Genomic DNA, 143,004 nt, shown 5'->3' with positions numbered 1-143,004 from the left:
AAGTCTCCCTTCTGCTGGCTGCTAGGCTCCTCCTGACCATATTTGATTACTGATGGATTAACAGGTGTCTGAAGTGCATGTTACTAATCCTGACCTCAAGCAATGTCTCATCAAAAATGAAAATAAACCAGAAAATGAATAGAAGAGGAAATGAAGAGGCTGAAGAAAAGGGAATAATGAGGAAGAAGCGTGGAAATGGGGAGGAAGAAATTCAGTTTGCAACATGATTTCTTTGGAGGCAGAGTGAAGTTAAAATGGGAGGTTTAATAAGGCAGGAGAGGAGAAGAGAGGTGGACTGAGAGGAAGGAGAGTCAAAGAAGCCCTTGCTTAGGCAGTCTGCCGAGGGCCATGGGCCTGCTGAGACTTCAACATGGCCAGACTGAAGCAGATGGAGAGAGGAGGATTGTGAGCCTAAAGGCTGCATGAAATATTTAAGTTGCTCCATCAAACTAGCTTCTCACTGGTGATAAGATGCTGGGTGGGGGGAAGACAAGAAAAATTTGGCTGATAATGAGAAGCTTAAAAAATGTATTCTGACAACACGCAGCTCTCTTCTTTACATCTCTCATCTCTTACTCTCTTTTCTGGAGAGGTGACATGCTAAGCTGGACACAGGGATAGGTTTCTTCACACTCTGGGACTTTAGTTTGCTTTTGCTTTACTCATCCTAATTTTCTTCTTTTTCCCATTCCCCAAACTGACAGCATCTGTCAGACAGTAACCAACTTCAGGCTAACTGGGTGTTGCTCCCCTCTTCCTAATGTTTATATAATAATAATATTATATATATATATATATAAAAACTGTTTATATAATGCTGGGGTAGGATACAGCTCTGTCCCCTTCAGACACACTAATGTGCCTTCTCTCTCACACATCATATATAATATCTCATACATCAGCAGTAGCAGAAATAACCTCTAAGTTTATTTTATGGATACCTACAGCTTTCCCTCTTTCTATTGTAGTCCTGATATAGATAGCAAACAAGATACATACCACTTACTGGGTGAAAGGCAGGACATATATAAATATATAAAATGGTTCTTCCATGCTGTTGAAGACATTTCACAGGCGTTTCCCTATTCTGTTTCCTATTATCTAAGATGGGATATCAAGATGCTTCTCACTAAATATCTCATTTTAAGTGAAGAATAAAAACATGCTCTGTGCAAAATCAAACACACAGAACACCTGAAATGAACATACATCTCTCTTACCCCCTGTTTGCTGCAGCTGGGGACACCAGGTTGGAGTCACCTCCTCAAACCCTTTCCTTCCCCTGACCTGGTGCCTGGTCCCTTTGACTATCTTTTGGAAGTGGGATGACTTGAACTGTGCCCGACACAGTGAAGCCTTGAGCTTGGCTGAGGTGATGCAGGAGCAGAATCTGCTTGTAAAAGTATCCACAAGGACTTTTCTGACTTTACCCCACCTCATCCAGCAGAGGCAAACCTCTTGAGTAATGGAGTGCCTGGGGATCCAGGTAATGGCAGAGCCCAGGAGAAACCAGAAAGCTCAACTTTCTCTGCTGGTGAGGTTTTGGAGCAGAGTGTACTGCACTGTGCCTTGATACAAATGCCGCACTTGTGTGCGATACCATCACCCTTTGCTTCTCCCTCTTCCCTTCCCTCCATGTGAGCAGCAGAGAGGCATTGCCTTCAGACTGGATGTGTGTAATCACAATGACCTAGTTTGAGAGCTAAATCTAGAACAGGGGGAAGACTAAGCCCGTTAAATTAACAAGTACAATAAATGACTATGCTCCCCCCTGCCCCATCCAGTGTTAAATTCACTTAGTAATTTAGATCAGGCTCTGCTTAGATTAGAAAAAAATAAATAAAAAGTGTCTCAACCTCTGTGGCAGTCACTGTTTTTAAATGTAGAAAGCAGTCCAGACTTAATTCTGAATCTTTTCAGCTCTGGAGACCTCATTTAGGTGACAAGTACTGCATCTTGCTTTTGTGATCTTCCCGTGCACGGTGTGTCCTGCCTACTGTTCACTGAACCCCTCTCCCTGCAAATCACACTTGACCTTTTCTAAGAAGGCTGAATTGTCTGTTCTTCCTGCTGATTCAACAGAGATCTGTAGGTGAAAGGTCAGAAGGTGCATGTTGTGGGTTGATTTTTTTTTTTTTTTTTTTTCTGAGAAGGGGTAGGAAGGAAGGGTATGACATAGTTCACAAAGCAAGTGAGCCTGTGTCATTGGTCTCGAGCTTTGCTTGCTTGCTCTCTGTCTGGCATCAGAAAACATCACAAGACATAGTTCAGTAGACAAATATTACTGTATTTAAGGTAAAATGTGCTACAGGACTGTGCCTGCATGAGTTAATACAAGTGAAGGAGTGAACAAAAAGTAAATATTATCTCAGACGACAAAATAATAGGCTTTCATAATGAACTAGCATCCTTCCCTAGGACTGATGGCTTCCAATAAGCCTGAGCTGCTTTTTTGCACCCTTTGGTAATCACAGCCAGAAAATGTTCAGAAAATCTTTTGGGTTTTTCCTCCATCATTTTTGTAATAGGATCCAAGGTATTGAAATGTGTGCTTAAGGCTGCTGATAAAACATCCGCAGTACAAGACAGCAGTGTATCATCCAGTTTCTTCCAAAGATACGAGACATGCTTCTGCATTTGCAAAGGCAGTATGGCACTTCACGTATGAGCAGATTATGTATGGGAAGCCTACGTGTTCATGCTGTCTCTCTATTATCCTATATCAAAATTGATATTAAGCTTTCCTCAAGTGTTGTTATTCTTTTTGACTGTTTCCCATTCCTCCTTCATTAGGAGGAATCCACAAAGAGGGAGGGGAAAAATACAGGAACCTGATTTGGCTCAGGAAGCCTGTGAGCTGAGAGTGGTTGGCAGCTGGAAGAGTGCCTAAGGGAAGTATTGTGTCTGCTCATCCCATTTGTACACACTTCCCTGGGCAGCTGTGTTGCAGCCCAGGCTGGACAGACATTTGGTCCAACTAGAGATGCTCATTTACTTGTTTTTGTTATATTCCTCTGACTGCTCTCTGATTTGTGTAGGCTGTAGGCTTTCTGAGAGTCTGTAAATGCTTCAGGTCACTTGCTTTATTAACATATTTTCTGCTTAATTCTTATTACTATCCCCGCACTCGCTTTGTTTTCAAGTTATTTGCCCTTTTAATGGGTGTTCCCAGTCAGGGGGACACTGGACCTCCAGCTCTGGAGGGAACAGGAGCTGCTGTAGTCTGCTCAACACCTCTCGGTGGTCATTTCTTGTTCGCTATTATAGCTGTGGGGCTAGAGTCAGAGACTGTGATCTCAGCACCTGGTGGTGCCCACCCCATGTTTACCTGGACTAGAGCAATGAAGGGGCAAGGCTGGGGAAGCGTCCCTGCCCAGGCTCTGTGGTGCCCCATTCTCGATCCCTCCTGCTGACAACAGACCAGGAGTAAGAGCTCCCTCCAAGAAAGGTAAATATAGGCTCTAACTCTCTTCTGCTGGGTAAATAGACACAACATGGAGATAAGCTGCTTGCTTTAAGAGGATGGGACACCCCCAAGGTGGGGATTTACCTCTCCCTTGGTTGGACAGGTCAGCCTAGCTCTGACTGATCTGGACATGCTGGATTCTACTTCATGGTTTGTTTTATGTCCATCTTTCCCCTCTCCTCCTTGAAAGTATATGAGCCTTTGGTCTAAACATTTAACTGTGGTGACCTTTTCCTTCTGGGCTGCGATACAGTCCCTGGTTACAAAGGAAGATCTTGACCAACTTATTGTGATCAAGGCTGGCTCAGCCATGTCTTGAAGGTCCTTTGAGGACAAACCTGTAGCACAGCAATCAAGTGCACAGGCGATTCAGCAGCCTCTGGCTGCTGTAGGAAAGCACTGACTAGACAGAAGGTTTTCTTTCATTGCACAAAGCCCCAGTCTGTTGCATTACTCCTGCATGTCCTGTTTGTGGGTTTACACCAGATCTGCAGTGGTTTCTGTATTCTCACAGCAGCTCAAACTCCCACAGGCTGAGAAGTTCCGATTTAGTCATAACAGCAGTATTTGTCAGCAAGAGATGCAGGTGATTCAAAGGAAACTGTTTCTGTTTCCTCTGCTAGACATCTGTGTGAGAAACACTTATTTCTGGCTTTTCTTGTCAAATCGTATTCATAGTTAAATGTTATTTTCTACAAACTGCTCCTCCTACCCTCCCAACCCACTATTTCTCTGTTTTAATGGGGTTAGCTTTGGGTGCCGTTACCATGCCCTTTTCTTTAGACTTAGCACAGTATGTGGTTTTAGAATCTACTAATCAGTTTTCGAGAGCCATGCTTAATTTCCAGGACTACACCTAGTAAGATACTGCAAGAATGAAGTAGTCTGAGGGATGGTGACCTGGAAGTAAGGGGTAGGGGTGAATGAACACAGGCTTCAATGGGGATCCAAGAAACAGCCTTGTAAAGGACTGAGGGTCATGCAGGCAGGAGTGGTTACTTCTTAATGAAAGAGTTGAGAAAATGCTGCTTGCTGTTTGCCTGGGTAAAGTCTGCTTTCAACCCCTGGGAGCTGATGCTTGTTCACAAATGTTATAATGACAGTAACACAGCCTAATGCTGACAAAGATGACCAAGGCTTTGGAGGAGTGGATCATCAGTGAACCCACTCCACCTTCTCAATAGAAGCAGCCTGTGCACCTAAATAGGTAGAAAAGAAAAATGAAGGAATGTATGGATACAGCTGACGTTAGCAGTTTTGGAGGGAATTTAGGGTGGGGACAGGGCAGATGTTGAAGGAAGGGATTTATTCAAATTGGATAAAGTGCCTAATTTAACTAAAAGATTTCTTAAAGAAAATGACAACTTGTAAAAATTATTCTCTCTAGTGTTGACCGAAATTTCAGAGAGTCAAAACGACTGTTCAGTAGAGCTGAGGATGACATGAACCTAGAAGGAGTCTGAGAGATGGTTCACTTGACAGTGGGTGGCACAGCCTGATGGGTGGTGGGGTAGGGATGTGGGGTGAGGTGTGGGGTTTTTGTTTTGTTTTGGGTTTTTTGGCTTTTTTTTGTTTTTGTTTTTTTTCAATCTGAGCTCTCCCTTGTTGGTTATCCCCATCTGGGCAGAAGGCAAGATGAGACAGTGTGAGGAAGGATGAATATTGTGTTCCTCAGAGAGGGAGGCTTGTAAGCAGAACACTCAAGTGTACATGCAACGTTGCCTTGAAGTCTCTCTTGTAGTAGTATATAACATATTTGCCCTCTCCCCAAATCACACTTTCAATCTGTTTTATGTTGTAGGCACCTTGGTCCTTATCTAATGTTTTCTTACCTTGATAGCTCTTACTTTATGAAGTCTGCTTCTATCTCTCTAATCTTTTCACATTGCCTCCCCAGGGTGCTCTCTCCTTTGTCTCTTACTGTTCTCAGTGCGTCCTTTACCTGTTCCCCCACCCTGCCCCCAGTCCTCACTGATGCATTGCAATCTCAGTTGACATTTGTGCTTTCCCTTGGAGCAGTGGTGAGGAAATGTTGTGTGGTGGATAAGGGAAAGGGATGCAATTTATACAGAGTGCAGCTGTAGTGCCCTAGGGAGCTGGAGATCTGGTGAGCTGACCCCTTCAAGCTCCCTATGTAACTTAAGTCAGCTCTGACCTTAGGTGGCATAGACAAACATGCCATGAAAGCCTCCACTCTACACTAACGTAAGGAGGGAGTATGTGCGGGTCAGCAGCTGCCCACAATGTGGCAGGTGATGCGCAGAGAAGTTGCAGTGGGGAGTCTCTTGCTCCTCCACTGGCTCTCCAGGTCCTGGTGCACAAGGACAGTTTGAATGGCAGCCAAGGGACAAGGAAATAGTGTGTCAAATGAAGGGAGGGCTTGATGATGAGAGCAGAAGTTAAGGCAGCCTGGAATAAGCAGGGGTTAAAGCTGGCCAGAGCCTGGGGACAGATCCCTGTTTCCAAAGTGGAGTGACAAGGAGCTGGCTGGAAGAATGTGAAGCTGGCAGGAGGGCAGCTGATGGTGCTGCTCTGCAGGATGGTTTTCCATCCACCTGCAGCAGTGTTGGCCTGTTGGAGCAGCCAGCCTGACCTGAGAGGTGAGGTGAGAGCCCTGGATGCCTACAGCCTGTGCAGAGCTGTGGGACCTCCTCTGCACGGGCACCACCAGGAGAACAGCTAACAAGACCTGCTTGTATAAAAAAGGGGTTGTGGTCAGCTGCAACCTCATTGTGGAGCACCTGCAGGATCTATAGTTTGGGTGTCCTCAGCACCCTGGTATCACAGTGGCTCTTGGACTGGGGTGAGCACTGTGCTGATAGACCCGAGTCACTTCAGAGGGAGCCTGCTCCCCTGGGAGGGGGTTTATTTGACTGAGAGTTGATTTCTCACAGGCCTGTCATGGAGGGGCGAGATGTTGAGGCGAGCTGTCTAAATGACAGTTCTGTTCTCTAAGCGAGTTGTCTGGTTGCTGATGTCCAAGGCAGGCGGGATGGATGGCCTGTGGAGGTGCCTGTTCTACATCAATGACTAGAAAGGGAGCCTGATTTACTAGTTTAAACTGCATCCCTACCTACCCACGGGCTCCCTGCCTGCTAGCTGAAGTGACACGAGGGGAATCTGAATCAGGGTGTGCATGTGGGAGGTATCTGCCATTACCTGTGCTGAATGTGTATTGTTTGGTGGTTGTCCTCCTGCTTTGCAGCAGGCAGCTGTGCTCCTATGGACTATGCTAAAAGCCATATTGCGCCAGCTCTCTGTGCACATTGGTAATGGCACCCTGTCCTCGTATGGTGCTGTCATCAGGGATGAGACTGGCATTTTAAGTACCAGCAGTCAGGTGCTTTGTTCCCTGGTGCTTGTTCCCAGTAGGTGACAGGCCTGTCAGTGGAGCAATGTGTGCATGTGAACATGCAGCTGCTCCTCAGGCGTATGGATGTGAGGAACTCTCTCTGACTCCTGAGCTCTTCCTGCCATTGCCTTTTCTCTGCTTCCACTCCCTAGATCCTCTCTATTCTTTGCCTTGGCAGGAAGAGGTGTCCCAGTGTGTTCAAGGCTTGAAAAAATGCGAGCAAAATTGGAAATGTTTCAGCTTTTTTGTACGTTTCAATTTTTCCTTGCAGTTTACAGTGCTAGACGCACTGGGTCTTATTACATAAAGATGTTGTTTCTTGTCATTAATCCAAGGCACGGTGGCTGTTCTTGGCACTTTCCTTCTAATTTGCTGTTCTCCTTGGTGAATAGCTATCTCAGAGCACATACAGACTTGGTCTACTTTAGCCCTATTGATAGCATTTATTCCTTAAGCCTAGGGTCAAGGGAAGCATCCTTTCCTATTTTTTTTGTTTTCTGGTTGTTGTTTTTTTCTTCCCGCCCCCTCCCAATTTTATTCATGATATAAAAAAAATAACTGGCTGAAGCAATAGCAGCTCAGTAAGATCTGGAGTCCTCTTCCTGGGGAGCAGGACTTTCCGGGTTTGCCCATTCAGCTCAGGCAAGAGTTGCAGAGCTAAATTCTGGGCTCACTGGAATTGGGCATTGGACCTATGGACTCTGTTTTGTCTGGAAATGACACTTTAAAATGTTCTGAGGATGGCTTTCCATAGCAAGAAAACAATTATCAGTGCTCACTGTTCATTCTCTTATGAATATTACTAGAATATGTCAGATTTAATGTTTCAGCATTTCTCTCTTTTTGCCTAGATCAGAATGCAGAAAGCATCATCATTACAGCTTTTCTGTGCACAAGCATGGTCTTTCAGTCAAGGACCTAGCTAGTGGATGAGGTGTCCCACAGTGAAAGTTTAAGGCTGAAGTAATCCAAATTCTCGCCTTGCTTCAATCTGAAGTTAACATTAGGCATGTTGCTGGACTTCTCTGTACTTCTTACTTACCTGAAAATAAGGATAATTGCACTCCACCACCTGTTATGATGGCTAATTAAGGCCTCCTTGAGTAATTCAGGAAGCTGGGACAAAAGGGAGGATGGAAACATAAGGAACTGTTGCAAATCCAAGTGCACCATTCAAAAGTGCAGAATTAAGGTGCCCAGTGCCTTTTCCTATGTGTTCACAGACCATACTTTCTCTCATCGGTCTCCTACCTCTGTCAGGTCCTTGAAGGATGGTGTTCACTTAATGAGCAGCCAGATTACACTTTGTTTTTCTTTGTTTGTTCAATGTGTGGCTCTAGGCCTTATTGACAACACACTGTTTAAGTCCTGCTCTGAAGACAGTATTATTGATTTCCTCATAGTCTCTTTTTATCACGGTAGTATCTGAGTGCTCATCATTATAGAACCCAAGTGCTTCACAAACATTAATTTATCTTCACAGTACCCCTGCGAGGAAAGGGCTGCTTTTGGCTCCCTGCTTATACAGAGGGGATGGCAATGGGCACTGATTGAAATCAGACGCATCCCAGTCATTTTGAAATCCTAATTAGAGATACCTGGGACCAGTATTTTTTGGAGCCTGTGTGTGTAGCTTCTGTGATGTAGAAGTGAGCTGTCAGTCGTCCTTCAAGCTGGACTTGATTTCTGGTCTGTAGTGCTGGGTGGGCTAGTCCATGTGTGCTGGCACAGCAGAATGACCATATGGGAAATTTCCTAATCGGATCTGTTTGTTCCACTAGAATTATAGAGTAGAGCAGGGAAATCTAAATACCTTTGGTTCAGGCTTCTGGAGTAAATGGCTTGTCCTGCAGTAAAAGTTGGAAGAAGGTCTTCCCAAGATGCCGTTCTCATGGTAGTAAAAGCCATTCCCAGGAGAGCAAGGACTGAGGGTGGTGCGGGGGTTGGGACCCAGGTGCTGATGCTTCACATCCTGTTGGGATTGTGCTAATGTTTTGCTCCGGGTGATGCCATGGCAGCTGTCCACTCAGCTTGCAGTGGCGTGAGAGCCTTGGCTGTGTAGCTGTTGCTGAATTTTGGTGGGGCTGGGAACTGCAGCCTCATCAAGGACAGCGGGATCTTGCCTTGGCATGGGAGCATCCATCAATTACTTGGTTTGTAATTAATTGTAAATTAATTACAATTACTGTGTTAAACTCTTGTTAGTTCTGCAAGCAGGGAAATACAGGCCTGCTTTTCCCATATGGGGAATGTTCGGGAAATAGGGTTCCTCTGAGGAAACGCTATTTTGGTCTATCTTCCTATTTGAACTTCTGTCCACTTTGTCTTGGATAATTCAGGTGAATGTTAGCTGTTTACTCTCTTGTACCTTTGTATTTTGCTCTCCTTCAGAGCCCTTCTGATCACAACTGTCTTTCAATAGAAAGTTGTTTTTTCAATTTCATGGAAGCTTTGCCATAGAAAACATCGCATTTTCAAAGGAAAAGATTATTTGGGTCAACAAGCGTAACACCACATGGCCTGCAATGCTTGCTCTGAGCCCCGGAGTATCCGGGTTGTGCCGCATGTTCTAGCTGATTGTTACATAGCAGGTCAGCTGCAGCGTGTGACATCAGCTGGACACCTTTTCTTATGATGTATTACAGCTGCCTGGCCATTGGGATTTACAGCTCCTGGTTGCCAGAATAGCTGCCCTGCTTTATAAAAGGGGTATGAACAGGGAGCCCAGTGCAGAGAGAAAAGTTTGAATGCGGAGCGAGTGGCTAAGACCCCCACAGAGCAGCATTTCTGACTCCAAAGAATTCATCTTTTGTGCTGTAATATTTTGATTTAAGGCCAAAAAGTACAGATTTTTCTCTGGGGAGTTGAGGAAACATTTTTCTGACCTGCTGCACTCTGCAGAACATAATTGCAATGCTGTTGCAGGGCGAGCGGCTTTACTTTTTGACTTCCAGCTGTCATTGTTTGATCTCAGCTGTACTAGTTGATTGTCTAAATGATGGTTTCATATATCATAGTAAAATTTTGGTTTATTTTGCCTTTCTCCCAGCTGTATTTGCAAGTCTGGTATTTGCTTGGATTTGGATAACTGATGTCTTGTGGGGAAAAAAGTCCTTGTTTGTCTACTTGTTGGCATCTGTGATAGGAAATGTAATTCTTCCATTGCTGTGTTTCTAGGATCCAGCAGAGATAACGTAGCTCTTTATTGTCAATTTTAGCTTTTTAGACATACATATTTGCTGTCCAATGGGATGTCTTGTTCTCTGTGTGCATCTTGATGAGGAGGTAAAAGGATGAAATTAGTGTGTTCTAGTGAAATTCTGAAATTTCCCAGCTGAGAATTGGACTCCTGTGTTTCTATTTGCAGCAAAAGATGTAGTGCGCTGGTTGAGCTTTTCTCCCCATTGCAGAATTAAATCCCTTTCTGTCACCTGCATTTTTCCAAGACAAGAGTGGCTGCTATGTGTTTAAGCAAGTGTCTTTTCTAGGTGTTGCTAGAGCAATCCGTCTTGCTCCATTTAACAGAACATTTCCCTCACTGATTTCTTCCCTCAGTGGCCAATGCCATCCCAATTTGCTTCTGCTGCAAGCCATCTTTGTGAAACTGCTAATTGCAGCTTATGCAAAATTAGGCGTCTGTGTTGTTCAACTTGAAATGCCGCACATTTGGATGTGGAGAGACAGCTGCTTTGCTAAGGCTATGACTGTACCATCATTCAGAGGCAGGCACAAATTCTGCACGCCTGTACTCCATACTGGCCCAGTATAAGCAAAGTCAAAGCCATGCAGTTCCTTGTGGCACTGAAATAAAGCAATGGACTGTGTTGAGGGCATGGTGTGCTGATGTGGTCACGGCTTCCCGCTTGCTCTGAGCACGAGCGTGATGTGTGCATTGCTAGCCAGACACTGTGTGGACATTGCTATTGTGTGAAACTCCTCAGACATGAGTGAGAACAAGGCCAGGGCAGGTTTTGGTCCTCCCAAAGCTATGAAAACATGCTTACACAAGTGCTGCCTGCTCTGAGAAAAGTGTAATGCACTCATGTTGCCTCACACAGGGGACACCTTATGCTTGGGAGAACACAGGTGCAATTCTTGTTCCTTTGCTGCAAGGGTGCTGGTTTTCAAGACTTTTCACTGAAATTGCATGGAGGAAAAAACCTGCTTTCAGGTAGCAAGTTTTCTAATGGAAGCTGAGATCCCCAGTTGCAACATTTGCAAGAGAACTGCAAGTCCCAGACTGTGAAAGCGGGCAGAGGCTGCCCAGAGTAACCCTCTGTGTCCTCCCTCTGCCCGTGGGAGAAGTTGGTCCTGCATATTCAGGGTTGTTGCTCTGAAGCAATGCTGACGTGGTCGTGGATGTGCTCCATTCTTTCCTCAGTTTGTATTCCACCTGGAAATAATAGACAATTTTTGCTACCTGCCTTACACCACAAGATTGTCCGTTTTTAGAAGTGTAAAGTGGGTTTATTGAACTGCAGGTGAAACAAACTCCATTATCTTTTCCGCTTTGGCATCGTATATTGTAGACTAGGTGCTGCTCCAAAGCACACTTTTAAGAGGAGCCTGCAGCCATCTGTTTGATATTTATGAGATTGTAATGTTTTATCAGGGAATTTATTATTCTGTATTAAAAGGTAGGCATAAAATAAACTAAGCTAAAGGACACACAACCTTTCAAAAGGTTTTCAGCCAGTTAAATCTTTCTCTCCTATATAATACTGTGTTTGAAAGCAAGGTAACAGAACACCTGGATGTGGTTTCTGTTAGTTCTGTGTAGAGATTGCAATCCAAATACCTTCTGTGCTTTGCAGCTGACTTAAATTACAGTATAAAGTTGGCTTGTTGATCAGTGTGTTTAACTGCTTCAGTACCTTTCTACACCTCTCAAACCAGCTGCCGCAGACAATCCATGTACCAGCACTTCCCTGAATTTACTACTGACTAGTAGATTTGCAATGTTTTTTTGTTGAGGCTTTATCACACTCACATATCCTTGTAGATCCATTTAGGTTTTGGTGTGGCTGTTTTCTCCATAGCTTTCTTTTCCCCCACAAGCTACCCTCATCCAGTGGAAATCAAAATCTCTGTAAAAGTGGGAGGACTCAGCTCAGCTGTTGCTTGGCTCCTAGGTGGATGTGGGTGAGGAATCCCTCTCTATGGCATCTGCAAGGTCGTCCTTAGCTAGGCTCCTGAAATGAAAAGCAATTGTGATTTCTGTGCAGAGATTAATTATTTGCTTGTCTGAGAGGAACTCTAACAAATGTCCATACTGCTTTCTGAACCAAGGTACTGCTAGATCTTTACTCTCGCAGATATGAAATGTAAGCTGTAAAGCTTCGCATATAAATACATGTCCATTAGTATCAGTTTTCTGTGCACGTGCACCCATGAAATAGGATTGGTTTTTATCTATACATGCATATGCTGTACTCAGATTTGTCATGTGGAAGACGGATTTCTTCACTTTGTTTTCGCATGGATGAACACAGTTGTGATCAGCCCATGACTTACAGATTTTATATGTGGGTTACTTGAGTTGAACACAGTGCAAGACTTATATGTCTGTATGTGAATATTACAGTGTGCACGTATAGGTGTGCTCAGGTTCTCTGCATTTAACAAGACAGATGAACGTTAATCCAGTTTTTCCTGAAAATCCTCCCCCCCACCCCCCCCAGAAGAAGGTTCAACACCTCTTGGGATCAGAGAATTTTGCTACCCTGTAGTTTGAAGATAAATGGATAAGTGAAGTATGATAAGCCAAAGCCAGTGAGATTTTTTACTGTGGCAGGATACTTTAAAGTCTGTGACCCTTAGCTCAAAAGGTTGGGGCTGAGTGATCTCAGAAATCAGCAGGAAACTCGTTTTGGGAAACCTGGGTGATGGTTCTGAGTTGTGCTATTGGGTGGCATGCTGAAAGCTGCTTCATCTGGGGAATCTCAACTGTGGAGCACAGATGCTTTTGTCTATTACAGTCATGCTTTTAATACATTTACTAGCTAATGTATGTATATTTGCAGCAAAATTTGTCTGTAGGATTCTCTTCACCGACTTGTATGTCACATTATTCATGGCAGAATCTTGCAAAAGTGGAATAACAGGGAGAATTAGGCCCTGTTCTCTAATTGTTCCTTTAATGGATTACCCTAATTAGAAATGCATTATTTCATAATTAAAATGCACTATTTTGTAATTCTGTTATGATCTAAATGTTTAGTCTTTGCAAGACCTGAAGAGGAGATATAAAACCAGGTAGAGAGCTCTTACATGATATCTGAGCAACATGTGCACCATCACTAATTTAAGCTTAACCCTTGTTTTTTTGCCAAAATACTTGTACGTACATACATATATAATCTCTTGTGTCTTTTGGGAACATGGCTTTCTCTTCAGCAGTGTTTTTTCTCAGGCAACATTTGCACTTTATGGCTTTATGCAAATCCCATGAATCACTGGATAGACATACTTAGCATGGCCTTTCCACAACAGCCGCAGACTCCGGCTTTATAGAAAGCTTTACTTTCTCTGCAGCTCCCCAGAGTTTCTATACTATTAAAGTTTTTGCATATTAAGATAAATTTAATTTTTAGCTGTCTTTCCTTAAAGGAAGAGTGTAGGTGTCTGCACCACCCATGTCTTGAACCTGATAGTCATGCTTCAATCCCTTTTGACAGAGGAGCCAAGGCCTCAAACCAAAGTTGTTGCAGGGAGGTCGTGTAGTCTTAAAAGACTGTAACAAAGGCCTCTGCAGCAGAAATCCTGCTGTGCACACCCGCCCTTTATCAGGCATCAGGGACTTCATGTGGCTGTTCAGCCTTGGGACAGGCGTGCAAGGGAGACCTGCAGAGCCCCTGCCTGTGTCTTGGGAGACCGCCTCTTGTCTGCATTAACACTGAGTCCTGCCAACGGAGGGAAATCCTCATCCCTTGGCAGGCTGTGCAGCTTGGAGGATGAACATTTGACCACAATGGAGTTGAGATTTTTTTAAAAAAATATTTTTAAAACCTTTTTTCCTTGGTGCTCTGCCTCTGAAATACATCTGATAGCTGACCTCCAGCCTGAGGGTTGTTTCTGCTTCCTTTTCCTCCTGCTTGGAGGTTATTCTCCTGTCCCATCCGAATGACTCAATGGTGATTACCCTCCATTTTAATGCGGCTCACGATGGGAGGGCGACTCAATGGAGGAGCCCTGTGTTTCTCTGCAGGGCCTTGGAGACAGCCGTGCTGTACCAGAAGACACTTGCAGACGATCTCCTCGTGTCTGGCATTGCAGTGAGGCAGGCTTTCAGCTGTGATACATTAATCTGCATGTGCTATATAGGGAGTTGCCACTACGTGCTACTGTTCTTGTTTTTTCTTTTTGAGCCAGTGGAAATAGTTATTTGCCCTTGTACTTCAAGTCCTGAATAAGCAGCGTGCTTTGCCTTAGATTTCTGTGCATTTTCCTTAGCTATGCTATTTATTTTCTAGGATTAACGCTGCCTGGAGCACCAGTGCCTGGCGTAAAAAGATAGAGCTCTGTCTCTATTCAGCTGTAACTGCAAACCTGCAGCATTTTGTATTGTGGTCACCAGTTACCAAAAGACATGGATCATTGCCCTGGTGCTGCCCAAGCATGCAAGAGGCTTTGGCTATAGCTGCGATGTAACTTCGAAAAACCATTTTTTGTGTATAAGCACTGATGATGTAATTGACCAAATGCCAAGTATTTTCTGGCTCTTATTTTCCTCTTTGTGTAAGGCTTGGTACAGCTGCAGTAGAAGCACCAGAGGATCTTTCTTGGCTGTGGTGGGGTGTGGAGTTGGCCCTTGTATTTCTGAAGATCTGTGATTGTTTCTTTAGTTTTCTGCATCTTTCAGCCCTGGGGATTTCTGTCTTTTTTTTCGAATGATGTCACCTGAAATAGCTGCTTCTGCTGTCTCAAGCCTAAATTTGCATTTAATTGTAAAATACATTTGCATTTCACAGAATTCGAAAAATCTCTTTGGCTTGGGTTAAGGTTAAATCAACTTCCCACATGAGTCTGACTTGTTCGGTCCTTTTGTATTCTGTGTATGAGTCTAATCTTTTCACTAAACCGTATTTCCTCAGACTGACATATTTGAGCTTTAAGTCTGTCATGTGCATCTACTGATTCATCTTTCTGTTGATGAAGAATAAAGGAGGAAGGTCTCACACCGGCAACTCTTTGCATGGAAGAAGCTCGTTGCCTCAGCATCCCTCTGTGCCCTATGCCTTGTTTTCTGTCATCCTCCCCTTTATCTAAAAGCTCTGTGTGCCTGCTATGCTGGGCAAGGAGAAATTGCATTGCCTGCCATTAGAGACTGCAGAGGAAGACCCAACCTCCTTCACCCTGATTTCATATTGCTGCCTCAAATGCCAGGGCTGCTGTCATTCCTTTGGTGGTCTGTGGTGGAGGGAAGAAATAATCCTGCTGTCTTTTTGCTTTGTCTGTACAGCACCTGGCATATGGATCCTGACCAGACCAGGGCATGTAAGCACTGCAATTGTGCAAATAATTAGTAGCTCTAATTGCGTGCTCTCAGGCAGCAGAGGAACACTTCAGAGTTGGCTGGCTGGGCAGAGGAAGGCTTTGCTTTGTGAAAAGAAGTGTGTAGAAACAGCGAGTCTGTCCTGGGTACCACCAGCACAGCTTTTTGCGGCAGTGGCAGCTCCTTTTTAACCTTGTGTGGGCTCCTGGCACTTGGCACCTGTGGTTTAGAAGGAGCTGTTTTGTTCTAGTCTGCACCATAGTCTTCATTGCGTGCTGTCCCCAAAACTGGTGCTATCCCTTCCTTGGGTCAGAGTGTTCCCAGATGGGGTCTGTGCCTATTGCAGGGGCTCCCTTGAGAGCAGGGTGGCAGCCCAGGGCTGCAGGGAAGGGTGTTGGTCTCTTGGTGCTGGATGGTCTCCATATGGGTCAGGGGCTCCTCCAGCTCCATGTCACCTCTGCCTGGACCTCACTGCTGGTCTGCCACTGGCTGCTGGTCTCTCCTTGCTGTCCCCTCCCACTTTAGTGGTCAAGGACGTGCAGTAGACCTGGCACACCTTGCCTTTGCACCGTGTGACTACCTGGTCTTGGCAAGTGGCATACAGCAGCATTCTGGGGGGACCTGCACGAAGGGGACAGAGCAGTGGAATGGTTTCCTGTATCTGGGTGAGGTCATTTGCTTTCTTACAGAAAAAATAAATATATCCTCTCTCCTTCCTTTTCTTTCTGCTCCCCCTTATTTTACTTCATGGTTGTTTGCGTTTTCCCCTTTAATATATCTCCTCCTTTTGAAAGAGAGGGAAAAAAATGTCCCTGTGAAATCTTTGCTCATAATCAAGAGTTGCCTCAGCACCAGGGCACAGAGAATGAGCCTGATTGAAGGTGTATGGGGGAAACAACTGGTGTTCCTGTTCATCTAAGAAACAGAAGAATGATTTTCTCTCTTCTTTCAGTAAGTCTATCTGTGAAATGAAAAGGGGAAAAGGCAAAACAGAGTTGAAATTCTGCACCAGGGAAGATCTTGGTGTGTTCCAGTCCCTGTGCACGGTGTATAATTAAACCCAAAATAGAGCAGTGAACAGAGGGAGGGAGGTGGGCTACAGGGCCAAGCAGGTGGGGGCAGGGTTACTTGCTTCAGAAGCACTATCCAAAAATAAGTCCCTGTTTCTTTCTCCTGCTTTGTTTGACAAATGGGCTTGGTCTCATTTAATCCCATGTCTGGTTTTCTCTCTTTCCATCTCTGTCTCTGCCCCCATTCTCCCTGCAGTGTCACCATAACTATTTATTGGAAGTCTGCTGGGCCATGATGTCCCCAGCTGAGGCTGGGTCTGCTGTGCCAGAGCTGCACCTGCAGTGAAGGAGACCGGTAGCTCTGCCTGGGGAGCACTGGGGAGTGGTGGGCTGCAGAGACTCTGCCTATGTTGGCTGTAGCTTTATCTCTTCTAATTAGCTCTGTGGGTTGTTGTTCCCCCCATTCCCCGGAGTGCAGCCTTTTACCTTTGATCCAAAGATATCTCAATATATTTTTTTTTCCAGCCACTGCACCCTCCATGCCTTTCACTAGCCGTACATACACTATTTTTTGCTTCTGTCTTATTTAGCTCTAAGTTATCTACTTCACTTTGTTTTCTCCTCTTTCTTTTTTGTTCTATTTGTACATTTCCCTGCTTCTTCTCTTTTTCCTACCATTAATGCTTTCTGTTACTTTATTTTCCTCACATTGCTCTCATCTCTGGGGTTGCAGTGTCTCCCCTGGTATGAGGCTAGTCTAAAACCTGTGCCCAAGTGCCTTGCTTCAACAGGCACCTGCAAAATGGGAGGTTCTTTCCTGATGTGTTAAAAGGTGACATACTTGTCCCATTGCTGAATTTACAGGCAGATGAAAGGGACGTATGAAACGGTAGTTTTAGCAAAGTTATATTGAGTAACAAAATAATACTCCATATAATTTCCTTCTTCTCTGTCTTAATGCTGTTGTCTTATACTGCTTTTTTTCTTCCATACCCTTGCTTTCCTCTCCATTTCAAATTTTCTAGGGCATCATACTTATAATATAGCCACAAGGTAAAGGCCAACGGGCTTGTGAAGGAAACTGCTTTGCAAGAAAGTGAGAAATTCAGGTTAATTGGATGTAATCGGGTCAAAATTTAGTTACTCTTTGAGTGGGTGGGTGTGTTAGCACAAGGCTGTGTATGCATGCCCAGTCTGGGGGCTGATCCTGGCATATTCTTTTCCAACTTTGTTTAAATATGCACATTCCCTTGGAGGCTGGGAGAGTGATGTGCATCTGGGGAAAACAACAGGAGTACAAAAGTCACATCTCTTCATGTCACAGCAGAGAAACTTTGTCCTTCTCTGGCAAGAGAATAAAGCTGACAAATCCTTGAGTAAGGGTACCTGTGTGAAGGAGAAAGGGAGGGAATATTCTCTCTCTCTCTCTCTTTTTTTTTTTTTTTTTTTTTTTTGTGATTAAGGAACAGGTTTAGCTTTCCAGAGCCATTCCATCTTACTCAGTTACTGACATGTTGGCTGCACTTGAATGCCTGGAAGTGACTGGAAGTTGAGGAAAGGTGTGCTGTAGTTTTGAGGGGAAAAAAATTGTTGAGTCCTTCAGACTGGAAGGGACCTCAGGAGGTATCTCGAAGTCCAACCTCCTGCTCAAAGTGAAGTCAGCACTGAACTCGGGCCAGGCTGCTCAGGGCTTTGTCCAGTTGGGTTTTGAAAACCTTAAAGGATGGAGCCTGCACCACCCATCTGGGCGATGTCTGCTACAGTGTTGCTATCTACATAGGGGACTCTTCTGCTCCCGTTTCATTTAACAACTATTGTTCTTCTGCCATGTACTGCAGTAAAGAGCCTGGCTCCATCTCCTTTTACGTACTGGATGGAGGTCTATTAGGTCCTTCAAATCTTTTCTCCAGGCTGAACAAACCCCAGTCCCTTGGGCAAATGCTTCAGGCCCCTGAGCATCTTGGTGGCCCTTCACTGAACTGGATGCAATTTATCAACATCTTTCCTGTACTGACAGATCCAAAGCTGAGCCAAGTATCCACGTATGGTCTAGCAAGTACTGTATGAAGGGGAATAACCATTTTCCTTAACTGATTGGTTACAGTCCTGTGAATAAAGCCCTGTATGCTCTTAGCTGCCTATGCTGCTGGCACAGAACGTGTACTCCTGAACCTTGCTTTGATTTAAAGCATGCTGTCTGATTTGGCCAGTTGTGGGATCTGAGTGGGGATTGCCCAGGCTGACGTGGCTCAGCATCTCTGCTGTGTATTTGGCATGTAGGAGAGGCAGTCTCCTGGCGGGTGGTAAGGGCTCTGAAGGTAAGGTGGAGTTGATGGCAAGGTCAGCAGTGAAAGAGGGAGGTTTGATAGTGAATGGAAGCTATTACAAAACGATCTGCTGCTTGGGTAAGGACAAGTTTGCCCCTTTTAGGGAAAAGCCAACAACCCCCCCCGCTCATAATCCCTCAGTCTGAAATCATGAAATTTTGGCATCTATCATTTAGTAGCATTATATCAGACCCATTGGAAACAAAGCACTTTGAGTTTCTGTGGCCAGATACTCATGGCTGAACACGTGCTGCCAGGTACCACTGAAACACTCATTTAGGTCTGCCAGGTAACTGTCATGGTGTCAGTCTGTCATGCAGGAGGTCAGTTTAAATAATTTCAGTCCTCCAGCAGTCTTAGGTCTCTCTGAGTGTGGTCAAGGGCAGAAAACACAACTGCAAAAGTGCTGCTGAAGCAATCTTTCCTGTGGACTTTAAATTCTGAATGCCAGTGTAGCATGACAGACCTTTGCTGTTCACGCAATGGAAGCTTGTCTTCATGCAAGCAGATGTTCTCACCTGCGTGGCCTGGCGTGACTGCTGAGCTATGAGTTCACAAAAATATAACCTGCAGCAGATGTTCAAAAGCTGTTTTACTTCCAGTGCTGGTTTTATACGACTGTGTGATTATGGGCTAGAATTATTCATTTGTACATCTTTGCTGTGTGTAAGTAGCTGAAGCGTGATATTAATGAATTACAGGGCATTTCTTAAGCAGGTTGAATATTCCAAAATATGGTAGAAAGTCAGCAAGATGAATAACTGACAATTTGTAGGGAGAAGCCATTCAGAATGCAAGCAGAGTCCCCTTTCTTTTGAATTTGGTTACAAATTGTGTTTAGGGTCTGTAGGAGGATACTAGAAAATGGAGATGTAGGAAATTCCTAGGAGCCTGGAAAGAGTGCAGTATCCTGATGTAACCTGAAAATAATAAAAACCTTGTTTCAAAGCTCAGAGATAGGACTTGCTGAAGCTGTGCGCTGCTCACATTTGGGGGAATCTCCAGTGGAACCAAGGACTTAATGTTTTAACAGGTTGAAAGGCCTCACTAATGAATTAGGTAGGCCAGCTGGTGGCCCGTGAACTGTAGGAGTGCCCCTGTGCTTCAAGTGATTTCCCGTTTTGGGTCTCTGTCAGAAAGTAGGGCTTGACTGAAGGAGAGCTGCTGTCTAAGGGCTTCAGGCTGGGGTAGGAGGTGATCGAGGTGAATTGGCCACCCTCCCTCAGCAACATGAGATACATGGTGGCTCTTGGCTGTGTGGCAGCTGCCTGATGTGGTTGGTTGGCATAGGAGCTTGGAGTTTGTCCATCCCCATGCTGCAAAGCAAACATTCACCAGGTACTTCAGGGCTGTGATGGATGTTGTTTTACAGAGTCTTTTAAGGCTGGCTGAGCGGGTGGTGGATTGCTGTTATTTGAGCCATTTTGGTAGCACCTTCCAGACCAGAGCACCCATTGAGTGTAAAGAGAGGAAGATCTTGGAGGCAGAGCCGTGACTGCAGGGACTAATGAGCTGTAGCAGGAGACGGAGGGAAGGGGATGGGTACTGTGATTCTCTCTGCCTCTGGGGGGGTCTCCTGTTCCTTGGCCTGTTGACACACGGTCTGGAGAAGACTCCCTTAATCCAAGAGCGAGGTGACTTTGTGTCAAGGTGGGAACTGGACTTTGCTGCTCAAGGAGTTGGAGCCCTGGTACTCTCTGTCCACTCCTGGTAGGACTCTTAAGCCCCCAAGGAGGGTGGCAGAGCATACAGGCAAACAGGTTTACGTGATGCTGCATCAGCAAGGGACTATGTGTACCTTTTTTCCTGTAGCTATGTAAAGGCAGCCCACAGGCCCCTGGCAAAAACACCTGCAAACATCTTTATCCGTGGAGTGCTAAATGCTCATGATTAGTTTTAATTCCAGCTATTTTCAGCGATTAAAGCACTGGTTTCCTTGCATGGCCTCGTGCTTTTAATTAGCCAAAGCAAACCCATGTGCTATAAAATCCTTTCCTTTGTCCAAATGGAGAGGAGTTTTATCATTTCTGCCACAGTTTTCTCTTCCAGTAATGCAAAGCAGAATCCAGTAGCTGGCAAACCCAGTAGCTGCCAGGAGCCAGCGCTGCTGCAGGCTGTTTCCCTGGTGTAGGAAGAGGGGGATGGAGGACCCTGTCTGCGTGTGTCTGCTCCACTCCTTGGTGAGCTTTGCCTGGGACAGTGGGGACCAAAGATCTGTGATACACATATGCTGTCTCCCCTGGGCTGCTTGCTGTCAAGTGGCATATGCAGTGCCACCAGGCAGTGCCCACCTCATTGTTCTAGCTCAGGTACCTTTGCAGACCTCCTGCCTGCTGTTTCTACAGGCGCCCTTTCTCCTCCTTTCTCCTCTACTGTAAGCACAGATTTTCAGATAAGTGATACAATATCATCTTATTTTGTGTGCTATCTGCCGTGCTAGCCATATTCTCTGAACACAATAGCACAAATTACTTTACGTAACAGAAGTAGGGAATTCAATAATAGCAACAGTGGAGAGGAGGGGGAAATCAGCCACTGAAAAAACAGGAGATGTTTCCAGCTACAAGCTTTAATATTCATAGGAGTTAAATTCAATGCAAGATTGATTTTTCCTTTTTTTTCCCTCTCTTTTTTTTTTTTTTTTTTTTTTTTTTTTTGGTGGGCCAGTCCTAAAACCACTGAAACACCTTGGTAGGAAGTGGTATGTGGGGAAACCTGGGTGGCTGTTTTGCCTGAAACACAGTGGAGAAGGTAGGGACATGGGGAATGGCCTTAGGCCAGATTCGGTACTCCCATCTACAAGAGCTGTCAGTGTATCTCCTCTGAGATAGTGTAGTGTGATTATGGTCATGGCTATGTTTTACCCAGCCTCCCCATTTCTGTTTCTTTTTCCTTTGAGATGGTGACCAGCACTGCATATCATAATTTTGGTGTGATCCCACCCCAGAATTATAGAGGGCTCAGCATAGTCTTTGTATCATTTCATCCTGTGCCTCCTGTGTTCTGACATCATGGCTGAGTTTTTTGGCACAGCTGCACAGTAAGCTGAGCTCAGCATTCCTATTGCCGTCTTGATTCCTTTCTTTGGTAAGACAGTTATTTCATAAATCTGAAAGATGCGTGAATAATGTACGGTTTCCCCCTCTTCAGAGGTATAATTTGCATTTACTAACATTGAATATAACTTATTATCACATTGTCTATTTGCTTAGGTCTCACTCAGGTTCTTCCTTGTTCCTTCTGGTCTTGGCTACCTTAAATGAGTTAGTGTTGTCTGCAATTTTGTCACTCACTGGGTGTTCTCATTTCTGAATAAGTGTGTTTAAGTGGTATGTGACACAGCCTAGAAATGAATCTCTATCCATCACAAAATTATTTTACTGCCATAGTAAGGATTTTAATCCTGCTGGGACATAAACATTGACCAATTTCATTCATTCACTAACTTGTCCTGTTTAAAGTATTCAGGGGGTGGTAAAGACATGATTTTCTTTAGTGTGTATAAAAAAAAAATAATCTACAGCATGTTCTTCCAGACGTTTACTCTGCTTTTAAAGATTGTTTCATCACATTTTCTGGGCCTAACTTGAAAACTCCCTTGTCTAGAGGTCTCTGGGTTGGGTCCTGAGATGCTTTCCAAATGTAACATGTACCCTGTTAATTCCCCAATTTGGTTGACATTACTGATTTTTTTAAGTGATGGAGCTGCCTCATAGTGCAAGTCATTTAGAGGACATTGGTGTAATAGTTGGGAGTAGCAGCTTCTTGTTTTTTACCATATTAATCTGTTCCTGAGCCACTTCTCCTCCTGGCCTCTCAGTCTTCAGCAGTATTGTTTCACTTTTAGTGCTGAAGAGGATGGAAAAGAGTCCAGAGGAGAAATTATAAGAAGGGGGAATATTAAACTATTTTCAATGAATTGGAGATTAATGAATCTATTCAAGTGCAAGAAAGATGACAGCTTTTACTTGTACAACATCAACAGTAAGAGAGTGGTAGTGGTAGTAGGGGCATGTTTGAGTGAGGTGGCACTTGAGGCAAAATAGGGAAACGGGTCAGGATAAGGGGAAATGAAAGCACGGATGAAGGCTGCAGTGGAAGGGAGACTCAGGGAAACTAATGATGATTAATTTATTAGGCTTCTCTACTAAGTAACATTTCCCATCTGTGCGTCTGAAAGCCATTCAGATGTGCAGCACACATTTAGAGGGTCCTACAGGTAATAAAGAAAATTAGATATGAAGTTACAAATCAATGTATCAGAACAAAAGTTCAGTGCAGTCTTGGGCTGCGCTATTAATGCTATTACTATTGTTATTTTTAGCTCTATTTCCTAAGGAAATGGAGGTGATTGATGTTCCCTGTAAGAACCTGTTGGTCGATTTCAGTCTCAGCTTGTGGGTGGATGGAGGAGGGTGGTCCTACTGGTGCCCTCGCTAAAGGAAGGATGAGCAGAGCAGGGTCCTCATCTATTCTGCTTCGTCCACCAGCCACTGCAAGGCAGTGACTGCCTGACCAGCCAGCCTGCCATGCCAGATGGCCAGCCAGCACTTGTGCAGTGCAGAAGCAGTCACAGTGGCTGCTGCTTGCCATGCTGGTAGGGCATGCTGTGCTGGTTAGGGTGCATTGGTAGGAACAAGGAATGGACCTAGGCTGGGAAGGTGGTAAACTGTTGAGAAGGTGGTGGGAAGATAGGAAGTAAAATGTTGTGGTGTGATGCAGAATATACAAAGTTGCAGGAGAAGTTGACCTGAGATGTGTTGCAAGGAAGATGGGAAAACCGAGAGAGGATGAAGAGAGCAGTTTTGTGAGCAGCAGAACTAACGATGCCTCATGTTAGTGTCTCAGCCCCTGCAACCCTCTCTCTCTGAAGCAGGAAGGCTGACCCTTAGGAACGCTGAGTCAGAGACCTGTTCCTGAAAAGGGGGCTTTTGGGGACATAAGATGCAAATCAGAAAAGCTTAATAAATTCTGAACTGCGGAGCACCTTGCTGTCACTATTATGTAGGAGGATCAGGAACCAGTTGTGGTAGACTGTGCGTAAACACAGGAAGAGAAGATGGTCCCTGCCTTAAAGAGTGTGTTGTTTAGGTGTACGACAAGACATCATACGGTAGACCTGGCATGTAGTATTGCTTTTTCCTATGGGATTGGGGTCATTTACACATGTGAGTACGCTCAGCTCTGGGGGCATTCTGGGAAGAGTGAAATGAGAAAAGCAGTGAAAGGGAAAATAAGGGAAATGTTGAAGGATCTGAAAGAATTGAGGTTTTTTTCAGCAGGAAAGATTAAAAGTGCCAGTTATGGGTTTTTTGACTTAGTAACAGGTCAAGGGGTTGCCTTGAAAAAATTTATGACAACAGGAAAAGTTTCTGTCCAAGGGATGGAGAGGACTTACTTTGTGCTTATGTAGAAATCTAGAGCTTATGGAGGAGGAAAGGGACAAAATAGTTTGAATATTCAAAAGAGCTTTGTGCATGTACAGTTGTTAAGCTGATGAATGCCCCATGGCTTGTGACACTTGCAACCCAGTTCGAACGCGCTAGAAACTCTGTTGCTAGGATCCTTGTAGCTGGAGCCTAGAGAAAGGCCTGATTGCTGCGTGTGCCTCTTGCTGCTGACTCGCATATTTGTAGAGAGAGAAGCATCAGCTCAAGCACAAAATTAAGAAGGAATATGGCAATATTCCAGTCAGTCATACTAGAAGTCCTATCGCTGTTTCCTTGGCTGTAGCCAAAACCCACAAGTCTTAAGAGAGTCCTAGATTTTACTGGATACTATTGTCAGGAGTGATAAAGGCTGAGAGCACCCTCATCCACAGTGGCAGCAGTTTCTAGGTATTGCTGCAGTCCAGGAGGGACCACTTATGGTTTTGTTTTAAGAAAGGGGATCAGAAGGCCACAGCAGGCAAGAGCACATATGGAGACAGCACAACAGAGAGTTACCTACCAAAGGAGGGAGAGCAGCTGTATTGCAAATGAGGAGAAGCTGGGCAGGAGCAAGAGATGTCAATGCTGAATTCCAGGAGGATGCAGCAGCTCAACATTTAAGGCTATGCTAAGGTCAAAGAGAATGAGCCAAGAGAAAAGCTCATGGTTTGCAGAAGATGAGATCATTAGCTATCCCAGGCAGCTCTGGTGTTCTGGCTCTGTCAGAGCCTGATCTAAAAACAGGCTGGGTTTATGCTGTGTTTAAAATTAGGGGTAGCATTTTCCCCTTCCCTGCTTTCCTCAGAAGAGAGAGGGCTGAAAAGTGAGAATATGTCAGGGCAAAGGTGGGGATGTGCAAGGGGTGTAAGTAGTGACATCTAGCAAGGTGCAGGAGGGTAATGGAGGAGAAATTTGGTATTGTGACAGTGGTGTAGCAGAGCTGGGAGAGTGGTGGAAGGAATGGTAAGTAGTGCAAAAGGAACACGAGATGAGGAATACCCTGAGGGATGTGAGAAGGAATAAATGATATCTTGGGAGCAGAGAAAAGCAGCAGCAGGCAGGGGGTGACATTATTGAGACTTAGACCAATCTCACACTGAAAGGAAATGACATGTGCTCTAGCTGCTCATAATACATGTGTGTAAGCTGCAATCCTGCATGCATATGCTTTTTCAGTGATAAGGAAATGAGTAGCAAATTAATTAAGACTTGGAAGCACTGTTCAGACTGGCTGGCTGGCAATCCATAAAGAAAAGATGGTCAAGTGCCATGACTGAAAAGGAGCTTGGAGCTCAGAGAAGGCTTGGACATTTGGCACTCAGGCTAACTGAGCTAGATAAAACATTGCAAAAAATTTGGCTGGCAAAGCAATCTTCCTGAAACTGGCTTATGACACTGCAGCATCCCAGTGCAATACAACCTTGTAGCTGCATTTTCCCTGGACAATGAGCAAAAGCAAATATTCCTCCACCAGTTTATCTTACAGAAGAAGCTGGTGTGAAGAGGATAAGGATGTTGGGCACTTCTAGTGCTGGCCTAAGTCTGAATTGTTGGTTTGACCTCTCTGACAGTGACTGGTGTGGAAGGTGACAGCTGTATTGCCTAGCATGAATCACAGCAGCTGTGCTAATACAAACAATCATTTTTTTATAAATTGAGAATGGGGTATTAAGCAGGGTTTGCTTGGCCTGATCTGTGAAGGTCTGACTCAAAACCAAATAGAGCAAATTGATCCTGGAAGGGAAGGAAAAACCAGAATGAGAATCAGAAAAGTTAATGCTGATGCCCACTTCATCTGCTGTAACTCACAGCTGCCCTCACGTGATGCCTTATTTGCTCCGTGCTCTGGCTCAGACGCCTGCTGCTTGTCTGCCTGTGACCCCTGTATACTTAGGCACTTCAAGAAAATCAAGCGGTAAATGTGATTGCCTTGATTAGAAATGTCATCCAGCTCAGATGAAAGAGGAATGGCTGAGCTGTGGCTGGTCCAGTACATAACTGCTGGTGATTAAACACAGCAGGGAGTACCTCACAAGGTGTCCAGACCTCACTGCAGGTGGGTGTGGATTAATCCCATGTGTATGACTTAGAGATTGGTGTAAGTGCTGGGGCTTTGAGTCTCTCTGCTGATAATTCTGGATATGCTTTTATTTTCCTGTGGATTGGTTGGTCCTATGTTGAATAGTGTGGGGACCCTGGTCTTGCTGCCTTCCTGTGGCAGTGAGTTCTGCTGTTTAATCACATATTGAAATGGGGAGACCAGTATTTTGCCTCTTCCAAGGGGGAATTGGATTTGGATTTGCTGTCTTCTAATGTCACCGTGTATTCTCTTGGCCCTGTGCTGGGAGCACAGAAGTTCCTCAGTGACCATTTTTTGTTGTTTTATACACTTCCATGTTTTTTTCTGTCCAGAGGAGCTCGGGACCAAAAGGGATGGCTGGAGTTGCCTTGGGCAGCACCCTGCAATCACGAGCCACTGTGCTGTTAAGTCCAGAATGAGCTGCCAAAAATGTACTCTCACATGTCAGAGGTCGTGAAATATTTCTGTGTGCTCTACAGCAGATGTATGACCTATTCAGTAGCAGATCAAAAATAGCAGTTCTCAAACAGTAATATACTGTGGTGGCAGTCCTGGGAGAAATAAAGGGTATTGCTAATGTATTGGTGCTTGTAGTGGGGAAGAGGATTTCCTTGGTAAAAGGGACCAGAAACCAGCCCAAAGTTGCCCCTCTCCTTGCAGAGAACAGTGTTCCCAGGCTGTCCTTCATTTCTGTCACCTTTCTCTGAACCTCCTCAGGTTCTACAAAATCCAGCACAACCTGAGGTAACCAGTCCTGCCTAGTATCTGTGGCCTTCCTCCTCCAAGTCTTTTGCTGCTGGACACCTTGTTTGATGGCAGCGTGCTTGGCCAAGGAGCACAGGGCTTTGTGTAGGAACCCCAGCTTCGTTGTACACGCTGTTGCTGCAAGATGACTTGGCACAGCTTTTAATGCTGGTTTTCTAAGATAATTTTGTTTTTATTGACACAGTGTCACCTATCCTTGTGTTGGCCATCAGCCTCACTTGGTTAAGTCTCACTCCAGTACCCGAGAGTCCTCTCTTGTCTTGGGGCTCTTTTGACCTACGCAAAATAACCTGTATCCTCTGTAGATTCTGTGACCCCCTGAGAGCTCCCTTCCCACATCACTCATACATTAAAACCATCTGTGCAGCACTTGTTTCCTTTAGTCTGAACTAAGGTCCTTTTGAATGACTCTCATTGTACTCTAAATGCTTCCCTAAAATCTCATGTCACTTGTGTATCTCTTCATTCACTGCCGCCTCCTAGGACATAGTTGTTAATTAAGTTGTGAACTGTATTACTTAAGGGCTCAAATATTGTGACTTCTTGAGTTAGTTCCTGCATGTTGCTGAAAACTAAGTCAGGAATATCTGCTTTTGCTTGTGGGTCCTCGAATTAGTTGTTTCAAAAATCAATTGTTTAAAGCACTGAGGAGCTGCTGTGTTCTTTGTGCCAGCTTACAGGTGAATTTCTCCATCTTAATTTTCTTTAAATTGTGCCACTGTTTCTTTCAAAACTGCACACCCAGTTGTTTTTATCTAGCGCACTAATGATAAATGTGCAGCATGGGATTATAAATGTATTACAACTCCTGGGGTTGTGAATTCATGCAGAGTTGATGGTGTTATCTTCTGCACTTAGTTTTCCCCCTTAAGAATTTTTAAGGTTTCTGAATTAACTCCACGGAGGAATTTAAAAGACTGCATTATTCCTCCAACCCTTTGGCTTGAACCCACTTTTCTATATAACTTGCAGCCAGGTATTATAATATCCCATTTTCTTTTTAACGTTCCACCAAGTTTCTGTCATTCATAGTGTATTAGTCATCATCCATTGCCAGGATTTCTAGTTCACCTTAAAATCAGCCCATTTTCAGATGTTTAAAGCTGGGCTTGAAGGGGAGTGGGGGGATTAAAAGGAGGGGAAAAAAGGAGACAGTAGTAAAAATGCTAATGTTGAACCTTCCTCCCTTATTTAAGAGTCTGTGTAAGATGTGACTTGATCAGTCTTTCCTGCTCCTGTCTCCTCTGAAACTGCACAAGTTGCTGAGGGAATGTAATTTCTGGGTTTGGATTTGCCATCTGGTTTAAGTTTTTATCTGCTGTAATGAAAGCAAGCAAGTTGGAGTCAGGCAGGTGAGAAGTAACATTCAGTAATTCCCCTTACTCCGTTCTGCTGTATAAACCTGCTGGATCTAAGGGGCTGAGAGCTATGGGGCTCTGCTGTGTGCCCCTGTTGGCATGGTGCGCTGTGCTGGGAGCAGGACTGCCCACTCCAGGGTGTTGAAAATGAGGGTGCAGTCTCCTGCCCTCACCCCACTGCAAACCCTTGTGTCCTTCAGGCTGGCCCTTCCCTGAAGGGGATGGTGGGCACTGCAAAGGGGCCAAGCCAAAGGAAAACAGGATTAGGCATCCTGGGGAATGGGATAGCTTCCTCCTGGGGGGGCCACATGCCATAGGCTGTGAGATTGCACCAGTCCTTCTCTGTAGGGGTCTGCAGGGAAGAGGCTGATGGGATCTCCCACAGATTAATCTGGTTAAACTGTTCTTCACAGGGCAGATAATCTCCGTGTCAGCATTTGAGAATTCAGACCCACTGACGAAAGCTCTTCTGCAGCCAGCTGGGAGCTGGATAAATAGGGCAGATACTGCCTAACATAATGGCTTTCAGCACTCTGTACAAACTGAGCCAAAAAAAGGAGCTCAGTGGAGAAAAAGGGACCAAAATTGGGTGTTTTAATCTGTCCGTACATGCATGGTGTCTCAGGTGTGCATTGGAGACAGCATGTGAGTTCCTGCTGGTGCTTCTGGAGAACTTTGCCCTGGAACTGGTTTCAGCTGAAAATTGCTGATTCAGTGAAATCAGCATAAATTTATTGTCACCCTTCCACCCCCTGGAAATGATGTGTATGCTTTAATCAGCCCAACGTGTTTCCTTTTGGCTTTGTACGGTAATGTAAAAGTCAACATGGTCATGGGTGATAGTCAAAACCCTTAGGTCAAAACAATGTACTTCAAACAAGTCAAAGCAAAATGTATTTTTGAATGTATTGTTTCAGGCCATTGCAAATTAAGAAGATGCAGGTTTATGGCACATGGCGTGACATTTGACTTCAAACAGCCTATTAGGAATCTGTGGCCTTAATGTCCAAACAAACACTCAATAAGGTTCAGTTTGTTTCTCTTTTATTTTTTTTTTCAACATAGTTTTGATAACGGCTGCGGGGCTGACAGCTCTGAAGGATGAGCCTTATTGCATTTCTGCAACTCACATCTTTAAAGCTTGATGTGTCCTGGCAATTCCTCCTTAGTTTCTGAAGCTATCTTTTTTTTTTTTTCTTTTTCTTTTCTCCTCTCTCTTCCCTCCTCCCTGCTTTCAAAGCTTGTAATGTTTCAGAGGTAGACATGAACTACATCCATCAAAGTACAAGTTCCGCTGCAAGGTGGACAATGGGGTCTGCATTGCAGCCATGTGTTTTTCCACATGTTGCTGGCTCCAAGCCAACCTCTTGTGCAGGCTTGGAGGGTTTATACTGTGCTCAGGCTGCTTGTGACTGCCCATCCAGACTGCACAAACGAGAAGAGGCAGTGTGTGGCTGGGAGTGCAGAGTCTACGCTGGCACAGGAACTTATTGTGGCCACCAGGGTTTGCAGGAGAGGTAAGGATGAAACCTAGGAGGGAGAGCAGCTTTAGGACCCCTGTTCAACCCACCTGTCCAAAACATTTGCTATGCTTTCAGTTGATTTTGGATAGGAGACTGCTTGCAAGCTCACATTGTCAGAATGGGGACAACCCCGCAGGAAACAAGGCAGGGATGAGTCCCCAAGGGGGGGCTTCCCACTCATCCTCCTGCTATCCCTGTAGGAATGGAGAAGGCAGCAGGGTGAGTCATCTGCAGAGACAAGCCTTAGCATATCCAAGTCCTTCTAGCTCTTTTCTTGGCTGGTGTTTCTCAGAGAAGGGGTGAAATAAGGGCCTATGTTGGAAACCAGGCAGGACACAGGAGGAAGAGGTAAGGAACAGGACCAGGCACGTCAAGGGTCCTTATTGGGCAGAAATGAAGATATCTCGCTGGAGATCTCAGCAGCGTGAACTTGTTCCCATAGAGCAGGGCCTGTACCACCCCTACTCCCATATCCTTCCCGATGCCCATGCAATGTGGGGCAGCTGCAGGGGAAGCAGAGCATGAGCTCTCTTCCAGGGCTGGAGTGCTGCAGGAAGAGGTACAAGTAATGGAAATTGAAATGCAAATTTTTCTTCTGAGTGGAGAAAAGGCCCCCATAAATCAGGAGTGACAGGAACACAAAGACACTATCAGGATGCATTTGCACAATCAAGGGATGTTTCATATATCAGAGAGAACCAAGGCACAACCTCCGCTCCTGAAATAAACAAAATCCATTTTTTTTTCTCATCACCGAAGCAGTCTCTGAAATTCCCTGTTTGAAGAGCAACAGAAAACAGAAAAGAGATTTGAGTTAAATTTTACTCAGACGTGGCATGTTTTCTAATCCAGACAGGAAAACATTTGTTTTAAAGGGTCAGTGAAAACCAAACAATTCCTCCCTCCCTACACATCTAGCAACATGGTAGGGCATCTTCAAATAACACTGCTGCTGAGAACCTTCATAAATGACCCTTTGTAATGTAGTTGTGTAGTCTAGAAGCAAAAAATAACCTCATGACAAAGAGCAGAAATGCTTGAACAGAGATCCTGTCCACAGGACACCAGCAAAAGGAGCCTGTCAGCACAGAGAGCTTTTTCCTAGGCTTGAACATGTAAACGCAACTAAACATTTCACCAGCCTGTGTGTAGGGCTGGGCAAGGTGGAGGTGCTGCTCTAGGAAGAGGTGGAAGTTTTCATCTGAAATCAGAATTGACAGAGCTAAGTGATTGAATCTGGTCTTGCAAGACCTGCCCTGGATTTTAGCTTCTCTCTTCATCATGCTGTCATAAGCACGAAATCCATCCAGCTTTTTCTGTGGTAACTGATAAAATCACTGCGTCTTGCTGCCTTCCATGTTAGTTGAGAAAGGTCTTTCAGGCTTGCCAACTGGCTTTGCTACCTAGACAGTGTGTGCTGGGTGTTTCTTTGCTTCCATTTAAACATTTCTAAGGAGCCCAGCTCCTGTGGGTATGAGATCTTTATCCCAGACCTCCTATGAGGTAGATTTTTCATGTGCAGTTTTCAGTGTGTCTCAAAACCAGGTCGAGGATGTCCAACACTGTCTCAGCGTTGCAGAAAATCTGATTATGTATGTGCAAGTGGTCTAATAAATCAACCATAACAAATTTGAGCTCTGCTTTTGACTGCAGCTCTGTGGTCTTGTCCCACAAATGTAGTCTTAGGTTACACTGGTAAGACTGACGCAGTTGCCATCTTCTGTTCTTCGCCCTATCCCTTTGCTGGAGTCCCCTGCAAGCAAGAAGGGCTGAGTGGGATGTGTCTCTGCCCCTGTGCTGCAAGATATGTGAATTGGTGGAGAGCTCTGCTGACTGGTGGAGGTATAGGCTATTCCTGCCCAGGTACAAATACAGACCCTTTTGGAAAGCCATTGGGTGGTAAGCACTGAAGTTGTCCCAGTTTATATTTCCTCAAGCTGAGCCACCATTCTTTCCTATTCCAGCTGTAGAATAGGGGGATTAGGCAGGCAGGCTTTAACATGATTTGGGATGGATTAAAACTTACAGTTGAGTTACGCAGGTTCTGTGTTAATAAAACCTTTCCATCACACCACCACATGCTCTAAAGCCCATTAGGAAGTGGCTGCATTATGAAGGGCTTGGGGAATTCAGATTTGTTTTCCTGCAGCTGTTTTTCTCTCCCTGCCAGGGTCAGGTGTGTAATGTGGATATTAGGAAAAATTTCTTTACTGAAAAGGTTGTCAAGCATTAGAACAGGCTGCCCAGGGGAGTGGTTGAGTCACCATCCCATGAGGTATTTAAAAGATGTGCAGATGTGGCACTTGGGGACATGGTTTAGTGGTGGACTTGGCAGTGCTAGGTTAGTGGTTGGACTCAGTGATCTTAAAAGATCTTTTCCAACCTAAATGATTCAATGATTTTTGTGTGCCATCAGCCTCACTCTACTGGGGCTGGAAAGAACCATCTCTGTTTCTAGAAGATGACCCACGATAGCTTTTCCAGTGCTAAGCTGCATTTTTACTGCTTTGAACCTTTTCATAACTAGAAGGCAATCAGGAGCATTGCTATAAAATGGGAGGCTCCTTCCTGTGGAAGGGTGATTCTCTCTCCCTGGATCAGGTACAAAACTGGCTGTGTTTCTATGGGAATAACATGCTTTTAATGGGTTCTTGCTCTCCTCTGTCCTGGTTGCTTTATCACTGTTTTGTGCTGTGTCTCACCACTCTGCTGGTGGGACTGTCTGTGCTGAAGTGCTCTGGAATGAGAAACAAAAAGCAAAAAACTGACCCAGAGTGCTCACAGTCACTGGGTGAAAAGGGAATGATTTAGTTTCACTCTTCCCTCAACAAGCAAACGTGTACGTGCATGTCCATACTGCTCCCTCTTTACGTATTGAGCAACAAATTAAATATGGATCCCCAAATTTATGTGGTATTGAGATTAGAGGTGTGGTGGCCAAGATTTGACTGGGGGCTGGAAAGGGGAGCTGGAAATGGTTGTCTAGCCCCACCTCAGGTTGTCAAGGTCTTCTCTGTGTTTGGAGAAGTTCAGTGTCTCTGTGCTGTGGGCTGAAAGGTGGTTGCTTTACTCAGGACCTTGTCTGTGCACCATGTAGGGGTTTGCTGGTTCCAGTGGCTTTGTTTTGGAGCTTGATGGTGGTAGTTACAAGGGAAGGTGCTAAAGGCCCACAGCATTTCTTCTATAGATCTGCAGCGTTTCAATGCAGTGCGGATAGGGAATAATGATCTTTTTCATTTCTCTGTTCCTTTTAAATTAGGGTTAATTGGAAAAAGTAGGAGGACTCTTATACATGGAAAGAAAAGGCCTTCTCAAGAGAAAGGTTAAGTTTTCAAATAGGTATGACTGACTTAAAATAGAGGACTTTAACCATTTAAAAAAAATGTGTGCATCAAATGTGTCATCAAAAGGCCTGGGTATGCTAAGTGAAGAAATAAAATACTAGGCAAACCATCAAAACACCTGAATGTACTTGCCTTCCCAATGAAAGATCTCTGTCAGCTGATGATTGTCCTGTGTACGTGGCCTATATCCTTGTATCCATTACACATGCATTGGCATACTTCCTTTGAAAAGCTGTCATGCAGTAGCCTATAACAGGGCCAACCAAGTCTATCATTTCTTTTTTTTATACACCTTCAAACAAAACCCTGTAAGGCAGCATCCAGGAAGCTGAAATGAAGGGTGTGAGAAAGAAGTGTGACTGCCAATGGAGGAGGGAAGAATCAGACATGTATGTGTGTGGGGAGGCTTCCTGGAAATAGTCTTAAAGCACAGTGAGATAGACAGGACCAGCAAAGAGCTTTGTACATGACAGTGCAGCCTGGCATGATGATTGTCTCTTGGAAATTTATGGTTCTGTGAGGCTAAACAGTGTATTTGAAGGGTCACTAGAACTAACTATCCTGGAGAAATAAAGCTGGACTTAAAAAAAAAAAATAATAGGGGTCACAGTGCTCAAAATACTGGTGCAAATTTGTGATTTTCTTCCGTACCCTCTTCCCCAGTCTTAGTGGCAGGTGGGTGGGAAGGGTGAAGTGCAGGGGGTGGGAGAGGGGTGGGAGTGGAGAAAGCCTTACCAGCCTGGCACAGTGTGCAGGGGTTCATACACCTGGCTGGCTCCAGACCTGGCACACTGTGGCTGCCCTGGTCACTGTCTGGAAAGAGTCCCTTGCCCCCATGGGGGCACAGGACTTTGGCTACCTGGCTGCTGGCTGGTGACTTGTCATCTTCCCTGTTGGTGGAGGGGCTATGAGCAGAGCTGGCTTTAGGGACAGGCTGTTCTTTCTGGCAAAGTGATGGGGGCTCTTTTGCACTCATTTTTCGAGATTTACTGTTGGGTCCACAGCAGCTGGCTCCTCCAGGCATGCCAACTCTGTATTTACTATCCTGACCTATACTCTGTTTTTTCTTTTCCTTCCTCTCACTGTCATAAATAATGTGAAAGCTCTTTAAATGTGGTGAAGCTAAGTGGGTGCTCAAAGTGCGCCTAAGAGGAGGCTGTGCTTTACATGCTGTGGAGGTGCAGGTGCCTCCTGCTGTAGGAACAGGCACGGCAACTTCTTTTCCAAAGAACTAGTGGTGCAGAGGGGTTTTCTCCTCTTCCAAAGAGGTGCTGTGATAGGACTGTCCCTTCTTTTCATCCCCAATGAGCAGGGACCCGAGGTGAAAATGTTTTGGTCCTTTACCTGACTCAGACCAAAATAGACATCCTTCCTGCACAGCACAATGACCCGTGGGAATGGGCATGTGAATGAGTGTGCTTCTTGGCAGCAAAATGGGTGGATGCTTGAGGCACAGGTCACAGCAATGACTTCTCATCCCTCAGGCCTCTTTCTGCCTCCTGACTCTCCAGGAAAACTGTTCTTTTCTGCATTTTTATGGTGTTGTCAAATCCTGTCATGGCTGAGTTGCCACAGGTAAACTGAAGTGGGACAGGGCTGTGATCTACGTGGGCTTGGAGAAGCACATGTGTGTGGTCAGCAGAGTACTAGACATGCAACTAGAGGAAGGGAGTCTTTCCATCCAACTCTGAACTTTCCTCTCCAGAGCTGCCACCAAGCTCAGTAGCACCCTGCTGATGGTGACGATGAGGATGCGCTTGGTACTGTCAGTCTGTATCTGCACTGCTTTCCCAGCTAGGTGACATTCTGGGTTTCAAACATCAGCTTGTATGGGAGCACAGACAGCTTCTGGTTTGGGTTTGATAGTCACTGTATGGGCTGCACATGCTGAGTGGATGTGGTGTGCAAACACGTTATGGGAGAGGAGATAAATCTATTGTCTGGAATGCAGACAGCTGAATGTGTGATGGCCATGAGACCTGTAAGATAATTTGCTTACTGGATACAAGGGTGTCAAGTCCCACAAGGCATGCAAGCATATTAGAGACAGCTGTGAAGGAGCTTTGATCATGGCACATCTTAGTATCAGTGATACAAGAATCTGTAGGAAAGAAGTCTTGAAATGTAAGGGTAGATTATTAGCAAGAAAAGTTAAAGCTTCTACGGTAGTCTTTTCTAGTGCACTGGCTTCATGTCTGATTGTATCTGGACAGGAAGAATCATTCTCAGATGAAAGAAAAGATTGTGCAGAGAAGTGAGCTTTAAGTCACTGCTAAATCTATTTGGAAAGGGATACACTGGGCGTAAGGGGTAGGAGAATAAATTTGCAGAAGGTGATGGGTCTGCCAACTGTAGGTATCCTGAGCCTAGTAGCAGCTGGTATGTTATTTCTGAGAACAGCACAAGAAGCTACTGTTCCTGATGGGCCCTTGGCAGGGCTGCACGGGGTGTGGAAGCTGTCCTAATCCATGAAGAATCAATTTATCACATGTATCTGCTCACTGGTGCCCACCGTTGCTAATGTCTCATCTTGTTGAGCTGGGCAAGTTATCAATTGGTGTCTCTTTGGTTTGGTGATCTACTGATGCAGAGGGTTTCAGAGGTGAAATGTCTGCATCACGACACAGCCTTCTCTGTGGTGGACCTTTGCAGGCTGCTCTGACCCCACCTGAGACCTGTCCTCTGGCGCTGGGAAAGATGGCTGGGTATTGTGCTCTGCTCACCAGCATTTTGTACTTGCTATGTCCGAGCTAAACAATCATCTTTATAGTAAAGTCACTTAATTGTTATAAGCAAAAGGGAAGCAGCCTTCTAGAAATAAAGTAGTTAGGTGTGCAGTACTTAAACGGTATATGTGCTGTGGAGATGGGGGAGGAATCTGAGGGTAGCGGACTTATGGAGAAGGCAATGAAACCGGCATGGGACAATGCCGAGTACCACAGCATCACTCGCATTTCCAGTTACTGTGACGGAAGATGGATGGCTTTAAGACTGTGAAGAGTAATCCAATAAAGCAGAGCAGCTCCTTCAGAGTGACACAGAATAGGGGATGATTATTAAAAATTAAAAAAAACCCCAAACCTATAGGCTCGTTTCGTAAGAGACTCTGAAAAGAGAAAGGTAAATACTTGGCATGGCTGGGAAGGATGGGGCAGTGAGCTAGGCTGTAACTGGTATGTCCAGAATGAAATGAAATTCATGCACATTCATAGTTTCCAACTGGAATCTGTACAGGGAAAAATAACTTAAGCTGTAAATAAGAGGAAGAAGCATATATTTCCAGGCACTGTCAAAAACTCCAGAATAAATAGTGTGTGAAGTCAAATCTATATGAAAGCAAATAGGCCACAGGAATATGAATGTGGTAACAGCAGTGTACTACTAGTTCTAAATCTGATGACAGGTGACGAATACAACAAGCAGAGACATCAAAGAGGTAGCAAAATTATTCCATGCTGATGATGGAGCCTTTAGCTAGCCTGTGCGATCAGTAACTTGCTGTGTAGGAACCACCTTTTTTCTGAAGCTGATTGTTCTGCAGTCAAACATGTTGGTACTTTGTCCTTTTACATAGCATGCTTTTATAGAAGGAACCTGGAGCACTCTTGGAAGCAGCAAATTCTTTGGCATATTGGAAAAAAGACAGATGTGTGGGTGTTAGACTGGACTTGATGTTACGCTATCGTAACTATGGAATGAATGTTATCTTGAGATCCCAACAAAGGTATTGGTGGAAGATGGAGGTAGAGCATAGGTCTTCTGGTTCCCGACTGTCTGTGCACTGCACACCTGACCAGCCAGAGACCTCTCTGGCTGCAGGGAGCCCTACATCTATGATAATCTGTATGCAGTATGTCACTTGACTCTCTGAAGTGGAACTTGGACACTTTTTGCACTGTTCTTAGGAAAGATTTATGGGAGAACCATTCTCCCTGCAGGCACTGTCCTCACCAAATACAGTTGTGAGATGGAGAACAGTCTTTGGTCAGAGGTGCTGCACAACAAATTGGGAGATTCTTGTTCAGTTCCTAGTTGTGCTCCATTGTGTCCTAACTGCCCTTGGGTAAATCCACTCATTTCTTTGTGCTCTGGCTTCTTGTGTGCAAAGCAGAGATCGTAATGCATCGTTAACCTGTCCTGTTCGGTTAGATGAAAAGCTCCTTGGAGCAGGCAGCATGTTTTACCGCATGTTTATGTAACATTTTGCATAATTTGAATTTGATCTTGGCTAGTGTCATCTAGGACATGTGGAAATACCTCATAAATAATACTAATAATATTTTAATATTGATAATGCTTAGCACATTCACAGCATTTAACCCCCCTAAACCAGCACTCAATACTGTTGTCATTGTGGTGATTGAGGATGAGTCATGTTGGCTCCTTTCCCTGGCATGGTGCAATCTGTCACCGAGCCAGAAAGCTGAAGGGTTTAGTGAGTATGTACTGGGTGTCAGGAACACCTGAATTTTAATGTAGTCCCAGGCAGTGACTTACTGTACGATCTCTAGGTAATGTTTTTTCTAAAGGGGACTCTGATCTTTGGCCATCTGACTTGAAGTGGTGGGAGCCAGATGCTCTGAAGTTTCACAATTCTTTTTGGCTGTGTTAGAAATGACAAGTATTACATACTCCTGAAAACTAGGCTTTAAGAAACTCATGCGTCGGAGAATCCAAATCAGGTGCCACATTGGAAAAACCTGCTCCTCTCCTGCTTGCTTTCTTATCACTAACAAAGGGGAGGTATTTATGTACCTTAAGAGGTATTTGTGGAAATTAGTAATTTATGCAGTGTTTTGAAAGAAGCACTAGATGGTTTAAATAATCTCATTTTCACTGAGTACTCTTTGTTGCAGAATGCAAGAGGAGGGAAAGATGAGAAAGAGCAGATGTACAAGGAGAGTACCGGCACATCTGCTTATCCACCACAGGGTCCCTTCTCAGATAAGAAGCTTAAATAATGAGCATCTCTCCCGCCCCTCACAGGTACCTCTGCCATACATACACATCAGGAGCTTCCTTTCCAGGAGACCGTCCATAGCCCATTTGCGTCCTCAAGGAGGTTCCAGCAGCTGCTGTGAGCCTGTGTGCTGGCTGGAGCGCCCAGCCTCCAGTTATCTGCTGAGACAGATTGCAAATGACTGAGCCAATCAGTCCTTCCTCCAGGCATGTGTCCTGCCGGCCATCGTTGCCGGTTCTTCCAGCATACCCTCTGGGAACCAGGGCAAAAGGGCCAGTTACAAGCCTTCAAAAAGTCAAAAACAGGGAGAGAAAAATACGCATTCAAAGTAGGGGGTGGTGGCATCTTGAAACTCCCAAAATTGAGTTTTATTTAATTACAGCTAATAATGAAACAAACAGGAGCTCATACCCAGCTCTTTCTGTTATCATCCTGCATTTTGCTTAGACTGCATGTAATTTCTTCTGGGTAACCTTACCAAGCACTCCCTACACTTCTGAATTAATCTTTACTTACTTTGCTGCAAAGCTTTGTCACCCCATGACTTTCTTTTCTGTACTGAAGCACTCGTCAGAAAAAGCCTGCTAAGCTAAGCATGAAGCACACGATTTAGTGATGCTGTATCCATTGAAATCATTACCTAGCTGGGAGAAGGGAGAAAGGCAAAGTGGCCTTAACCTGTCTTTCTGCCTCTCTAATTCAGGACTGCTACTGGAGTAGCAGTCTTAGAGTACCCTCTAATATCAATTAGTCTTGGAAACTGGTTGTCTGGAGGAGCAAGGTGCTCACTTCCACATCCTTCACCAAGCAATGTGCTGGGGTACAAGATACTGCCCTGGCACCTGCAGAGAGTTCCTGTGCGGAAGGACACATACACATTTTAAACTGTGAGAAGGTCCGTAATCAGTCCTTTGTGCTTTCTTCGTGATCTTCACATTCCTGCAAGCTGAGATGGCCTTTATCAAAAGTGCCCTGCACTCCCTTCAGACATATTTGAGTCACGCGTCCCTGTGAGCTCAGCTTGGATTCTTGTGACCTTTGCCAAAGGTAGGTGGGAAGCTGCAAAGAGTGGAAAAATCAATCTGTAACATCTGAAAACTTGGATAGACTAAAAAGACAACAGTGATGAACAGAGAGACTAGTGCAAGAAAAAAGAGCAGGAACAGGAAGACAGTGTTTGGTGGGCTTTAGACCTTCAGTGCTGAAGAGGTTTCTTCTACTTGTTTTTTTTTTCTCCAGGGAAATGGCTTCTAAAAGACAGATGTTTCCACCATCCCATTGTATTTGCTGTGAAGTAGTAGGGGAGGAAAACGACCCTCAAAAGCAAGACCCAGGACCCACATCTGTCTGTCCTCCAAATTTCTGTGCTGTAGTGCTGGAGAGGTGACCCCCAGCTCTCGAAGCCTTGGCAGTGACAGGCAGCTACATAGCAGCACCTGTTTCAGGAGGTTCATTGGAATATCCTTTGTGCTCCATAGTGTTTTGCAAAGCCCACTGGGCCTAAAACCTGTAACAAAGAGGACAAAACTCACACCCATAAAGCACCAGAAAGAAAGATGAGAAGACACCCCTTTACTGGGAAGGTGAAAGTTGTGCTGGATATGGAAGGAGTCTACCATGCTTTAAACTTTGCTTGGCACTGTGCAGCCTACTTTCCCCACTTCACCTGTGCCTTCCTTTCACCTGTTTGTGTTTGTGAGCTACCGGAGAGCTCATTTGGTAGGCTGGAAGGGCACAATGTGGTCTCACCAAAATCAATGGGAGGCAGGGATCTGTATGCTCAAAAGGTCCCACAAAAATGTTCTTGTGCGTCCTTAAGGGCCTGCATGTCTTCTAGAACCTAGCCCTTTGTTCCTGGTTCCTGAAGAAACATTTATTCCCTTCATTATGATGTTTCATTCCAAACATTTAAGCATTTTTTTCCAATAGAGTGGGAGGAGGAGAGCTCTGGAAAGCAAAACAGAAAAAGACCAAAGCAGAAGAAAAAAACCCCCAAAACCAGAAAATACTAGGAGCGGTAGGGAGGGGAAAAAGTAATGCCTTCCATATTCTTTTTTTTTTTTTTTAAATTCTCTTTCTTTCCTTGCCCTCCCAAATCCATTATCACTAGTTCTTTCCTTCTCCCTTTCTTGAAGCTGAGTCACACAGACAGTGCTATTATACTGCTGTGTTTATGTGGTGGATACATCTAGTGGATCCACCCAAGGTGAGGACCCCATTCAAACCTATCATGACATGAAGGCCAAGGAAGGGACTGCAGTACTGCCAGACATGGCAGGACTGTTACATAGTTGGACAGGTGCTGGGCAAGACTTGCACAACTTTGGATGGTGTTTCTGGGAGGCAGGACAATGAAGCACAGAATGAGGAGGATTTGGAGATACTTACAATTTTCTTGCAAAGCACTTTGTGTTTTCACACTTAAAGGTAATTTCCATCAAGTAAGCTTGACCACATCTGTCTGAAAGCAGATAAAAAGCCAACAAAAAAAACCTCAAACCCACTATGACTCAGGATCCAGTTTGACAGTGGTGACTCCACCTGTGTCTCTGGTCTTCTCACTTACTGGGGTCATGCGTGATGGGGGCCCTGTATCAGAGCATTCAGCTGCCCCATTCAAATTCAGATATTTTTTTACCCTGGACCACATCAAAAAGTCAAATAAATCCTGGACTGCAAACACCTTGGCTTGCCAAGTTGAGGTCTTCTCTAGAGCAGAAGTCCAACTGAGTGCAGAAACAAAGACTAACTCTTGTAAGATCTCTGCTTTGCCACTGATGTCAGGAGAGAATTGCCTCCACAAAGAGAAATATCAGTAAGTAGCAAGAGCTTTAGAGTTTGCATCCCAGTTTTGTGGTTCAGGGGCTTTTCTCTGGTGTCCTTCCCTGGTGTCTGTTACCCCTAAAACTCCATCTGCAGCAGGAAGCAGCTGCTGAACCCGCCACTTTCGCTGGGAGATTTTGAAGCAAAATTCTTTTGTACTGTCATACAGCATAATAATGTTCCAAGCTGCAGTCCTGTAACTTCATGCTGTGACCTTGTTGAAGCTCCTAACGTGAAGCCAGGCCAGATTTTGGATGGCGATCTCCAAGGCAGAGCCAGAATGCTGCAGGAGGTGCCATTTGGGAGTCAGCAGGAGGTGCAATTCCTCAAGTCAGTCCTGAACTGATCCCACAGCATGGTGGAGTATTGCTTTGCTGGCAAGTAAGACATGCAGCCGCAGTCTCAGCCATCTGAGGATATTAAAAAGCTCTTTCTCCAGGAACAGTCATTACCTCTAATACCCTGCTCAAGTTTAAATTTGGGTAATTACTTTCTTCTGACCTAAAAAAAGATTGTTGGGTGTTTTTTTTTCCTGGATACTATATTTTTTTCATGCTTCCTATAGTAAACAGCTTTGTTGGAATGTTACATGCTGTTAAACAGATGCTCTGTTGCACCCTGAAAGCTAGATGCAATTTGGAGGTGGGTCATTATCAGTAGAGAAGCTCTGGGGCCCAGCTGCTACAGGCGGGAGGTAATCATTAGTAGTAGGGCTGTGTAGCTGCTACACAGCATTGATGAAGATACATGGTATTTGTGACATATTTGAATAATTAGCAGTGGGATCTGCACACCTCTTCTGAAGAAAGCACCAGGTTGCTTTAGAAGACCAACATATATCCCATCCAGGTGGTGTGACAGCCAGCCAGAATTTTTGACATAACTTGTGCTGGCTTTAGGACCGATGGGCTTTCCTGTGGTCACTGGTGAAGAGCGCTGTAAAGAAGCCTTCCTTTCCATCTGCAGCCTCCCATCTGGTTAGGGGCCCTCTGTGGCCTGTTGTGCCCCTACACTGGGTCAGAGCTTATTTGCTTTCTATTTCTGGAATATCTGAAGACTTTCCTCATTTTGTTAATACACCTTCTGTCTATTTGCTCTTCAGATTCCTTCTTAGCTTCTTAATCTCCATTGTACGTTTTTCCTGCCAGAGGTTAAATACCTTTCTATTAGTTTTGGTTTTGCTGGGCTTGAGAGTTTAATGGATGCAATTATCAGGTCTGAATAAATCATTATGGAAAGAGTTTTAAGAAATGAGATATTTGCTTCATTTTGTTACTGTAATACTGTAATTAAAAAAACCCCACCTTTCCAAAAGCTGTCTTCAATGCTTGTCTAACTCCACAGGGTGATACGATACGGTGTATGAGATAAAACTGACTAGTTCTCATTAGTCTCTAAGCTAAATCTGAATTTGAGCTATGCATCTAAAAACCTGTGTGGCCTGGTACAGGGTCTGCTTTCTGAGCACTCCTGGAGAGTTAGACTGATCAGGGAGGCTGACCTATGGTGCTTTGTCATGTTGGTGTTAATCTGATTTAATATGGCTACAACTTTTTTCTAGTGAATCTATTTTTGATGTGAGGTCCCTTCCAAAGGGCAGAAATACAGAAGTATTGCCAAACATTTAAAATCTCTCTACTGCCTCCCTCTTCTACAGTTTGTCCTGCCCCCCAGCGTCACCATCACAAGTCACGTAAGTCTTCCATAGTGCCTCTCAAATCTGTAAGTCCTGTTGTGTTTGGCAATACTGCAATCCTTTCCTTGGCATCAGTATTGTGAAGACTTGAAGACCTTAGCAATGCATATGTCAGCTGTCTAAAGTTCAGGTGCTCCTATTTCATGAGAGGAGTGTATAAATGATGACGTGATGAAAACGAACATGTACAAGAGATTACCTGACATGGGAACACCTAGAGCATGTCGTCCTTGAGGGCTTTCAGAAAGGCTTTATAAATTGCTCTTTATGGCTTGGCCACCATGACATATTGGCATTTAATTTCCAATTGACTCAGAACTCAAAAAGAGAGAGTTCCAAGTCAGGTCAAAAAACCACAACCTTTTTTCTGTAATGTTGCAACACTTCTTTGCACTAAAAAAGACAAAGGAGAAATGTTTCAGCCTTTCTAAAATAGAATTTTTAAAGCTTTTGTTCTGAAAAATGTTTTGATTGTTTTGATGTATTTGAACACAAGCACATTTTGAGATGTGTTTCCCTTTGGGTGAACATCAGGTGTTACATTCAACTTTTCATAGTGGGTTAGCTTAGCAGATTGAGGCTGAAGAGAAAGAACCCTGTTGCTTCTGTTGACTTCTTTTGTAGAAAAAACCCATGAAACTCCTATCCATCAGCACAGAAGGAACACAAAAGTGAGTGGTGGTAAAAAAAAGTGGGAGGGAGAAAAAACCATGAAACTCACCTGTGAGGGCATCTGCAAAACCCAGCAGCAACGAGGGAGAGAAAATAAGCACTTCTTTCCCTGGAGCTACTTGCTTGTCTGACCTTCACAAAACAAATCACTCGTTCAGTTATAAATGAGATATTAACTGTCCTGCTGCAGTTAGAGCATCCTACTGGCTTCTTGCAGGAGGGTCACAAAGCAGAGGAGGAAAGTAGGGAAGGAATGCAGCGCTGTCCTTGGCTTATTTCAAAAGGAGGGAAAGAAAATGCAGTCACTGTGAACTGGGATCACAAGCTGCAGCCATTTAGCTGGTGGGAAGCGTGGTGGGATGAGAGGTAGGTGAAGAGAAGCCCAAAGGGGAGGTGGAGAGGAGTGATCATGCAAATGTGATGTCTCACCTGCAGGGTGCCCCCAGCAGTGCCTGCCTGGCAGTAGCTTAGAGGTGGGAGGCCACAAGGAGTTGTGTGTATGGGTGGCTGGTGTTTGGGATCCATTGCATGGGGGCTCCCATGTTTCCAGTTTAGTCACTGGAACTGCTCTACTGCAGCAGGCTCTTTTCTCTGTTTTGGGGCAGACAGAGGTGCTGCCGTGACCAGCCGCACCACAGGGCTGGCTTTTTCCCCTTGCTGTAAGTGCTTTGTAGCCAAGGCATTTCTACTGCAGGTTAAACAGGTCTGAGATACTCAAGACATGAACTGGCACAAGGCATACCCTAGGAGTGATTTGGAGATGGCAACAGGAAAGACTGAGGGATTGTCATGCTTGTAAAGCTTATATATTTTCTGTGCCGTTGGGAGCGCCAGCCACTGGGGAGCTGTGCCTGGTGTACTCTTACTCTTCAGCTGATGAAGGAGGAGGAGAGGGGACACGAAAGTATTGCTTCATTTGGCTCTGTTGTATTTTTGTCAGTGGTAAAAAGCAGAGATTGACGCTGATCCAAAGAACATTGTGGTACCCAGTTTTCCAGGCACATGCTATTTACAGCTCCAATATGGCATACCTTGCCTCTGCTATTTGTCGTTCAGTAATCGAGCCCAAAAGCTTTGCCTGTATCCCATCACCTGTTTCTGACATCATCTCACATTACATGGTCATGTTATCAAGCACTACTGCAACATGTCCAGTTCCCAGAAATGCCTGTAGATCTCCTTAACTGTCTTGCAACTTGTGGCTTTTGACACTGACTCTATTCCAGACAATTTGGGGTGGATGATGGTTATTTCTTGGTGTGTACTGGTGATGCATGTCCCTCTTGAGTCTCTCCCTATCCCAAACTTGCTGTCTATTGGAAAACATGATGGAGGGTCAGTAGATACACAGTGGCTGCCTCTGGCCAGCAGCTAGCTGGGCCCTGCTTGGGGCATGGAAGGACAAGGATGGCATCCATTGGCAAAACAGTGTCACTGGCACAGATAGGCACCAGCTATAGAACCAGTGTAAGGAAACGTATTTTAGGTAAAATATAATTAACCTAGAGATAGAACTTGATGCCACATGATGATGCTGAAGCCAAGAGCTTAACAGGACCTTTACAAGGACAACACACTTCTGTGGATAATGAGAATAGCCCTTTTTCCCAAAGAAGAAACCTTTCTTCTTTGCTGTTTTTTCCTTTCATGACCCCTTTATCTGTAAGGGCTTGAATCAACTATTAGCTATCATGGTTAGGGGGAAAAATCTTCCCTCTAAGGGCAAGTTATTAGACAGTGGATTGCTGTGGGTTTTCTGGTACTTTCCTCTGAAGCGTCTTGTGGTGGCCAAGAGAGAGGAGCTGACTGTGGGCAGAAATGCCTGGGTCTCCTTTTCATTTCCAAAGCTTGTTGGACACCCCAGACCTCACTGGGAAAGGTACTGTTAGCAGGGCCATGGGAAAGGAGAGCAGTGGTGAGGAAGGGCTGGAGCAGCAGGGGAGAACATGTGCACGGGTTTACTTGTAATTAGGAGATTTGAACTTTGAAAGAAGTTGATTAATAATGAAACTTTTGACTGAATGATGCAGATTATGAAGACTGGCTTTGTCGGCAGCTGCAATTAATTACAGGCTCAGGCACAGGGAAAAGGAGGGGGTGACGGATGCAGAGAAGGGGAAGCATCACCAAAAGATAGATGATAAACCTGGCTGTAGGCTGTTGCCATGGTGATGGGAGGCAGTCACTGTGGTTGACAGTGGTGACACCTGAAGGTAGTAGGTACTTCTGATTACCCCCTCCACCGACCCAAGCAAGTGGCAACTGTTTCAGACCGGGGGGGGGGGGGGGGGGGGGGGGGGGGGGGGGGGGGGGCGGATGGGGTGAGGTGGGGAGGGGAGGGGGCAGGAGATGCTCTGGTTTTCTCCTCATGCTTTCTTCTCCACTACAGGTTGGATGTGCCTTTCCAGGGTCTCTGCCTCCTCTGAAAGGAAAACTGTGGGGCTGCAGTTTTTCCTAATGTCAGTTTAATAGCCTGAGAGCAGCCAGTGGTTCAGCAGCATCCTTGGGAAGCCTGGACAAATGCTGGCAGACTTTCAGAGAGGTGGTAGTCAAACAACAGGGGAGGAAAAATTGAGTGCAGCCAGCCACAGCTTTTTGAGCAAGATGCTTGCAAGATGAGCAAGACTTGCACATCTGGCCCAAGTTGCAACATTTTTGGGAGTGCTGGCCAGGTCTTGTCCTTTGGGCTCTTGCCAGCTGCCTGAAGGCACCCTGCCATGGTTGGGGGTGGGGGGCAGGGGTGGGACCACAAGGGGAGCAAGAGGAGCAAAGGTAGTACATGTGTATTCTGACCATGCGTGTGTTGCTGCTGAAGCATGTGCACAACAGTGTAGATTTGTATGAAGTAAACCCCTGACTTTGAGCCCCTTTGCCTGAATTCCCTGACTTCAGCTGTAGTCAGAGTGTACTCCCTGCCTCTGGGTCTCCTGTGTCACATTTTCTGAAGAAAAAGAACTGGCTTCTAAAACAATTTCTGCTTTTTGGTTTTTACATATTAATTTGATCCAGGGTTGTTCAAAGCACTGGCTCTGTCACTACCTCTCCTGACTGTCTTACACCCAGGGAGAGGGACTTCTGCAGCTATGGGCTCAGCCCACACTGGAACATTTTTGGCCCCATGAGCAGTGTTACTTCACACTGATCGGAGCCTCCATCAGGGCTCCACTGGTGCTGCCTTTCCAGTAGCTGTCAAAACACCTGCTGCAAAATGGAGAGGATGAGAGAGCTGGGACTGCTCAGCCTGGAGAAGAGAAGCTTCAGGGGGATCTTATTCTTGTGTATAAATACCTGATAGGAGGACTGAAAAAGGCTGCTCAGTGGTAGCCAGTGACAGGGCAAGAGACAAATGGGCACAGCCTAAAATGTGGGATATCCTATTTAAATGTAAGAGAACACCTTTTCACTGTGTAGATAGTAAAACACCAGAGCAGGCTTCCCAGAGAGTTCTAATGCCTCCGTCTTTGGAATTATTCAAAACCCAGCTGGATGCAACCTTGAACAATCTGCTGTAGTTGATGCTACTTTGAGCAGGGGGGTTGGACAAGATGACCTCCAGAGGCCTCTTCCAACCTCAACCATTTTGTGGGTCTGTAATTCTGTGAAGGACGACGCCAAAAAGATTTTGAACGGTCCAGAAGAGAATTGCAATCCTACCTGTAAAGTCTGTGGGAGCTAGTGGAAACCTCTCCAATTGCTTTCCTGGGCTTTGGATCAAATCGTTAAACCCACGTGTACAAGAAAAGGTGGAAAGCTGAAGTTGTGCTGTGTGGACCTCTGAAAGCAAACATTTTATTTGTGCCCTTTTGGTGTATTCCTTTCAGAAAAGGCCTCTGGTTTTGAAGCCTCCACCGAGGGTGGGTTCCATGAGCATTACTTCGTACAGCACTTGCCATTATTTAGTGAGGGATAGTGATAACATGTTCTTGAAACAGCCTCATTGCATAATTGGCACAGTAGAGCTGGTGCCCTGCTCTTGCCTGATTCTGCAGCTGAGGGTAGCTTGCTAAAAACCAGGTGGGGGAGAAGAGAAAGAATTAATAATCTTCTAGATCAGATTGTGCGGGTTAGTCATGAATCACTGTCAGAGAATGAGCACGGAAGAGTTGCTTAGAATGAACCATAGATGTTGAGTGTCTTTCAGAAGTGACCAGAGATACAGGCCACCGATTTGGAATCATTTCTGCAAGGACTGAAAATGGGTGCACTCAGTGGGTTGTATTTTAAATGGATTTAAATTTTAATTTCTTGGCTCTGTTATTTTAATTATTTTTTTAAATTGTCTGAAAATGGAAACTGAGCAGATATGTTTTTTGCGATGTGTGTTAAAATACCCAAAAAGGATGGTTCTGTTAGAGGCTGGAGGTCCATTCTCATGAGATCTACATCACTGCTTTGCAATGTGAACTCTGTAAAGATATCATAGAAACATCCCTACTTTTAGAGCTAAAATACTGTAAATGAATTCTTGGATAAGTATGTATCAGGTCTTAAGACTCCTTCAGGAGGAGAGGGATGGTGAAGAGGAGGCAGGTAGAGGCTGTGGACAGCACAGGGAAGGACACACAAATACACCATTTTCATCCTGTTCTGTAATACATAAATAAAGTAGCACTTGATGGAATTAGAAAGCAAAGAATTAGAGAATAAATAGGAGGAAACAATTTTGAATATAAAGTATAATTAGCCAATGTAGCTCACGGCTGCCAACTATTATCGAAGCAGATATTTTAGTAAGATTATCAACAAAGGATTCAAATGAATAAGCAAAGCATCTGCAGGGACACCAATGTAGCTGTGAAAACAATTACAGGGGCTATCAATCCTCATGCTGTAGGGTATAAACAGATCATCAGCTGGGGTCAGAAATGCAGTTTTCCCCCATGGTTACTGAATAACTTAATTAGGCACATTGTGGAGTTTCATCCAGTATGGGTCACTGCTGGAAGCAGAATAACAGATTAGATGGACCATTGACCTGTTCTAATATGGCAACTCTTTATCTCCAAGTTCCTGTAGGAAGGGAAGAGGGAGACTTCTAGCTTTGTGCTGTATCCCTTTCCTAGAAGGGCAGTAATCACTAGGCTCACATAGATTTGACTGTCTGTTTTGATTTAGATCCCCAGATCATAGACATCTGTGCTAGATTTGGGTATAGTCCACCATGGAAAGTCTCTTCCGTGTGTTTGGAAGAGTCAGTAAACTGACAAGGGAAGGGACTCAGCAAACCAACAGGAGAGGAGTGAGCATGTGCTTAGCTATGGGAATAATTTGACTTTATAAATACCATAGGTGTTTGTGTTACCTCTGCTTCCTTCTTTTCAAAAGAGTTTTGGCTTAATCAAGAAGTGGAGTAGAGAGGAACTGAGGGGGGGAAAACATAAGAATGTAATAAATCGGCTTACTAGCAGTTGTTATTTCCCTTAATGTTCCTATTTTGTCACCCCGAGCCTAGAGGAAGCTTATCTCAGACATGATGGTTTTACAGAAATTTTCCTTGACTCTTTTCCACGTGGTTTGAGTGTGTCAGCATGATGGTGATTTTGTTAAACTGCGTTACCCTGGGGATGTACCAGCCATGTGAGGATATGGACTGCCTTTCTGACAGGTGTAAAATCTTGCAGGTAAGCAGACTTCCTTCTTGTTGTGATGGTGCCTCAGTCCAAGTCACAAATTTTCATGCATGCTTTCCTTCAGCATGTGGGCAACACCTTCCTAGACAGATTGGCAAGAATGTCCCTGGCAGTAAGCGATCCTGTTGTAAAATGGCAGGAGTTTGCTTTCGGGAGGGGAATGGGGTGAGGGATAGATAATGAATTAGGTCTACTTGTGACCCTGCAATACAGACCAGTTGTTAGCCTTCCTGATCCGGTGCATAAGCAGGCATTTCCTGATATAGACAGCTACAACATACATAGCTCAGAGAAATAATTAAGGTTACAATATCCAGGCAGGAGAGAATAACAGCCTCCCAATGCATTCAGTACTCGGGACAGTAAGAGTACTAAGTCTTCAGGTAATGTTGCATTCAGGATGCCCAAAGGGAGAAGAAACAAAAGGTATGCCAAGAAGAGCCATGGGGACGTCCAGCCTATGAATGCACTAGCTGTGCTTGCTGCTTCCCCGAAGAGAAGGTGACAGCAAATGTCATCTGTAGTGTTGCTAAGGCTGTGACATTCAGATACCTGAAGCTTCCATCTGTGTTTGGTATGTGCAGCTCAAGGTGTATATGAAGCTGCACTATGTCCTTAGCTGAGCTGTTTGCAGCAGAGTGATGAGAAATCACTCCTGGGAGACCTTGGAAAGGGCACTGTTTCCCTGGCCAGGTTTGGGCCTGCTGGTGCTGAGCAAACACCTCCTTTTCAAGTACCTGTAAGGAGTCTCTGAGTCTACAGCGATATCTTCACCCATGGGGAAAAAACCAACTATAAAAGCTCCTTGCTTACTTGAGCAGCAGGAAGCTGTGATGCTAGGGCTGCATGGAAGAAGCTTTTCCAGCCCTGTCTCTAAGTAATTTTTCAGAAGTACTGAAATTTGTATTTACCTCACATTTTGTGTTTTAAAGTCCAAGGCTGAGAATGCTTATCAAATGTACTCTTGGGTTTCTGTTTGGCAGGTATTTGATGACTTCATCTTCATCTTCTTTGCTATGGAAATGGTCTTAAAGATGGTGGCCCTGGGGATCTTTGGCAAGAAGTGTTACCTTGGAGATACCTGGAATCGCCTGGATTTCTTCATTGTTATGGCTGGGTAGGTCGATGGTTTCTGGGATTATTTGTTCAGTGTTTGCTAGAGTCTTGCATGGAACAGAAATGATGTACCTGAGGGGAAGGTTTCCACGTTGGTGCTACTCCAGTACATCTGCTGAGCTGGAATCAGACTCCTTAGGGTTAGCAGTCTATGGAAGAAACATTAGACAATGTAGCTTGGCTCCCCAGCTCATGTGCAGCCATCTATCTTGCACAACTTCAGTGAAGGGTGTTATTTTGTACCAGCTGAAGAGCTAGCCTGGAACCTTTTTTTTTCCGGTTAAAATGTCTGAGTGGAACAGGTGTAACCTTTACCAGGACTAAGCTAGCTTTGTTTCCAGCAGCAGTGTTTCAAAGGTAGGAATGTAATTTTTGTTACTCTTTTTTTTGTCTTTGTATTGCACTGGCCTTACCCATGGTACTATTGGGACAAGTTGACATTTGAGCGTTTTTTACAACAAAGTTGCTATGGTGAAGCTCAGATTTCCCCTCTACGTGTATGAAGTGGAAAGCCTACCAGGATTTGTCTATTGAATCACAGCCAATGTCCATCTCCCCATCTCCAATGCCAGTGGGCATCTGGTTTTGTGAATTTGTCCATTTTCAATTAGATTGCCTTGTGGTATAGTTAATAAAAAAAAAAAAAAAAAAAAAAAGAAGGGTCAGAAATAAATACTTAATATTGCTGTTCTTACAGCAAACAAGTGAATGTCTGTTCGGAGAGAAACCCCAACTTTCTTCTTCCTTCCAGCAAGTAATTACCTGCATTTGCTGTCACCTGAAAGTGTGTGTATCACTGACTGAACCAGAGTGAGTTTGAGCTCACTTTGCAGAGTTTTCCTCTGTGGTGCAGCGCAACACTGTCTTTATATTTGCTTTTGACACAGTTCTATAGCAAGACTTGAAAGTCATTCTCTCTGGAAGGGTGTATAATTGTTTGCTTCTGGAGGGAGCAGAGATTTTCAAACTCAGTTCGGGAGTAAAAGTTGGAAGGCTGATTCTCAGCCAGCTTGTGCCTGAAAGGGGAACAGGCAGATGAAAGTTGTAGCTTTTTCTGAATTAACACAACGTGTGAGATGGGAAGACCTTTCTTGTGGCTGAGCCTGCTGTGATTAGCGTCTGATTTAAAATGGCCCGACATGGGGATTGTGAGTTCATTGGGAAAGGCTAAGTTAAAGCTCCTGACACGTGGTGGTGTCAGGTGCTAGCACAGACAATGCCAGATCATTGCCTGTGCTAGCCTGAGCTCCTGGTGGCAAAACTACTGGTGACTGGAGTCCCTACCACATCAGCCTTTGAGGAGGAAAGGGAAAAACAGGTGTGTTGTGTTTGGAAGGGGGACCTTGGAGCCCACAGTGCTCCTCCGTGTGGGTGATGTGCTGCAGTATGCTGGGAGGAAGGCTTTGCTCCAAGTGGGCACGGGATCATTGGTGTATGGGGTAAAAGGCTTGGGAACTGAGGGTTTTGCTCTGCTTAGTGTCCCTGCAAACATGGTATGTGGGTGACGTGATCCGGAGAGATGAAGAAATCGGTGGGGCAATGCTAAAAAATGAGAGTGAGCTCAAATGCTTACTCCATGCAGAAAATTAGTGAAATTCATCCTGCCTAGGTGAGAAGGGAGTAAACCCCATTTATATGTTTCCCTCAGTTGCTGTTGCTGGCAGAAATTTGAACAGAGAGTCTTTTGTGCATCTGATAGCAATACTAGGAAAAAAGCTCGTATCTGAATTCCTTTCAATGCCAAGGAGACTTAGAATCAACTCCTTAGATATGAAATAATCAGTGTGGAGGATTTTTCATTTCAGGTCCAAAACTGAAAGAAATTTGTTTCCTGATTTCTATACAATTTTCCTCATGAGGTGTCAGGCTGAAATGATAGTAATCTCATTAGAATATCTGATCTCAAAAGACTTCTGCTAAAGAAAGATTTTTTTCCATTTGGTTATATAGAACTAATGACTATATAATGTATTTTGAGTTACAAAAGCTTGTGGTTATTAATTCATTATTCTTTGAAATTCATTAAATTTGTCTGCGCTGTTTAAATCAAATCCAAGGCTCAAAATTGCCCTTACATACAGACTATAGGCTTTTACTTAACCTCAAATTTAAGCCCCAAGCTTTATCCTGATTGGTCCCACACCTGGATCTCAGCTTCACCTTACTCTGGGTCCAGATGCTGCCTTAGCCTGCTGACTACGAAAAGACATCCTGCATTAGATCTTGCATCTTTTCTCTATGCCAGTGAGTTAGATCGTGATCCAGAGGCTAATCAGTTTTCTCTAAGGGCCTTCTCCTTTTTCATGGTCCTGGACTGTCACTGCCTTTAAGGGAGGTCATAAATTTGGCTCTGAAGAAAACACCCATGATGTTGGGAAGTAATGCACTGCCTAAAAGATATGCAGCTTCGCTCCATTTCAACAATAAGGACTATACTTCCCAATCTCTGCTCTTCCCTTCTCCCTTTCCAAACAAACACCAACAGGGCAGCAAAAGTTGGAAGAATAAACTGTAGCTTGGAAAAGCAAAGTGCAGGCAAGGGACTGTTCTGTCGGGTGTTCCTAGGCAGCTGAGATACCTCCATCTGGCTTGCTGCATGACAGCATGTTTTATCAAAGAGCATAATGACTATTTGCTGCTATTGCCCCAGACGTGTCTTGGTTACATAAACCATGTATTCAGGCATTCATTCGTAGTTTTCTCCTCACTCCCTTGGAAAGCCAGAAGCTATAGTTTTAGTTAGATGAATTCCCTCATGTGCCCCTGCCCTGCTTGCCCCTGCTCCCCACGCAACCCAGCAGCTCAAGGAGGAAGACTCCATTGTCACTAAAAATGTTCAGTTTCCATGGCGATAGGAGCTGACATCACCAGAACTTTCTCCCCTTTCGCACACTCCCTCCCCCAACCACCTTCAACATGTTTTTTTTCAGAAAGGATTAGAAAAAAATCAAAACAACAGTCCTAAGTCAATGCTGTCCTTCATTGTTTCCCTCGGAGCTCCTAAAACCAAGCGAGGTAATTTGGGTTGAAGAATGCTGATGCCCTTGTGCACACAAGCAACCAGCGCTGCAGATTCAGCTTGCCGATGCTTCATTTCCCAACTGCTTGCTGGCAACAGGAGGTTGCAGGTTCCCAGACATTTCAAGCAGACTGTGCTCATCACCAGCTGTCCTGGTGGGAGTCCCTCTTCCCCTGTGTTTGTGATTAGGTCTTGTCTGTCATCATGTTTCCCACAGTGATGGGTGCATTTAGAGAGCTCGATCTGAGGCAACTTCAGAGGGCAGCATCCTAAAGTTGAGAGCCTACTACGTTTTGAAAGTTGAGATAATGTGAACACTAATCATATTGGAAATGTCAGCCAGTATCTATACGTGCATTAATTTTGGAGAAGAGTCACTTATTTCTGGGCTAGCGCTCATGTATTTTTTAAGCCAGGCAGTTCTCTAGCAAAAAAAGAGAAAAAAGAGTAAGCAGTTTCTCCTGCTCACTCTGCTCGGTGAGACAGCTTCGTTCACATGTGGTTGGAGATGATGCCACTGTCCTTTTCTGAAGGGAGATGTCCCTTTACATGACTGTCCTGAGTATCCCCATGCAAGGAGTGACTTCATGCAACCTGCCTGGCCTTGGGGACATTCATTCAACCGAGTGGTGGTTCTGCCTCCCTTAAGCCATGGGCTGTAATTAAAAATCTGTGGTGGGAATTATGTCTGTCTCTGCCCTCTTCTGTGGCATCCCCATGACATGTTCTGGTATGCAACTTAGCAGGGAGGTAGGTTAAGGGGGAGAAGGCTTCACTATGTGGCTGGGGGATGATTGTGATTACAAGTGTGTGCCCAAAATACGTCCCAAATCTTTCCTTAACTGCTTGCTGGTTGGAGTCCAATGGCTGAGGAGAAGGCTGGTCTGTCTTTCAGAGGATGCCTCATCTTTGCCCCTCTCCATTATCACACTGGAGCTTGCCACGTAGGATTTCCTAAACTGTGGTTGAATCCCATCCTGACCTTGCCTTTGAGAGGAATGGCATGACTTGTATGTTTTGGCATTTTGAAATATACTTGCAGTGTTTTTTAATAGCTTTTAAAAGTGGTGGACATCAGAACAAGACTCAGCACTCTGTAGCTGCTTCAGTGCAGTTGTGGTTTAACCCTGGCTGGCAACCAAGCCCCACGCAGCCACTCACTCACTCCCCCTCACCCAGAGGGATGGGGAGGAGAATCAGAAAGGACTGTAGAACTCAGGGGTTGAGATAAGAACAATTTAATAGGTAAAGCAGAAGCCACGCACGCAAGCAAAGCAAAACAAGGAATTAATTTGCTACTTCCCATGGGCAGGCAGGTGCTCAGCCATCTCCAGGAAAGCCGGGCTCCGTCATGTGTAACAGTTACCTGGGAAGACAAATGCCGTAACGCCGGATGTCCCTCTGCCCCCTTCCTTCTTCTTTCCCCCAGTTTATATACTCAGCATGATGTCATATGGTATGGAATACCTCTTTGGCTAGTTCAAGTCACCTGTCCTGGCTGTGTCCCCTCCCAGTTTCCTGTGCCCCTCCAGCCCTCTCACTGGCAGGGCCCAAGAAACTGCAAAGTCCTTGACTTAGTATAAACATCACCCAGCAACAACTAAAAACATCAGTGTGTTGTCAACATTGTTCTCACATCAGAGCCAAAACACAGCACTGTACTAACTACTAAGAAGAAAACTAACTCTATCCCAGCTGAAACCAGGACAAATGTCTTCAGTGGTAATACTGTGTCTCTATTCCAGCCTGAAATTTTATACTTCTTACAGCCAAGCATTGCAGTAGCCAACCTAATCAATCACAACATCTCCCTATCAATTTATTCAGCTGCTTTCTCCATTGGTTCCAAGTTTGGTTGGTGGTTTTTTTTTTTCCTCTGTCGTCTCTTCTGATGAGAGAAAATCCTTTCCTATTAGTAGGAACAGCAAACTTTGTTCCCAGATATATGCTGTTCCATTTGTTCACACTGGAATACATATTGTTTGTATTTCCAAAGCAGTTCATACTGTTCTATATGGCTGACTTGTCCTCTTCATTTTGTTTCTGTTCTCCCCAAAATATGCTTCAATGGCAAAATCCATCAGTGATTCTTTTTTCTTTTTTTTTTTTTTTTTTTTTTTTTTTAATTTTCTGCCAGGTTGTGATAAATAAAGAACAGAGCAGCAAGAATTGTGCATTACAGAAGTACATCTGCTCATGAATGAGTCCCCATTTACTGTTGCATGTGAGGTTTATTACTTAGCCAGTTTTTCTCTAGCTAATGTATGTCATGATGATTTCATATCATTCCAGCCATATCAACATAATTACTTGTGTGAACCAGACTTGTAATCTCATACGAAATTATAGCACATTAGTTTGATGATGTCTATTTTTCCTTAAACCTGTGTTGATTATGGTTAATTTTATTATCCACCTTTAATCTGTAATCTATCAAAGCTGCATATCAGCAATTTCATTACTGTACTGTGATCAGCATCAGTCCAGTCAGCCTACTGAGATCACTGCATTTCTAAAGTACTGGCACAACATCAGAATTTCTTTGACCCTTGGATGCTTTCCCAGTTTTCTGAGACTAATCAAAAATCATCAGTACTGGTTCAGATCTTTTCTGGCCATCTCTTTTAAAACTCTTGGATATAAATTGTCCAGGCCTGCTTATCTTAGCATATTCCTATTTTGATAGGCACAGCTTAAAATACTTGATCACAGCTGGAGCTGAAACTAGCTCATTATCATCTATGGTACACATAGATCATCTGACCTTCCCCATATAACTTTTTTTAATTGAAGCTTTCTGCCTTTTTACACTATTTGTGACAATTCTGTTTTCTTGTTCCAGTGATTAACTTGTACCATTTTATGTCCTCCTTCTTAGAAATTTTCTACAATTTCCTTCTCCTAATTTATATTCATTGGTATTAACTTCCCCTCTCTTGCTATTACATCACTGCTTTTGCTTTCACTTATGTGGTACTATCTTTTTAGCCTATTCAGCTTTCTTGTCTCTATTGAAACTTCTTGGATACCTGATAAATATTCCTAAATACCACTTGATTGTCATCCACAGTTCATGAATCAAAGTCCTTATCCTGACTGGTTTGATGCATAGCTGTTTCTGTGTGTTTTCAACTTCATGAATATGGCCTCTTTAATCCAGCAAGTACATCTAGTAATGTTGATAACCTTACTTGATTTGTACATAACACACATATAATCAAGAGGTCTAGCTTTAAATTCTGTGATATAAAAAAACCCAACCCAGCACTTAATAGACAATCTCTGTATCTTCCATCTTTACATGCAATTTTCTTTGAGTTGTAGAGCACATCGCTGTACATGCTAGGAAACTGCAAGGAGATTTAGGTGTCTCCAAAACATGTTGCCCAAATTCAACTCTTGCAGATGGATAAGGAGAGGGTTTTTCCCCTGTGGATTACAGACCAACACCAAGACAGCTAGTCAGTCTGTTTTTTAGTGTGATCTGGGCACACCTAATCACGTTCATAGGTTCATAGATAATTCAGATTGGAAAGGAGCTTGTGAGGTCTCAGGTCCAATCTTCTTGTTCAAAGGGGAGTCAACAGCAAACTCAGATTAGGTTGCTGCTGAAAGTTGTCCAGTCCAGTCTTGAAAAACACCCCAGACAGAAACTGCACCACCTCTCTGTGCCCCAGCCCCACTACTGTTTTATATCTGTAACTAGTCTGAACCTCCCTTCCCTGCTTGGATTTTTGTCCATTGTGTCACAGGGCAAGTGCTCCAGCCCCCGAGCATCTTCATGACCCTGCACTGAAATTGTTCCGGTGTGTCAACATCTTTCTTGTACTGGGGGATGCAAAACTGAACGTGCTATTTGGTCTACCAAGTGCAAAGTAAAGGGGATAATCCCTTCCCTCATCTACTGGCTGCGCTCCTGTTGGTGCATCTTGGTACGCCATCAGCTTTCCTTGCATGGATGGTGTGTTGCCTACTGTCCCCCAGGAGCCCCAGGTCCTTTTCAGCAGAGCCACTACCTGTTAGCTCTTGGGCAGCAGCAGGTCAGGCCAGCACAGGTGCAGGACCTTGCATTTGTCTGTTGAATTTCATAAGGCTCCTGTCAGCCCATTTCTCTAGCCAGGATGAATTCTCTACTTTATGTGGCAGAAAATGAATCCATAAGTATTAATTTCCAAATTGTCACTGATTCTGTCCTAGAAAATGCCATTTCTGACAGCGTGTGCTACTTCCCCTCCCTTTCTGTCCACTTGAGGCTCCCTAGCTAGGTTAAAATCCTTGATTTTAATATTCCTTTCATGCAGATCTTCCCACCAGGCTTTTTTAACGCCATTTAGGCTGTTTATGCTCATAAAATGAACAATTCCTATTCTCTTTATTACTCAGGCCGCTGGCACTGGTGTGTAGACGATACATATTTCTCCTCTTTACATCTTTCAGTATCTTGATTAGTTTTGTTCTTGACATGGAGGCTCTGTAAGAATTAGCTTTTTTTTCCTAATCTCATCACTTTTCCCTTTGGTCTTTCATTTAACAATCTTCTGACTGGTCTATCTCTGTTCCTTGAAAAAATAATTCTTCTTCTAATGAAATGCTGGTTAATATTTTTACTTCTCCAGGGGTAGCCCAGTGCTCTGCAAGTCTCCTGCGCTATATGGCAGGCCAAGCCAGCAGTTTGTGACCGTATTCCTCTATTATCTCCTTTGTCTTTTGGCAAGGATGGGCCACCAAGCAGCTCAGCTGAATATTTCTTGTCTGTCTTCTTCAGAAATTGTCTAAAATCGGTGGCATATCATGATAAGAAAAATAATTTTAAAACATATCATCATGGGTAAGTATTGTCCTGGAAGTTTGAAACCTTCCCAAGTTTGCTTTTTTAGTCTCATTTCACATAGAGTATGGCAGCACAGCTGTCCCAATATCTTCATTTCTTTTCCAAAGCATCCTTTCTTATCTGAGTAGTTATGCAGCCTTTGGAGATTTTTTTTCTGGCATCTTTGTACAGCTGGAGATGCCTTCTTGGGCATGCCTGATGGCCCCTTAGATTGAGCAGAACATTTCTGCTTGCTTCCTGTGCCTTTTGGCTAGTAACTTCTTCAGGAGCACTTTATGCAGCTTCCACACTGGGAACCTGGAAAGTATTATTCTTTATTAACTAAGATTATTATTATTATGGTTTGTAACTTCTCTCTCTGATAGTTATCTACTGTCATTGATTTCTGCTTCCCATAATTCCTCAGATATCACATCCTTTCTTCCGTAACCCTGCAGCGATGCTGCTTCCTGAGTCCATCCATCCATCCAAGCTCTTTTCAAACCTGTGCAGCATCAGTGTGTGTGCAACAGACTCTCCCCTTAACACAAAGCTGCTGGTTTATACTTACACCGCCAAGTTCATCCCTCTGCATTTCAGCCCAGGAAAGGGGGCTGGCAGCTTTCTGAAGGAGGAGAGGTATCAGCCCCCCAGCCTCAAATACCCTCCTGTTCCCAGGAAACAAAATTGGCATCACGTGGTGCCCATCCATGCTGGGAAGATGCCACTTAGCCTGAAACACACCAGTTGGCCTTAATCTCTCAAGGCGGGAAGTGTGTTGCCAATCTTCTACTTTCTCTTTGCTTTTAATTAAATACGGTCCTTCAGGGACCTGGCCAGAATTTGCATAGTTATGACTTAAAAATCTCAGATCATTAAATACTTATTAGCAGCAGTGTAAACAGCAGAATGCTCAGAAAATCCTACTTAGCTAATCTTCAATGCCAAGTGAAAGTTTCTATGAAATTATGGCAAGTTAAAGAAAACTGTAATAAATACAGCAATTAGGTGTTTCAAGCAGTGATCAGATAAAGATGGAAACCAGCAAGCAGCAGGCTAAATAGTATCTTCACCAAAGGCAGAAATATCAGCAGCACAGCCCTCCCCCCCAACATGCACTCACTTTTTCCTCCTTAATGATACTAATTATTTCATTTGCTTTCTCCTAGTAAAACTATCCATAGATTTGCAACATATTGAAATGAAAGCAGTCATCAAAATGAAATGAATCACACCAGAGAAGAATCAAAATAAGGAGGCAGTGGTACCCTGCATGTGTTATGTGTAGTTCTCAATTATTGTCTCTGAATTCGTTTGCCTCCCTAAAAGCTAATTCCCTACCATGTGAATCTTTAGCTTTATTAAAGGGGGAAAAAAAAAAAAAAAAGGCAACACTAGCAGGCTCGCAGGACTGAAATGCAGACACCCTTTCTTTCTTTTATTTCTCTCCCCCCTCGTAAGCAATGAAATACAGAGCTCAGAGCCTGTGTTCAGACTCCTGGTTTTCAAAAGCGAGGCCCTGTCGCTCGTCTTCAGTCATCTGAGCTTGGCGAGTCCCTCTGGCTTTCTTATCACAGTGTGAAAACCTGCTTATGTCTTTTCATATCATGTCTCCAAAACTATTAAGAAACTCTGACTTTTCTCTTAGTACACAGTTTGGAGAGAAATCTGAGTGTTCAGGGGTGTGAAATAATCACATTCCAGGCAGCAAGGGACCAGTCTCATAGGCTCTGGAAGCTTTCAGCAGCTTTTGGTTGCAGAGCAATTAAGAAAAAAAAAAAAAGGTAAAAAAAAATGTTTTTTACTGGGGGGGCAGTTGCAGGTTATTTTTTTAAGAATACTAAGCATCATAATTCTGGAGCTGACTGTTTAATTAGCAATTGATTTATCACTCCCTGAAGAAATGTCTTTTTACTAACAATTATAGCCTCTTTTTTTTTTTTTTTATAAAGGGGAAAAGAAGATGTAATTTTTGCAGTCTTCATTTTACTACCAATGGATATTTTTTTTTCTTCTATCTTTCAGCTTTTATGTTAGCAGAGAGTTGTCTTTTTGCAGCGTGATGAGCTCTAACTTTAAAAGAGATAAGCAGGACTACTTAGCTGAGTACACTGTGGCTTGCAGAGTAATATAGAAGCCTACTGTGTAACGTCAGGGCACATCCTATGCGATGTTATTGCATCCCTTTTACAGTAGTTGTTGAAAGGGGTTCAGCTCATCTGTTTAGGGTGCATTTTGAAGCCTGGCCTGGAGGCACTGAACTGTGCAAAATTTGTGCCTCCTGCATGGCTTGCTCTTCGAATATATATCAAGTGAGCTGATAGTGGATTCAGTGCTGGGGGCTGCCTGGCAGCCCTATGCCTTCTGCACCACGGAGCAATCTATGTCTATATAGCAAAAGATCAGGCCCAAATAACCTGTCAGTTGAGAGCCAGAGCATCTGTGAAGGCAACATTTTTAAGGAGGGGTCTACAGGTGACTGCAGCCCTGACATGGCTGGGAGCTGCATGTGCTTAGCCCAGACCCCACATGGGCTGGTGTACCATGCGGTCTGAAATGCCTGCCCGTTCCCAATGCACTGGTAAAGGTTGTGCTGCCTTGCAGCTGTGGGCAAGTGAGGGAGGTGGGAGCACAGGCCACAACACAACTTTCTGAGCAGGGAAAAGGGGACACCTAGAAAGAGTCTTTAATTTCTGCCATAGCCCCTGGGACCTTTGGGGACAAGGAAGGATGTGGTTCCAGCTGTAGAGCAAAAAGGCTGGCATGGTGCAGAAATCTTAAAAAATAGGTCCTGCTCAGGAGCCCTGCAGTCCTGGGGCTGGCAAGTAGCCTGCTTGTATGCACTGTGTGTTTTTCCTCTCTGCTGGTATGTGTGTCCTGTAGCTGCAGACTTGAGGTGGAAGCAGTAGCTCTCCTGTCTTGTCGAGCATCTGGGCAGGCCTTGTCAAAATCTCCTGGCTCTGCTTCTGACATCTCCAGATGGGCTTGGGAAAGATCGGATTCATTCCTTAATGGTGCTTGCCTGCTTACAGCTTTCCTTGTGTGCAAGCTAGGGCACATCCAGCCTTAGCAAGGGCTAGCAAGAGGTGTCTTGAATGCCACATGTGTCCCATGCTCTAGCTGTTCAGCTGTGTGCTCTTCCTCCTGCCTCCTTGGTGTTGCTCCAGGGCTCATGGTCCCCCCTATCTAGGCAATCGTGGGCACCACAAAGTGGATTTTGCAGCCTGCCCTCCTCTTTTTTCCACACCACAGATTCAGTTGATAGAGAGCCCCTGGGGGAGCCTGGCCAGCCCTGTTCTCCATGTCCCCTGCCCACTGCTACACCTGTGACCAACAGAGGACCAGGACTGGGTGGATCTAGAATACACATGCTTTCCAATTTCCTTTCATCAGAACAGCTCATTAATATAAGAGGGGAGATACGGGATCACTGGACTACGTCGTCTAGTGAGAGGACTGGCTTTACTCCTTTGCATTGTAGCCACAGTCTTTGAAGCCAGAGCAGAGGCAGTGAGACCTTCCTTTCATTCTGGTGTGTACTACAGAGGTGGGAGGATTTAGGGGTAAATCAGTCTCCCATCACCACCCCACAAACTGCAGGTGGGAGATTTGAGCTGTGGGATGGCTCACACGTGGCTCACATATCAGGGGGATGGACACTTGGTAAATGGAGAGATGTCAGCTGTAAATTTTGGTGCTGGTATCTGAATTAGAAGTTCAGACAGGGAAAACTGGCAGACTTAGTCTTATATTTTCCCTGTGACTCCTATGTTCTGGATCTTCAAAGTGGTAGAAATTGCAGTTTGTGAAATTTGATGGCCGAATCAAGGAACTGAGGACAGAAAGGCATATTCTTGTATGCAGAAGGCATTAGTAAAATTGCATCTAGTCGTGGTATAGGTAGGTCAGGCTTTAGACCCCTGGCACAGCTGAGATACTGAAGGAATTTGGAGCCGAGAGCAACCAATCTTCTGCCTTGGTCACCCCAGGTGCTCATAGATGCAAGCACCAAATAAAAGTCCAGAGGCAGGAAAAGATGCACTTTGTACAGAGACTCTTAGCAAGCCTGAAATTACAGCTAGGAAGTCACAGCCACAAAGTTTCTGGCTTCAGTGCCAAATCCAGATTTATATGACACAGAAATATGAATTGATTAGACTGCAGTTAATTAGCTTTCAATTGAAATCCCATATCAGAGAAGGGGAATTACCTTTTGAATTTGACAAAAAAATACTGGCTTCATGTCATAAGAAAAATACTGCCTTGGTATTTTTCATGAATGCTTCCAGAATGTATTTTAAATATTATTTCTTGGCTGCTAATTTTCAGCAAATAGAAATTCAGGAGCCAAGATTAGGGAATTTAATAAGTACTTAATAAAGGTGTAAAGAGATGTAAATATGAAGAACTAAATGGTAATATTTGAACTGTTTTAATCATGGATTTCATCAAATGTAATTGCAAGGAAGCTGCTAGGCAGGCATTGTACAAGTACATTGTCTTGAGTTACCTGTACAGCAAGATAAAATCTGAATTTTCTGGACTCTTTACATGGTTTTTCATATTCTCATTATGTCTGTTTTAAATAGTCTTAGTTTTTATTCCTCCATGCTGCTGGACAGTCTGCTCTCCTATGCCTGGCACAGGTCCACACTGGCTGTGCATTTCTGCTGTTGGGCAATGAGCATCACTCTTCTCTCCTGAGTTTCATTGCTGCTGGAGAAGTGAGAGTGCCAAGGCAGATCCAAGCCCACTCTCGAGCTCACAGGTGCAGAGGAACAATAGAAGTGCCAAGATGTAGCTGATGAAGCTATTCTGCTGTTGTAGAGACCTCATGAGCAGTGAAGGTTTGCAATGCTGGTGGTTTATGTGCCTCCTTGTCCCTGTGTGCTCACTGTCTGCTCCAGTGGCTTGGCGTGGGATGGAGGTACATCAGACCAGTGTTTTCTGGTCTGTGCTAACAAATTGCTCACTTGTTCCCCACACTAGCTTGGACTTGTCTCAGTTAAACTCAAGGTCTCTTGTGTGTTCAGCTAAGCAGACTTACCTGGGCATAGGCTAATGTTTATTAGCAAGGCAGAAACTAAGTTGGAGGGGAAAGCAAGAAGGTGATGTGTAGGGAAAGGGACAAAAGGAATAAAGAGGAAGATGGAAAAGGAAAGAAAGGATTGAAAAGGGAATTGAAGGGTATGAAGCAAAGTGGGAAAAGGTAAAGGAAAGGCAAAGGGTGAACGAAAAAACTGGAAGTTAAGGAGGAAGATTAAAATGAGAGGTAGAAGTGTTGCAGGCAGGCATGAGTCAGAGGGGTGTAAAAAGACAGAGGGGATAGGGAGGAGGCGGGATACCTTGAGAGTGGGAAGGGAGGCAGAGCTCAAAGAGGCATTCCCTGCCAGGCATTCCCCCCTGCTTATGCAGAATGAACCCATGCATGCATCTAGTGCCCCTGTCCCATTTCCCACCCTGTCAGCGTTACCACCATGCATCAGCCTTGAGCTGTATGGCTTGGGGATGGTGTGTGCATCAATCCCCTCTCTTTCCAGAAGCATTTCATGTGGAAAGTTTTGAAGAAAATCTCTAGCAAGGGAAGAAGAATTACTGTATAAATTCAATTATCTTGACAGCTCAGTGCTCAAATTCCATCACAGATCAGGAGTTTCTCTCTGATTTAGCATAGTTCCAGCTTCCTAACCTGCCCCTGCACTTCCACCCACACCAGAGGACGCAAAATATTTTAGTGGTACCAGTAATGAGCTGCTGTTTCCCTTGGGAGAGATGCATTCCCTGCTGCTGTGTCATGATAAGGGGAAAAGACTGCTCACAACCAGGATAGGCTTCCCCCCCGCTATCCTAGACTTTGTCTGACTGCCCCTGGACCTTAAAGAAACTAAGGCTTTTACTTTTAAAGCAGCCAAAAAAGAGAGAAGAACTAGATGAAGGGCAGTCAAGTCATGGGGGCTACCCTTGTTCATGGCACTGAGCTGCTACAAAGCAAGGACAAAGAACCTGGAAAACTCCTGTAGTTCAATAAGGAGGCAACAATTTTGTACTGGCTTTAACATTTCTGTGCTCTTGGTTTGTGAACAGCCAGCAAACACACGGTTTTCCAGGTTGCTGGTGTGATAAAGATCCGAGCACCAAAGGCCTGAGAGTCCAAGTAGGCACTGTGCACCTAATCCACCATCGCAAGATTTTGAGACGCAGACATGAGAAAATGTGAACCTTCTGACATAAATATGCTGCCAGTTTCTGACTGATCAATTTTTGCAATGAGCCCTTCTGACTCTCTGTCAGCCTGTCACCACCTCCACATGTGGCAGCAGGAGATCAGGTGCAGCCCAAACCTAGAGAGTGTTAAGAGTACAGGATTTCCAGGCAGCGGGGAGCAGGGCTGGCTGGAGAAAGATAAGAGCAAAACCAGCTCGGCTGGCAATTCCTGAAAAGCTGCAGATGCCCAGAGACTCCAGCAGAGTCACTTGAGATCTTATTTAATTAAAGAAAGGATGCAACATTTGGATTTGTCGGCTTTACCTACACAGAAAATGTTTGTACTTGTTAATTAATAGAGTTTTATTTCACCTTGGTCGCATGTAGGCCATCATGATGTGCACATGCTACCCTTGTGCAAAGAGAAGTGTGAACATCAGTTGATGTTAAAGCCATCACTAGGAAAGGAAAGGCAAGGCAAGAACAAGTGGCCCTAATGCAAAAATTGCACTGGAATTGCATTGGAGATTTTTTGGATATGATTTATGCGACTACAACAGGCATAACTCATCTACAGGGATTTAAGTATCCTGGATGTGTCTCTGTTATTATAGCCAAGATCAGGAGACCTCAGGAAGAACCATAAGCAGAAGAGGTTTGCTAAGTGAGCTGAAGCCCTGGGGCCTGCTAGGGCTGAGCTCGCTTTTGTTAGAAGTTGCTCTCTGAAAAATTTAACAGTTGCCCTTCTATGACCCATCCTTGGGAACAGCCTGCTGTTTTCATTGGCAGAGTGATTGACTATTTGGTCTTTTTTTTTTCTTTTTCCCTAGCTAAACTGGAATGTAATCACAGCAAATCCGCAGCCACCGAGGGCTGCAGGAGGCTGGCTGGCAGGCTGTCTGTCTGAGCGGCACAGTCACAGTTGCAGCTACAGTAGCATTGGTCTTGCTCTGAAAGGACTGTGCTCGCTGCTTTGACGATTATTAGTTTTTTAGTAACACACAGGCTGTGCCACGTAGGTGACAAGCTCATGGTAGCTAGGGGAGAGCAGTGACGTGCACCTGGTTAAGGTTACACCCGTTGTAATGCCAGCAACATGGTTATAGCCACAGGAGGGACAAAACTCGAACAGTTTTGTAAACGGAGGTTCTATTTTTTAATGGATTTTATGTGGCTAAGTCTAAGAAAAGATGTCACTTCTGCCCGCTGGTTTCATCTCAGCCCTAGCCCTGTGCTGTTCCCCTGCGCTCAGTTACTGTGAGGGTCACAGCGTCCTGCAGGACTTCTCATTTGGTCGCTTGCAGTTCAGAAAAGACCACTTTTTGAAATAAGGTTATTTGCTTATTTAGCATCTGACAGAACATGTTTCAGGTTGTTCTGTCACTGCTCAAAAATATTTTTTTTGCCTTCAGAGGTCTAACCTCAGCCTAGTGCTCTAGGGGATGTGGGTTTTTTAGGAGAGGAAAGGAAGTTCTATGGGACTTCACCAAACTTGAAGACCTTCATGTTTCTGTGCTCATACCTACCCCCATAGCAGCATGCAGCGTCGGGACTTCTTCAGTCATGAAGCTGCTTCTATGTGTCAGGTCTCTGTGCTACAAAGAGATGTTAGCCCACACCCCTGGGGCCATACAGCCATGCCTATACAGTGCTTTGCCTTTAACCATAGTTCCAAAGTTTCAGCAGGTCTCTAATTCCGGAGCAACCACACACTGATGAGGCAATCTTGCTTTATGCTTTTGGAGCAAGGTTGATTAGTGCTTGCTGAAGGCTCTTTGCACTGTGTTCTTTAACACCATGCAGGTGTGTCCTTTGTGTGATGCCCTGTAGTCATGCCTGTGCCTTTGTATCTGTGTGCATTCTTCCTCCTTTCATACCCACTTCCCAGTTTCATCTGACTGGATCCTAAGCCTCTGTCTATTACTAATGTTTTCTGTAGGCTAGCTAAATATTGCTGTTTTGTTTGGCGTGGGGTTTTTTTGGGTGGCATTTTTTTTTTTTTAATATTTTGCTTATCTGCATGAAATCCTTCCTTTCTCCTTCTACAGTCAGTATATGTGGAACTGACAGCTCCAGGGAGGTAAATGAATGCCACAGAATTTCAGAGGAAGAATTATTTCATGCAATTACCCTAAAAGTGCATGAGAGAACAGAGTGAAAGGAATGAGGGAGAGAAAGAAAGAGAGCATGAGAGAGAATAATCACAACACTTTGACAAGTTTACCCCGTTGTATTTGAAAATCTATCACTTTGACAAGTCCCCTTTGTGAAAGGTGTAGACAGATGACTAGACATTTGCTCTTCAAGGTCCTTTTGAGTGAAGAAGGTAATCGATAGAAGGATCGGTCCATTTCATTTAAGTTTCACTCAGGTCCTCTCCCTGGTATTTCTTACAGACTGGCTGTACTACATTTCCCCCTCAGCATCTCACTTAAGCTCTCTTATTGACTCCTCAATGGTTCCTGGGCAGAGGGATTTGGGTGGACTTTAGATTACAGGACCATTGACTTCTAGATCTTTTAATATAAATTATGGTTTTGGTTTGAGAAGGGGTTCGGTAACAAAAGGCTGTGTTCCCTGATCCCTCGCCATTTCTTGAGCATGTTGAAAGACCAAGGAAAAAGGACCTTTTTGTAGCTTGATTATTCACATCTGAGAAGGGATTCAGGAGAAGCAGTTCCTGTCCTGATTCTGCTGCTGTTTCACCTGCCAAATTTGTCACCCTCTTGATCCCTCTGCACATCAGGGTCACTCCAGGGAAGCTGGTGACAACAGCCCATGTCTTCCTGGGGGCCTCACACACCTATGTTCGCTAAAATGCTTTGAGATCCTCAGGTGGGAATTGCTGGTCAGGCTAAATGGTTAGTATAATCCAGTTTCTCACCATGCTTTCCAAGAGGCAGGCAAGTTACTGGACATTTGCCGTACTGGGCAAGGAGGGGAATGCTGGGCTAAGGGATGCTGGGCCAGGTCACTTTTTTTACCTGCACCTGCTGCTCATGCAGCAAAGCCAATGCGTTAGTCATAGCTGGTTGCACTTTGGGGTGATTTAGGGAGCATGCTGTTGGGTTAGGAAAGCTAAGGTCTAGCATATGTCCTAAAATTGGGCTTTTCCCTTTTTGGTTGGTATCAGAAAGGAGTGATTCACAGTGGTGGGAGAAGCCTTCCCATCTAGAGGAACTAGTTACTGCTTTAAGTAGAGAGTTTGCTTCTAGATGAGGTAAAACAGGTTAGCTGCAGCCACCTCCAGGGACCTCATGCTGCACTATGAGACGAGGGGAACACAGGAAGCACCCCACTGTGCTGCTGCAAGTAACGCTTAGCAAAACCAGCTACACAGCCCCCCTCCTCCTGGTCTTGAGGGAAATGTCCACCGTGCGTGCGTGCTCTCGCCAGGAGTGCATGCTCCTTGTCGGGGCATCTTCACACAGCTACTTCCCCTCCTGACAGTCACAGCAGGTGAAGTGTTATCGCAGCTCCTGGCCTCCATCCATATGGCATGCTCTCACCACTCATTGCCTTGCTGTGGACAAGTTGCGTTTTCTGCCAAGGGAGCTGTGGGCTCTGGTCCTGCTCCCAGAGGGCTCCTGGAGACTTCAGCTTTGCTTCCCAAGATTCAGGCTTCACCCCGATGAGTTCCAGAAACACTTCAAGGAAGAAATGATGACTCTGTAGCTGAAACCATAATTTTGGATTCTTTTAAACTTTCTTTTTCTCTCTCCCTTTCTACAGGATGGTGGAGTACTCTCTGGATCTCCAAAACATTAACTTATCTGCAATCCGTACTGTCCGTGTCCTGAGACCCCTGAAAGCTATCAACCGTGTGCCTAGTAAGTCATGCTTTCCTCTCACACCTGCTTAGCTTGGGTTGTGGGGAGTACGTGATCAGTAAGGCTGTGTGCGGGTGTTCTCTAGGCAGGGTTCAAGTGCAGACTGAGTGGAGGCTGCTGCATGGTGTGTGCAGGCTTTTTCCCATTGTGGGGCCAAGAGGTGTCATTGGATGGGCAGGAAAACTACAGTCTCCCAGCATATCTGCCCTAGTTATCCTTTGTGCAGGGGCAAGCTGATGGTTCAGCAGCTGAAGCTGAACAATGTGCAGTAGAGGAAAGGGTTTTTTTTCTCACTCTTACTGAAGGACAACGCAGGTTTGATAAAGTCTGCAGCCTGAAAAAGGTGTGTGTGTGAGATCTGGAGAGGGGTGAGCTGAGGGAAGCAGGGAGAATTGGTTTGCTCAGGCTTTCACACACTCTTCCAGATCCTCTCTGAAAAATTTTCACGCCGTTACAGCTTAGGGGCATGTAGCACCAGCTATTCTTTCTCTCCTCCTCACCCTGTGCTTTGTACTCTTGTCTTTTGTGCCAGCTGTTTCCCCTGTGAGCTGGTGTGTGTGTATGAGCAGGACTGAGCGCTGCTGGGCACAGGGCTCCGCCTGAGCCTGGATGTGTCAGCAGCCGAACTGTGCTTACTGGTGCCATTCAGGTCTGAGATGCAGTCCCCAGCTCAGGTCTGCAGGCAAACCAGAGGGGTGTTGCAGCCCTGGGGCATGTGCCACACACACACACTGCTCCCATAGTGGAAGTGGCTCCTCCTTAACCTTCACTTCCTTCCTTCCCAGAAGATGGGGACAAGACCAGCCTCTTCGCCGTGCTTTGCAGTTTTTATCGGTGCTGAACTGTTTCTTCCCTTCCTTTGCCTCTCCCCAGACACCCCCCACCCCCCTTCTCTCAAGTCAGTGTTGTTCTCCCTGCAGTCCTGGAGTGAGTAAGCAGGTGTTGCTGTTGTTACTTAACTGCAGGAGACATCGATGGAGGTGGGTCAGGCTTTGCAGTGGTTGCGTCCAGGTGGATGGAAGTGAACTGGTGGGCAGGTTGCATACCGTTGGTATCAGGGTGTTGCAAGAGCACTGAACTCGTCCCGCTGTGTCACTCTGTTTCTGCCTTCCCTGTGCAAAGGCAGCAGCTGCCACATGCAGCCCTGTGAGACTTCAGGCATTTCTTCTGCCTTGCAGAATGGCAGAAAGTCTCTTTGCTGTTCCCCATAATCTCCCTAATCAGTCTGTCTGCAGTGGCTAAGACCTTGCCAGAGCTCTCCTGATCCTTTTCTCAAGCTCACATACTGCTTTTTCTTTTCCAGATCTGAGGAAGTTTGCACAGGCAATCTCCCCAGTCTACATCATATGTTTTCCTTGCGTCAAGGTCACTTTCACGATGCCAGCTATTTCTTGAACATGCTATGGAGGAAGATTTCTGGGTCTCTGGCTCCATGCCCGTCTAGAAAGGGGTCTTGAGTAAATGAAAGTAGGGCAACAGGACAAGTGTAATGGTTTTAAACTGTAAGAGGGTAGATATACATTCAATATTAGAAAGAAATTCTTCACTGTGAGGGTGGTGAGGCACTGGAACAGGTTGCCCAGAGAAGCTGTGAATGCCCCCATCCCTGGCAGTCAAGGCCAGGCTGGATGGGGCTCTGAGCAACCTGGGCTAGTGGAAGGTGTCCCTGCCCATGGCAGGGGGGCTGGAACTAGATGATCGTTAAGGTCTCTTCCATCCCAAACCATTATATTATTCTGCGATAAAGGTGTGATGGAGGAACAGAGGCACAGTCCTGTGTGCCCAGCGTGGCAGGAGGGTGCCAGGCAGAGGAGCAGCTGGTTTGGGCACTGAGTGCCCCCGCTCAGGCAGATAACAGGTCCATCACAGCATGATAACGATGGGAGCCAAGAACAAATTTTTGGCTATCAACTGTCAGCTAAACAACTACCCCAGCCTGTCTCCATCTCTCTGGTCCTTCTCCAGAGAGGAGAGAGCTGGGACCCAGTTACGGTTCTGGCTGTGGACATGCACAGCAGTGGTGGTGGGGCATCTCTTCGGTCAGGAGGTGGCCCAGAGGTCATGCATGGCAGGCTCATCTCTTCCAGGCTGGCTGTGTGAGGGCAGTACCACCTTCACATTATGCAGCCCACTTTCCTCCCTGCTTCATAAGGAGTCCTGTGAGTCTGTGATCAAAGATGACTTTGAGGCTGATCTCTGTTATCAGGGTAGACTTAACCTTGGTGGTGAGTGGGAACATCTCAAATGATATCCAATTGACTCCTGCAGACATCTGTCATGCTAATTGCTGTACACCAGTGGTCAGGAGCAAAGTTTGACTGACAAAGTCGAGGCCTTGTTTTATTTGTTTATCTCCCAGAACAGCTGGAGTTACTCCCCCATCATCAGGAGCTGCCCCAGGGGGGCGGAGTGATGTGAGTGGCATCAGAAAAGACCCACCATGGACCCACTCCATCCATGTGAGGGCATCAGGGGTGCTTTTAAACACCTCACCTGACCTTTGCAGAGCACAGGCCGTTGAATTTCTCCTGACTGTCCTGGCCGTGGTGCGGTGCCTATCTGTTTATTTTATCAGTATAAAACTTTACTATGAAATTGATGCTGTTTTAATTCCCACTCTGTGGTTAAACCTCTATGTATCTTTCTCGTTATGTAATTCTGTGGTTATATGCAGAGAACATTTTGGAAGAAAGACATCCTGCCGTTAATTAAAAAAAAAGAATTAAAAAAAAATCTGATTCCCTGGGAGAGGAAGCACTGACCTGAGGGTTGAAAACTGGTGAAGAGGCTGTAAACAAAGGCTTGTGATAAATGGAATGAGGCTGCATTGGAAAAGGTGCCTAGTGGGGTACAACAAACATAATCAATGGGACCTTTGGCCACAAATCTTTTTTAATGTCTTTTTAAAGTTCTTCATTACTGATCTGAAACAAGAGGAAAGTCTATTAGTGAGATATACTGGTGATACCAAGCTGGAGGTGTTGCAGGTGCTAGCAAAGAAAATGGGAAATAAACCAGCAGGAGGCAGAGGGAGATTGATGTCTTGGTGAGAGTGTGAGATATTGGGGGAGGGGCAGGGGAGTTAATCCCAAAGGCAGATATTCAGCCATGTCAGAAGGCTGTGACGGGACAATGTGGCCAGCATTCACTGGTGGCCATTTCAAAGGCTTCCAGGTGGGCACCCGGGTAGGGACCGATTTTCACTGAATAATTGCAATTTATTATCAGGAGAATGGACAAAGTGATTAGGAACCGGAGTGGTTACCGCATGAGTGGAAGAGTGCTGAAGTGGTCTGTCTGTGTAGATATTTAGCACCAAAAGAACAGTAACACTAATAATCAGCCAGTGTTTGAAAAGTCCACATACTGAAGTGAGAAATTTCAGAGCACTTTCATACTATATGAAGCAAAACAAGAAGCAATGCCAGAAGATTGTGAGGGAGGAAATTCAGAATGACTCTAAGGAAATGGTAGCAACATGGTAGAGGAAGAAGTATCACCTGTTAAATAAGTTAAATTAACTTATAAGTTGGCAGGTGGGCAAGGCTGAAGTTTAAATGCCCAAATTGGCTATGTCTGAATTCTGCTTACCTGCGTTCATTCCTAACATGCTGCTGAAAGCCCTTCCTTCCAGTGTGACTTGTGAGGCTTTGAAACAATATCCCACAAGGAGCTGACAAATGCTGTTTGTGTTTGCTGTACGTGTTATGTATAGTATAGAGGATGCATAGACTCTCCTACCTGAATCACGACAGAAGAAGAAAAGGACATCCAGTGTCACCAAAAGGTGGCAAATCTTCATTAAGGAACAAGTTCTCCACCCAGATCATTATTGGGCTGTAAAACTCACTGCCTTGGGAAGTCCTCCCATCCCCAAATCAAGTAAGAGGCACTGTGTGAGTGAAGTAAGTAAAATGGGATTGTCCAAGAGATGAGAGCTCACATGGAGACACTTAACAGATTTCAAACCTCCTCACATCAGGGTTGGAGCTGCTCTTTAGCTACTGGTTGCTGGCAATTGATTGTGTTTCTTGCAGTTCTCACCAGGATGTGCTACTGACCATTTTGGATTTCACTTCTGGATGAAGAAGTCTGTGGGTCTGCCCTGCCCGATCATTCCTCCATTCGCATGTCATCTTTGAAGTGTACTAGAGAATATGTGAAGTACCCTAGTTTTGTAATACATATCACACTTTCATTAGTATTCCTTCCTGCTTATCTCTTACATTCCTGACTACAGGTCCAGGAATGCTGCCTTTTGGAGTTCTGTTTGAAAATGCATGAAACAAAAAATTAGAGATTGTTCTGGTCCTGTTACCATGTGATTCAATTCCATGGCATTGAGCTGGTGTGACAAGCCCTGTGAGTCCCTGAATAAGTCTAAAGAGGGAAAAAATACCCTCCAGGTCTCTGTTAGAGCTCGTTGCTTTCTGCTCTGGGCATGTCTGTGTCCTGGGCTTGGGGTGAAATTCCACATCTATTTGTTGTTGTTATCCTTTTGTGATTGTGTGGCAGGTTGCTAGGTGAAATGTTGCTGTTTCTGCTAGTTTTTCATTCCCTCTTCTCATGGCAAGGCATGAGGTTTAGAGGGGAGGCTGGTTTTGTTTTATTTCTGCCTGCTTTTGAGCAGGGAGTCTGTAGTAAATTCTGATTATTTGCTTCTGTTACTATGTTTTTTGGCCATTGGGGTAGGAAACGTTTCTTCAGTTTACTCTTTCTTGTCACATTGGTCTTCTGTAAAGAAGAGTCTTTGCATTGTTTGATGTCTTCCAGTTTCCACTTACAATTTAGTAACTGATTCATCATTTGGAAGCAGATTACTTCAGCTGAGCACACTGTGCGGAAGTTAAGGACTCTGTTGCAGTGTTGTGTGGCCACTTTATTGAATAGAAAGTGTATACATGTGCTAATACTTGGTGTGTAAGTGCAGTAATACTTATGTGGAGGTATAGGCGTTAGAAATCTAATGTTATATTCTTATTACTAGTTGTGCAGGAAATAGAATTTCAAATTTGTGGGAAGTTCTGCTCTTTCTAAATGTGTATTTTCTCAGTCAGAACAAGAATAAGCATTTCCCTTCCATTTTAATATGGTTTTATTGTAATTTTAGGTGGTTTGTTGGGCTTTTTGATTTTTTCCTATACTTCATCATGACCAAGAAGTTTAAAAATCAAAACTCCTCAACCATGCCATTCTAGTATAAAAACACTTTCCTTTCCACTAAATGTTGTTTCAATAACTATCACAACACTGAAGTGTCTCCACTTCAATGAAATAGTGTTTTTTGCTGGTAAGTGCTGTGTAGGAAAATCTTGGCCTAGATCCATTTTTCTTTATTAATTATTGTTGTTATAGTATCTCCATGGGTCCAGATAGTTTGGAGTTTTCTACCTTTCTTCTACATATCTCAGAGTTATTAACCAAGTCTTGTTAGCTTAATCTTTCTCATGTTTCAGACCAGGTGAGTGAGACCCAGTGAGCGTCACCAACAGACTCAGAAATACAACTGACGTCTCCTAACCCTGTGTTCAGCTCACTAGACCCAATCACCAGTATAAAAATAGTCTGAAGCAGTTGAACCCTGGAATGGGAAAAGCAGATGTTTTGTATTTATATGCCTGCCTAAAATCTGTATTCCACACTGAGCTACGTGTGTTTGGTGCTGTAACAGTGTCGAAGACAGAGTGGCCTGGCTACGCATCCCACACTTGGCACAGGGGAAAAGTGATGACATTTACTTCTCTAAATGTGTTTTTGAAGAACTAATTTCACTGATGAGCGTGTGTGAAATTAGCTTCTGACTGAGATATATTAGGCTGTAAAACAGTCTCATTTACAGTTAGATTGGACAAAAAGCAAGCACATTTGACAGGCATGGTCCTGCCCTAGCAGTTGGAAATGCAGAGAGATTATAAAATTCCTCTTCTAAGACCATCTTACAGGGCCTTTGCTTCAGAAGCCACAGTCTTTCTGAAAAAGGACTGTCACTTTCTTGTTCACTTCCAACACCGATTCCCTTTCAAAAATGTACTCTTCCATTTGACTCATTTGGAAGTACATTTTTTCCCCTCACAGCTTTATTTGTGAAGTGATAACTGAAACTCAGATACTGTTTTGTTTTCCAAATATTTAAACTTACCGCATCCACAATTCTTCTTATAAGCTGCTCTGTAAATATTTGTTATCGCATCTCAGTGACACACAAACTGTACTTACAACTGCGTGCAAATGCATATATACACAGATTTATCCACATGCAGCCACAGTCCTGAGCAGCTTAGTACAGGGACAGGCTTGCAGCATCCATACACAAAAGTTAAGAGGTCCAAAAGCCCTTTTTGTTCCCTGGTCAGGCTATGTGTGGCTGAAATCCATTCAGAGACGAAGCTGCCAGCTTTCTGTAGGCTCTGTCCCAGGCAGGCAGTGAAAGGGTGGAGAAAAGTCGACAGGGGATGGACTTTACTGATGGGGTCAAGTTCAGTCTATATCCTCCCTTCCCAACCCAATATCCTAGCCAAGCAGCCTGAGGCACTGAAGAGAGCAGTGTGATTTGTGCCTAGAGCAGGCTGTTAAAAGATGCCTTTCCTCAGAGAGGGGGATGGCTTGGAGGTGGAAATGTAACTCAGAGCTGCACTTTCCTGTATGTGCAGCTTTTTATCAAGTAAGTTGAGCCCTAAATCAGACAGGTGTTTTCAGGATACAGGGAAACAGTGTGAGGGGGAGCAGAGCAACTTGAGGATTAATAGAAAGGAGAACAGAGAAGGAGCGGGGCTCGAAGGAGAAAGGCACAGGAGGCAAGTGGCAGGGTTTGCGAGGCACAACACATGAAGGTGTGTGTAGGATAATGTGCAGAAAGTGGGGGTGCAGGGAGGGAGAGAAGGGGAGGAAATCAAGACTGAAACAAGGGCAAGGACTAGTATAAAGAAAATCTGTTGAGTCTCAGGTACATATGCTGGATGGGTTTGCAGATCAATGCTTCTGGGCTTTTTAAGAGAGAGGGCTGTTATAGACCGACATCTTGTAGGGCTGGAGGAAGTCTTCAGTCACTGAAGACAGGCTCCAGTTTTATTTACTTGTTTTCTGATCTTGGTGCTGTTTTTCACGTGTATTCTACAATGTCCAATATATTGTCATTTGTTGAAATGGATAATCAAAGTAAATTTGGGAGAAAAAACCAACCCAAAACAAAATTGCATCCCTGTGTTAGTATAGCATCACGGCAGGAAGCTGGAGAACGCTCTGAAGTCAGGAAATTTGGACCTGGTAATGCCTTGTTTTGTACCATACGTTGCTTAGATCCTTTTTTTTTTTGCAGTCACAGATCATGGGGAAAAGTAATCTTTCCCTCTCTGAACTAGTCTGCTCAATTTCATCATTATTATAAACAACTAGTCAAAAGTCACAAATTGAGTGCTTGTAGGTTGTCAGATGGGTTTAAAATCATGAGATCTAAAAAATAAAAACAAATAATAACAGATTATTTTTATTTTTCCCATGGCTTTCAGATCTTTAGACCTGTGACTCAGATCTCGTAGTCCTCTTCCCCCCCCCTAATATTGAGGAATAGAAAATACTTTTTTTTCTCTCTCTCTCTATTTTTTTTTTTTAACTGTGATCTGAGATTGTCAAGTCATAGCAAGATTTCACGCCTAAGGGTCCATGCCACGCATCCCAAGACTCCTGATAAAAATCACAAGGGTTAGCAGCATTTCAGAGTTTTTGTTATTGGAAATAAACCAAGCCTGGAAAAAAAAATCCACCTCAAACCAAAAATCAGTCATAAAGAGACCTTTGCTGGAATCTTTATTTCTCCCTTCCCCTCTAGGGGAACTGCACAGCCAGAATTTTGAAAATGCTGAGCACCTCGCAGCTCCCATTGTGACAGTTCTGCTGCCTGTTCAAACAAGCTCAGCCTCCAGTGTACGCAGTGCTCTTGAAAGCCTAGCCACCTATTTTGCTGCCTAAATGGAGCTGAGCTGTTTTGCAAAATCTGTCCCATGGGACCTATCAAGCAATGGATACCATGGAAATGTGAGCAATAATGACAGTGTATTATGGGGTGAAAGATAATGTCGTATTACACTAATGCAAATTACACTTTGTGTGTGTGGGCAGGGCAATTTACAACCATAACCTTAAAATTCTTGATCTTTGTGTATTTCAGGCCCAATTCTCCTCTTCGCGCACATTTCACCTAATGTCACGTCACTGCCTGCAGCAGAACGTGATTCATGCTAGTGACAGCGAGGGAAATTAGTTCTCTTAAATCTTAACCAGAAGTTGCATTAACTGTTTTACATAATATTTTGCATTATTCTGTCCTACTTACACAGCGCTAGAGATGTGTAAAGAACTTATGGGTGTTTATAGAACGGAGGCAAGTGGCTCGCAGCCACAACACTGGAGTTACCTTTTGTCCCTGGTGTTGGGTGACTCCTGCAATTCTGAAAGAAAAGCTGGCACTGTATGTTTTTAATAGAGTTTTCACTGAAAGTGAATCCAGTCATCATTGCAGTGATAAATGGGGGAAAAATGAGATGAACAGTGAATGAACAACAGTAGCAGGTGGTAGTAGGTGTTGCTTATTAGATGTTCAGTCTTGGAAAAAAGAACAGAATGACAGCAATCCCCCAGAGAGACACCTCTCTAAGAAATAATCTGACACCTGGTGTCACTCTTCAAGACAAGATTACTTAACAGCCCAAAGCTTGCAAGGGGTTAATGGGGTGAGAGAGCAAAGAAAGGGGGCTCCTGACTGAGACCTTTGCCTGCGTTCATTTCTGCTCATGTCACAGATTATGTGGCTACCAGCCATGCTATAGTGGCATGTACTGAATGTGAGTGCCTGTGGTGGGTGAGCTTTCTGTTGCTCGCAATGTTCCTAATAGGGTGCAGCCTGCTTCAGCGCTGGGGTGTCTCCTCCTTTTTGGATCACAGCAAAGCTTGGACTGAGGCCCCTCTTTTTCCAGAGATGTCAGCATTTAGGTGTTGAGGTAAATGCTCTGGATTTTGCCCTTGTTCTTGTGGTCACTGTAACCCTAGAGTGAGGTCTGCAATTAGGAGGTCCCACCTCTGTGCTTGCTTGTTCAAAGCACTTGGCATGGCTCCGGTTTCTGGCCCCTCTCTAGGGCTGGGGAGGCTCCAGCTCAGCAGGGAGGAACTAGTTAGTAAACTGAGTCTTGTGCATCTTGGGCAAAGCTGAAAAATATGAGAGCTCAGGACTGCTGTTTAGGCCACCATGTTCTGTGAAAGACTTGGAAGGTACAACAATAGTATGACCCTTCAAGCCACAGTTCATTTTTGGCATTATTTATGATCTAGTGAAAGGATCATTTTCCATTACCTTGGCGTATATTTCTCATAGCATTCTCCAAAAGTTTTGATTTTGGGTTGGTTTTTTTGCTTTTGACATCTTGATATTATCTTTTTTTTTTTTTTTTTTTTAAAAAAGATCATTTATGAAGAGATCTTTGCTGTGCTGTGTTGGAAGCTAGGCCTGTTTCTCTGTAGGATTTACTGAAGGTCTCCAGCAAGGAAACGTGGCAACAACTGCCTGCAATGTTAAGCCAGGCCAGGGCTCCATGGGACTTGTTGCTATATACCATGCTAAAGGGAATTACAGTTTTCAAGGTTGCTGACACTTCTGTGTGCTAAGTCTCACTAGGAGGGGTGTATTTCCTTGATGTGTGTATGACATTAGATGGGCAGGTAGGAAGGAGAACTCTGAGGAATTCAAAATATCAAGATTCAGCCCTGGCTCTGGCAGCTGAGCCACCTTTGGCAGTGCGCTGAGCGTCGTGGCTATGCAGCACCCATGTGTTTGTTTTCTCAACTCTCTCCCAAGGAAAACAGCGTGTCTTGAGTTTCATTTGCACGCTCTTTTTGGTGGTTGTTTTAGCTAAGTGTGTGTTGGGAGGTGTCGTAAGTGGTATATTTTTCCCCCCTTCTTCCTTTTCTTTTTGATGCTCATATTGCCCTGACCTGATCCATCTAAGGTAGGTGTCTTGTTCTCAGAGTGAAAAGCAGTGAGGTCTGTGCTAGTCCCTGGCTCCCAAAGGAATTGTTTCTAGAGCCTCAGAGCAAGCTTGAGAGCACTCTTTCTTTTACATCATTACACTGTAAACCTACTCTGGAGAGTTCTGCTGTCCCAGCAGGGTGAAGTTCTGGCCAACGGCATGTTCCTGGAGCTTTAGTCTCTCTTTTGTCTCCCTCAGGCTTAAGCTGAGGAGTACCTTGAAGATAAGGACTGAGGACACTTAATGCTTGAACTTGTTCAGTGTCCTAAGGGAAGTCACTGCAGCAAGGTGAGGCTTGATGTGCCCATGCTACTGAGAAAATTAACAACAGCTTTTTGTACTGACAGAAGATTTATAAATGCTAGAAGTGTCATGCTTTGATATTTTCTGTGATCAAGCTGAGGAGTGACAAAGATTTTGATAAATGGAGGTTAGGTCATCAACATGCTGTGCAGGATGAGGTGTCTAAGCTGCTCAGAGATGCTACGAAGCAAGTTTTGGGTGTTGGCAAGGCAAGAGTGGGGTGTTGGTGAGAAACTTAGTGGCACTTGTAAACTATGGATCACGCTGACAACCTGCAAGTGCAAAACCCTCAACCCTAAATGTATCCTACAAATGCACCGGGAATCTGACAGCAAGATCAATGGAAAGACTTTGCTTGTGTCTGAACAAGGCCAGCATTTCACTTTTGTGTCTGGTGCAGCTTTTCCTTGGCAGCGGAACTGGATCAAGGTCTCTCACTACCTTGTACTGTCAACTAGACCTGTTCTTCTGTAGGGTTTGTTTAATCTGGGTCAGGCCAGCCATCTGGACATGCTCGCTCTTGCATAGGTGCAAAACAGACAGTCTGCAATATGAGTGAGGCTGGCTTTGCAGCTTGAGGAGAAGGCATCTGGAACTGCATACTGCCTTTTCCAGCCAAGCTCCTCTTGCTTACATGTGTGCTTGCAGGAGAGGCCTCAGTTAGGAGGAATGCAGCAAAGGGAAAAAGACCTGAGTGGTGAAGGAAGCTGAACGATGAACTTGGCAGTGCCTCTGCTGTTGCATGCACAGCTGATTGATTGGTTTCTCTCTGCAGTAGTTTGCACCCACATTTTAGCTGATGTAAATGAATGCAATGTGTGAAATGACAGCTAAGCCTCAGATCAGCAAGAGATCAGCGAGGAAGGTCACAAGTTGGAGCACCACCTTGCACTGTGCACACAGACTGAGATTATTTTAACTGCAGGGATTGGCCACAAAAAAAAGATGCATCCTCTGTCTGTGCTTTCTGCACAAATACAGTCTTATCTGCTGGAATGGTTCCTCAGTTCTGAAAATTCCCATAAAGGAGCATGCATGGGAAAATCTGGCCAACCCCATGCTAGTTGGGTGGGCTGCCATGTGTCCTGGGGCGGGGGGGGGAAGGAATGAAGGCACGCTTGGACAAGCGGCCTGGCTGAGGGACAGAATGATGCTTCAGTCTCTGCACTCTGCAACATGGCCTGCCAGCCACAGTCACAAGTGCCGACGGGGAAGAGATTTGCTTTTGCTCCAGTTAAAATGACACTTGGTGGCTTGGCCCATGATGCAGATAAGTTGGGTGCTGAGAATTATGTTCTCTTCTGTCTGGTTTACCCTAAGCAAGGTAACGATTGCCTCCAACTTCTGTCTCCTTTTGACTCTGCACTTACTGGCTTTGTCCCTCGCTGTAGATCTGGGGAGGACTCAAAAGCCTCAGAGGTAGGTGAGATGTAAGAAACCAGAAAGAACAGGATTTCTTACTCTGTCCTGAGACAATGCCCTGTTTAGATCACGGGGTGATTAGTGCTAGGGAGTGAATCAGCTCAGCTGCTGATTCTTAATCTTGGAAAGAGGTAGGTGTGGAGAAGGCAAAGCAACAGTGATGCCGAGCAGGAGCAGGGGGAGGCAGTGGTACGCCAGCAGGCACACCTGCACAGTGCAGCTGGCTCCAGCGGCCTGCAGCTCACCTCCTCCCCAGCCCTGCCCCGGCTGCCACACTTTCTCCAGGGCTGGTGCATGCCAGGCGAATCTGCTTAGCTGTGATGGCCAGGCTAATCAGGGTTGATGGCAAGTGTCTGGAGGGAGCTACAGTCACTGTAGCATCTGCAGAGTTTGTCAGGGTCTCTGGATGCCGTTGGGGCAAGGCAGAGGATTTGCTTTGCCTGAATCCAGAGAGGAGTTCAGGGACTTTGTTTCGTCTTTTGGCTTTGCTCAGCCCTGTGCTTCGCTCTGACAGCTCACTCCCTGGTGTTCCTCTCACCCTCCCACCGCTTCTCCTCCCTGCGATGTACTTCCCCCCACAACATCCACTGCTGTGCTTGTAGCTTTGCTCCCACAGGATATCCTAGCAGGAGTAGCCCTACTGGTGAGGTCCCATCGAGCACTTTTCCCTACCATGGGTGAGGCCAGCAGGGAGGCATTGTCTGAGCATCATTTTATGAGGATACTTCCTTGGATGACCACAGGTGATGCCATTTTGTTTCCTCCTTTCCCCTGGTCACATTGTGAGGGTGAGTGGGGAAGAGAAAAGACCTTTCAGAGCCTACACCTGGCACTCATTAATATTTTATGTTTCTAGCTTTTCTTCCCCTTGAAGAGCAAAACCTTTTTGTATTCGATGCCCTAGGAGCCTGTTGGGTTGCTGAATATTGCTTCATCAATGCTCTCCCTCTCTGCTTTTCCTCCAGACTGCCCACCCCCTTCTCCTTCCTCTTCTCAGGGAACGTCTAGCCTTTTTTCAAAGGCTGCTTCAGGAAAGGTCATTGTCCCATTCATATTCCCTCCTTGCTGTGAGCCAGCATGGCTTCTGCTCTGCCAATGCTAAAGGGCAGACGGGGATGTGGGGAAAGTCAGCAGTGGGGAGGGAGGCCGGGAGACATGTGCATGTACACTGAGAAGCAGTGCAGAGGCAGAGAGGAGATGTAGGCACAGCCACAGAAAAGAGGCAAGGGAGCAGGCAGAAGTGGCAGAAGGTAGAAAGGAGGCAGAAGCAGGACTTTGCTAAAGAACTGGCTTTCCAGCACCTTCCAGAAGTTGTCATATGAGATGCACTGGTGTTGCTGTGGATGGGGGCTTGTCTGGTGAAGATCCCTTGGAAAAGAAAGGCATCCCAGTTCTCCAGGGCAGTATACTCCCAAAGCTGCACTGACAAATATGCCTTCTGCCCATTTCCATTGCCCTGCAGCTGCTTTATAGAGACCTTGTTATCTCAGCCACCAGGGTCTGCAGTAAATGATCACCCTCCAAGGCTTTTCAGCCTTTCTCCCTCTACTTCACACCTTGTGAGTGCTTGAGGAACCAGCGACCATTTGAAACCTGCTCCCAGTCAGGCTGTGCAGACCCTGAAACACGCTACTCCGTGGCCCTGCCTGAGTGGGGCTCATCCCCTCCCACCCATGAAAGCTTTCATTCACCTGGCAGTGAGGGTCTTTCCTTGGAGACCTGCAGCAGATGCCCTAGTGTGGCTGCTGGACCAGCCCATCCCTTCCTGGGTCTGGGGGACTGCAAAGCACCAGCCATGGACAGACCCATGCAGGGCTGCTGGCTTAGGAAGGGACAGGGAGGCTGCGAGGGCTTCCCCCCCAAAGGCCCCATAGGGGCTGGCAGAGGTGCAGGAGGGGCACTGCCAAAATGCCATAGTGGAGGATGGGGCTCAGGGACTCTGACATGGGTATTGCAGGTAGCACAGTGTAGGCAGCAGGGAAGACTAACAATGGAGAGAACAAAGGTACTGAGCTTGTATTTACATGGCCTTTCATCCATGTGGAAGTAGTAGTTGAAGTACCTCCACTAACTGGATGAACTTAGCAGAGAAAGGCCATTTAATGGGAAACTGATGCCTCTGGTGAAAAATGGGTTCCCAGAGCAATTGTTTTGCAGTTTAGGGCAGGAAGCAAAAGAGCCTTTGTGCAAAGGGAAGTGATGGATTTAGTTTAGAGATGGTTGGCCCATGGGAGAATTGCAGTTGATGTTTGGATGGGTGTAGCTTCAGTGTTTAGCTTTTGGAAGAGCCAATCTCATGTCTACAGTCAGCATCAATGGGTAGAGAAGGATGACTGTTCAACTGGGGTATTTTTTTTTTTTTTCAATTGGGTTTCATTTAGACTTGGAAATGGAACCTACCAGTGCTGAAATTCTTTGTGATGTGGTACAAACGCCAAGTGCTGGGGCCACTTGCCTGTGGCCACCTGCCTGGCATGGGGCCACCTGCTGGTTCTTGGATTATGGGCCCAGGCACCTCAGAGGGCCCAGCATGAGGGCAATTGCTATGATCTTAGAGCTTTGGATAGCACAGTCCTGTACCATCAGTAGCCCCTCTGAGAGTCAGGATGTTTCCAAAGAAAAGGCAGGCAAGTTTTGCAAGTCACTTTTCTTCTCTTGGAACATGGACAAAATCTATTTTTTCCAAATTCTGACCCAACAAGTGTGTATTCTGTGAAATTCTGGTGGGAATGTCTGTTCTGTCTGTTCTGTGTTTCACTGTAAGGGCAGTCTCATTCCTCCAATTACTCCTGCTCTGAGATGGAGCTAGCATCAACTGATCTGTAAAACATCACCCCCTCTTGCAGTGCTGCTGGCACAGCTTCCCATGTCACTTGGCTCTCCTTAATGTGCTGACCAGGACAGTTTATGGGAACTACCGAGCTTGTGCTGTGAAGCAGCATTAGTGCTGGAAACATGCTGCACTGCAGTTGAGGGTGTGTGGCCTTAAAGCTGAAGCGTTGTGCAGAGCATTGCTCCAGAGCCTGGCAGGTCGCAGCGACAGGCAGCAGGGCACTGTGGCTATGCTGTTGGGCTCTGTGCGGTGACAGATCAGAAAGCTATCGGTGACTCACGGCATGTCCGTGATCCCCAGTGAGTGGCTGGAGCTGTGCCCCTGCACTGCTGAGTTACTGATGTAGTCTAGAAACTGCCTTAACTGGTGACTAGTGATACAGCTGGGCAGTCAGGCAAGCAGGGCTTAGCTGCTGCTCCACAGCCTGGCCTTAGAGCTAATGTGATCACTCCTTGTCCTTCATGATCCCATGTACCCGCTGTTAAGCATCTTCTCCTTCGTGTGCATCACCTACCTGCAAATACCACTCCTGTCTCTCCTACCTCCATCTACCCCCCTGAACATTCCCTCCTGAGCTACAACAGTCTGATGTCCCACACCAGGCACCCTTCTCCCTCTCCCTTCAATGTGCATGCACCTGCGCGGTCCTGGTCCCGCAGGCATCACTTCCCTCCCTCCTCCACAGCGTGAGCAGCCCGGGGAATAGAGATAGTGTAATGCATGGCATTGTGTGGCTAATTACTTGATGCTGGGCACACAAGGGGGATTAACTTGTGCCTCAAAGGGCTGTCAGAGAATCCTAATCTTATCTTCCCCTCCTCTTTCCTCTTCCACTGCCATCAGAAGTAATGAACTGGTTATAAATACTTAATTAGATAATTATTTTCTGGCCTACATGGAACATCTTCAGTGAGGGAACTCCCTGGGCCCCCCGAGGAGGGACCTCTGTGGAGGCAAGGATGACCACATGAGGTGTTTGCAGAGGGGTAAAGGCAATACGGTGATGATCAGGAGTTCTAGATTTCTGCCAGTACCTGGAGAGCAGAGGAAAAGTCATTAGCTCCATGGAGAAATGAGCCTATTCTTACCCCTACTTGTGGCTGTGTGACTTGAAGAGCCAGAGGAGAAAAGAACCCCCATAAATAATGTATTAGGTATTTAAAATTTTTTTAAAGAAAAGGTTTGTGGAAACATTTGCACTGGCCAGGGGTGCTGTGCTGACAGCATTTCAGGCTGTGTTTGCTACTTGAGTGCCCCATCCCAGCTGGGGAGGGAAGACTAGCTAAGAGAGGAGAGTACGGTCTCCACGACTGTTCCCTGATGATACTGTAACTAAGGAAACCAATTTATGCCAGTTTATGTGTGCTGGAGAGGTTCATCCCACTAGGCAGGCTGGCCTTTGTCCATCAATGCAATTCTCACAGCGTGCAGTTGTTGAACTGGGATGACTTTCAGTCCGAGCTGTCTAAGGATGGGGCCATTGAGCTGCTGTGCACCTTTGGGATGGTTGTCACTCCATTGCCCTTCAGCAGGGAAGAGGGTGGGAGGGGTAACAGTCAGCTGATGGTACTAGAATTCTCGTTCCCTTTTCTTCTTATTGCTGCAAACGGAGGTCTAGGGTTAAGAGATCACAGCAGCTCTGCTGGCTGCCTGTCAGTAGAGGTTAGGACAAGAAAGGGCAACAATCATAAACCTATCCTGTTTCGGGCAGTAATTAATTTCTGACACTTTGCTTTTATCTTCTTGTGGGTCTTTTTTTTTTTTTTTTTTTTTGTCTCTCTCTCTCCTAAATTTTTCTTTCCTTCTCCTTCCCTTCCTTTTCTCCCTGTTTCTATGTCCCTCCATCCCGCACTTGCTCCTTCTGCTTCTCTTCCCCGCTGCAGGCATGCGCATCCTTGTGAACTTGCTCCTGGACACTTTGCCCATGCTGGGGAACGTCCTTCTTCTCTGCTTCTTTGTCTTCTTCATCTTCGGCATCATCGGGGTGCAGCTGTGGGCTGGGCTGCTCCGCAACCGCTGTTTCATGGAGGAGAACTTCACAATGTGAGTGCCTGGGAGACAACATCATCTTCCTTTCTTCCAGGGATATTTCTCTTTCCCCTTCCCTGCTCTCTTGTCTTCTGCTGCCTGGCTTTCTGGGTATTGCTTACTCCAAACAGCTCTAGGGGGATAGTGTGCAGAGTGTTGGCTACATCTTGCAGTAGAAAGGGAGGGAGGGCGAGGGCAGCTGTTTTTTGTCTGTCTTCATGGTCCACAGATGCTCAGACTTATTTGGATTTGGCCAAGGCTCAGGCTAGCATAACTGCCTCCTCCAGCCATGCCCAGGGATTCAAGATGCTGCTCCTACTCCAGGAAAGAGTTGAAAGTGAAACACCAGCAATGCCATTTTTCTATTGAACTTGCTCCCTCTTCAAAACACAACTACCAGAGGAGTCTTACAGAAAGCTGTAGTGCTGACGTGCTGCCTCATGCTTCCAGGGACATCTTTGGCACCTCTGAGATGGAGCTGAGGTCACTGTTTGGACAGTAGTGCGTTCCCTCCGGGGTCTTAGGAAGGACACAGGGAAATTGTTGGAAAATTTCAGAAGTAGAATTGCACATGGGAAGTGCCATGGGGAAAGGACAGAGGGTTGCTGGAAGAGGTGTCCCACAGCTGCATTAGTAGAAGTGAGACCATCAAAGTACAGAATAGCTGCTTGAATGGGACAAAAGAACTGTGGGGAAACATGGGCACACATCTGGCAAAGAGAGCCTGGAGCTAGCACAGATATCGATTACAAATACCTGAGGTTTATTCTGGGGAGGTCAGGGTAGAACCTGCAAAGCATGGCTCTCCTCCCCAAAGGCAGTGGGGTGGAAAAGCTCCTGCCTGCCAGGAATTCTCTGACTACCCTCCCGGGGAGCAGAGCACCGGTTCCAGGGCACAGCTCCTCCTGTTGACTTTCTGGCTTTAGCTGATCTTGGGCTTTAAAATGTCCTCTTAAAACTATATACTAATCCCAGGCGTCCTATCAGTTTAGACTGTTTAAAAAAACCTAAAGCTGTAGATCAGTTTAGACTGATTAAACAATTCTGAAGCTTTAGATCATCTCAAATTGGAAAAAAAAAGGAAGTGTGAAAATACTATCAGCAGAACAGCAGTGGGGTTGGAGAGTCAGAGCTGCTTAAAGCAGCCTTTTACTGTGTTTATATATTCCTTGGGGGGAAATGAATGTTTTGGATGATTGTCCTTTGTATAAATCAGGGTAGTACTACTTTAATGAGTGTAATTACATCCATGCAGAGTTGATGTAACTGAGAAGTCAGTTGGGGCTGCAGCCTGCGAAATGACAGATACTAGAAATTCTTTGGCTGACCATTACTAGAGAAATGCATTCTGCAGGCACCCAGTCCACCAGTGACGTGGATGCGTTACAACAGATCTTTGTGGTTTAGTCCCGCTTCATTTAGGATAGAGGCTTTCTGTTTTCTTTATCATCAACACCTGTCCTCTTCCAATGACACTTAGTGAAAAAGTCTGCATTCATGCAGTGTGAAAGCTGTGTATTGTAGCACTGCAAGCAATGCACCAGATAAAGTTTAATTGAAAATTTTAAATCTGTACCTTTCACTTCCCTGATCATTAGATCATCTCCAGCTAGGCAAGCATAGATGACTTTAATTATTCATCCATTTGGAAGGTGCTTGCATTATTTAGAAAAAAGCATGTGAACTTGTCATGAAACATTGCACCCATAATGCCAACTGTCAAGGAGGAGTCAAAGTTAAGGTTAAGTCAATTTTAACTTTGCATCTCCTGATTTTTTTAAGGCTTAGCTGTGCAACCTTAATTATGCATGAATTGGATTTTTTTTTAAAGTACAGAAGGTTCACTGCCAAATGTTATAAAACATGTCCATCAATGGTTACATACATGAGCACATCACAGTAAAGCCTGATGAACTTCCTTAGTATCACTGCATCTGATTTAGCTTTGATGCTAATGGAGAGTGTGATCAGCATGCAAATCTCTGCCTTCCAGCTTTTCTTCATCTCTGTACAAGCAGATTGTGTAATTTGACTTGGGGTGATCTGATGGCAGGCAAAGGTCTGAAAACTGGAGATTCACCCTGGAAATTTCCCATTTTCCAGGACCCCTTTCTTCCCTTCCCTTCTCCTGATGCAATAAACCTGGAAATCCCTTACCCAGTGCAGTCCCTGTGTCAGGACGGGAGCTCCCGTCTCCACTAGTGTCACCCATGGGAAGCTGTCTGTTACACAGACTTCGTTACACAGACTTTGTTACTGTGTTTTTTTTATCCTTGCAGACAAGGTGATATTGTCCTGCCCCCTTATTACCAACCTGAGGAAGATGATGAGATGCCCTTCATCTGCTCACTGTCAGGAGACAATGGAATTATGGGCTGTCATGAGATACCTCCACTGAAGGAGCGGGGCCATGAATGCTGTTTGGACAAGGATGATTACTATTACTACAGCTCAGTCCGGCAAGAGTTCAACATCAGTGGCATGTGTGTCAACTGGAACCAGTACTACAACGTGTGCCGTACAGGCAATGCCAACCCGCACAAGGGTGCCATCAACTTTGACAACATCGGGTATGCCTGGATTGTGATATTTCAGGTAAGACTGAGTTAGCCAGGATCCTAACAAGGCTCAAGCTATTTTTCTTTTTTCTAACTCAATCTTTCTGTGCTCCCGTGATGGTTTCTGCAGGGTATGATACAGCTACAGAGAGAAAAAGTCCTTGTAACTACTCTGGCAAGAGAGACAGAGTGCACACTGTGAATGGTATTCCTGAAGATGAGGAGGAACATAGAACTGTTCCAGGCCCTTGCTGAAATAAGCTACACCCTTCAGGCCAACTTGTACCAGTTTTCCCTTGATCCAGATCACTATAGCAAAGCAATTTTTTTTTATTCCCAAGACATGTTGCAGATGGGAGCTAAAACCTGTGCCTTTTTCTTTTCCACCGGCTGTACACAGTGTCCAGTCCAAGGGGCACAGAAACCTGCTGCAGGTTTTTCCCCTGCTGTGATCCAGGGAAATGAACTATTTTAATGAAATATTCCTGCTGTGGGCTAGCATGATCTCACAGGCTTTGACAGTGTGCCAGTGTCACCAAGCAGTACCACGCTGATTTCCTGGAATGGAAATTTGGACTCCTTGAAAGGAATTGTTGTTTCTCACCATCCTGGGCTTGCAGCAGCCCTGCCAGTATCTGCGTGTATACACTGAGGAGTGAACTCTGGAAGCCCACTTCTCTCCTGTTTCTCTTGTGGTTTGTCTTTATAGGTTATCACACTGGAAGGGTGGGTGGAGATCATGTACTACGTGATGGATGCCCATTCCTTCTACAATTTCATCTACTTTATCTTGCTGATAATTGTAAGTATAAGACTTGATGACTGTCAGCATTGCAGGCTAAGAGCCTACAAAAGACAGGTGTTAGGTCAGCATAGATACTGCCGAAGCAAACCATTTTACCTGGATTTCTTCTAGGAATCTCAGGAACCCAGCTAGTTGATTTTGACTAAGAGTTGGTGGTAGGATCACACAGTTGTCAGCCAGGTTGTTCTCTTTCAATCAAAAAATATGCTCAGGATTGATTCCTAGAGATATACATACACAATGTTGGATAATGTTCTCATCTGCAGATCTTATCTCAAAGTAAATTCCCCAAACCAGTAGGCCCAAAAGTACACAAAACCATTTCTGCATCTGCCCTCCTACTTGGTCTCTTTACGCATTTTAAGCTCTTGGGTTGTTCTTGAGCCATGTTTTGTGGCTTTTGGCAGCACTTGGATTTCTCAGATTCAGATTTCGTCAGATTCAGGGTCTGTCACACTGAATTACTTCTTCACTGTGAACAAAAAGGAGCTGCTGCTTTGATAGTGTCAGCAGTCCAGCATAAACTGGCTGTCTGAGATCACTTGTGGCTGGTGGGGATGGAAAAAGAGAAAAATGTCCGTGATGAGAACTTAATAAGCAGTTTATAAGCCCCATAGATTTGTACAAGTGAAGTTTGAAGGTTGCTTTGCAAATGAAGGACATTTGTTGTCAGTGCCTGGGAAGAGAGGTGAGAAACGTGGTGCCATTGCCTCTTCCCTTCCTCAAGCCTCCCACACGTAATGTTTTTTTGTTTTTTTTTTTTTTTTTTGGGGGGGGGGGGGGGGGCGCGTGCGGGGTGCGGAATATCCTGTTTCTAACGAGGAAGGATTTTGTTTTTATGGAGACTCTTGTGCTTTTCCCACATGGGGACCATAGTCAAGAAGGGAAAGACATAGGATGGATTATAGGAAGTACAAAAACTGTACACGGTAGGTGCAATTTAGTTTTAGGTCACTTAGCCAGTAGGGACCTCAGTGTGTATTTCCAAGGCCTACATGCATTTGGATGGGCTGCTGAATGGACCTGGCTAAGACTCTGCTCTTCATTTGTCCCCTGTGTCCATGCGCTCCTAGAAATAGGATCTCTAGAAGCAGTCACCCAATAACAGACTCACCTGGCACAGGATCTAGTTTAAATTCAAATTGCCATGCAGTGACTTGAGAGCAAACAAACCTTAATCCAGTTTCTAGGAGAAAGACTGCAGCCTGTATGTGTGGGGAGTGGTGCAAGAAAGAAAAAAGTATCTACTAGTCCAGTCAGGTCAGAGAACTTACAAAAAACCTGAATCTTCATAGTATCCCTGATTTCTCCCTGCCTTTTGGCCTTTTACCATCACAAAGGAAAGATAAGGAGAGAAAACCAGAAAGATGACCTACTCCCTGTGGGATGAAGCATAAGCCAGGACAGCAGAGGTGAAATACACCTTAAGAAATGCTGCTTTTACTTTGAGGCTGGAGAGTCCCAAGGAGAGACAATGCAGACATATGATTGCACAGCATGGGTTGTGGGGGTGGTGGTGTACCCCAGCTCTGTTCCCAAAGGCAAACTGAACATCCACTGCTTTTTGTGAGTTCAGAAAACAGCTATTTCTCATAAAGTTTGTTCAGATCTCCCACCATGCAATAGGTATTTAGTACCTACTTGCATTTTCGCTTTGAGCAGCATGACCAGGATACCCAGGTTTGTACAATGTGCAATTCAGCACAGAATTTACTCACCTCAGACACAGCCTCTCCCAGAGCCAGGAAGGACTGTGCCAAGTCAGTGTTTAACCATTGAGGTGGGCATTTCCAGTCTCCTGTGGGCAAGTTCCAAGAACTGCCCCTCATCCCCTACTCCAAACTACATAAATTCTTGTTAGCAATTTTTTGTTTGTTTGTTTCTGAGCAGGAGCATCCTTCTAGTGCTGGCTCACCTCATGTGGATTCCCAGTGATTCAAACTTTGTCTCTGAATTTGCAGGCGTGGAAACCCTCAATTAAACACTCCACCTGATATTTTACTGTGAAGTGTCATTGACATTTCTAGGCACTCCCTCCTCATTTGCAGAAGCCATGTAGGTTTATTTCCATCAAACACAGGAGCACATGAACCTCAGGTTACTCTGGGGACTGCTCAGAACAAAGGAGCCATATGCTAGATGGGATGTTTCCTTTGCCTTTAGTGGAGTTATACCAAGAAAGTGTTTAGCCTTTCTGTTACCTTCTTTGCACATGTAATGCATCTTTTGCAGCACATAGCAACACCACAGTGTGAACTTGCTATCACTTGGTTTCGTTTTCCCTCTGAGTCTTCGTATTCTCACTCTTCAAGTCTTATGAAGTTTCTAAGCAGGATTACTCTGACAGGCATTCTTCAAGCCCTGACTCTGCTTTTCCCCATACATCCTAGCCTTGGCTCAAACTACTCTTCTGGGGCTGGATCTCTGCAGCCTCTTCTTCAGAGCTATGCTTTCATCCATGACTTCTCCATCCCTCACAGAGATATCTTCAAACACCTACATTAGGGCATTACCTGCTACTGCTCATCTGGCAGGAAGAAGGCTCCGCCACCTGAACATATTGCCAGCGTGCTTAGGAGTCCTTCGTGGATGTGCTCCCCCAAGGGGAAGAGTTCTGGCTGACCTTGGCACCCAGAGTGGCCTTGCAGAACAACCTGGTAAAAGCATTTTATGGATTCAGCAAACTGTAAATAGCTTCCTCCTCTGCCAGAGATCAGGGGAGGTGATATGAAGGAAGAACTGTTTTTCACCTCTTGGGTCAGTGTTTCATTTAGGTCTTCCTGCTTAAGGTCCAGCTGTCTCTTTGTCTCTCCAGCTACTTGACCACTGGTGTGGCTCCAGGCCTAGAGAAAGCTCTTCTGAACTTATGCTGGCATCCACATTGCAGCACTCATTGGCCTCCTTGAAGTGCTCTGCTTGCACATGTGGGCTTCAGAAGACAAGCTGGACATCCAGGCATAACTAATAAAAATAATGGGCAAGTAAGTCAGCATCTCCAGCACCAGTCAGATTTTATTAGGTGTTGCACAGACAGGGATTGAACCCTGGGCTGAAAAAGGCCAGGATCTGCTGTGTGTTTCTGAAAGGATTATGCTTAAAATGATGAGGGAGATAAGAAAAATACTTCTGATATTAGAAAGGTTTATAGTAATATTCTGTTGGTGCACAGGGATTGCTTCTTACTAGAGTATTCTTTCTATCTCATGAGTCTCTGTTTTTATCTACTTTTTGTAGATAAAACATTACCCAGCATACCATTTCTGTTTTTTAAATATTTTGCTGCATACTTCTGCCTTTGCCTTATCACCCATTTCTTCACTGAAAGGGTTGTCAAGCGTTGGAACAAGCTGCCCAGGGACATGGTTGAGTCATCATTCCTGGAGGTATTTAAAAGACGTGTAGATGTGGCACTTAGAGATATGGTTTAGTGGTAAATATGCAGTTCTAGATCAGTGGTTGGGCTTGAACTTGAAGGTCTTTTCCAACCTAAATGGTTCCATGATTCCATGAAAGTACAGCTCACTTTCAGGACTGAACGAGACTCCTGTGTTGGGGCTCTGAATCATCTGTCTCCTGCCTCTGTCAGATGCTTTGTCTGACTCCATGTCAAGACACTTTCAGCCTCCGCACTCAGCTATGAGATGGATTGCTCAGTTACAAGCCATCTGGGACCCTTCCTGTCCTTCTGCTAGCTGGGAGGCAGTGTCAAGCTTGGCAGAGCCTTAGAGTTTATGGACTTGCCTGTCATCTTCAGGATTAAACAAGCTCATTTGTTTTGCACTTGATGTTCCTAGCCAAGAGGTTTAAGGATTGGGGGTTAGTTGCCATATCCAGTCCTCTCACTCCTCCCCTTTTTGGTCGTCAGGTGGGAGATCACAGCAAATGGTGTCTGTGAGAACAGAGCCTGGGGACGTGAAACCTGAATCCTCCTCTTGATTCAGCTGCAGGCTGACAGTGGGAACCTGCTGAGGGCATCTTGTTGCCCTCAGCTCCTCTGCTTGTAGTCTTAGAGAGAAGGTGTTGCAAGTCTCAGTCTCTTGTTGCTTGTGGAGTTGTTGGAAGTTGCAAAATACCAGGCAGTGTCACAATTAGCATTCCAGAAATATGTGCACAGCTGGTGTCCAGTTCCCAACCCTGTCTCACTCAGGGCAAGCTGAGGGACATAACTGAATGGGCAAGCCTGTGCGAGTGTCAGTGTCATGTTAGTGCTGAGAGGGAAGAGGGAAGCAGCATGTACTGATGAAGGATTTGGATTCCCAGTTGTACTCTCATCAGTGAAAACATACAAGACAATCATGGACTAGGGAAAGTCTTGGTGGAAGGTGAAGGAATCTGAACGAGGCATCGTTTTAATTTCCAAAACCACATAGAGAAGCTGAAGGGGGAATAGGTTGAAATGTAGGTGGGAGGTGAGGGAAGAGAAGAGTTCCGTGATGAAAGGAAAAAGAATTACAATAGCTTTGAAAGGTGCTGAGAGGAGGAGGAAAACCAAAAAAAACCCCAGTGCTTTATTTTGACATGGTTTATTGTCCTTATGTTGAATCTGGTTGGGAAGGGCCTTCGTGTTTCAAAGACTTATTCAGATGGTAGGAGGGACACCTGCCCTTTCAAATACTGAGAGCCACTGTATTGGGCCTCCAGACATGGCTACTGGGCACCTTTGTGCAAGAGTAAGGGACAACAAAGGCAGAAAGCTGGTGGGGGAGCGGCAAGGGCTGTGCACTGAGGGGAAGGCTGCTTGCATAGATAAAACAAGCTGGGGGACTTCTGAAAAACCTCCACCCTTTCCATGCACTAGGGTTGGGGTCAGGTTATCACCAGCCTTGCTCGCCCTCTCCCCTTTGCTGGAAGGCTTATATGGGGGAGGACACATGCGTGAAGGTAAGGGCAGGGATGGATCCAGCTTTGTGTCAGAGCTGTTCGCTTGGACAGGAGTGACAGGGAGCTAAGACTGGGTCCTGTGTGGGTTCATACAGAGGAATGTGGTGCAAGGATATCCCTTAGCGTGGGTGCTCCCTGATCCAGGGGAAGCAGAAATCGAGCTGGTGCTTCCTCCCCTCCCAGGGGCTGCCCTGCAGGGTCTGTTTCAGAGCAGCACAGATGCGTGGTCCTTGTTCAGAGATCAGACGCTGCATTTTATCAATGCTGTGTCGCCACTTACACAGCTCTACGGGGAGTAGACACCAATCGGGGCATCATAGCATTGAGAATGATTTTGAACATGGTTACCAGCCCTTTTATGTATGCAATTCTCATCATATTGAAGCCCAGGTTTTATCCTAAGTATAATGGATAGATCTCTTAATGGCGGTTCATCTGTTATTTCATAACATGTAATGTTGAGAGTGAGATTTTTATCTCCAGATTTCTCAGCACCAAGAAATATTGGCTCCATTTTACAGATAATGGCAAAGGTAGCTTCAAAGGAATATGCAAAGGTGTAAAATAATCCTGGTAGACTTTTTGGCTTCTGTATGGAGAACGAGAACTTAGGCATTTTGTTTTGTTTCTAAGAAACCGGGGAACTGGGTTGTGGTTGTTTTTGTATTTGGAATGGAAAGCCTACCTAGGCTGGAAGACAAGTAAAGTAAGAACTAATATAATAATCTAGTATCAGAAGAATCAGAAGGATAGAAAATGAGCAAGGGAACACTGTTTTACCAAACTTTTTAGTGTTCTCCAAGTAGTTAGTTTTTGTAAACTCCTCTTTGATTTCAAGAACTTTTTCATTTCAGCAAAGTGCCATCTCCTTGTATGGTGAATTAAAGTGTAAACGGTAGAAATTAATAAAATGCTCCAAGAATACTGATATGTCCTCCAAGAGTTGAAGGCCATAAATAACAGTGCGTGATTTTTCCAATAACAAAAGAGCGAGCTGACGGGAAAGCAACCAAACTAGTCCTCTGTCTCTCACCTTCTGTTTTTAATACTAAGGAGAAGGAAACAAAATGCCCAGTTTTCATCAAACCCTTTGCAGGTAACTTCTAAGTGACTTGCTAAAGGTCCCAAAGCCTGCCAAGTGTCAGACTTGTGTTTCTTGAATTTCAGTTCAGAGCTCTAAGTTCTGTGTGGAAATGACATCGAGTGAATTCTCAAAAACAAGCTCAGCCAGCCTGGCTTTCTTTGAAATCCTATCTCCATACACTGAGTAGTTCTCATTCCTCTGCCTCCCATCACTTTCCCCTCCTCTTTCCTCTTACATTCCCTCTCCCACATGTTCTTCCTCGTGCTGACATTGGCTGTTCCTCCTTCTCCTTTGCTACTAGGTGGGCTCCTTCTTCATGATTAACCTGTGCCTGGTGGTCATTGCCACACAGTTCTCTGAGACCAAGCAGCGGGAGCACCAGCTGATGCAGGAGCAGCGGGCCCGGTACCTCTCCTCCAGTACTGTTGCCAGCTACATGGAGCCGGGAGACTGCTATGAGGAGATCTTCCAGTACATCTGCCACATCATGCGCAAAGCCAAACGCCGCACCCTTGGGCTGTACAACAGCATACAGAGCCGGCGCCGGGGCCACGTGGAGCCGAGCAATGCCAAGCTAGGCATGAACAGGAAAAGCCAGAGGCGCTACAGTAAGAATTGCATGAGTAAAGTTGGAAATGCCAATAGTGGAAATGTGAGAGTAATTGGGAGCATCTTCGTGTGCCAGCTTGCCAAAGGACCTGTGCCTACAAAGCACGGAATCAGAATTAACGTTGGCCATTGTGCATGAGGCCACGGCCAGCCCACCAGACCAGCGAGGTGGGGCTGACCAGCAAGAATGGAAATGAAACAAGTGACCAGCAGGGAACGCATCTGAAACCTGGAGACCATAATGGGATAGCATTAAAGGCACTGGCTGAGGCTTGTAAAGGACTCCAGGTCTGGTATAGCAGGGTGATGACAGCAGTTTGGGAGAGAGAAGTCTTAGAGGGGTATGATGGAGAGGTACTAAGGATTGGAGTGGGTGACATAGCAGGTTCCTCAGAGTTCTTCTCCCAAACTGAGTTGCTGCGGGACCTCAAGAGAGAGGCAGAAGGAGTAGAATTGCAATAGGGTGTCTCCTGAACCAAGGGAGCAATACTGGCGAAGTCAGTTTGATATGCAAGGGCAGTTGGAGACAATTTCTCTTGATGGGAGCACCTGCTGTTGTGTAAAATTAGACAAAATATACCATTTAAATTGGATTCCTGGCCTGAAAAGTGACTGTAAAAATGGTTTTATAGAGTGTAGTATTAACTGCCTGCCAATGCCTTTCCTAAGTTATGCTCCCATTAACAAGCAAAAAGGTGGATTTTCCTTCAGCTGGTCTTTCATTTTCTTTACTTGCTAGGAGAAAAATTTCTGCAGGCTTCATGCACCATGTTAACAAATCAATTGCTTCATTCCCCCAGTGCCCATTTGACCTTCCAGGCCCAACTGGGGGACTGAGGAACAGAAACTTAGTTTTCTCACTGAAGTCAGGAGATCTGTTCTGATTCAGAGTGCATGGACCATCAGGAGGAAGTGTTCTTGCACTGCCTTTTCTGGCTTCTTGAGATGCTTTGCTAATGTAGCCTCTCTAGTTTAGAGAGTTCAGCTCAGCAGGTGGGTTCTTAGACCCCACTTGTAGCAGTTCAAGCCAGACGCCTCTCGTGATCATTTTTGCCTCAGTTCCATTTTAATGCAAGCTACTGAGTCTGAAGTGTGATCCCTGCATCAGACAAAACAGTTCTTCCTTTGATAGATGTGAACCTCTATTGAGCCTCATCCCTGGCAGCTGAACAGTACCGTACCTTCTGGTGACACAGCCAGTCAGTGTAAAGCCCCCAGTGGCAATGGCTTTTATTGCTGCCCTTGAGGTGATGTGCCAGTGTTGAGTTATCCGTACAGCTAAAAAGCACACTTACCCTGTTTAAATACCCAAAAGCCAAATGTGTCCAGTTTCAATGTCTTTTTCAAAGCCTTCTTTCTCAAGTGTGATCATTTTTCTCCCCAGGGCTTTGCCAGCAGCACAACTCTCTTGACTGCCCTCCTCAGGGCTTGGTCCAGCCCATTGCTGTGACAGCAGTCTCTGATCCCACCAACTGCCCCCAATGTCATAGAGGGGAGCATGAAGCATCCCGAAGGCTTTCTGTCCTGGACAGCGCTGACTCAGACCAGGAGGATGGAGGAGCCAGTGAAGAAGGAGAGGGCAGCAGAGAGGACCAGGGTGCCTCTGTGCTGGAGAGGGAGGAGGAGGAGCTGGAAGAAGGTGGACGGCTGAAGCTTTGCAGTGACATGTGGCGAGAAGTGAGGGTCAAGCTTCGAGTGATTGTGGACAGCAAGTACTTCAACCGTGGGATCATGATCGCAATCTTAGTGAACACAATCAGCATGGGTATTGAGCACCACGAGCAGGTAAGGCACATCAGGGCACAGAATGGGCAGCGGGGACTGGTGAGTCCTTCTTGGGGTTACTGCCTCGCTAAGCAGCTGATGCAACTCGGTGGAGGCAGAGATTGAGCTATTTGGACCCCAGGCCACAGCACAGATGGTCCCAGCATGGCTTTGGAGAAAGCCTCAGAATCTTGCACAGTCTTTTCTTCCTTATCCCTGCGCTTAATCACTTTCACTGTCTTCGTGTAGTTTCCTCTCACCTCCTTTCAATCCCTCTCTTTTCCTCCTCCCTGCTCACTTTTACCCCTCTGCTTTAATTTTTACCCTGTCTTTCCATCTGCCTCTCTCTCCTTCACCCTAATCTCTCTCTCTCTCTCTCTCATTTCTCTCTTCATTAGCTTACTGAATCCTTAGTCTATTTGGTTAATTTAATGTGCCCTCTGGGGATGTCACAAGCGTTTCACCAGCATCTCAATTCAAATCCATCAGCTTGCTAGCCTTTCCAGCTTAATTAAGAGATGCCTGAGCACATTCTGTCTATACAGGAAAGCTAGGAAAGGCACCACCTCCCATCTCCAGTCATTCTGGGGGCTCGGATGGCTTGAGCCTTTCCTTTGTCCTGTTAGCAAGAAGTGATAGATAGGTCAAACATAGACAGCAGGTGATGCAGGCACAGTTTTCACTTTCACACCGGTGGTTTGCAGGCAGCTCTGAATCAGCAGTGCACTTTATCCTAATGACAGACTTGTAAGATGGAGAAGGATTGTGTGCCTTCATTTTATAGCTGGGAATAGGCTGTGTCTACTTTGTGATGTGCAGAGCCAGCTTCAGAGGGTGTTAAGCACACCCATGACCTTGCATTTGCATTTCTGGTTGGTAGCTCTGCTGCACTTTGTATTAAAGGGGTCCATGCTGTACATCCATGTCTCAGATCTATGCCACCAGTCTGAATGTGAACATGATTCGCTCCACGTTGTCTGTCCAGATCACAAAAATAATAGATCGCTCCTCTACTGAGATACTGACTGCATTAAAGCTTTGGAGCCAAGGTGAAGTCTAGTCCTGAATGCAGTCTCAGGCAGCAAAGAGACAGGCAGTGAGTCTGGTTCAAGCCAGGCACTCAGATTTGTGCTGTACTTTATCAGGATGGAGATATCTGGAGACCCAGAGTATCTTAAATTCCCTGTTTAAGGCAACATAATATCTGAGTGAGTATTTGAAGCCTCAGATGTCTGGATCCCACCCATGTACCAAGCATTAGACCATTTTTCAAAGCCCAGCTAGTTTCTGATAAAAGGATGGGAAACCTTAATTTGATCCCAGAATGCAAAACTGCACTGGATGCCTCAGTACCAGAAAAATACTGACAGGAGCTCAGAGGAGAGAAGAATGAAGAAGAGGCTGGAGGGGTTGACTCATGAAAAACAGATAAAAAAGAGCAATGTATTTATCACGTAGCAGAGAGATGACTAAGGGTTGGAACCCAGGACAATATGAAAACTGCCCACTGATGTTTTAAAGATGTGAACACCAAGCAGGGAGAGCCATTGTTCATTTTGGTTTATTGGAGACAGTGTGAATTAAGAGTTTAACAGAGGAATATTTGAGCTGGAGGTAGAGAATTCACTCTCATGTTCTAGCTATTATGTGTGCAGATTTAAGCCCTTCTAGGCAGCCTTTGCTGTGTTTGTACAGCCCACAGAAGAGTGGGATCTGCCAGCAGCCTTGAGGTTTCTAGTAGCAGGTTATATTAATGACACATCCTTAGAGTTATGCTATCACTTTTTATCCACAAAGTAGCTAGGAAGACCTTACGACCCTGCACGCTGTTTCTACTAGAAAGAGATGTCAACCAAATTATCATAACTGAAAAATGTGGTACAGACTTTTTATTTAGAATACGTATACTGAATCCTGTTTCCCTGGCACAAGGAGATTTAAAAACATGTGTATTCAGACCATAGCATGAATTCCAGGTCCTCTTCAGTCAGCAGTTAACTCAAAAGCACATAGGCATTTGCACTTCCCTTTGCTCTCTTTCAGTTTTCCTCAAGCCATGCTGTAAGTGTATCTCAGACTGGTGCTTCATCACCTTCTTTTATCTCCTTTTCTCTTTCCTGTTGTTTTTCCTCCCAGAAACACGTATTTTCACACAATGATATCCAGCAAAACCCCTCTGCCCAGAGAGATCTGTGATTTGCAGGGTGACACCATTCCTATGACTGAAGTAGCTTCTATTGCTTCAGCTACTTTATCATATGAATGTCTCCTGGCCCACAGCTTATGTGTATAGAGACCGCTCAAGGTTTTATTTTCTGGTGCACATGAGATCACAACCCCAGCCACTCTCTGGGGACATATCTGGCTGGGCAAGAGGATGTGTGAAGGTGTCACAGGTTTGAGCAGTCGTGGGAGCAGCTCGTGGCATGTCCATCAGCTCCTCACTGCTCTACTTGTTCATGGACTGTACACAGGTGAGCTGGCCTGCTGACCAAAGCATCCACCAACCATTTGGTTAAGGGGTAAGAAGGACTGCAGGAGCCAGGCACAAGATTCAGGCTCAGAAACACAGGAACCTGGGGAACAGAGCCTGTGTGCAAGTCTTGCCTTTGATTCCTGAGCGTTGACCAACAGAAAGAAAAAAATGAATTAAAATTATCTGTTTTTTACAGTTCTGGGGTTTAATATTCACAGTGCTTTTCTGCCAGGAGACTTAACCTCAGCAACAAGAATCACTTTACTCGGATCTAAATCACCTTAGAATTTGGCTTTGTTTAGCTTATTCATTCATTAACTTGCCCCGTCCCTTTTTTGTGGCCAAGGCAGCTTCCCATCTCCTTGTGCATTTCTTGTAAGGGAAATCAACTCATTTTGGGACAAACCGCACTGCTGTGAGTCATTTTTAATCCTTAAGCTTATCACAAGTTATCACTTGTAAATAGATAAGTTTATTCAAATCCATCAGTGTGCATTATATCATGTAATACCCTCAGTATTAGGCCTCCAGATATTGCTGGGACATTGCACAAGCCAAAATCCATCATTTCAAGCTTTGTCCTGCTTGAAATAGTTTTTGCAGTTCATCAGATCTGCTTCTACTGGAATTGCCTATTTTTAAAATCCAGCGTAGAAAATATCAGATGCTCATGGCTGTCCAGAAGGATCCTTTTAAGAGGCTTACTTTTCTTAATATTCATAGAGGATCTGGTGCTGCTTGCTTTTCTCCCATATTCAGCATGAGGATGAAAGGCTGGTCCCAGCTGAATGTCCCAGGCTCTCTTTCCCATACATTTCTTGAACGGCCTGTTGAACTCAAGCTTCTTTGCCATTAGTAGCCAATGAGACAATTACTGAATAACTTGGTTTATCTTCTCTAGTATCTAATTACAGTATTCCTTTGTACATCAGATCAATACTTCATGAGGTCTGTCTTGTGTGGATCAAGGGGCGATCCCTTGTTTTCTAACTAGTCCAGCCCTGTGGATCAGTACCTTCATATCCTTTAGCCTGTGTGATTTCCCTTTATACCAGCATTTATTGCATCCACAAATTCATATTTTAAAGTTATTGCTTCTCTTTTTACTATTTGCTGCTTGTTAGAAACATTCAGCAAATGTCCAAGCCAGCTCATCATACTGACATTTAGTAAATGATGGAACAGTCTCCCTGGGGTTGTAGATGAAAGCATGCTACTTCAGTCTTGTAAAACTAGGTTATAACAAGACATCACGAAATCCTGCATTGGTTGTGGGGTAGTGATTAGAGAAAGTAAAAGCTGGTTGGTATGTTCCATGGGTGATTTCTATGACTTTTCTGATTATTGTCAACTGACTTTGAAATGGTGAGTAAAAATGGAATGGAGAGACCTCTCTGTGGAATATTTCTCTCTCATGTTCTCAGAGGCAGTGATGTGCAGGTATGGTTTGGTAGGGCTGGTCTGCATAGATCACATCAATTACTCTTCAGTTTCTAGACAGTTGCAAATTTACTCCTGGTTAGGAGAAACTTCTCCTGCAGGGGCTTCATGTGGTCTGCATATTCTTAACCTTTCCTGTGTTGTAGCAATTTCTGGCTGCTGTCAGATAATGGACTAATTACATTTTTGGTCTAGTCTGACACATGAAGTCCAACGTTAATAAGAAAAAAGGGGGGAAAAAGCTGAGCTGCTACCTTCTGTTGCCTCAGTCCTGGTTCCTGGTCACTGGGCAGGAGCTCTGAAGGAGATCTGAGCTACACATTTCACTCTTAGTATTTGATGTACTTCGTTAGGGATGAAGCGCTTCATGCCATGAAGATGTGGATTAGGTAGTTTCATGGATGTGGAAAGAGATCCATATGCAGAGTAGGTGAACCAGTCAGGTTAAAACAGTGGCTCTGAGCATGCTTTGCACCCTGGGATCTCTCTCCCCTTCAAGCCACCCTCCTCATCCAATACCCAGCTCCCACAGTTTTGTTCAAGTTTCTCTCCTAGTGTATGCATAAACCAGTCTATCCTGGCTTGGCAATACGAACAGACTTCTTGTGGGGAGATTTCTGGTGTTCCCTGTTTTTTCTTGGACTAAAAAACCCTTCAGTCCAGGCCTTTCCTTGTGGAAACTTCAATTTACAGTTTCTAGGTAAACCTTGGTGGCCTGGGAGAAGGAAGCCTTGCTAATGGTTTTGATGATAAATGCCTGAGTACTGTCTGTGGGAGCCTGGGGATCTCACAACTGTGAAGTGACACATTCATTGTGTTGGAGATCCCATCTGTCAGTAGGACAAAAAGGAGAGAACCACTTCCCTGTCTGCTTGTCCCCTTCATCAAGTTCACGATTCCCTGGCCAGAGAGATGCCCCCACACCAGCTGTGTCCCAGCCAACAGCCTTGTCGACTGTCACTCATGGCCACACTGCCCTGGGTGCGAGGGCATCTGCGTACAGGCCCTGGTGGCCCCCACGCTGCCACCCTGGCACCCAGCTGATGGGTCTTTGCACTCTGCCAAATTATCTGTATCTCCAGAAATGGCTGCAATGCAGGATCTGCCTTCAGCCAGTGAGTGTGTCTTTCCAGATGGCTCCTCTATCTTTTTAATGTTTTTCCCCCCCCCGAATTCATTCCTTTTGTGTTGCACTTCCTTCCACAGCCTTTACTTCTTTCCTACTCCGTATTTTAAAATCTTTCCTTCTGTACTTCTTGTGTGTGTCAGTGAATGTGTTTTACTTTTTTTTTTCCAGCGTTGCGTTTTGAATCTTCTTTCGCTGCCTTCTCTCTGCCCATCTCCCTTTCCTTTTCCTGCCCCTCTCTCTAGGAAGGATGCTTTGCTGGGGCTGATTGATGGCCCATTAGAAAAAGATTAACAGGTGGAGGCTTGACTAGAGAAACAGATGTCAGGGAGGGAAGGAGAGGTGAGGGAACAGGTGACCTTTTCCACAAGTAAGGTGCAAGTATGGCTTTTCAAACATCAATTGCTCCCTACGACAGCACAAGAGAGAATGTGTGGACAGCAGAGAGGAGGATAATCCACCATCATAGCCTGTCACTTTTTTACATTGCTCATTTTCACTGACATAATCATTTGATTCAGGCTGAAATTGGCATCTCTGTTTAGCATATGGACCTCATGTTCCCAGCAAGTGTCATTACTGCCTGGCTCTCTGTGAAGTGATCATCTTTCCCTTCCCGCGTGCACTTTCTCGTTCTTTCTCTCTCTGCTCCTATCTCACTTCCTTTCCCCCTCATTTTCAGGATGGTTTTGTTATTCAAATGTAATTATGGATGGAAATTGAGCCATCTGCCCTTTTTTGACTTCAAAGAAATAGAGTATTTCAATAAAAAGCTGCAATGAAGAGTGCAAGAAATTAGGAAAGGGTGTGAGAATCCACAGATGTGAGGAGCAGTTTGTAGTCCATTTGCTCTCTTAGGAGGATCTGGGCCCCTGGGGGCCCCAGAGCAGAGGTTAAAGCAGCCCCCAGCTTCAGGGGGAGGGTCAGATCCAGAATCACATTCCTTTCTCACCTTCCCTTCCACTAGCTGAATAAAGAGCAGGCACAGCCAGCACAAAGACTGCCCTTCAGAAAAGCAGCAATTTTGCAATCATCAGGGAAAGACCATGACTCCCCTTCCCAGTGGGAACTAATACTGAATTCATGATAAAAATATTGGCTCTGGCCTGCAGGGACTCACTTCTTTGTTTCCACAGTGCCAGGAGTGTCTGTCGTCTCTTGCCTTGAACAACAGGCTTGTGAAGTTTTCTTGTTCTCATCCATTTTATGTGATGCTTGAAAGAGTGGCCTGGTGGCCAGGCATAGCTCAGACCAATGCGAAGGAAGAGAGGAGTCTTCAGCCACCTTTTTGGCATGGGTATCCAAACAGTGAGAGCAGTACTACCTGCTGCCACAGAGCCTGGATCAGACTCATGTCGGAGACTTGGAGCTGGGGCTCAGTGATGCAGTAGGTTAAATGTCAAATATGTAACCTTGTCTGAGGTGTGATATACCTGCCCGAAGGTAAACATGGAAACTTGGGCCAGAGGAGCCCTGCAGAAGTGCCTTGGAGCTGCCATGCCTTGGCCCTCTGGTTGGGAAGATGACACACCTTCATCTGGAGCGGGTCCCCACCAGCTGCTGCTTGGGAAGGTGATGGCCAGCAGCATGGTACAGCCAGATGAACTGGCCTGGCAGTCTTGTGCAGTCTGAAGGCCATGGGTTTTCTAACCTGTCCCCAAGATGCAACCCATTATACTGGCAGAAAATTTTTCTCTTTGGGAACATTTTGTACCTTGCCATTACTGTGGAAGTCTTCCTGAGCTATGTATGTGTATGTCTGAGTATGTGCAAACATGGGCAGGCTTGCGTATGTGTTGTCCCTCATGCATCTGACCTTGTTTGAGACCTCAGCCCTTGCAGTCTGGCCTGGTTCAGTCCTAGTAGCTGGGTGAGAAGTACTTTGGGCAGATGAATCCATCCCAAATTCAGTGCAGGGAATGCCTCCATTTCAAAGGGGATGGCAATACCCTGACATCCCTCATCAATGACACCAGTGCAACCTCTGTCTCCCTCTGCAGCAACGTTTCATCATTCCTGAGGAAACAATCTAGACCCTTTCCTGACCTTGTCAGAGAAGTTTCCACTTCTGCATACACTGAATTCAGAAACCAAAAGGAGGAGTAATTTAATTTGCTTAGGCTTGTTCCACTGATGGAATCATTAAAACATTTTCATAAGCACAAACACATTGGTCTCTGCTGGATAAGGCTTATCGCAGGGGCTGAAAGACATGTCAGATTCAACAGAAAAGCATGTCCAAGGCAGGGTCAGATTGCTTTTTTTTCCTCTTTTTTTTTTTTTTTCCTTTCTTCTTTCAACACAGTCATCTTGTGTCATCCCTGGAGTTTTCACCTTGTATATCTGCCTTTCTCTTCTTCCTTCATTTTTCTCTTTTCCTCACTCTGTTCCTGCTCTTCCTGTCCCTTACAGGTTGGTGTTAGCAGTGTATGTGTCCTCACTGTTTTATTAAGCCAGTCTGATATTTGCATGGGTAATTATTGAGACCACTTTCAGGACAGAGGCATGAGAAAAGGCTGCTGCAGCAAGACTGGAAGACTAGTGCATACCAAGGATGTGACGGGGAGCAGGGGAGATAAAAATGGGGAAGGGAAAAAATAAGAGAGGAAAGGGGCAGAGAAGTGCCATAAGGTTTAGAGGAAGATGGGGAACTGTTTCCCTATCAGCCAAATGTTTTCAGAATTTGAGCAAAAAGTGGTGTGATCTACCTGTGGAAACCTCAGAGGAAGAAGTCCTTGAAGAAAGAAGCTGACCACAGATGAGCCACTTTTGCCCTGCTTCAAAATGTGTTCAAGTTCTTTGCACAAAGTAAAGCAGCCTTTAGCCGGGGGACCAGCGTATGGAGTGGGATGGGGAGAGGCTTGGTCAGCTGTGGCTGTGTGAATGGCTGTGGGGCTCCTGACCACCTCTAGTAAAAGAATTTGTTAGAGACATAATCTATGATGAAGGTAGTAAATGTGCAAAGGAATTAGAGTGCAAGTGGCTCTATCCTGCGCCCCTCTAATCTCACTCATGGGAGCTTTACAGCTTCCTACAAAGCCTGTCCTCTGGGAACACTGGCACTTTATTCCCCATAATTTCAGGGTTCTTTCAGTTCTGACTCTCTCAGTTTGCCTTCTCTCCAGCCAGAGGAATTGACCAACATCTTGGAGATCAGCAACGTTGTCTTTACAAGCATGTTTGCGCTGGAGATGATCCTGAAACTTGCTGCTTTTGGTCTCTTTGATTACCTCCGCAACCCCTACAACATCTTTGACAGTATCATCGTCATCATCAGGTGACAAGGGCTGTGGGGATCAACTGAAATACACATAGAAAAGAGTACTGTAGAGCTTGCACATTTTACTGTGCCTTTTCAAAAAGGATTTAGCAGCTATATTAGGGGGAGCTGAGCTGATACACAAGGCCAAAGACTGGGAGACCAAGATGTCTTTTCCCAACACGTGGTGACCCTAGGCAAGCCACATAACATTTCTGCCCCTCAGTTCTCTCCTCTGTAGCATGAAGGCAATTGCAATTGCCTTGTAAGTCCGTAATAAATTTTAGCTGTGGAATATAAAAATGCATAAATTAAGGGTGCTACAAAGGTTTAGTGTGTGGTAGAAGAATTTGGCTTGCTGGAATTGAATGCTGCAAACCTTTCCTCATTCCTGCCACAGGCAGTGCTATTTCATATTCTTAAGGGAGAAATGCAGCTTTCTACACATAAGTATAAACATATAGCATATACTTCTAATTATATCTTGCTCAGACAAGTTTTCTCTCTGACCCCTTTATACTTGCTGCCAACACAGAGGTGAAAACTTGGATTAATGCTGTTACTCTTCTCTCTCTTCTGTTTGTTCACTTGACTTTCATTTTGTCCCTTGTGCTCCCTGTGCCTCTCTGGGCTATAGCATCTGGGAGATCATCGGCCAGTCGGACGGGGGCCTCTCTGTGCTGAGGACTTTCCGCCTCCTGCGGGTACTGAAGCTGGTGCGTTTCATGCCTGCGCTGCGCCGCCAGCTTGTGGTACTGATGAAGACTATGGACAACGTAGCCACCTTCTGCATGCTTCTCATGCTCTTCATCTTTATATTCAGGTGAGGAGGCAGTTAGTTGACTCCTAGTGTTTTGGAGAGGCACTGTGTGGCTCATGTGGACAGCAACTTCAGAGCGTGATTGCATGGCTTGTCTTGCCCATTGCTCTAGGCTCATGTGGGTTCCTCATGTGGGAGCACTGACAAAAGTTTATTTGTTCATAAGGGCTGAGGTTACTGCTGCCCTAAACTGGGTTCAGCAGCTGAAGATTTGGCCTGGACAGGGTGGAGAAATGCTGCCACCAAATGTGCACGTTGAGCATAATGTCCCATTGCAGGATAGGTGAAGTCTCTTGGGAATCAACACTGGCTGCAGGAGCAGTTCAGTCTGGAGGCTGACTCTGGCAGAAGGGTGATAGGAAGCAACCAAGAAAGTCTGTTGCATCCAAAGTGGATGCAGTGCTAGGGAGATGAAGAAAAATCAGAGCAAACAAGAATAATGGAGAGAATAGATCTGAAGGGCAGGCTGGAGGGAGTACATGAGCACTGAGGCAGTACAGAGGGAAAGCAAGGGTTTTTTGTGAGCTGTAGAGCTGCAATACACAGCTCGTTCGTGATGGATAGATCCCAGTGGTCTGGCTGTGGTGTTCTACCCTTTGCCTCAGTGGTGTTGCATTATGTTGTTGTGAGGAAAAGAGAATGACTCTTATGAGCTGGTTGTGATGGCAGAGATGTTTAAATTTGACACCATCTCCACTTCTTGTCCCAACAGCATCCTGGGAATGCACATCTTTGGTTGCAAGTTTAGCCTCAGGACAGACACAGGAGATACAGTTCCTGACCGGAAGAATTTTGACTCCCTGCTGTGGGCCATTGTGACTGTCTTCCAGGTGATCCCACTTTGCTTTCTACAGGTGGGCTAGGGCAAAGCAGAGAGGATCAGGAGGAGCTTTTTCTCATTGTGGAGCCTCGCACTTGCTCCTGACAACACAAAAGACCACACAAAAGACTGCGGCATGTGATGTTTGGAGGAACAATTGTGCGTTGTAACCAAACAACTGGTGTATCCTCAGACAGGGATGCTTCTTCCTTCCTAGGAGACAGTTTGCAAAGGTCGCTCCTGTTGTGGCAACTCCCAGTTTAACACCATCACCTCAGTACATGACTGCCCTCATGGTCGCTCCTGTTTCTTCTTGTTCAGCTCATGTTATCAGGGCAGCACAGCAGCTGGACAGTGACAGTGGGCAGTGAGTGTGTGGTTATGGGGAAGTTAAGAGGCCTGTTGTGGTCCTGATGTGTATCCTTTCACTGTCCTTTTCTGAGAATCCCCTTTGTGTTCTTCCTTCTTGTTTATGTGGCCTCTGCTCCTGGTTGCAGATCCTAACCCAGGAGGACTGGAATGTTGTGCTCTATAATGGCATGGCCTCCACCTCACCATGGGCATCCCTCTACTTTGTGGCTCTCATGACATTTGGCAATTACGTGCTCTTCAATCTGCTGGTAGCCATTCTCGTGGAGGGGTTCCAGGCTGAGGTGAGTTGCCACCAGAACTTCATCAGGAGGAGGAATAGAGGTGCTAAAAAGGAGACTTCTGAGAAACTGTGAGGGTACTGGGCTGGAGGACTCCCAAAGTATCATGCCTCTGTCATTTCCCTTGCTAAGTTCAGAGTGGGCTTCATTTAAAAAAAAAAAAATAAATAAAAAAAAATTACAAAGATGACAGAATTAATCCTTGCAAGGAAAGAGACAAGCCCTCTGGAAGGCAGTTCACAATTTCCATCCTCTTCCACAGACCCTGCCCTGCTCTACTAGGGTGAGTCCTTTGCCTCTCCAAAAGCAAGAACACAGTATGTCAGCCATCCCAGGTCACATGAGACACTTTCCAGTGATCATACTGATGCCTCACTTCCAAGGAAGATTTAACAGTTGTTATAGCCATGAAAGACAAGAAGAAATGTTCTGTTCTGTTTATGAGCTCCCAACTTCATAATTTGTGTGTTCCAGGGTGATGCCAACCGGTCATTCTCAGATGAAGATCAGAGTTCATCAAACATGGAGGAGTTAGATCAGTTCCAAGAGGACCAGGAAGGCTCAGGTACAATAGCTCAAACAGCCTCATTTGCTTATCTTCCATTGCTGTTTAGTGGGAAATCTGAGAGCAGATTCTGCAGAAAATACAATTCCAATAACTTACTAGGTTTCATTTTGAACTTTACGCTAGTTTGTAGTGTTGTCTGTACAAAAACAGAGCCGTGTTGACATCCTAAGGAGTGTGATAGCTAAGGGGAGCAGTTCTTGAACAACCTACAGAATGGCAGCTAGGAGTGAGAAGTGAGACTGCCTGTGCTTAGCTTTGGGGGCACCATTTCAGGAACACTGTGTCCAAAGCTGGGACCCACATTTGAATAGGGGATAGCAACACATTAAAAAGGACTCAGACAAATCTGGAAGTCTTGCCTCTTAGTGAGAGGCTAATGAAGCTTAGAGAAACCAGATAAGTGATTCGATCACATACGCTGTAAGTGCCGACCATAAGGAGAGATTTCTGATGGTAGATGGCTCTTTAATTGAGCAGAAAAAAGGCATAATGAGATTGTAAAGGCTGGAAGCCGAAGCTAGACAAATTCAGACTGAAAAAAGCCACATTTTTAAGGAAAGATAATTAACTGTTGGAACAGCCTGCCTACAAACTACCATGTGAGATCTCCACCCCTCAAAGTCTTTCCATGAAGACTGCAAGTCTTTCTACAAGAGATACTATAGTTCAGGCAGAACTTGGTGGTAGGGAGCAGCAAGAGTAGCTTGCTCTGCAGTGGATGGTGAGCAAGGAGCTGAAGGGAGTGACAGCTAGGCAGGACCACACCGACAAAGGCACAATACTTGCACAAGGTGAGCAGAGCAGGTCCACTGATACTAGTCAGGGTCAGCCAATGGTTCAGTGATTGCCAGGCCAGGTCTAAGGTCAAGCCAAGCAGTCCAGATGGTGAGACAAGATCAGGATCAGCAAGGTGCAAGGACAGGCACAAGCATACTCACCCAGACAAGGACCACAGGCACAGGTCCGAGCTTAAATGCGGCTCCTGCAGAAAGGGGCAGTGGCCACAGTACTGGCTTGCCACAGCTCTTTGCTGCAACTTAGCTGTTCTCACAGCAGTCTGATCCTGGGTTACATGGCTGTGCCATATCAAAGTTTACCTTGAATGTAGGGAGCTAAACCACTAGGAAGGCAGATCAGGAAAAAGTTATGGAGCTTTTCGGTGAACTCATGGCTGTGATGCTGCATGTAGGTGAGGATATGTGACCTTCATTATGCAACAGGTCAAACAAAAAAGATTGTTCCAGTCATTTCAGGCATTAAAATCCAGTACCCCATCCTCTCCATCCATCTTGACAAATGCTGATGGTCATCCACAGAACCTAACATACCCCTCCAAAGTGTCCTGGATCTTCAAGGTCAATAATTGGTAATTGGTCATTTCAAGGGGCCCAGTGCAGTAGGATAGACTGGGATGAAGAGTATGATTGCCAAAATTTAAAGGTGACCCCAGCACATAGATGGCTGCAGGTCTCCCCATATCTTAGTCTCTTCCTCAGTGTCTCAGCCTAACTGCTTTTAAATAGACTGTCTGACAGTCGGTGGTATTTGTTCAGACCTGAAGATGCAGGTGCCTGTTCTTGGCATGCAGAAGCGTATTTTCCTCCCCTTGCTGCCAGGGTTTGGCTTCTTGGAATGCCTGTCAGCCTGAGTCTGCCTGACCAGCACTCTGCTCGTCTGTCTGGCCCCAAGGAGAGCTGCCGTCAGTTTTGGGGACTGAGGAGATTACTTCAAAGTCTTCCCAGTGTGATTTTGCCACAGCACCCTAAATCAGAATCCATGCTGACTGATGCTGAACAGTTAATATTCTGTTAGCTGCTGCTAACATGCTAAACAGCTTAGATCGAAACAGTCACTGGATAGTGAGGAACCCACCTTCTTTTTTTTTTTTTTTTTTCTTCTTTCTGCATCTTTCCACCCAGATCCCAAGCTCTGTGCAATTCCTGTGACACCTAATGGACACTTAGACCCATCCTTGCCCTCTTCCAACCCACCAGTGGGTGCTGGGGGAATCACTAACTCTTCACGCAACTCCCTGCAGCCCGACCAGATCCGTCTTGCTGTTGGCTCCCGGAAGAGCAGTGTGATGTCTCTGGGGAGAATGACCTATGACCAACGGTCCTTGGTGAGTGAGTGAGTAGAAATGTGTGTCACATCCTTCTTTTGAAGTCCAAGCACTCTGCTATATTTCTGCCATCATCTGGGGATGGCTGTGGAGGATTGCACTTGTGCTGTAGGCTTCTAACACAAGCCCATTGCCTGTCTTTAGGAAGCCAGGGAAGTTCACATTATGTATCTAAATTTCCAAATTACTGAAGTCTATTTCCAGTTTGTTGATGTATATTCCATTAAGTGTGGGATTCAGGTCTTTTGTATTCCTTTGGTTGGAGAGGGGGAGCGCTAAGGAGACAGTCTCCCTCTTAGAATGAAACACATTTTGTCACCTTGCTGTTTCCTTCTTTTTGTAGAGCACAGGACACAAAATGATGCCATAAGTGTTAAGAGCATAGGAGTATCTGGGTGATGCCAGAACTGCCAAGTCCCATAACAGATGGGTTTTCTGGAAGCTTTTGTAACAATGAAGAGAGGAATCTTGACTTGGAGCTCCCCATAGCAGGTCCTGCTGCCTCTTAGCACTTCCTCAAGCACTGCTGGCTGTCCAGCCAATGCATCTCAGACCTGACCACCTTGTAATGTCAGCTTCTGGGCTTTCTGCCCACTGACATACAGAGCTTTTGGGGGTGCATTGGTGCTCAAAGGGTTCGTGCCACTGTTACTTCTAAACAGGGAGAGCTGGCAGTGTGTGTCAGATTATCCATCGCTCTGTACCTTGTATAATCCTTTACCGCAGGGCAGTGTAAAATGATGCCAGTTGGATTCTTTGAGAGCTTTATTCCTGCTCTGTGCTGGTGTAGGTAACAACATCAGGCACCTGGCCTTTGGCTTTATTATTTACCTTCCCTGTAAGTACTTTGCACACAGATGGTGCTATAAAGTAATCACAGCCAACACCATTGCTAACTCATTATCAATTTATTGTCAGATTTACAGAGATTGCTGCTAAATTCCCACCATGCAACTCCCTCAACGGCTGAAAAATGGCAACCTCCTGGCTTAGGGGCCCAGGGAGAAGTCTGTGATCTGAAATAGGATCGCATGCTCCCTCCTTGTGCCTGGAGTCGCTGAGTCCCCGTACCGCTCTCTTACAGTCCAGCTCCCGCAGTTCCCACTACGGTGCCTGGGGCCGCAGCGGAGCCTGGGGGAGCCGTCGCTCCAGCTGGAACAGCCTTGCCCGGGGACATAGCCTGAAGCACAAACCTCCCTCTGCTGAGCACGAATCCCTCCTGTCTGGAGAAGGGCACAGGGTGGTTGATGGGGAGACGGATGGGACAGGAAGGGTGTTTCATCACCGCCGGACACTCTCCCTGGACAACAAAGACTCTGGTGACCTGCTGGAGTTAGCCTCGGTCACATCCAGCCACAGAGTGACCTGTAAGCTGGGAGCAGCATCTGGGGCCAGCGAGCATCAAGACTGCAATGGCAAAATGCCCAGTATTTCCAAGGAGATCTTCCCCAAGATGAACAATCGCAAGGAACAGGGAGAGGATGATGAAGAGATAGATTATGTGAGTATTCAGTGGAGGGAACCTGGGGTTACACTGCAGCACTGTGGAAAACCTTAAAGCCTTGAGTTTCAGTCTCCCTGCCATGTGGATGGGAGAGCTTGCAATGGTGCTTTAAGTACAGCAGACTGAATGCAGATGGGACCTTCTGGGCCCCGACAGGCTCAAACCACGTTGTCAGGCAGCCTGCAAGGCAGTCATACAGGTGGATGGTGTGAGGAAGGCAGATGTGAGGCACATGCGTGGACATTTGGGGGCTGTTGTTTCAGAGCAGTGTGGCCAGTGATTTCTACTGGCTCGGTAAGGTCAGGCTGTGTGAGCAGCGAGAGCTCTGCTGGGGGAACACTGGCAGATCAGGGGAGGAAGCACAGGCACAAGAGACAAGGCAAGGCAGTTTTGCAGTGCCAGCCTGGGAGACCACAGTGCCCAATCTGTGAGCAGATCCAAGGGTGGAAAAAGCGGAGGGAGGGTCAGTAGAACTTTGAACAGATGCTGTATGAAATTAAATTACTTCCAAGCCCAAGTGCCAACTGAAGGCCTTCCTATCCTGGCCTCTTGTTTAGCTGGGGTAGCGAGGAAACACTGTCTTTATGTCACAGAGACACTCCAACAGCTCTGAGAAGGCATCATGGACAACATCCTGCTCTAGAAAGGTCACCAGCAGTTTTATTTGTAATGATCTGGGGAGAAAAGCAGATGCCAAGAGGTAAACAGGCCCTGGCAAAGCATCTCCTACTGCCTTTTCAGTGGCTTGTTGCTCTTTGAGTTCATTTCCTCCTTTGAGGTCTTAGAGAAAGGCAGGTAGTGCACCTGGTGAACTGCAGGTAATGGTGTTTTGGGGTAAGGTGTGAAAGTAAGAGTGCCTCTCAGGCAAGTGGGAAGTAACCAGTGGCACTTGTTTCTGCTGCCTTCCTCCAGAGCCTGTGCTTTCGCATACGGAAGATGATGGAAGTCTATAAGCCAGACTGGTGTGAGTTACGGGAAGACTGGTCCATATATCTCTTCTCTCCACAAAACAGGTTTGCACAGTTTTTGCAATGAGAGGGTTGAGAAGATGGGGCAGATTCTGTTGGCATGTTGGCCACATCCCCTGAGCTGCATGTAAGGTTGCAACTTTAAGCTTAGAAGCTGGGAATGTGTTTTGTCTCCTCCATCTCTCCTTCTACAGCCAAACAACATTTTTCTTCATTGATTCTGGAGATGAAAGGAAGGGTGAGAATCCTAAATAGCTGTTGTAATTTTCCCTCCTTTTGGAGAATCCCATTTTTCTTTCGTGTAATCGTGAATATTTATAGCAAAGCAAGGCAGGGAATGCTAACATTAACCCAAAAAGGAGAAGGAATATATTATTGACAACTCCATAATACTGATATTTCCTCCCCTGGTACCAGAACAGTCTCTCCATTTCACTTTCAGTCCCAGTACCAACTTACCAGCAGTCATATTACATCTTTTAGGGCAAAGTTAGAACTCTTCTTGCCTGAAAAAAAGAAATGTTGGATAAATTCTCCTGGTGAGAAGACCCCTTTAGCAAAATGAAAATGTCCGTGTACCCCAGCCAACAGCATTCTCACCCATGTGTATTGCCCCTTGAAAAGAAGTGGGTTTCATTACAGGTTATGAGGGAGAGCTCTTTTTTCTGTGTGACACCTATGCTGATGGGTACAGTGTCTTTCAGAGTGGACAGAATTGTGGTCCCCATGACTGCAAACCTACCCACCTCTCCTAAGCTTTCAGCATGTGGCCTCTGTCCTGGCATGGCACAAAGTGTGAGTTTGGAAGGAAAATTCAAACTCAGCCTCTTCTCTACAGAGCAAGAGAGAAGAGCACAGAGCCATAGTGGTTAGGAAACCACTCTAGCACGGGGGCAATGGCTGAAGGTTCAGCTCCTTGCTCTGTCCATGCTCTGCTTCAGGCTCCCTGTGTGACCATGGGCCACCCTAGGATATTGCCATGGCAAGGGACATCAGTGTCAATGATAGGAAAGCTGCTATGTCAGAGCTCAGTTTTGGCCAGACCTCTCTGTTCTCATAGCTCCTAACTTTGCTCTTCTCAAGGCTCAAGTGCCTGCTGGAACTGTCTTGCAGGTTTCGCCTCCTCTGCCAAACCGTCATTGCTCACAAACTCTTTGACTATGTTGTGCTGGCCTTCATCTTCCTGAACTGCATCACCATTGCCCTGGAGAGACCGCAGATTGAACACAGAAGCACGGTGAGCACAATTTGCTCCCACCTGCTTTTTTAGCACAGCCTCTGACAGAGGTTTGTGTTCGTGGCGCTGGTATGACCTCTGAAAGAACTTCAGCATCAAACACCAGCTCCCACTCATGTATTCAAAATGCGCAAGTATTAGTAATTTGCATAGCGTGTACTTCCCCTGCAGGGTCCTATAGTGGGGCCACTCACTTTATGATACAGTAATCCTAGTTGCCTACTTCTTGGAAAGTAAAAGTCCCCCAGGCACCTGCAGTTAAGAGATGACTGACAAAGGATAGGAACAAGGAACTAAAAGATAGTAGTAACGCTTCCATTCTGTGAGGATGGCATGTCATCATTCACATACGCTGCTTTTGAGCCAACTTGGAGATGACTCAAGCTGGCAATTGAAATGGGGTTTTCTGCTTGTTAGCTGACCCCCAGACTTTACTGCATTACACACAGTTGAGTGGTGAGTGCTCAGCAGCCCTTCAGGAAGGAGTGCCAGGTCGGTGCAGCAGGTCAGGACTGAGCAGCACTAGCAGAATGGAACAGACAGCACCTTGAAACCAAATGTGCAGGATGCATTGCAAATCCCATCCACTGTGCTCTTGCAGAATTGTGCAGGATCTTGTCCCAGCTATGGCACAGCACTGAGTGTATGAGTATGAGCTAAAGGTTTCCCAGCAGTCACCTTTGCCAAGGGCACCTCTCTTATTTCCTCAACCTTCAGACCCTTCACAGGAAAGCAAAAGATACCAAGTCCATCAGAGGCATGACAGAGTAACAAGAAGTCAAGATATATTTAAGGCCTTTCTCTGCTTTTTCTAGGAGAGAATCTTTCTCACTGTGTCCAACTACATTTTCACAGCAATTTTTGTAGCTGAGATGACACTGAAGGTAAGTTACTGGAGATGAACAGCTCAGAGCCTTTCCCCGGTGTCAGGAACAACATGATTCATGTTTGCTCAGCACCCTTCTAAAATCTCTCCATCTTTTCCGTGTGCCAGTCCTTCCCTCTACCTTGGTAAAGGTAGATACTGAATCCCCTCTTGGGGATCATCATCCTGTGGAGGGGATGTTTACAGTAGGCTTTAAATCCAAAGGAATCTTAGTATCCAGGAGGAGGAATAGCTTGCCTTCAGGTATGATTTAGTAATGGTGTCAAATGTCCGTTCCCTTTCCCCTGGAGCAAGAATGGGGGAAATAATAACAATCTTAGTAACAAGTCCTTAGTTGCGACAATTATTCAATAGGTGTCTAAGCACTCCACAACAATAGGGGAATCCTGTTATTTGCCTCTTGTGATTGGGAAAGACCCTTAAAACTGAGTGCCTGAAGTTAAACCCTAAAGTTCATACCTGAATTACAGCTGTGATTTACAGGGTGTTCAGCTCTCCCCAAGGCCAACAACTTCTGTAGCACCTGCTGGTGTTGAGAACTGCTGAGAGTCAAACTGTTCCCTTAAGAGCCAAAGTACAGGTTTTGGTGCCTGATTTTACTTCCCAGATGATCTCTGGACTGGGAGACTTGCCCCAGGTCTGTGGTATGGCAGGGAAAGGTTTTCTGTGTGTTCCCTACAGTGTGCTCTTGCTCAGGGAGGCAGAGGAAAGGTGAGAAGACACCATGGCCCTGTTATTTTTGGAGTTATGTGCCACCACTTTCCCCATGGATGTTCTCCTTCATAGCCATCCAGGAGAAAAGAAAAGATGATGAGATGACACTTCAGTGTCACATGGAGTTGATAACTGTTCCCCATCCCCCCCCTCTCTACAGCTGCCCTCTACCAGGCAACATGGACATGAGCCATTTAACCACCTCTCCTCTCCCCTCTCTTGCAGGTGGTCTCTCTAGGCCTGTATTTTGGGGATCAGGCTTATCTCCGCAGCAGCTGGAACATCTTGGATGGCTTTTTGGTCTTCGTGTCTCTTATTGACATTGTGGTCTCAGTGGCCTCTGCTGGTGGCGCCAAAATCCTGGGAGTGCTGCGAGTCCTCCGGCTGTTGCGCACCTTGCGTCCCCTCCGGTCAGAGCCCCACTGAGCCCTGCTTGGTCCCCTCTTCCCACTAGGCCCCCCTGGGAAATGTCCCAGAATCAGATCCTGCTATGCCAGGTGAAGTGTGGTCTTTGAAAAGCCATAAGCCACAGGGAGGTTCCTCTTAGCCATATGGCTCTGGCCCAGGAGGTACCTCATCAGACATCGAACCCATGGGACAAAAGAAGCTTTTTGGTCACAGGAGAGGGATCCCTAATGCTGGGTCACTGCACAGGGAGAGTGGGGGTCTGCTGCTGCTGAAAATGCTTAGCTTAGGCCAAACATCCCTCTGTCACCCCTTCCCTTCCTTCCCTTCCAGAGTCATCAGCCGAGCCCCTGGCCTGAAGCTGGTGGTAGAGACGCTCATTTCTTCCCTCAAGCCCATAGGAAACATTGTCCTCATCTGCTGCGCTTTCTTCATCATCTTTGGCATCCTGGGTGTGCAGGTAGGTTGTTACTGCTCATCAAACAGTCCCTGTGTCCCCACCCCTGCCATAGGCACCTGCACCCTCAGGTGCTGCAACAGACACAGGGAGCCAAGCAGAGCAGGAGGGACAGGCAAGCCAGGAAATTTTCTGCACCTGCCCTCCTCCATGAGCTGTCTTTCACCATAATGTCTCTACAGCCATTGACAAGGACAGCCATGTGCCAGGTTTTGCTGGATGTGCGAGACAGGAGTTGATGCTCACACCTGGAAGGAGTTGGATCAGGGTTTGGGTCAGCATTATAGGGAGAGTCCAGGGCTGGCATAGCACAGGGTGTGCCGGGCACATCCATGTTACACCACAAGGGCAAGCAGCTCGGTGCCTGCTTGCACAAACCCTGCCTCGAGTCAGCTTTCTTTCTCCCCTCACTCTGAGCCCTAAATCCACCCACAACCTTTTTTTATTTTTTTATTTAATCCTCTTTATTTTTGGCTGTTGCATTGCAGAGGAGCAAGGGCGTGGGCGTTACTTCCATCTCAGGGAATGCGCTATACTTAGTCTGCTCTGATGCATCTGTACAAATGCACAATCCAGTACCTTCCATATGGGGAAAGGAGCCCTGGGCAGAAGAGCCACAGCAGTGCAGCGCAGCTTTGTGAAAGAAAGAACTTGAGAAGCAGGGGATGTTTTTTCTGCTTCTTTACCCTCAATTGAGGTCTTCTTTTCCTATCAGCTCTTTCAGTAACTGTGAAGCTGGGAGGGGAGATTACTCTTGGGGACCGAACAGAAGATTATTTTTTTTCATTTTGGGCTAGTGGCTCTAACTGCACCCGGAAAGCTGCCCTAAAGGTTGTCAGATGGTAAGGGCTTACAGTAACTGTTGACCTGGGGCAATGGAGGAGGCTGAAAAGGCAGGTGTGCATTTAAGAAGGTGGCCCTGGCTCCTTAGCAATATTTGAGCCTGTGCTTTATGTTGCATTGGTGGTCCTCCCTACCTGTCATGCTTCACCTGGCTTGCAGCCCACCTACCATCTCAGGAGCTTCTGCACATCCCAGGGAGCATGGGGAACCCTGTAGGGAAAAGGTCTGATGGGGTCGTTCCCCTCCTGCAGCTCTTCAAGGGCAAGTTCTACCACTGCCTGGGAGTTGACATCAGGAACATAACCAACCGGTCCGACTGCATGGCCGCCAACTACAAGTGGGTGCACCACAAATATAACTTTGACAACCTGGGACAGGTGAGTGTACCTGCAGCCCCTGTCTCTGGGAACCTAGCACAGGGTTTGTCTCCCCCTATACATACCCTTCCCTGGGGCATAGGTGCAGTGCCTGGAGAGCTGATTCCTGGGCCAGGAGCAGTAGTTATGTGGCATGGGTATTCATGCAGAAGCTGTGTCACTAGTGGGTTGGTATCAGGATGATGTTTACAGGTTGTGGGGAAAAGTGGTGGCAGCAGAGAGCTTGGTTTTCTTTTTCCTCCTACTGCAAAGCAGATGTTTTTCACAACCTCTCTCTTCTGGTTGGTCTGGCTGCATATGGCTTCCTGTCCCTAACTCCCTCCCCTCCACGGGGGAAGGAGCAGGTTTTGATGTGTGCAGAGACACAGGCAAGAAGAATATTTCAATGTTGTGTGTGTTAGAGCATAAAACCACATTTTTTTTCCCCCAGCATGCCAGATGCACCTGCCTCACATCTGTTTTGCTTTGTATGTTGCAGGCTCTGATGTCCCTCTTTGTTCTGGCGTCAAAGGATGGCTGGGTCAATATTATGTATAATGGACTAGATGCTGTGGCTGTTGACCAGCAGGTATAAATAATTCCTTGTGAAAGGACCTTTTTCACTTTCCTCAGGCTAGTAAGGCAGAAGCATGCTTTAACATCCTGCTTCAGACACATCCCTCAAACCAAGACCCCCTCCCAGGGCTCTTCTGAATCTTTTGCTTACCTATTTGCAAGGGGTCAGGGTCATGACTGGTCCATGCAGGGAGGTGCAGTGGGTGTCTAGTAATTCTCACTCTCTACTCAGTCTGGATCTCACAGCAGGCCTTGATCTATTTGTGATGATGGAGCAACAATGCTGTGTGCCCTTCTGGGCATGCTGACTCCCTCCTGGCCCACGGATGGTTATTTTAATACCCTGTAAAGCATGGGCTGTTGGGCTGCTGCCTGCTACATCCCAATTCCTCTACTGCTAAGGCAGTGACCTTGATAGTGTCCAGTGTAGGTACCTGCCACCATGGGATGCAGTGCCACAGGCTTAAACCTTGGGGATAATGCTCTATTTACCTCTGAACCTCTGCACAAGGTGCACCACTGTTGGTTTTGTAGGCTTTTTGTCAGGAGACTCAGTCAAAGTCAGGGCCTCCTTTCTCTCTGATCCTGAATGACATTCTATTTCAGTCTTGTTGCTGTTTTGGTAGTGTGCGGATGTGTTCTTTACTTGCCCTTGGGCTGAAGGTGCTCCTGGTACCTGGACCACCCATTTTACCACATACTGGTGTTGTACTAGACATGGAGCTGTGCCTGTGCCTGAGTTGTGGGTGACTCTGTGCAGGCAGACCCTTGCCCTTGGCTCCCACCCACTCTATCAATTGCCAGCTGTGGCCGAAATCCAGTCAGGCAATCATGAACTGCCTTGCCTGTAGCCCCAGCTATTCCCAGCTCACTCCCCTGATTTCCATAAGCCCTCCCCACCTCCCCAGCAGCCAGTCACCATGGCATGTCCCACCCCCATCATTTCCATACCACCACTATCCAACTGATTGACCCCCTCTGTTCTCCTCCCTCCTCCAGCCAGTGACTAACAACAACCCCTGGATGCTCCTCTACTTCATCTCCTTCCTCCTCATCGTCAGCTTCTTTGTACTCAACATGTTTGTGGGGGTGGTGGTGGAGAACTTCCACAAGTGTCGGCAGCACCAGGAGGCTGAGGAGGCGCGCCGGCGGGAGGAGAAGCGCCTGCGCCGCCTGGAGAAGAAGCGAAGGAGTAAGACACAGCCTAAGTGTTTGGTTGGTTCGTAGGCCAAGGTTTTCTAAGAAAAACCTTCTCCTCTTCTTCTTCTTTCCTGATGGACCGATCTCCAAAATGCATCACTTCTGGCTGTGCTCTCAGCCTTCCTTTGCGTGCCACTACCATGTTGCTATGCACCTCACTGGGGCGGTCTGGGGAAGAGGGATGGCTGACGAGCTCTGCTGGGACTCCGGGGAAGCTGCTGGGATTTTAGCTTCCTGCCCCTCAGGAGATAACATGTACCAAAACCACCTACATGCATGTGCTGGCATGCACTGTCAACACAGGGTGTGCATGCATTGGTACACCTCCTGGGCTTGGGATAGTCACACCTGAGCTTCCTGCAACCCAGCTGATGTTTGGGGGAAGACCTGGACATACTAGCTTTTGTATTTAAACCCAAATTTAAAGAAGGAGTTGGTGGGGGGTGGGTGGGGGGAGAGGAAGACCCCTGTGTTTCGTTCCTGGCTCTTTCCATCAATGTTGCAGTGTCACTCCTTGGATTCCCAGACCCTCTGTGGTAAAGCAAGCCCCTTCCTGGTGTTTCTGTCCTCTTCTGTATTACCTTTAGACAAACATTGTGCAAGCATACTTGCCCCAAGAAATCATCCCTACTACCCCAGACTGATGTTTTCTTCCATTCACAGCCTGTGGGCATGCTTTCTCTTCTTTTGCTCCAGTTTTCTCCCTCTCTCCTGTGACACCCTGGGGCCTCTCCTGGAACCATCTGCTCCCTTTTATCATTTGTGATCTTAATTTGTCGAGACATGAAATGCTGATTTAGCACCATTCCCACAAACATAGACTATCAGATTTTCTTTCTAGCATTCTTTTTCTTGTCTTTTTTTTCTACTTATTTTTTTACCAACTTCTGCTTTTCTTTTTTGCATGTTTTCCCCTCCTTCCCCTGTCCCCTGTCTTTTACCTATCCTTTTCTGTTCTTTCTCTCTCCCAACTTCATTCCCTTTTCTTTCAACACCTATCACCACTCCTATGCCTGCTCCCCTCTCAGTGTTTCTTACCCATTTCTCTCTTTATTCCAATTTCTTCCTAACTCTGCCCGTCTCCCTCTTTCCACTGAAGAGGCGCAGCGTTTGCCGTACTATGCTACCTACTGCCCCATACGCCTCCTTATTCATTCGGTCTGCACCAGCCACTATCTGGACATCTTCATCACTTTCATCATCTGCCTCAACGTGGTCACTATGTCCTTGGAGCACTACAACCAGCCTGTGGTGAGTGAGATCATGGGGATAAGCCCTGCCTGTAGTCGTTATGTTATTTTGCTACAGCTCACTGATGACCACTGCCCGCCAGCATAGGTAGGATACTTGAGTGTCTCTAAAAAAATACCATTAAAGTGTTGCAAGCGTTATTGTAGTGGGCAAAAGTATGTGAAGAGTTTTGTATGTATCCAGACAGGTAGCGCCTACTCAGACACTTGTTATCCATTAGGATCAATAGAGAGAAGGCATCTAAGCAAGAGCTGGGCCTATGGAAAGCATGGTGCAATTAAGTCTTTGTGCTTTGTATTATTAAGTAGATATGTGGGTCACCCAGATCTAGCTGCCTGGTCTTTTTTGTGTGTTCCCCTGGGTCCTAAGAGGAGTGGTGGAAGCACCAGTGTCCTGGGAGCTTCAGGCTTTGCATCAGGTTTCCAAACGTTAGTCCAGTTCCCCTGCCGTGTGGCCTGCGCTGTGAGGACTAGATTGGCTGGCTGCATGTCGTGGGATGAGATGTCTTTTCTGAGCCACCTTTTTTCTGTAAGAGAGGCTGCAGGGCCAAAGTGCTGAGCAGAGCCTCTCTCAGCTGCAAGGGGTGATTCCCAGTAAAGGGCCTTGAAGGCCAAGTAAGTTTTATCCTTTGGCTGGGGAAGACCATGTACCTCTAGTGTTCCTGGCAAAGCTCTCGATGCATTTGATGGAAAAAAAATGGTTGCACATATCAAAGGAGCTTTCTGCCTCCATATGTAGGCAGAGCATTCATCATGACATCTTCCTGGTGGCATTTCAGTTTTCTCTTCAGGAGACCCTTGGTTTAGGTGACAGCTCTGGTGTCTGAGCAGGCGCTGTTCGAGATAGCTCAAGCTTTGATACAGAACTGAATCTGTCCATCCTTATTCAAATCCACTGCCAGGCTCCTCTGTTTCTTGCCCAGCTACCCAGCTTTTATCTTACCCTTGATGGTGCCCAGTTTTACTATGCAGGAACTCTCAATCGTTATCTGTTGTCATCCTCACATCAGGCCTTTGTTCCTGAACAAGTCACTCCTCTTCCTTACTCCTCAGCTCCTTCCACTGGAATGCAGGTCCAGCCATGTCAGCCTGCTGTCAGGTTCTGCTAAAGAATCTTCCCAAAGCACCTCAAACCCTTCCAGTATGAAGTACCACCACATGCTGCCCACTGCCCACTGGTCCTTGGTGGCAGAGAAGGAGCAGCACATAAAAGAACCGGAAGCCCAACAGCTAAGAGATATGACATATACCTGCCCCAGCAGGCAGGCACAGAGGGGTTTCTCCCCATCAGAGATGACTTGTATCCTCACCTGGAATAACTTTCATGCCTCATACTGGTTGATAGCTATGCCAGTGCTGTTAACATGGTGTCATCCAGGTGGCATGGGCTACTGGCAGAAGAAGAGGCTGATGGTACCTGGTGGACTCTTCTTGCAATAGCCTCCTCCTCCCTAACATGCTGAGCAGTACAGAGGAAAGGAGCAATAACCAGTCCTGAGAACAACATGCGGCAGAGGGGCCAGCTGGTGGTTGCCCTTAGTAGGCAGCCTCCACATTCAAGTAGATAGGAGGCATGGGGTAGCTTCCTCACCAACAAGGGAATTCCTGGCACTCAGAAGAGTCCCCCCACAGGTTTGTGCACGCGATGTTGCTTTTGCCTCAATTCTTTACCCTCTCTTTCCGCTGGCAGTCCCTGGAGACCGCCCTCAAGTACTGCAACTACCTGTTCACCACTGTCTTTGTGTTGGAGGCAGTCCTCAAGCTGGTGGCGTTTGGTCTGCGGCGATTCTTCAAAGACAGGTGAGCAGAGGGTTATGTCAACCGTGGCTGCGAGACAGCTGGGTTTGGGGTGGAGGTTTTGAGGATGGATCCCTGTCTGGAGTGTGAGAGGGTAGCAGAGTGCTCTGACTGCCTTCCAGTTCTGCACAGCAAGGACTTACCCTTAGCCCACCTGAGCTGCAATGCCTAGGTAATAATAAGAGTTGTCCAGAAATTGCCTCTTGGTTGGCATCTGCTGGTTAGGCTAGAAAGCAAAGGAGGTGGGGTTAAGGAAAGCCATATTTTTTCCTGCCCTTGAGGCAAACTAGGAGCACACTGAAGCAGAACAGTACATAACAAAGCTGATTCAAGGTAGTAAGGTCGTAAAAAGCTGAGCCCATTAGTCAAAGCATAGCACCACAGTAACACAGTTTCGTGCTTTCAGATCAGGCTGGCTTGCCTCTGGCTGCTCAGGGTGTGTGCAAAGTGAATCTCTGTTTGTCTACAAAAGCCCATATAGGCTGACTCGGAGCAGGGCCTTGAACTCATACATAAAGAAATATTTAGGTTGAAGTGGAGACAATTCACTTTCTTTTTCAGGGAAATGGAAAAACTCCATCTTCCTTTGTTCTCTTCAATTTTTCTTCTTAAGGTGGAACCAGCTAGATCTGGCAATTGTGCTGCTGTCTGTCATGGGCATCACGCTGGAAGAGATTGAAATCAATGCTGCTCTCCCAATTAACCCCACTATCATCCGGATCATGAGGGTGCTGCGTATCGCCCGGGGTGAGAGAGACACTAGCCAAAGGCAGGGGTGTAGGTGACCATGGAGTGGGACTTGGTGCCATAACTCATTGAGCAGTAGCCGCGGAGTCATGGGCTCGCCCTGCGCCTAGCCCTGGGAGAGAGGCGAGGATGTGGCAAAGGACAGCTTGGAGGCTAAGGCTTTCTGGCTTCCTTTAGCGAGGTATTTAGATGTGGTGGTTTGAACGGGAGGTGAAGGACCAGGAGGGTAAGTAGATCACACAAGAGCTGAACTTTCCCTGTTTTTCTTTTATGGGGCAAGTATGGCAGCGGTGTTTGGAGAGGGGACCACCAAGCAGGTTGAAGTTTACATGGGGAGGGGACTGAATCTTCCTGGTGGCGGCCAAAGTGTGCTGAGCTGCCAGGTGGCTGGAGGAAGAAAAAGTGGTGGAATGAAAAGTCAGAGCAGAGGGAGAATTGTGATACACGTTGCTGGGGGAAAGAGGCCTCTTGACCAGACTGGGTGAAGCAAAAGAAGTTCAATAGGCACGGGTGGCAGGAACAGAGTATTTACTAAAGAGATGGACTGGAGGAGAAGGAACCACTGGCATTGTACAGTCAAAAGAAGTGGGAAAAGGGAGAAGGGAGCTGAGGGGGACAATCCAGGTTTTCTAGGGCAAAAGGAGACAGGACATCTGTCCTGTGCTACTGCCATTAGTAAGTCACACAGAGGATGGACCTACTGATCTCAGTCTGAGTGACTTCTCTTGTGCTTGTTGTGGCAGTCCTGAAGCTACTGAAGATGGCCACAGGAATGCGAGCGCTGCTGGATACAGTTGTTCAAGCCCTGCCACAGGTAAAACAGACCAGCTGCCCCAAAGACTCTCCTTTTCTGCTCCCTTTTTCCACAGGGTTAATTCATGTTGAGTCTCAGAGGTGATGTCTACTGTGTTGTGCAGGCAACTGCCTGAAGGTGATGTCCACGTTTTCGTGTCATTCACGGGGGTACAACTCTTTTCAGATAGGTGTTGTCCAGGTTATCATGTCAATCACGGGGATGCAGCTTACCTCACATCTGTTTTCCAGCAGGTGAATGAAATAAGGCTTGATTCCCTGGATAAGGGCAGATTTCTTCCCACCATGTCTAGCTAGTGTCTAACTGCTTGCAGCTAGCCCCCGGCTCCTCTCTGCCCTCTCCGTAAGAAGGGAAGACTGACTGGCAGCCATTTCAGGAGGAAAGGAGGTCTTTGCATTTCTGCCCTCTCACCTTTCCCTGTGCCCCATTTCCCCCCCTGCCTCTTTCTTTCACGCTGCTGTCACTCCTTTTCTTAGCCAGTGCCTCCCCTTTCCTACTTTCTTTTCTTCCTTTCTCCTCCTGGATCTCTTTGTGTTTCTGAGCCTCTCATGTATGAGGAGCAGTGACACGCTCTGTTGTGACTCACGCAGCCGGCAGTTAAGTGTCTACTGCAAGACAGCTAGACAGAAGGATTTCATGAGCTGTGAGCGGCAGCTGTTCCCAAATGAGATGCTGACATGGTGCTTTACACAGGCTTCAAGCCCACTGAGAGGATCCTCTGTGATGGATGAGCAGCCAAGGAGACTGGTCCCCTTCCTTTTGGATCCGTGAGAGAGATTTGTTAAGCAGGGAGTAATGGCACCAAGGGCTCTACTGATCATACATCAGACCATTCCCCTGGCAGGCCCTGAGCAGGCAGCTGTAATGCACGGTATCAAAATGCACAGGCATTTTTCAGTTGATTTATCAGCTAATGTGCCAGGCTTGGTGAGCGATGCAGGGCTGAGAATCAATCTGAAAACAGCACGAGTAGTTACCCAAGGAGCTTACTTTAATGTTGGTGACAGTAAATGTCAATCTGAATTAGAGGAATCTTATGACACAAAAGCAAGGAGGAAACACTGTGACCATTTATGGATCCTGAGCACTGTCTGATCTCCCATGCTTTTTATTAAACAACAATAATTTGTGATTTTGTAATAATAATTGTATAATTCATATGTAGAATAGATAATTATATAATCATTCAGGGTAGTTGGGGGCTGGGTAGTTGGGAGATATACTGGACAATGAAAGAAACAGGAGAATAAGGGTGTTCTTATAGCAGACAGCTTTGCGCCAGTAATGTTTACTAGTTCTGGTTCTGCTGCCCCAGACTGGCTCAGTGCAGCTTCTTTGCACCTTGCTCTTTTCCATTCCAGGAGCCACCACAGCTGATTTTTCTCACGTGAGGATATGGAATGGAGCAGTCTCCAGATCCAGTGTCTGCATGTCTGTGGCATGTTTCTTCTGCAACCCAGATAAATGCACACAGCTATTAAGAGCTGACTGAAGTAGTATCCAGAAGCCCTTGGTCAGAGGACTCTGCAATATATTTGCACCTAAATGTTGAGACCAACTTCTGTCCCCAAAATATAGAGAATAAATGAGTAAGGATGAAACATTCATATCCCTGTCATGTAGATGGAGAAACTGAGTCATCAGGCAGTGAGGTGTTTTGCTCAGGATGGCAGAAAGCACAACTGGGACCTCAGCTCAAGCCTCTGAGCCCTGCTCTAGTCCTAGCCACAAACCACAAGTATATTCTTCCATATTTTATAAGTTCTGGGGTTTCTGTCTCACATTCATCTACAGCTTCTTTACTAACCAAGATGTTAGGTCAGATCTTCTGGATCGTCATTAATATCTGCCACAAAACCCTTGCAAGCAGATGTGTAAAGGTCTGGCCTCCAGGTATTCCCTGGAAGGTAATAACAAGCAGTGCTTAATTCTTCCAGCATCAAAGCCTGTGATCAATCCACTTCCTGTTGACTGGCTTTTGCTTCCTTCTGTAACAGGTTGACTTTAATACAGTTATATAATAGATGGATCAAAAGTCACTGCATTGTTAAAGTTGTGTTAAAATCTGCACTTAAAGAAGGACTAAAATCCCCCAGTTTTACTGCTAAAAGATTGAATTTAGTCTCCATATTTTATACGCTGGGTCTTCAGGGGACAATTGAATTATCTGTAATATTATTCTCCAAGATTTATTGGCTTTGCCAAAAGAAGCAGTTTAAAATAAGCTGTCCTTCCCCTTGCGCTTTTTCCTCCTCTCGACCTTTCTCTTTATGTTCCTAGACCACAGACTCACATCTGGGATTTTGGCTTGCTAATGGCATGTAAGGTATCGTCAGTTGTCCTGTTTCAGTTCCCTTCCTGCCTTTGTTATACTGCAACAATTCTTAATACTGAATAGAGTCTTAATTTTAAAAAGCCCTTTGGAAATTCAGCCCTTAGCTAAGTTTTATTAACTCTTTTTTTTTTTCTTTTTTTCTTTTTTTTTTTTTTAATGTCCTGTAGGCACAGACCCAGAGGTGTGTGTTCACAGCATTTACTATGGTGTCATCAGAAACAATTCCTTCCACTGGGCATGTAGGGAGCCAGGATATGGCAGCCCAGGGGAGTGGGTGGGCTGAATCATTTATATCTCTCCTGAAACTGAATGGCACAGTGGCTGCAGTGACTAAATTAGACTCCTGAAGTGGATGATCCTAACAAAGGCCCAGTGACCGCATGCATTCAGACCAGACACTGTTCAGTTTTTCAGAAACACCCATATACCAGTTAGGGCCTTAATTTTTCCCTGCACTTCTGTCATTCCACCAACAGTGTGCTAACCGTTACTGGTACATTCTGTTCTGGTTCAGCCTACCTCTTCCAAAACCCCCTCCTGCTCCTCACATATAACCTGGCTGCCCCACATGCTGGGAGGCAGGAGATTCGGAGGCAAGCAGTGGTTTGGGAGAGTGAGGACTTGGCGGCAGTGCTTTTTAGCACTTTTTAGGTGATAGAAAAAAATAAGACACTTTGCTGGTGGCACTGCTGCCTTTGTGCACCACAGAGCAGCAATCCCTGCGTTGGGGGTTTCCAAACAGCAGCTGCTGGAGGTCCAGAAATCAGGCTTTGACCTATCATTCACGAGATGCAAAGAAAGCTCTGCTTCCTCTCTTGACTCCTTCATAGTCTCCTCTTCCCTCTTCTCCTCGTCTCCATGCATTTCAGAAGTGCCTCTTTACCCTTCTTCCTTCCCACCTGCCTACTCCTTCCATAAGCCCTGTTGTAACCTGTACATGTATCTGGTGCCTTGCCCCACCGTGCTTTGCCTGGTTCATGGCAGGAGCTGGTGTTCCTGTGTCCCTGCCTCTTTGGGGCACTGCTATTGCACTCTTCACTTGAGCATAAAACTTCAAGGGACTCGAGCGGTTTGGTGGGGCATATAGCACTGTAGGACGTATGCTGTAATTTGTAGCTTGTCCTTCACCCTGCTCCAATGTGCTTGTCTTCAGTGCGGCTGGAAACTGTACACTTTTGTCAGTCCTGACCACAGCTTGTGCTGGAGTGGAGGTAGCTGGGAAAAGAGCATCCTTCAAAGCCAGTTGCAACTGGTGCCATCACTGGTGATTTCCCCAGTGCTGAACAATTGTTTGGTTGCATTTGTACACTGGGAATTTGCTGCTGTTCTCTTCAGGCTTTGAAAGACAGAAACACTTCCCTGTACAGATGAAAGGGACTTTGGGGTAGGCTGACCATGCCGTTTGCTTTCAGGTGGGAAACCTTGGACTCCTTTTCATGCTCCTCTTCTTCATCTATGCTGCTCTAGGAGTGGAGCTCTTTGGAAAATTGGGTAAGTCTCAAGCAGACCATGCTCCAGTGTGAGTTACAGACCTGCTGGGAAACTGAGATTTCTCAAAATCAGTACTCATTCAATAAAGGGACTGAATTACTTGATGACCTCTGTTCTCCCTTATGTGTAATTGATAGAAGAGGAATTTCTCTCTAAATTGTTATTGTCCTAACAGCCTAACGAAATAAAAGCAGCATCTGGTTTCTCCTTCATTCTTAAACTTTTGCTTTTTCTGTACTGCCTACCTTGATACTGCCTCCAAGATTACAAGAAACTCAGGGAGAGTTTATTTACATATCTTGTCATGGAATATTGATCAAGAAGAAAGGCAGCACAATGACACATTGGGAGGATACTCCCGAGCAACTGAGTTATGCTGCCTGATATCCCAGGGCTGGGCCATCGGGGATTTCTGTGTATTGCTGGACAACAGCCAACTGTTGGGCAGGGTGCTGATGCCATTACCTGAGGTCTCCAAGCTGTGAGAAGCCTGAAGTCCCCTTCCCTGGTTCCTGCTGTTGATCTCTCAGGGCTGGCAGTGTGTCCTCCGCTGATAACCACGATCCCCTTCCTTTCAGTATGCAATGATGAGAACCCTTGCGAGGGCATGAGCCGCCACGCCACCTTTGAGAACTTCGGGATGGCCTTTCTCACACTCTTCCAGGTGTCCACAGGAGACAACTGGAACGGGATCATGAAGGTAACTGGGCCTCAGGGATGTGGATGTCCTTATTGTGGGGAAGGAGAAATCCTGACGGTGTGCTCTGTTCAGCAGTGCTTGGTCTAGAAAAGGGAAGGAGCGCAGGAGCTGGGTTGCTAGATAAGGTCCCTGCTTGGGCCAGAATCTCCCTCCCCACCACGGTAACTCAGACCTGGGGCTCGTCTAGTCCTACAGACATCTGACTGAGAGAACTGCAGATTGTCCTTAAGAGGAACAAGAAGACTGTCCAGGCTAAGAGGGAATATCCACTGTTGTAAGGTCTATTATGAAAGCTGAGTGTGTGGTGGGCATGGCACCCATCTGCAGAGCTACCAGGGCCAAATATAATAAATACTTTCTTCCTTCAATGGACATGGAGAGAGGAAAGTTCTTTAAACACATATGGTGCTTTTGAGTCTGGATGGGAGAAGACAGTACCAGACTGCTAATTTTTGTTCTTGCTCATGTGTATGGGGGTATCAGTGGCAGCAACATGTGGTGGTCTGAAAGTAGTTTGTTTTGTACACCTTTGGACGTATTTGCTCTGAAGCAGAGAGCACGTGATCAGATAGTGTCCTAGGTTCTTTGAGGACCTCATGATCCCAGAGGGTGTGGGGTGATAGAAATGTTTGCCTTGTTATTTCATTGGCATCAGTGTTTTTTGACAGAAGGAGCAGCCAAGCTTGTATTCTTACTTTAGTCCTTCCTTCCTTGCATCGTTCCCTCTCAAACCCAACTTCCCCTCAAGGATACCTTGCGTGACTGCAGCCACGATGACAGAAGCTGCCTCAGCAACTTGCAGTTCATCTCCCCACTGTACTTTGTCAGCTTTGTGCTCACAGCCCAGTTTGTCCTCATCAATGTGGTGGTAGCTGTGCTCATGAAACATCTTGACGACAGCAACAAGGAGGCCCAGGAGGATGCAGAGATGGATGCTGAGATTGAGCTGGAAATTGCACATGGGCTGTGCTCCCGCAAGTCAGGCTCCTCAAATTCAGGACAGGGAAAAGGAGCAGGAAGTGGAGGAGGCGGTGGGAGAACAGATCCTGAAGGACGTCTATGCATGAGATGTTACTCTCCAGCACAGGTGAGTATGCCTATGAGCTTACCAACCAGACTGCAGGAAGTAGCTGTGGGGAGAAGCTGGGCAGCCTAGATGACTGAGGGCTTAGCAGTAGCAGACACTTCCACCTGATGATGAGAGGTTTGCTTTCAGCAGTAGACTTACGAGTTGGTAGCATTGTGTAGGGACAAGGCTGTAACAGCAGTGGGTTCTGTTCGTTGTCATTGTGTAGGAACCTGAGGGCCAGCAGAGGAGGGGTGGAGCAGATCAGTTGAAGGTGTGCTAGGAACAAATTTGAGAGAGGAGCTCAGGAGAAGAGAGTGAGAGAATGGCAGATCAGTAGCGAGGCACTCCAGCAGAGCTGGAAGACAGGCATGAGCAGTGCCGTGGTGCACTGACAGTGAGTGAAGACAGTCGTGTCATTCCCCTCCCCCCCCCCCCCCTTTTTTTTTTTTGCACTGAACTCCGGCACCTTTACACACCCTAAGGAGCAAATACTCCCCCAGTGACCCTGTGCAGGTACCTGCAGAACAAGGTGCTGCTCCAGCTGAGTCAGGGTGGAGAACCCAGCCCCAAATTCACATGAAAATCTGAAGCAAAACACTCGGCATTCTTAAAATGACCTCTCCCATCCTCCCCCCTTTCTTGTCCCCTAGGAGAACTTATGGCTGGACAGTGTCTCTTTAATTATTAAGGACTCCTTCGACGGGGAGTTAATGATCATCGATAACCTATCGGGCTCCGTCTTCCATCATTACTCCTCGCCGGCCATGTGCGAGAAGTGTAACCATGACAAGCAAGAGGTAACCTGCGTACGAGGATGCGTGAGGGGACTCTCCCCCCCAAGACCTGCACACCCATGCCCACATGCCCGCAGGTCATCTGATGTGTGCTCCTGGCTGTGGATTGTGTAGACAGACAGCTTGTTGACCTGTGTTTGTCATCTGTCATGAATCGCTGATACTGTCTCTAGTACAGGCCTGCCCTCCTTAGCCACGGGGGAACTCTTGAGGTGGTGGAAAGATGAGATATGCCAGGACGCAGGTCAGGAGGGACTGAATGAACTATAAAGAAATGACTATGAAGGCATCCTGGCAGCTCTTGTTGTGTTCAATTCTGCAAGAAAAGCAGAGGTTCAAGCTCATGTTGTATGGACAACTCAAAGAATCTCACCCCAATGACAGCACTTGGGGGCAATTCAGTGAGAGATTTAATCATGTGTTTTGTCTTCATTTTAAGCTTGTGCTTGCTTATTCCCTATTGAGGTCAATGAATTAAGCACATGCTTAAATGCTTTGTTGAATAGTCACCGCCTGTGAGCAAGGATTGGTTTGTGGTGAAAACCAGTTAATTAGTTTGAGCAAAAATTACATAAAAATGGGCCCACTGAGAAAGTTTGAGAGTCTCTTTTCTGATGTAGAGCCTGTTGGCTACAAAGGATTTGTTGTTAAGAGCAGGACATCAGATGGCTTAGAGTTGTGCTTCTAAAGTTAGTAGACGCTTTGGAAAACTTCCCTAAGCAATTAGTCTTTTCAGGTTGTGAAACTTCAGGAGCAAAGTAGTCTGGGAGAAGTTAGGTGAGTAGCAGATTTAATTTTGTTCCTGAAATAATTTGATTGTATTTAAGTGCTGTGATTGTGGTCAGACTTGTAACAGTAGTGTGACTCATCTGACAGTAAATCAGTACATCAGTGGCATTCTCCACCATCTCCTTCCCCATAACTAACCTGATGTGTTGCTATTGCTTATAAAGAAACCAGGCAGCCTGGGAAGAGAGCTCTCACTGGCAAATTACTCTATCCATGTTTGAAGAAAACAGTATTTTGTTTGGCTTCAGATGCCTAATTCTGATGCTCCGATTTTTTTTTAGCCTTTCAGCCATCTGCTTGTCTCGTAGCTTCCCTTTGCAAGTATCGAATTTTGAATGTTGCTGTAGTTCATCAGTACTGCAACACTTCACACATGGATGCTGCTTTAATGCAGCCAAATAACTAGTTTTCAATTAACTGCTATTTCCATTGTTTTACTTAAGTCCTTATATTCAAGAATCGGTGCTCAGCCTTCTCAGAAAATCAGGTCTTCTAAGGCATTCCAGAATTACTACCCCAAAATTAAGTCATTTGCATCTAGTTTGCTGCATTTGAAAACCTTCCAGAACTTCAGTACCCTGCCTAGGGATGAAGACAACAACAGATTTTTCTTACCTTCCCATCAAGGAAACTAGACAGTAAAATCTTTTAAATGCAACCCACAGCCACAGCAAAGAGTTTAACAGAATAATCAGAACCAAAGAATTATTCTTAGGTCATCTTTTCTAATGGCTGTTATAGAGACATAAATTATTTTTCAAAATTGGTATTTCAATACATCTGAAATGTGGAACTTAAAAGAAACTACATCTGCAAGGATAATTTTAGAAGTAAAATGTAGATATTTTATTTCTGATCATATGAATCAAAACTACAGCTCAGGATTTTAAGTCATGGTTGATCATGACCTTCTCTTCATATTTCATAGTATAAAAAACATTGAGGAAATTCCAACAAGAAAACACTACATGGAGTCAGAAAGTTTTCAACAAAACAGTTTTTATCCAGTCCAATACATGTGTTTTCGAAAACAGTATGCTTGCTGCCCATCAAATCACCCTTGTCCCTGCCCTGTAGACAAAAATCACATATTAGCCAAAAATGTTCACTGCTGTTTCGTTTCCAGTTTAATCTGTCAAGATGCTGAGCACAGTGGATGGACACAACACTTAAACATATGCTCAGAGGTATTAATGTGTGCTAAGCTTTTTGTTGCGTTGAGTAGAAATGCTCAATATCTTTCCCAGTTATGCTGCTGGCGTCTTATTTTCAAACCAATTATTTGTACAATTAAGGATTTTTGTAATCATGGGTCTCTGTTTTTAAAGATATAACTGCAACTAGTTATTTTCTGAGGCATATGTGTGCACAGTTCATAGTCTCAGGTTGATGTCCCTGGCAGTTTTCATGGATTGTGCACCTAGTGAACAGCCCCTTCTCCCCCGCTGCAATTTAAAAAAAATTTTGTTCCTCATCTTTAGTCAGAAGATTTTAAAATATTCTGCAGTAAGGGAAACTACAAGAACAAACCATCTTTTTTTTTTTCATACCGCTAACCTCTTCTCTTGTCATTGCTGTCCTTTCACTCTTGGGCTGGTTGACAGTTAGACGTCTGTGTATTGGTGGCTGATAGTGTGTTTAGCCAGTGGCCAGAGTTTGCCAGTGAGCAGCAGTGAACCGTGTTTCCACCCATGTCATTTAACTGTTCATTACTTTGCTGATTATGGTTTTTGTATAGATCCCAGGGTGGCTAGAATTTGTGAGCCAGCAGTTCAGTGAAGAACGGACTATTCTGACTTTTGTTAACCCCCTTTTTTATGGATGGAGAAGGTAGCTGCAGATGTTATCACATTTCACGCTTGTGTCTGTACAATTACAACTGTAAGGCTGTTCTGGTGTAACAAGCACTTAGGCGAGTAATGGATGAGTACGCACGTTAAGTGGGACTGAATGAAGACTGTGTTTCTCTACGCAAGTAGTTGCTGACTGGTGACTGTGTAGCGTGCTTGACATAACTTCATTGTGTGCTCTCTGGTGCATCTGCGCTCTGAGTTGTTGGCTTGGACTCTCTTCATGGTTGAACAGCACGATGTTCCTATGTCAAATAATATCCCAAATAAGGATGGCATTTGTGCCCTTTACTTAAATCCAGCTCTGGTTTTCCACCCTGTTTGTTCCAAGTGCGTTATCCCTCAGATGGAGACCTCTTCCAGTCTCTGGCATTGGCACAAACCACGAAACTCCCAGCTCGAAGGAGTCATCTCTCCAAATGTTCCACCTGCTCTTATAGCACAAAAGCAGTACCCACCTCTTGCAAACATAAACACAAGGGAGGACAAGATAAATGGTCAGGAAGCAAGCTGTCCTGACTGAGACAACCCAGAATATAGCTCTCAAGAGTGTCAGGTGTTGGTGGTGGGAACTGGTGGGCCTCTAGAGACCAGTGACAGAAAGCCAAGCACAGGAGGGACAGAGCAGCTGCTAAGGTTACTAGAAAAAGGAGATGCTTTTCAAGCATTGTGGGAAAGAGATATCAGGCAGAGGGAAATTGAAAGCTTAGGGGAAAGAGGATGGGAGAAGGGCATGTGTAGTGTAAAACAGGCCAAAAGATGCAGCAAGGTCAGGCGTGGGACTCGAGTGGAGCTGGGGCTCAAGGATGAGAAAGATGCAGTGGTCAGACTTGGTTTCAGAAACCACAGGTATGAGTGTGGGGGACAGGTGAGTTTAGGGAGGGAGAGCAGGATGGGAGGTGGTGTTAGCTGAGATCTTGGGTAGGTTAGAGGGGAGGGGAGAGGGAAGACACAGGGAAACTGGAGGGGAAATAGGGTTTCAGTGGTGAAGGTAAGAGAATATGAAAAGCATGATACTGGCATGGACTGCAAGAGGCATGACTATCCCTGGAATGAAAGCATCTTCATGTTTAAGCAGGGCTGTCCATGGCACCTTCCGAGAGAGGGGTCCACTCCTTGTCCCTCAGCAGAGCAGGCCCTTGTCAGAGGCCTGAGGGAGCCCTCTCCCTGCCTGGCTTTACTTGCAGGGCCTTGTGCCAGCCGTACCGCTGGGGCAGATTCAGGATTCCTTCCTCCAGCTCTAGCACTAGAGGAGCATGGACGGGTGGTGGGCTGCTTGCAGATCATATGCTCAGCCTTGCTTAAAAAGTGGATTCTCCTGCTCAGCCCAGGTCTGGGTTAGGCAGTATCTGATGTATCCAAGGAATATAACCTGAAATTGATCTTGGGTCTACAGGCTCTCATTTGTCCACCACAAACAGTGTGACTGCTTGAAATGTGGATGTCAGACATGACCCGTGACAGCTCCTTTCCCTTCCTGCAGGTCCAGCTGGCTGAAATGGAAGCATTATCCCTCAACTCAGACAAGTCCTCTTCCATCCTTCTAGGAGATGAGTCAGACAATCGCAGCACTTCTCAGCTGAGTCCTAAGGAGATCAAGGTTAGCCTCAGGCAGTTATGGGCATGTTATGCCATGTGCTGTGTTTCTGCCCCTGCTTATTTGAAGTGCTCTGTATTCATCCAAGTGTCCCTGCTGAGGAATATAAATTTTGGTCACTCTTCAAGAGCTTCTCCATAGAGACATATCATGGGGAAGGATTTGAGGAGAGAAAGGGGATGTATATTTTTAGAAGTTCTCTTTACTGCTGTCAGTAACTTCCTCTGAATGAGCCTAAATTTAGGGTATTTGGGCTGGAAACCTAAGCATCCCTTAGCTAGTTTGAAGGTGTCTTCAGAATCAGCCCTCCTTGAGCCTTTGACAAGTCTGCTGTGTCATCTGCCATTAAACTTCACTTATTTTTTCCAGCAGGATAGCCAGGACAGCCCTGACTCCAATGGGGTAGGCAATGTGGGGGAATGCCTGCTCCCAGTATCCAGTGCAGATGGCTCTACGAACCCAGACAGTTACCTGTGTGAAAAGGAGAACACTTCTTTCAACTCTGTCCAGTCTTGGCTAAAGCATGAAAGTACCAAAGGTGAGCACAGCTCTCCTCATTCTCTGGGTCTGCTGAAAGCATGGGTTGGTTCAGCTAACCTGCCTTTCTCCTGCTGCCTCCCTGCCAGGAATGCAGTTAGTGTGATGTGGAGTTACACTAACCAAGAGTTAGCTTTCAGTTTGCCAGGCTTCAGGAATGGAGTGAGGAGAATTTCCTTCTTTTGCTGCTAGACCTTATATCCTCCTCAGTCTTGACTATCTGAAGGATCATGAAGAAGCCGATTCCCATTCACAGCAGTGTACCCATGCAGGGTCAGAGAAGAGAGGGGACAGAGTCCCCTGATGAACCAGCCGGATGAACTGTGCTCGCTCATCACGGTAAAATCTGGCTGCCCCCTGAGACCAGGCTCCTCAGGGTCAGGGAACATGTAATACGTGTCTGCCCTTGGTGCAAGTGCTCCAGGTTCTACTCTTGAGCACACTCTGATGTCCTGTGGTCCCCAGGTTTCCCAAACTGCCGGTTTATTTATCTCCCTTTGTCCCTTGCCTTGCAGGATCTGGGATGAAAGTCCTCTGGCAGTGATGCACACAGAACATTTCTCTGCGAACGCAGAGGGAGAGGCAAACTGGGCTGTTGCTTTATAGCTCTGAGCTATGTTATACCTTCTGGATCTGGTGCAGGTTTTGGTCCTTGTGTAGAAAGTGTGAACACTAGACTGAGACTTCTTGGCCAGGAGTGTGTGTTACTAAATGTCCTCTGTACACTAGACTTCCAGGACACTTGGTATACAGCAGCAAAAGTACTAAATCAAATCAAAGGACTCTTCAACTTCTTGTTTTTTTTCTGTTTCTGTTCTCCTTCCCATTTCTTTTGATGTTTTGTCAGTTCCTCCCAGCCCCTTCTCTCCAGGTGCGTCTTGCCCTCTGTTGCCTGTACCAGCAGAATTTTTCCACCCAGCCATCTCTGCCACCCAGACAGGGCCTGAGAAAGTATCATGTCCACAGAACCTTCCTAAGATCTCTCTGCAAGGCTCATGGGCATCACTGAGATCTCCGAGTGTGAACTGCTCACTTCTTCATCAGGTGAGGGCCTCCGCTTCCCTCTGTTGAGAAAGCTTGATCTTCACATCACGCCCAAATAGAGGGGGCTGAATGGAGTGGATGGCAGAGGAAGAAGAGAGGTAGCTGTGGCCATGGGCTGGGCAACCTGGCTCTGACCTGCTGGAGGAGCACAGTGGACTGCAGAGTGCAGGAGAGCCAGGGAGGAAAGAGGGTTGTATAGCAAAGGGGTGGTTGTATAGCTCTCACCCCCTGAAATCATCTATTCTTCTGCTTTAGATTAAAAAATAACTTGATAGCTGCAGCTAGCCCCACATAAAGATGAAATCACATCACCTTTTAGCTCACTCCAGGGTCCCCTGCAACAAGTGTGCTGCAGACACCTGCATGCACAGCAGCCGCAGTGTGAGCCAGGAAGATGACAGCCGCCTCAGCTCCTCTTGGCGCCGTGACTCCAGATCACGCACCTTCTTGGTTGGAACAGGCTCCTCTCCACCTACCTCCTCCACAGCCCTTCGTGCCACATCCACACACTGCATCCCTGAGCTCACTGTTTTCTCCTGCCCACTTAGCTCTTACATCCCAGCAAAGTGCTATCTCTTTCTGAAAAGGCAGCTATTTCTCACTAATGAAAGAAAAGAATAAAAGTGTTGAGGGAAGATCAAGTGTTTCTGAAGAGTAGAGGAGACAGAGGTCAAAGTCCAGTAGAGGTCCCTGTTATTTTCTTGGAAGATACTCCACAAACAATTCCTGTTGGAGGAGTACAAGGACACTCTATTCCAGACAAACTAAAAAATAGAAATAAAATCATATGTTATCCAGTTCTATGTGACAGACACTGTTGGCACAATACAAATGTGTATAAATTCACCAAGGATAAATTTAGCTTTGAGCTGAGACCGCTGAGTTGTTGCGGTGTTGAAACTTCAAGTATAAGTTTAGACATGAAGAGAAAGAGCTCCGGAGCTGGCGTACCACTGGGGCAAAAGTGCTGAACACTTGTAAAGGAGAAATTGGTAAACTGATTACATGATGCAGACTGTATTGAACAGCTGTGGTTCAGGAGACTGCTTCCAGTCCTGCATGCACCATTCCCAGTGCTGTGTCCCAGTGATGATCTCCTGGAGCAGACCAGTTTCCTAGGAACAACTGAAATGCAGCTCAACTATAACTGAGCCTTGATACAAGGAAATTAAGGCTGTTCCCTGCTGGAAGGGGACCCCAACTTTCTGCCCTACATACCATCACTGCCACTAGTGCTGGTCAGAAGAACCATGAGGCCTCTTTTCTCTTCCCAAACATTGCTGATTTTTTTAATGAGAAGAGGTCTCTGTACAGGGCCTAAGGTCAATGTGCAGAAACCCCATTACTTCCGACCAGCTGATGGTTTTGATGTGTCTGCAGCCTGTGTGGCAGGTTCACAGGGAAGCCAAGAGCAAGGACCCACAGGGATTCTTGGCTCTGCTGCCTACTGGACCACCAGTGGTTAGGGACAACCCAGTGGTGAGAGCTGTAGAGCTCGCAGCAGATCCAGCAACCCTTCCTTTTGGTGAAACATTTCACATGGGAGAGGAAGATTAATTCTGGAGCAGAATGAAATCAGAGCTTAAAATATTGAAATCTTTCCTCCTTCCCTGGAAGGGAATTACCTGGTGCTTTGTATCATTGCTCAGGTGGTTTATAACTGCCCTCCCCAGCAGAGAACAGCAAGAGAGGAATTGGAGTTTTTTTCCCTTTTTTTATAATTGTGGTTTATTTTCACACCCCAAATAGCTTTAAAAAAAAAAAAAAAAAAAAAAAAAATGACGGCAAAGTGTCTTGCCTCCTGCCCATCTCTCTCCTGAGACCTGTATTTTTGCACTCCTGCTCCCCAGGCCCCTGAGAGCGATACCTCGCTGGACAGCCGGAGCAGCAGCTCGGCAGGCAGCTTGCAGACCACACTGGAGGACAGCCTCAACCTCAGCGACTCTCCTCAGTGCACCCTGGACCTCCCGGTGGCTCTGTGCCCTGTGCCAGCTGCCAGCAGCCAAAGACCCTTGGCAGCCCCCCTCTCCCCCACCTCTCGCCACCGGAGCCTGCGGGGCAGGGGGCTCTTCAGCCTGCGAAGCATCTGTCGTCACCAGCGCAGTCACAGCAGCGGTGGGAGCACCAGCCCTGGCTGCACCCACCACGACTCCATGGACCCCTCGGATGAGGAGGGGGCAGGCAGCAGCTTGCGGGGGGGTGGCAACAACAGTGAGCCTTTTGAGACCCTCAGCAGCCTCTCGCTGACCTCACTTTTCTCACCCCCACCGCCGGGGCTGACGCTGGTGAAGAAGTGCAGCAGCACCAGCAGCCTCCATACCAGCCCCTCGCCGCGTCGCCCTGCTGTCCACCACGCCAAGCCCTTCTACACCGTTGACCCCCGGGGCTTCCTCTCAATGCCCTCCTGGGTGACAGACTTCTGCAAGGACACCCCATCGCCCAGGGGAGGAGAAGACCCAGATGGCCCAGGCAGACTGGGAACAGGGGACCACGGCTCCCCGCTCCCATCTAAGCTGGAGCTGGGTGACGGAGTCAGCAAGAGGAACAGATGAGGGTCCCTGGGGCGCAGGGAGGGAGTGTTTGGTCTCTGGCACGGGGAGCATGTTTCACTAGTTTCTCCCCAGCGGCAATTCCAAAGGATTTGCAGGAAAAAGAACCAGGCAAACAAAAATTTATAAATATATATATATACGTAAATATATATATATATATACATATATATATATAAAAAAATAAATACTCTGGTACCGTACCTCAGAGGCATGGGAGAGTGCAAGCAATATGGGGACAGTCCTGCCCAAGGGCGCGACCTGGACTATCACCGCAGAGACTATAGTGACAAAAGGCCATGGGGCAGGGAGGGACAGGACCCTCCAGCCAGAACTGCCGCGTGGCAGCTGTTTAGTTATATACATATACATATACAGAGAGATTGATTTATTTATTTTTTTTACTGAGAGATTATGAATTTCAGAAAGTGCTAAAGAGGAACAAGCAAACAGGGGCTGAAGAAGGTGCTACACCAAACTAGGAGGGAGAGGGCGAAGGGAAGGGAAGCAGGGTGAGCAGTGAGGGAAGAATATCTGGGGTTTGCCTCGCCTGTTTCTGGGAACTTCCTTATTGTCCATACTTCCATTTCAAACATTAAAAATCGTGGGCCAGATCTTCAGGTCGAGCGTAAATTGGCAAAATGCAATTGTGTGCTTCTGTTGGTGTAAAGCAGCAGAGCTCTGGCTTGAGGTGGATTCATGCTGATTTACAGCAGGTGAAAATCTGGCCCCAGCAGCAGGGAAAAGCAAACAGCCATGGAGCACAGGAAACGTTTTGAGGTGAAAAGCCTTGCTTCGAAGGGAATGTGTGAGCACAGCAGGCAAGCTCATGGGAGGAGGGGATGGAGGCTCCATGGCATGTTTTTGTGGTTGTTTTTTTGGGGTTTGTTTCTTTCATTTTCCAAAGAAAGAAAACTGCTAAGGGAAAAGAAATTACAAGATATGTAGGGAAATCTGGAGTGGGAGAGACAGGGTGAAAGGGGAGGGGGAGGTCAGAAGGGGAGACAAAATTGAACTTTTCCCCCTTTCATTTGCAGTAATTGTGATATTTTATTTTAGAAGCCCAAAGGTGCAAAAATCATCTCTAGAGAAACCTATCTGTTATTTTTGTATCTATAGCTATATATATTAAAAGAAAATAAAACCTAGAATTTAAAAAAAGACAAATAAAAGCAAAGGGAGCTTCAGCAACACAAAATATAGTCAGTCCCCTGGCCAAGGGCTAGCCCTGTTCCAAGTCCCGCCGAGAAGACCCTACAAGAACATCCTTATCTCAGTGGTGGCTCTGCCTCCTCTCCAGCACATCACCTTCAACTTCTGGCATTTTCCCGATGTGCATCAGTGTAGCTGGGACCAGAGTCCTGCTCAATGCCAACTGCGGACATGGAGAGCAGGGAATGTTGGCCTCTGTGTGTGTGTGTGTGCATGCAAATGTAAGGATGTTTGTGTGTGTTGTGTCCAGGCTGACTGGCTCACCAGCTAGGGAGGTGGCGGGGAAGGGAGTAGGAGAACTGCAGCTCTCCTTGCCTCTGCCTCGCAGGGGAGTGCGGCCGGGGAGGGCTGCGGTGTGGAGGGTGAAGGCAGACTGACTCCTTGAACCATGACCTGCTTCAGGATCCAGGATCTGGTCCCACAGACGTGATCTTCTCCTGGTGTGGCTCCAGCAAAGCCTCTGGAAGCTGCATGCCTCCTTGCCTTTCCAGCGGTATGGCTGCACATGTCTCCTTCCTGGCCAGGGCCAGCCTGGATCTCCTCCTACAGCAACTCCAAGGTTTTGTGCCCTTCCCACGTTTTCAGGTGGGTAGGAAAGCTGGCCCCCTGGGGGCCACAAAGAATTTCGGATGTCACCTGTCACCCCTGGGAAGCTCCACTAAGGTGTGTCAGAAAAGACAAGAGAAGAGCGGCAGGAGAGAGAGGTAGCAGTGCAGTGGAGACGGGAAGGTTTGGAGGCTGGGACATTGCTCAGAGAACGAGTGGGGCTTCCTCAGGGATTCCTGTCCCATTTTTTCCATCAGATCAAGAGGGCCCCTGTAGCCTGCCCAAAGCTCTCCCAGCTGGCATATGAAGCATTATGAAGTGGGCAGTACAAAACAGATGTTCCAGTTTTATTGTGACCTGCCTGATTTTTAAGCAGCTGCTGCATCTTACGAACTGGGGCTGTAAACAGTGAGCGCGTCAGATGGGACCAACAGCCAGAGAAAGGATAATTACTGTGTGGACTTGATTTATTTGCTGCAAGGAACGTTTGCTGTGTTGCAAGTGTGCACACTGACTGCAGGGAGATCAGGCCTGTGGGAGAGGACAGGAGAGCCTAGGTCCTTGTCCTTGCAGAAAGGATGCTGATCTAGATTTATTAAAGCAATAATAAGGGTCTTTAAATGCTTTTTTTGCACTGGTGGTTCTTTGGATGAGTTGCCCCTGCTTGCTTACCCGTGGGCAAAGGAGAGACATGACACGTGGTTTCACATCCTTGGGGAAAGAGGGCAGTCAGCCCACAAATGGCTGAACGATGAACTTGGGCTGCACAAGGCTTAGGCTCAAGCCCAGAGCTGCTTTGAAGCCAGGGGTAGTGCTTGCCAACAAGACCCAAACAGTTAAAACCCATCCAAACCGCAGACCATGCAATGCATAGAGCGTTTCCTGGAAGATGGCCACAATGGGACTTGGAAGTGGGACTCCGAACTGTCCTGGCAGCTGTGTAAAGCCACAAAGCCGGTTCAGTGACCCTGCTTTAGCAGGGTGTCGGACTAGGTGATCTCCAGAGGCCCCTTTCAACCCCAGCCATTCTGTGATTCTGTGTGGACTGTGAAACGTTTCAGCTGAGGAATGAGAGAAAGGTTAGAGATCGGTGCAGTGCTAGAAGCTACCCCAACATTCAGTCATGACAGAAGTCTGGCCTGCACTTGGGATAGCTGGAAGGGGACAAGGGTCAACAGATGGTGGTGGTGACCTCATAGGGTGACTTACAGCCCCTAGGGTAGATGCTCTCTCAGCTTATTTTGGTGGTTCCTGGAAGTGACTTACAAGGACAACCTTCTTTGTTTCTCTTGTGGTTTGGGGTTCATGACAGTTCTTTTGCTTTGCACAGTGTCTCCCCTTTGCCTTCCAGCAGGGTCATGCCACCCGTCCCACCTCCCTGCAAAAGGGCTTTTACCCTCCACCTTAGGACTCGAGCAAAAGCCTTCTGGCTTAGGAAGGAGATTGCCATGGAAACAGAAGACTGGGTTATCTTTGGAGAATATTTTGTCTCTCTCTTTTAATTATTTACTAACTGTTTGAAGAAGAAGGAGGAAACATCCATCCTTCCTGAAGAGGAAGCAGAATACTAAAACCCAGCAAATGCCTTGTGTTTTTGCTGGGGATTTCTGTGGTGGGGCAGGTTGTGCGGTTTCTCCTGGCAAGAGCTGCCTTTCCCAGCTATGCCTGGCTGTTGGCACCAAGAGAAACCTCTGTCATCACCCACCCACCTCCCAGACAACACCTGAGGGCAGTCCAGGAATTGCCCAGGCATCTTTTCAGCCTCCCATCCTCCCCACTTCCCACAGGGGACTATATCGTGGGCAGCTCCTGCCAGGAGGCTCTTTGCTGTTGTCAGCCTGAGATCGCTCTGTTTTGTCCCGATGCCACGTTACCCTCGTGCTTGGCTCCCCCACGTCTGCCACTGAAAGCGGTCCCTCTTCCTGCTCGGTGCTGAGCTCCTCCACGTGCTCACACACCGTACCATGTCCAGCTCCGGCTGCTGCTCTGTCAAGTTTGGTGTATTTAGCTCTTTTCATCTTGGCTTGCCTGCTGGTTCCTCCACCTCTTTTCAATATTTTTCTCAGTGTTTTTTTCTAAGCCTTCCCTGTACATACGCAGCCTCTGGGCCCACCAGTGTGGTTTATTGCAGCTGTGGAGCAGAGCCCATCCCTAATGCTTTCCACCTTCTCTTCCACATTGTCCTCAACTGCTCCAACCTGCCCATGGAAAGCACACACCCATACTTAGCATTTTTTCTGCACCCAGAGACCCTGCCTCAGGACTGCCAAACGAATGAAGTGTACTGCTAGGTGTACTTCTTGTGGCATCTCCATCTTCGTCTGCCTTACTACTACCAAAAGTTTCCTTAAGAAATTAGACATATGGGAAGCAATTGCCAGTGCGACCACTGTTTTGTTTCATGGGAAGCTGGCAGTGTGGTGCATTTGGGGTTTGGTGTGGTTTTTGTTGTTGTTTTGGGGGTTTTTGCGAGGCTAGGTCCTGTGAAAGACTGAACACCACCAGCTTTCTGTGAAATGAATACGGGTTGAGTAGGCCTGGGGGAGGCGGAAATTGAAAGTGTAATTGTGCAGGAAAATAATCTTCCAGACAAAAGAAACCTACAGCAAAAAACTTAGATGCTGTTAAGGAATTTTGTACTTTTCCTTCTTGCTGAGAATGAAATGATTCCTGCCAAAATGGCTGTCATGTCCAACATGCTCCCACAGGGCATCACAGAGGTGTTGTGTCCTGTGTGGCCCCTGATGACTGTCTCCTCAAGACACCGGTCCACTCATCCACCCCACACACAGAGCACTGAAGACGGGTCCCCAGGCAGTGACATGCCTGCAAGGCACAGCGGGAAATGTGCCCTGCACGCCCACTGTGCAATGAGAGCAAAAGGCATCCTAGCAGCAGCCCAGAAGCAGAGATTTGATTTTAGCCATCATAACTAAAAACTCAAAATTTGTTACGGAAGACGTGGAGGTAAGCAGCTTTGGTTTGCTTGTTCTCATCACAAGAATTTCACAGAGAAGAGAAAAATTAAACCCCGCTGATTTTCTGACTAGCTGCAATACAGAACACACAGTGCACTTTCTAGGAAGTGCTTGGTACTTTGCGAAGTCAGGCCCCTGGATGTATGCCACCCACTTCAGTTTATCTGCGTACGATCTAACTTTCCAAATATTCCCTTCCCTGGTCTTCATGAATACTTTATTTTATGAGATCTGCCTTACATCTCAGGTTTTCCTGTGTTATTTCTG

The 143,004-nt window shown here is 45.9% G+C and overlaps 1 protein-coding gene across 1 annotated transcript; it reads left to right on the top strand.

The window, feature by feature from the left end:
- The first annotated feature begins 48,813 nt into the window (after positions 1 to 48,813).
- On the top strand, positions 48,814 to 140,447 carry CACNA1I (calcium voltage-gated channel subunit alpha1 I). The gene is made up of 35 exons (XM_056341775.1): positions 48,814 to 48,920; positions 49,913 to 50,046; positions 67,811 to 67,908; positions 84,366 to 84,525; positions 86,790 to 87,105; positions 87,778 to 87,870; positions 94,140 to 94,446; positions 95,832 to 96,232; positions 104,379 to 104,530; positions 105,150 to 105,335; positions 106,045 to 106,162; positions 106,650 to 106,805; positions 107,277 to 107,367; positions 109,290 to 109,492; positions 110,577 to 110,993; positions 111,909 to 112,009; positions 113,078 to 113,201; positions 114,017 to 114,085; positions 115,027 to 115,211; positions 115,540 to 115,666; positions 116,758 to 116,883; positions 117,362 to 117,451; positions 118,438 to 118,630; positions 119,738 to 119,889; positions 121,579 to 121,688; positions 122,299 to 122,432; positions 123,176 to 123,246; positions 126,994 to 127,072; positions 127,651 to 127,772; positions 128,521 to 128,859; positions 129,492 to 129,638; positions 133,758 to 133,874; positions 134,241 to 134,409; positions 135,256 to 135,452; positions 137,303 to 140,447. The coding sequence occupies exons 1-35, from the start codon at positions 48,828 to 48,830 to the stop codon at positions 138,002 to 138,004; spliced, it is 6,279 nt and encodes a 2,092-aa protein (XP_056197750.1). The 5' UTR covers positions 48,814 to 48,827; the 3' UTR covers positions 138,005 to 140,447.
- The last annotated feature ends 2,557 nt before the right edge of the window (positions 140,448 to 143,004 follow it).

This window comes from Falco biarmicus, chromosome 5, assembly GCF_023638135.1.
Source record: "Falco biarmicus isolate bFalBia1 chromosome 5, bFalBia1.pri, whole genome shotgun sequence".
In the NCBI taxonomy this organism is placed as follows: domain Eukaryota; kingdom Metazoa; phylum Chordata; class Aves; order Falconiformes; family Falconidae; genus Falco; species Falco biarmicus.
This window is presented reverse-complemented; position numbering and strand designations above follow the sequence as displayed.

Bases quoted from the DNA above. Each gene is read 5' to 3' on its own strand.
- CACNA1I (XM_056341775.1), top strand. From the start codon at position 48,828: ATGATGGTGATTTTGTTAAACTGCGTTACCCTGGGGATGTACCAGCCA. The intron at 106,806-107,276 runs GTGAGTTGCCAC...TGTGTGTTCCAG, and splicing joins TGGAGGGGTTCCAGGCTGAG to GGTGATGCCAACCGGTCATT. The intron at 122,433-123,175 runs GTGAGAGAGACA...TTGTTGTGGCAG, and splicing joins GGTGCTGCGTATCGCCCGGG to TCCTGAAGCTACTGAAGATG.